Source organism: Leopardus geoffroyi, chromosome B1 (assembly GCF_018350155.1).
Source record: "Leopardus geoffroyi isolate Oge1 chromosome B1, O.geoffroyi_Oge1_pat1.0, whole genome shotgun sequence".
Classification (NCBI taxonomy): Eukaryota; Metazoa; Chordata; class Mammalia; order Carnivora; family Felidae; genus Leopardus; species Leopardus geoffroyi.
In genome coordinates, this window is record NC_059327.1 from 105,637,242 (window position 1) to 105,781,420 (window position 144,179).

Consider the following 144,179-nt stretch of genomic DNA (forward strand, 5'->3'; position numbering starts at 1 on the left):
AGCTTTACTGCATCATAGTAAAAGTAGTTTTAAATGTATTTGCAAATGTGACTGTAGTGAGAGGTTTGCACAGACTTTCCTCTTGCTGCTGAGTAGCAATTTAGGTTAAGGATTTTAGAGATTTTTTAAAAATTGTTTTAATGTTTATTTTTGAGAGAGAGAGAGGCAGAGCACGAGCTGGGGAGGGACAAAGAGAGACATGGAGTCTGAAGCAGGCTCCAGGCTCCCAGCTGTCAGCACAGAGCCCCATGTGGGGCTTGAACCCACAAGCCTCAAGACAATGACCTGAGCCGAAGTCCAGCATTTAACTGACTGAGCCCCGCCGGGCGCCCCAAAATTTTAGAGATCATAACGTTAATATTTAAAAGTAAGTCAACTAAATGAAACAAAATAAATGGAATAGACAAATTCTTTGGAGATATTAGTTCAGTATTTTATTGTATTATTTTGTCTTAACTCCACTCTTCTCCTTTACTTTCCAAAAGACTTCCAGGGAATGTCTTTTCCATATAACTCATCCTTGTAACTTTTGAATTCCCTTCCATTGTTTGAATGGAGTATGCTTTTTCTGGATTTGGACCTTAAAAAAAACAATATTGTTAATAAATTTTGCTGGATCGATTGGATATCCACCTGAAAGAAAGTCTCCATACTACTCCGTTATTTCACTTGCATCTTTCAACATAGATACCTCTCTGTCTACAAACAAAAATTTGTAACAGCTGTTAGAAAGATAATATGTCCCATGATGTTTTCTAGTATTTTAAGCTATCGATGTTAGTAATGTGCATCTATGATATGCATCTTTATATATGTCTCTCATTATATGCTTTAAAATTCTAGAATTTGAATTATTAGGTTAATGGAATACTAATATATGAGTAAGCTTCTTTAGAAAAGTTGAACCAATTTTTATCACCAGTAGAAGAGGTGGAACATACCTGTCTGCTCAGACCCTGATTAACACTGGTGAATACTCATTTCATATTTTCCAACTGGTAGACTAGAGATGATATTATTTTAGAATTTATGTTTTGGGCTTATTTATATTTGTAATTTTCTCTTTTTATTATGGCATTTTCCTATTTTTCTAACACCTAGTTTTTACTTGACTTGCAATTTATATAAACACATACACATGCACACACACATTAAGAGAATGAACTCTTTTATTTGTCATATATGTTGCAAATATTTTTTTCCATATTTCTACTTCCCTTTTAATTTGATGATCTATTATGTCCCCTAGAAGTTTTAAATTTTATACATTATTAAAACCATAGAGTATTTAGAGATCTTGACAGTCACCCTAAAATTTATCTTTATGTTCTCTTTAATGCCTGGCAAATTACATGCAAATCAAATCACAGGAACTGATAAATCCCTATAGATTCCTCATGAAATATTCCAACAATATCTGTTTATGACTCTGAGATACAGAAAAGTAAAGAAGACTACTACACTAATATTTCAAAGTAAACCTTTAATGAAAAATAATATACATAACTGTTATGTGCACAAATCGTTAGTGTACAGATTGATAAATTTTCCTGAAATAAACTATCATCCACATTAAGTAAGCACAGTGCACATTTTTTGAATCTTAGGAGCCCTTATTTATGCCTCTTGAAGTCACTATCCCACAAGGAGTTGCTACTATTCTGGTTTATAACACCAAAGACTGGTTGTCCAGCTTTTTGAGCTTTGTATAGATGGAATCAAACAGTGTGTAATCTTCTGTGTCAGGTTTCTTTCATTTTGCATTATGTATGCAAGATTCATTCATGTTGTTGCATAGAATTGTAGTTCCTTTATTTTTATTCCTGTAGAGCATCCCTTTGGGTTACTATAACACATTGTTTATCCATTATGTAGATTAGAGATAAGTGGTAGGTTCCAGTTTTGGCTTTGTGAACAGTACATTTAGGAACCTCACTGAACATATTTTGTGGTGAAAATATGCACACACTTGAGTGTAAGAATTAAATTGCTGAGTCACAGCATTTGTGTATATATTTAGCATTAGTAGATACTACAAATAGCTTTTCAAAATGATAGCACAAATTTAATATTTTAAAACAACATACATTTATTACTTTATGGTTTCTGTAGGTCAGAAGTTGGGCTGTGGCTTACGTATGTTCTCTACTTGGACTCACAGGCTGAAATCAAGGTGTTGGACAGGTGTTTTTCTCATCTAGAGGCTTTACTAGGGATGGGTCCTCTTCCAAGCCCCTTGAATTCCTGGGTAAATTTCATTTCTTTGCAGCTATAGAATAGGCAGCTTGCTTCTTCAAAGCCAACAGTAGAGAGAGAGTTTCTACTCTTTGAGACCCTTTTTCAAAAAGGCTTATCTGGTTAGGTCGGGTCCATCCATAATAATTTTTTTTTATTAACTTAAACTGATTGGAGACCTTAATACATCTGAACAATCCGTTTACCTTTGACATCTTTCATTAGTTATGAGCAAGTTATAGGTCCCACCTACTGATCAGTCAAGAGGTATATATTACACAGAGACACAGAGGCCAGGATGTTGGAATCATGCTCTGAGAATTCTGCCTTCCACATTTGGTCTTGTTTCTCTTTTTAATTTTAGCCAGTTTGGTGACATGGCATTTTAATTTGCATTTTCCTGATAACATGAAGTTGAGCAACTTTCCACATTTTATTGTCCATTTGAATATCCTCTTTTAGTAAGTGTCTGTTAAAGTCTTTGCCATTTTTTCTAGAAGTTTGGCTGTCTATTGATTATTGATTTATAGGAGACCTCCAGCGTCTTAATCGCTTCTTCTACTTAATAAAAGTGTTTAATTTTAACTTAACCCATCTTATTATTTTTCTTTATGGTTAGTGTGTTTTTGCATTCTCCTTAATAAATTTTTGCCTAATCCAACGTTATACATACGGTCTCCTATAATTTCTTCTAAGAGCTTTGCTTTCACTTTCCATATTTTGATGTTCATCAGTCTAGAATTGATTTGGGGATATAGTGTTAAGAGTTTATTTTTTTAATGTTTATTCATTTTTTGTGAGAGAGAGACAGACAGAGCATGAGCAGGGGAGGGGAAGAGAGAGCAGGAGACACAGAATCTGAAGCAGGCTCCAGGCTCCAAGATGTCAGCACAGAGCCCAACGCTGGACTTGAACCCATGAACTGCAAGATCATGACCTGAGCCGAAATTGGACGCTCAGCTGACTGAGCCATCCAGGTGCCCCTAAGAGTTTTTTACTCTATGGATATCTTCTTATGTGTTCCACAGAATCAGTAAATGGCTCCAGAGTACCAGGAGTTGTAAATCATCAGCTAACTATTCTGTTTCTCTGCCCTCTGACACTTTAGCTCCTAGATCTAGTCCTCAAAGCTTCTGTAGCTCCTTAATACATTTAAATGGATAATTTTAAAACTTTATCTTTGTTTTTGTAATAGTTCTAAGTGGGAACCTTGTCTTACTCTACCTACTTTGAAGTAGTAATTTACAATAAGTTTTTTTTTTTTTCAACGTTTATTTTTATTTTTGGGACAGAGAGAGACACAGCATGAACGGGGGAGGGGCAGAGAGAGAGGGAGACACAGAATCGGAAACAGGCTCCAGGCTCTGAGCCATCAGCCTAGAGCCCGACGCGGGGCTCGAACTCACGGACCGCGAGATCGTGACCTGGCTGAAGTCGGACGCTTAACCGACTGCGCCACCCAGGCGCCCCACAATAAGTTTTTAAATATAAACATTTGCCATTAAACTTCAAACTCTCTTCACAGGTATCAAGATCATGTCTGTAAAAATATCACAATGAAACAAGTTATCAGAACTTGTTTGGAATGAACAAAAGAATTACTGCAATACTGACATGACAGTGCAATGAGTTGGCTATTAGAATAGAAACAAAGCAGGGGGCCTGGGTGGCTCAGTCCTTAAGCATCCACTTGAGCTCAAGTCATGATCTCATGGCTTGTGGGTTTGAGCCTCACGCTGGGCTTTGTGCTGACAGGTTGGAGCCTGGAGCCTACTTCGGATTGTGTCTCCATCTCGCCTCCCCTCACACTCTGTCTCTCTCAAAAATAAATAAACATTAAAAAAATTTAGAATAGAAACAAAGCAGAACATTAGGCCTCCCTATCTGGTGATCTGGAGAAAACTTTACCATAAGTTAATGTATTAGTTATCTGTGATTGCATAACAAATCATCACAAACTTAGCAGTTTAAAACCATACATTCATTATCTCATGGTTTATGTGCATCGGGCATGCAGGCACAGTTTTATTGGGTTCTCTGTTTCAGGATCTGCTATTAAGGTGTCAGTGGGCTGTGTTTTCATCTGGCTTGACCAAGAACGAACCGCTTCTGAGCTCAGGTAGTAGTTGGCAGAATTCATTTCATTATGGCTGCATGCTTGAGGGCCCTGTTTCTTTTTTTGCTCGCTGTTTTGGCTGGAAGCTATCCTCAAGTCCTAGAGGCCACTCACGATTCCTTGCCACGTGGCCCTGTGGTCGATGGTTCACAATGTGGATATTCGCTTCTTCTTGGCCAGCAGGAGAGTCTCTCAAGTTGACTAACAAAATATCATTACAAGTGTGCCATCCCACCACCACGGCCATACTCTGTTATCCAGAAGCAAATCACAGGTCCCATCCAGACTCTGGGAGAGGGGCTGATACAAGACATAACATTAGGGAGTGGAGATCATGGAGCCATTTTACAATTTGCCTACCACAGCTCCCTGAATCATAAGTATGATATCTTCACAGGAGTTTACATTTAAATTACACTTCTGTCTATAATAATGTTGAATGGAACATGTACACCTAGTTTTAGTATTTATTTTTTCTTCTCAGAATCTTGTTGCTCTCATCAAACAGTATATGTTCACTGCTTACTTGGATTGTATGTAACGTAGAACACTTATTTTAAAAAAAAAAATATTTGTGTGTTCAAAGGGCTGGTCCTTTGTCTCAAACAAGAACCAACTTGATACAGTTTATGCTGCAAAGTGCCTTGCAGGATAAGACGGAAGGGAGACTCCAGCCAAGGCCACATCCTTTTCAACTTTCTTTCCTGGCCCTCTCCCGCTTCAGACATTCCACTTCCCTGAAATATTCCTTCAGTAAATAAATTTGGCTTTTGGGTACTTAGATGAATTCTCTAGGGAAACCTCCTAGCTTTTCCTTAGTGTGTTGTGTAGTTTGAATGAAAAGAAGTTATATGATTATCTTGAAAACCTAATGAAATTAAATACCACAGGGTCACAAAACAGAGACATTGCAGTTCTACTTGCTGGTTTTAATTTTTTTTTTTCAACGTTTATTTATTTTTGGGACAGAGAGAGACAAAGCATGAACGGGGGAGGGGCAGAGAGAGAGGGAGACACAGAATCGGAAACAGGCTCCAGGCTCTGAGCCATCAGCCCAGACCCTGACGCGGGGCTCGAACTCACGGACCGCGAGATTGTGACCTGGTTGAAGTGGGACGCTTAACCGACTGCGCCACCCAGGCGCCCCTACTTGCTGGTTTTTAACATACACACACAGGTCTTTCTTCAAAAACTGCATTTTTTTTTCTCTTTATTTTTTAAAGATTATGTATTTATTTATTTTGAGAGAGAGACAGAGAGAGAAGAGGAGCAGAGAAAGAGGGAATGAGAGAGAATCCCAAGCAGGTTCCACACTGCCAGCGCAGAGCCCGATGTGGGACTCAGACTCATGCATGAACTGCAAGATCATGACCCAAGCTGAAGTCAGATGCTTATCTGACTGAGCCACCCAGGTGCCCTTTTTCTTTATTTTTTTTAAACAGGAAAACATCTAGATATGATTATAGTTGATCTCCAAACAATGCTGGGGTTAGGAACGCCAACCCTGTGTGCTCAAAAATTCACGTATAACTTTGACTGTCCCCAAATTTAACCACTAATAGCCTACTGTTGACCAGAAGCCTTATCAGTAATGTAAATAGTTGATCAACACATATTCTGCATGTTATATCTATCATATACTATATTCTTACAATGAAGTAAGTTAGAGAAAAGCAAATGTTATTAAGAAAATCACAAGAAAGAGAAAATACATTTATAACACTGTAGTGTGTTTATCAGGAAAAAAAAAAAAAAAAAGAAAGCACATAAGTGGACCCATGCAATTCAAACCCATGTTATTCAAGGGTCAACTATATATGCATACTTAATAAAAAGGTGTTACTCAGATTAATTAGTAACTCATACGTAGAGTGCTATTTGATCCTTTGAAAGGTTTTTGATAAATTCAAGTGCCAATTCACCCACTTCAGCTTGTTCCTAGTTTGTGCAATGGGCAGTAGTGATAGTCATTGTTTCCACAACCTACATAGTGTGGCCACAGGCCCCTTTCAATAGCCATGAGCAGTGAAGAGCCAGTACCCCTGCTCTGGTGATAAAACAGCTACCTGTCCTAGTTATGGATGTATATACCAATTTATTTTTCCACCCAAGGGTAATTTTGCTTTAAAATCATTAGAGAGCACTCTATTTAACATAATGTTAAAGAAAGTTTTTTGTTGAGGCAAATAATTTATTTTTTTTAAAAAGGAAATAGTAACAATCATTCCTATAAAACCCAATTTTAGTGTATCAGGTTTGCTTAAAGCAAAGAAACTTGTTATTAATTTATACATATATGTAATACAATTAATGAGCCAGAGATTAAAATTTAAACCATACCTGATGATCTTGAGTCTGCCTTAATTTTCTTTTTCTTGCCAACATGTGTATCCCCAGGATAAGCCCGTATAAATTATTTAGACTTGGAAACTAAATATTCAAGTTCACATTATATATTTTATAGATAATATCATGATATATTCTCTGCATATATTTCTATAAATAGACATACAAACACTCGGTCTGACACCTGGAAATCAATTTTCACTCTGCTTCTCCTTCTCCATCTTCTTCGTCTCATGCCAGATTATTTGTAACTAGTTTCTGCTGATTCTAATATCCAAACATTGCTCTGTTCTCTTATTAATCCTCCTTGACTTCAATAAAAAATCTTATCATTACCGATTAGATTATTGCTATAACTTCATTTGCTGGTGGCTCTTCCTTCTATCTCTTTACATCACAGCTAAAAATTTTTTGCCTGACATAGAAATGTGAATATGCTACTCACCTGTTGCAGACACATGAAAAGCACCATTCTATTCAGAATATATTAAAGACCAAAATCTTTATGTGACATTTAAGACCCTTCACAATCTGGTCTCTGCCGCTCGTCTATATTCATGCTTTGTTCCATGTTAACGGCCTTTTGTTCATGAAACGTGTCACACTTCTTCATTCCTCTATTCCTTAGCACATTCAGTTATCTCTCTGCAGTTTCTTTTTTTCTATTCCTTTATTGGGTGAGGTATTGCCTATCCATCATGACTCCACTTAAAGGTTAACTCCTGAGTGAGTTCTTTGTCATCACTGGGCAGAGTTAGGGACTTCTTTAAGCTTTACTTGCACATTGTGAATGCCTCTCTCACAGGATAGGATTACAAGTTCCTTTAGGACCTGGACTGGGTTTGATATTACCAGCTTCAGCCTAGCAAATTGCTTGTCACACAACACTCAATCAGTTATATGAGTTTTGAATAAGTGAATGGCTATGAGTTCATAGTCTACTTTAAATCACTAAACTGTTGCACAATTCTAACTTTTTAACACTTTTAAGAAATGGAATGGACTGCTCAGTCACTTTTAATCTATTACAGGTCCTTACAATATAATACCTGACAAGTGCTAAATTATCAATGATTTTTTGAATGAATTAATGAAGTACTAAACGTGGTTCCAGAACACTGTGAGCAAAAGAAGCCTGTTAGAGTTCTTCTTTTTGTAACTATTTCTGTTGCACAGTTTCTTCGGGACTTGATAACTTTAAAGAAGCTTATAAAATTTTTATAAAATTATGTTTTATTGGTTTAATTACTGTTTCTTTAAAAAATTTTTAGTATGGTTGATACACAATGTTACGTTAGTTTCTGTTTAAATTTCTTTATGTTATGTTAGGGTTTCTACAAGTGCAACTACCATCTGTCACCTTATAATGCTACTACAATGTCACTTACTACAGTCTCTATGCTGTGACTTTTATCCCCATGACTTATTCATTCCATGACTGGAAGCCTATATCTCCCACTCCCCTTTTTACCCATTTCTCCACCCCCCTTCCCTCTGGCAATGATCAGTTTTCTATATTTATAGGTCTGATTCTGCTTTTTATTTGTTATTCATTCATTTTGTTTTTTAGGTTCCATGTATGAGCGAAATCATATGGTGTTTTTCTTTTTCAGTCTGGCTACTTCATTAGCATAATGCTCTCTAGGTTCATCCATGTTATTGTAAATGGCAAGTTTCATCCTTTCTCATGGCTAAGTAATATTCCACTTGTGTGTGTGTGTGTGTGTGTGTGTGTGTGTGTGTGTGCGAGTGTGTGTGTGTGTGCTTGTGTGTATGTGTACCACATCTTCCTTTCGCCCTTATCCATTTATCTATCTATGGACATGTTGGTTGCATCCATATCTTGGCTATTGTAAATAATGCTGCTATAAACATAGGGGTACATAAATCTTTTCGAATTAGTGTTTTCATTTTCTTTGGGCAAATACGCAGTGGTGAAATTGTTGGGTCATAAGGTATTTCTTTTTTTTATGTTTATTTTATTTATTTTGAGAGACAGAGTACAAGCAGGGGAGGGACAGACAGGGAGGGAGAGAGAGAATCCAAGTAGGCTCTGTGCTGTCAGTGCAGAGCCTGAAGTGGGGCTTGATCTCAAAACCCGAACCATGACCTGAGTTAAAATCAAGAGTCAGCTGCCTAACTGACAGCCACTCAGGCACCTTGGGTCATATGGTATTTATATTTTTAATTTTTTGAGGAAACTATATATTGTTTTCCACATAATTACTCTTTCTTTTAAATAATTGGCTATTGACCTCAGAGAAGCATACTATTTTCATGTTCAAAGTTGTTCCTATTCAATTCCTGTTCTTTTCAATTTTTATCTTTTGAAGAGTAACAGATTTTAATCCCAACTTGAAGAGAACATAAGTCTTATCACAATGAATATTAAAGTATATCTTTTGATTTAGAAGTATGTTCTTTACATTGGCGAACTATGCCCAGTACTATCAAAGACTACTACATAATAGTACCCCCACCCCAGAAAAAGACAAAGGAGAAATATAGCAATTTTTGTTCCAAAAACTCTCTGCTGAATATGTCATGACATTCTTTGATGTCCTTCCTCATATTATTAACACTTATATATTGTTTGCAATGTTTTCTGATAGCTAACCATCTTCATCTTAAAGATAAGAGTTTAATTTTGACTCTCAAAAGTTATCAATTTATTAGGACAACTTGGATAGGATTGTGACTATTTTGAAAGGCTGTATATTATAAATGTATTAGAAGATAAATCAAGGGCGATGGATGACAAGAAGAAAGAAAGTAATTTTCATTATAGGAATCATGGAGGCAATGTTGAAATCCTATGTTTAGAGAATTTCAGCATTTGGAGATAAACAGGTTTTTATAGCTGAAGGTATACTGTGACTACCCAGAGGCCAAAAATATTTTCTATTAATGAAAATTCTCTATATCACCTTCAACCCACCACTCAGATTATGCACATCTTCCTCCTCTACTCTGACCACCATCCCCTAATAGAAGTTCTGCTTTTTTCCAAAGGAAATGCTGGAAAATACCTGAGAAAGAAAATATCTTACTAGTGTGTAGCTTTTCTTACATAGAGAAGCTACATAATAAAAAGCTGAGAAACAATGGAGAGGGGAGAGACAGAAAGACATGCTTCATGGACTAAAGCAGAGAGGGTTGTTAGGGGTTTGATATGTAAGACACTCCAGAGCAGTTGTATATACAAGAGAACTAGGCGTTAGTGGGAGGATAAATTGAGATGGGTTTTTTAGATTAGAAGTCAGGTCCCCTCTAATATGCCTAAAGACATGCAAGTAGAGTAGATTTCCATTAAGACCCTACTTTTGGTTCTTGGCGTGAACTTTCATAAATATGGCTCTGTAGACACTTGTGTGAGGGCCTGACTTCTATTAAGTTTATACATTCATAGATCTATACAGGCACTTGGTATATTTTAGGTAATGACAGATGGCTTAGTTTCACTGATATGATGAGATTATGAAACTGTACAGTGAAAATTATGGCTGGAAAAGTTTTGTGTGTTCATGTGTGTTTGCTTGGGACAGGGGCTAATCAGCACGTGGTAGGCCCTGAATACTGTGATGCTGAGATTGGGTTTCATTAGGAGACAACAAAAAGCCATTGAATAAATTTGTTCAGACCGTAAAGGGAGCATTGTTATGCAGGTGTGTACCCAAAAATTTTTAATTGTGCATTTCATTCATTAAAACACTGGAACACATACTACTATAGATGTTTGTTTAAAAATTATATACATATTGGGGTGCTTGGGTGGCTCAATCGATTAAACTTCTGACGTCCGCCCAGGTAATGATCTCACAGTTTGTAAGTTTGTGCCCTGCATTGGGCTCTCTGCAGTCAGCGGAGAGGCTTCTTTGGATCCTCTGTCTCCCTCTCTTTCTGCCCCTTCCGTCTCTCTGAAAAATTAATAAACATTTAAAAAATTATATACATATTAATATCTCATAGACATTATAAAATACTAACAAGAATAGAAATACAAATGCTGTAGCATATTACTATGTTATACATATTTAGACCATTTTGAAGACTGCTGGTATAGAGAGAAGATGACAAGTGGAGGTAGAAATGGCCAGGTTGTGGACAATGTAAAGGTTGCGATACTTGACCAACTGGAGTTTGGGCATAAAGGAGAGAGTTGGAAATGATGGCTCTCACATTTCAGACTTCTTAAATAGATAGGATAGTAGTTTAAGTAATAGAAACATGTTGTTTGGTTTAAGGAAATTGCTTTGAGGGAAATGTAATAAAATCAATTCTGACAATGCTGATTTGGACTGCCGGTGAATAACAAGATAGAACAATCTGGCAGAAAATTAGAATTTCAGCATTGGAAGCTGAAACCAAGACCATGATTGGAAATGGAAGTTTGTAAGTTCTCACAATAGATGTGATAGGTAGAACTAGAGTAGGAAGTTAAGTGAAGAAAAACACAACTGAGGAAAGAAGGCAAATCTGTGAAGGCCATTTGCGTTTGTGGAGTAGGTTTGGGTTTAAGGGTCAATGTAAGGAGAGAGGGACTGGTGGAGGGAATCAAGGGAGAAGACAAGACTCCAAGGGAAGAGAGATTTTTAATAGGATTGGTGTGTTCAACAATATCAAGCGTTGCTGGGAAATCTATAAACAAGAAACCAAGAGAAGTTTACCAAATTGAGGATTAAAAGGTGTTCTGGGTGTGATTAAAAAGCTGTAATGGTGAAACAAAAGATGTCAAAAGTCTGAAGATGGTACTGACTTAATTTTCTGGGAAGAAAAAGAAAGTTCTACTAAATGCAGACTTGAAAAAGAATGCATTTTTAGAAAACGATTATTAAACGTTACCCTTAGTTATATATACAATTTAAACATTAAGGAAATTTGAGTAAAAATTTAAGCTATAGGCATGTCATTCTGATCACATTTTTATTTTAATTGTTCTTTTATTTGTATGTTAAATTGTTCAAAGAATACAAAGGCATATGAGCAAATTTATATATTTATGTTTTATTATCTCATTTTGTATGTTAATAATTTCCTGTATTTTAATAGTCATCATCATGATTATTTTAATGGATGTATGATAATTCATCTAAAGATATACAATTCTTCCTGGATCTTGAAGTGATTTTTTTATGCATGAGAGTGAAGGACCCTCTGTCAAGAGGGATTGCAGAGCGGAAATGTTAATTTTGGTTATTTTCTTTGGATACATTGAGATTTGGTTTCCATCTACCTTAAGCTTGCAGTATTTGTTTTCTCTGCTGGGAAGCATACATTTTCTAGTTGCACTGGATGAAATAACATTTTTCCCTGAAGTCCTTCATGATTTATTTCTATACTTGATTGAAACACTGTATTTAGAACTTTATAAACACACACTGACATTTTGTTTAAAAACAACATGATCCATTTAAAACATTTTTTAACACATTTAAAGATGTTGTTTCTTGTTCCATCCCTGTGTTTTTGCATATGTGGAAAACTACTTCATATTAGTGTTCTTCCTGCTGTTCAATTTTGAGATGGACATCAAAAAATTTCTAGAAACAAAATTTCATAGATTCTTAAAATTGTGATAGAACTTGTAGGATCATTCACTTTTTCTGACTTAGAAACCAGTCATATGAGAATCTTGTAGTAACAAAGATCAACAAAGGAGTAATTCTCCATAAAAATGTTGATGTTTCCATTGAAGATATTGGTAAAAGTATATCAACATTTTTACATGAAGTTTTAAGCTTATATTAATTTTGATTGCTGTAATATATCAAATTGACCACACTGATGAAGAAAATCACCAGACTGATGATGTATAATATAAAATCACATAGGAGGGGTGCCTGAGTGGCTCAGTTAAGCATCTGACTTCAGCTTCAGCTCAGGCCATGATCTCACAGTTTGTGGGTTCAAGCCCCGCACTGGTCTCTGTGCTGACAGCTCAGACCCTGGACTCTCTCTGTGACTCTCTCTCCCTCTGTGACTCTCTCTCCCTCTGCCCCTCCCCCACTTACTCTCTATCTCTCAAAAATGAATAAACATTTAAAAATTTTTTTAAAAAAAAGATCACATAGGAATGGCTTTACTTTTAGGAAACTGACAAAACTCTTTTTTGTTATAGCTCAAACAAATTTACCCTTGTTTGATCCTCAGGGGGTAATATTCCCAGTTTGTTGATATGTGTTATATATAATAGAACCATGAAATTTACTGGTAAAAAATATATCATATATATCACTTTTTTTTGGATCCATTGGTCCTGTCCATTTGTTACAGAGTAGAGTAGTTAGAATGCCATTCATTGCTTAAGCATTGTGTGTGTGTGTGTGTGTGTGTGTATGTGTCTTCATGTGTACATAAAAAACTTGAAAGTAGATGTTAAGGAAGGCAGTAAATCTATGGTTTCTGCCATTTAAGGACTTGCAAGTTCATTTGGAGATAAGATACATAGGAATAAGATTACATGGGTACAAACTGCATGGTCTGGTACAATTCACATGAATGCTTGAGGCACTGAGTAGGACAGAGTGTCTTGGAGATCAAGGGAAGGCTCTATAGAGATAAGTATGGTCCTAGTTTTGAAAAGGATGTTATATGCATATAAATGTATAGGAAGCAGGAGCAGAAGAGAGAGTGAAAAAAGGAAGAAAGAAACAGGAAAGAGGAGATGCCGAGGAAGATATTATGTATCTGCCATGATCTAGACTCTATTTTCCATGCTTTATAGATTTCTCTTTAAGCATGGGACAAATGAGAGGTGAATGTATCTTTTTTTTTAGCAAGTCAGGCTGATTTTTCCCCCCAGTCATTAAAGTATTAGGTGTGTGTGTGTGTGTGTGTGTGTGTGTGTGTGTGTTTTCCAAGTAGCTTACGGTTGACTTTTCTTCTGCTTTTTGTTTCTTTTTTTTTTTTAAGCATACAAAGTGGGATCACAAGTTTAAAACTCGTAGTTTGAAACTCTATGGTTCTCCTTTGGATTTTAGGACTCTCTGCAACTTAAGAGATTCCTTAGATATCTAAATGCTTTCTCTCAGTCTTATTGCATAAGCATGCTTTTCTTTAAATAAATTTTGTAAGATAATCGTGTCATATAATAGAACATCAATAATGGTCTCCCTTTCACTTATGAGGAAATGGAGACACTGGGATGATGTTCTCTAATTTATGCAGTCAAAAGTGTGAGAGCCTATAAGAATTTTCATTTTAGACTCTCCCAAAATTCTGCTTAAAACATATTTTTGAGAGCTTTATATTTGTGGTTGCTGTATCATACTGGAAATACTGAATTGTTTATTTTGAGGGAGAGAGTGAGAGAACATGAGCAGGGGAGGAGCGGAGAGAAAGGGATAGAGAGAGAATCCCAAGCAGGCTCTATGCTGTTAGCATGGAGCCTGTTGAGTGGCTCAAACCATGAACTACGAGATCACGACCTGAGGCAAAATCAAGAGTGTGCACTTAACTCACTGAGCCATGAAGTATGTTGGATGCAAGGTCAGTTAAGCAATATGATTATCTAACTCCCCCATAATGTTCCTGATTATTGAAGAACATCAAGTGGAAGAGGCACAGACTGCGGTTGTCATTAAAGTGCTAAAACTAGTCAGTGTATTTTAAACAAAGTCATGTAAAATAGAAAAGACATTTTAAAATTGTTTTTAGGAGTAGATAATATTACAAAGAGGTAAAGAGAGCAAAAGCAGACACATGAGAGTTAAGGAGAGAATGAGCCGATTGTGTAGAACTTGTGAAGTTTACTGAAAAGGTGGATGCTGTACATTCTGCTGGCAGAAGGCATCCTTTGAGGTAATAGTAGAGAATATCTTTGAATATCTTTATGCATTACTTTCCATGGGATATGGGGATCTCTACTGGACTTTCTTTTTGCTATTTTATAAGCTAATGGAAAAGGTGCTTCTCTTCTCTTATGTCATTATAATATATCTCTACCAATAGGTGAATCCTATTTACTTCTGTAATCTGCAAAATGCCTAGTAGTTGACAGTCAAGTTTTCAATAATGAATGGTTTATCCTGGGAATTTGTGTACTTAGATTACAGTTTGTTTACCTTATATATAGTTTTCATTTTGTTATTTAGACAAATTTCATCTAAATATTGTTATTGGTTTTATTTAAAAATTGTTTTTGATGTTTATTTTTGAGAGAGAGAGAGAGAGAGAGAGAGAGAGAGAGAGAGAGAGAGAGAGAGACAGAATGCAAGTGGGGGAGGGGCAGATAGAGAGGGAGACCCAGAATCCGAAGCAGGCTCTAGGCTCTGAACTGTCATCACAGATCCCGACACGGGGCTTGAACTCACAAACCATGAGACCATGACCTAAGCCGAAGTTGGACACTTAACCAACTGAGCCACCCAGGGACCCCTTGTTATTTGTTTTAAAAGTCTGATCTTCAGTCTAGTACTAACTTATTTAAAAACATTTTTAAAATATTTATTTATTTTTGAGAGAAACAGACTGTGTGCGTGTGCAAGGAGAGGGACAGAAAGAGAGGGGGACAGAGGATCTGAAGCGGGGCTCAGACTCATGAACTGTGAGATCATGACCTGAGCCAAAGTGGGACACTTAACCGACTGAGCCACCCAGGGACCCAGTAACTTACTTTTATATTAGCTTTCAAAAAATGAATCTTCAGTTCTAAACGTTAAGTTATAATTCCAGTGGTGTTTCTATGTGTATACTCTCTGCCATTATTACTAAGGAAATCTGAAGAATCTTGCTTTCTTGATATTCCAAAACAAAAGTTTTGAAAAACTCTCCAAATGTTTATACAAAAAAAATTATGATTGTTGGTACTGGAAAAATTTTCAATGCTTCTGAAGGATTTCTACATGCATTATTTCAGAAATGGAAATAGTAACTTATTGATGTTTTCACATAAAAAATGTCATGAAGGTCAGACATTGATCTGCTTTCTCTTTCCTGCACTTGTACTGGAATAAAAACATTTATTTAAAAGCTATCAATACTCACTGTTACTGTTGTTTCCTGTGTAATGTCATATATTTGCCTAAAAAGAAAACCTATTTACTTTTGAGGGTCCTTAAAAGGATAGCTAAATCTTTTCTATTTAACTCATATTTTTTATCTAAAATATTAGCATAATAAAATACAAAGAAAAAATTTTAATTTTTTTCCTTATAGGTAATACTTATTATGAAAGTTACAGACCTGATATAGGGATACTTGCTTTAATAAATACAGGAGTTAAAGGTATTAAGTAAGACCTGCTACCAAAATCTTAATCACAACACTGGTCACAGTGACTTGTTTATTGATTAGTTCAAGGGATATTGGCTGACTTTTGACCATTGTAGTAATTTTCCATAAGAATCATGTTTGATTTTTCAGTTAAATGTCTGTATAGGCTGCATATCTTGTGATTTTATCACAGATGGATTCCTGGCTGATTGCTTCATTTTCTTGACATAATAGGCGCTGCTTAGATATTACACTTTTCTGTAGCCTCCTTGTGGGTCCTTGGAGACAGGGGTGGTAAAGAAAATTTCTCACCTTGGAGTTCTTTCTCTTCATGGGTAGTGTAATTCTATCTCTTCAAGTAATGGTTTCACTGAAAGTGACAGGTTTCTTCTTTGTTCCTTGCTACTTATGTCTTTTCAAATTTCTAGGAAGTGTAATTTCTAAAGCATGGTCACTGACTAGGTCACTATTGTTCCTGAAGTGGAAAGTACTTTAGTGAAGCAGAAAGTTAGGCTTTTCTTGTATTTCCTACCTCTTAATTAATTTTGTCTTAAAAAGCATTTACCAAATACCAGTTATGTGCCATATGTAGGTCCAGGTCTTCGAAATTCAGTGATGAGCAACATCATCTTAGTTTCAAGGTCATATTCCTAGTTCAGCAGAAGACACAGAAGCTGGAGGCCAATGATTCAACCCCTCATGATAACTAACTCATCTTCACACTGATCGTCACCCTCTTAAAAAATTAGGTGTTGTTGGTGTATATTTGCTTAATTAATAAATATTGAATTATGTAAAATTTTTAGGAAGTTGGTCAGATGAAAGATAAAGTCAAAAAGATTATTTTTTTAAAGAATAACCTGCTAATAATATACTCAGCTTTTATCTGTGATGCAGTTTTGGTGCCTAGATATGCAAAATGTTCTCCTTTGATTACTCAGTTCATTAATTAAAAAATCAAAACAATAAATGGTTATGACTAAAAGATACCTCTATTTTAAAAAATCAAATCACAACAATGGACAGAGAGAATGGTATAGTTGATACACACACACACATATATATACATACGTATATACATATATCTCCACTGTGAGTGGGATATGATTATGTAATATATTGAAAATTGTTATTTATGATATTTTGAGGATGCACACCAATTCAAACTAGAGGTCCTGAACTGGTTAATGTTGGAGGTTAAATGTCAATTCCATACTTCTTTCCTGCTTCATTATTTCCTGTTTGCTATTCTCTGTAGATTTGTGTTAAAATATATTTCACATCTTTCTGAAGAAGATTATATGCAGTGCCTGGGTGCCTCAGTTGCTTAAGCATCAGACTTTGGCTTAGGTCATGATCTCACAGTTGTGAGGTCAAGCCCTGCATCAGGCTCTCTACTGTCAGGACAGAGCCTGCTTCAGATCCTGTGTCCCTCTCTTTGCGCCCCTTCTCTGTCTCTCAAAAATGAACACAAAAAATTATATAAAAAAGAATATAATCTATGAGTTTATGTGTCAGCTTGACTGAGTCACAGAGTGCCCAGATATTTGATAAAACATTATTCTAGGTATGTCTGTGAGGATGATTCTGCATCAAATTAACCCTTGGAATGGTAAATTGCCCACTCCTAAATAAGACAAAAAGGCTAAGTTAGAGTTTACACTCTCTGCCTGTCTTTCAGCTGTACATCAGTCTTCACCTTTGGATTTAGGCTCACACTGGAAATTACACCATTGATCCTCCTGGTTCTTAGGCCTTCAGATTCAGACTGGAACTTTATCATTGATTTTTTAAGTTTCCAGCTTGCCAACTACAACTCCTGGGATTTCTCAGCCTCCATACCCACATGAGCCAACTCTTTTTAGTAATATATATTATTAAAATATATATTATTGTATTATTATTATAGATTATAAATTTATATTTTATATACTTAAAAATAAATATGCTTTAATTTATAAAAAACTAAAATATAAATTCATAATATATATTTTAAATATATAATCTGTAATATATATTGAATATATAATCTATGATTTTATATATATGTTTTTCCCTGTTAGCTCTGTTTCTCTTGAGAACCTAGACTAAAACATAATCATTGCCTTTAGAATATGTTCCTAAGCAGTTTAGTCAGAGTACAATTGGGTAAATCTGAATCCAAACCTTTCGTTCTCCCTACATTCATCCACACATCTTTTCTCTCCAGGTTTCCCTCATATAAAATACTCAAATGTCAAGAGAAGCATTAAAGACCTACAACATCGTCCTAGGAAGTCCAGATCCCTCATCTAGTTTCAAATGCTCACTGGAACATTGCTGTTAACATTGGGAATATATACAACTAAACATACTTTCACCTTTTTCCCCTCTATCTAAATTTCTTGTTTAAGATGAATATATAAACATCTTGAGAAGATACGATATGACAATACTCATTCTCTATGGATTTTATATTTGCAAAGTTGCTTACTTACTACAATTTATTTATACCGCCAAATCAATCAATATTCAAGGCACTTTCTTGGTCATTCACAGACATGCATGGAAATGCAGACAGTGGCAAATAATTTGAGTCATGCAATGCACATGTTCACTGCTGAGGTTGAACAAACAGACTCTCTGCCTTCTTGTTTCTGCTCTTTTATTACAAACAAATGTTCTTTTGTGATCTATTTTGTGCCATATTTTTTGCATTTTATGCTTTTCTTTGATGTTACTATATAAAATGGCCCCCAAGCATAGTTCTGAAGTGCTCTCTGGTGTCTCCAAGTGCAAGAAGGCTGTGATGTGCTTTATGGGGAACGTAAGTGTGTTACCTAAGTTTCATTCAGGCGCATGAGTTACAAGGCTATTCACTGTGAGCTAAGTGTTAATCAGTAATATATATTAAATCAGGTGTTTTAAACAGAAACACATAAAACAAGGTTATGTCCTGATTGGGTGGTGAAAATGTGACCAGAGGCTCACAGGAACCTAATTGTGTATTTCCCCTAAAAGCAATGGTTCAGAGTTCATGAATTCAGTGTTCATGACAATTGTATAGAACATAATTACCATGAATAATGAAAATTCACTGTATGTGGTCAAGAATAATAAGAAAAAATTAGTAAATTTTTCCCCAGGTTCTCATTGCAATCCTTAGGCTTGTTTTCTTGGATTTAACTTCTAGGCTACAGTTTCTCTATTTGTTTAATAAAAATGATAATTCCTTGAACTACTCTCTGAAAAGTGTAATTTTAAAGATTAAATGAAGTAATATGTGTAAGAGTGCTTTGTAAACGGAGATGCTATAACAGGAGCAGTAAGCACAATTTATTTAAGAATTGGAAACTATGGTAAGGATTTCATAATTACTACTGTTTACAAATGTTTAATAAGAGTATTCAATTCTTGATTTAGTAAGACCAGGAATTGCATTGTTCAGCTGTTGAAACAGTTTACATCTGAAATTCAAATTTCATTTAACTAGAAGCATTGTCTCTTCTCTATGTTTTTCAACTTATTAAAATACATTACATTGTATAGGAGTAAAACTGAATATTAAAGAATATTGTGGGCTTGCATGTATTTGTATCTTTTGTTTTCTCTGTACCATCTCTGCTTAATTTACTAACACATAAATCTTTCCTATTCTCAGTGCTGCAAAGCCAATTTAGCAGAGGAAGAATGAAGCTGAATTCTGTTCTGCCTCATGCATCACTAACAAAATTGCTAGGCCAGTTAAGTTTTGATTGCAGAATATTTATTTTTGGTGACAGATGTTGCTGATGTAAGAACCTAGGCGATCACAGCTTGAATTAGTCCTGGGTTGAGGTTGGAAAAAAACTGAAATGGAAAGTTTTACCAGAAGAAAATAACGCCACACCAAGACGGCATTTTTAGCATTACATTTCTGATAGTATTTGTGTGGTGACTAGGATGAGCCTACATATGCAAGTAGACAATGACTTTTAGTCAGAAGATGGACACAAACTTTTATGAAATCACATTCTTAAAATTCTTAAAAGTGAGGCTATGGAACCCAGGAGAAGTAGATTTGCTAGTTTCTAAGCACCTGTTTGGCTCAAAGCAGGGTCTAGAGTGGAAACTAGTGACTAGAAATCATGTGGTTTCTGAGTGGAAGGGACAGCTTTATGTGCCCTTATACTTATATCTATCAAAACACTCAGCGTATCCTATTATAATAATTGTTTTCCTTATCTTTGTGTCCCAGTCATCCACAGGTGACCGTAAGCATGTTTGTATGTAGTAGATTTTCAGTAAGTGTCAGATGAAAAAAATTCTGCATAAGATAGAATTCCCCATATCTCCACTTGAATGCCCTCACGTGAGAGGAGAACAGACATTGGGATACTTGTCACTTAGGCAAGATCCTTCACAGTTCTATACACAGAGGTTTCGTGGCCTCCAAATGAATCACTGAGAAAGATGCGTCAGAGGGAGGCCTCTGAGAAGAGCTTGACACTATGTGTTTTGCTACAATCCCACCTTCTCTCTTGAAAAAATAGCGTTGTCCAAACCCATAGGATGTGCAATACTAACAGTAAATGGTGATGTAAACTCTAGACTCTGGGTGATTATGGCGTGTTAATATAGATCCATCAATTGAATAAATATATTACTTTGGTGAGGCTGTGAAAAAAGGGGAAAGTTGCCTATATAGGGGTTTATGGGAAATAGGTATATTTTTCACTCAGTATTGCTATGAACCTAAAACTGCTCTAAAAAATAAAGCTTATTAAAAAATAGCAAAAGGTTGTTGACCAAAATGGATCTTCAATTCTTAGTCTGCAGTTCTTGACATATGAAAAGGTCACTAGAAATCCTGTTTCTGATTCATTCCAAGGGTGAATCAAAGGATGGACTCCTGCAAAGCAAAGTAGTGGAGGAGAAAACTCAGTAAGTTTGATTGATTGTTTTATCTGTCCCAACAGTACGTTAGCTTTTAAGCACTCTAAGGAAGATTCGGCTTAATATGAATTGCTCATGTTTAAATATCTATATAAATCCAATCCTTATTTTGAGATATATTAGAAGAAAGCATGATTAAAATACCCCATGAACCATACTTTAATTTTATCAAGTATATTTTGGATACTTATATACTTGTGCCTTTCATGATTCTATGGCAAGACAGTCATGCTTTTATTGCTTTCTCTTGGGAGAGGGCATTCACCTATTTGTTTCTGAAAATCCAAGTAAATGATTAGTGAGTCATGAACCAAAAAGCATCAGTTGTTTCTCTTCCAAAGACAATTTTCTGCTGTGCATAGTGTTTTTCAATAAATACTTCCCCTTGCTGGGATATGGGACAATTTTCTTACAAATGTTGCTTGGAAGTGGACTTTTAAACATAGGGAATAAAAATACACACACACACACACACAGACTCCTAAGTGCCAATAATAGTCGTAATGATGAAACCTGACTTTCAGGTTAAACAGGTAGAGAAGTGATGGCTGTCATGCTCCTTGGTGATTGCTCAGGCTCTAGGTCATTTCAGGCAGGCAAAATCTCTGATCTGATATAACACTTCTTGCCTAATGAATGGCTAAGTCCCAAATGTCTGACAACTCAACATCTTTCTCATTTCCTTCAGACTGTGAGAGAGGAATAATGTGTAATTTAGTAATGTGAAAAGCTGACACATAGCTGTCAGATGTTTCATCTCAGCCTCCTTTCCATAGGAAGCACAATGTTGAGTTGGTTCTAACTTCCCCATGAGATTATTGATTTTATGTTGCCAGAGAGATGGGTGACCTCAGCTCAGTAAGGCAGACTTTTCCCGTGCAGGCAGAATGGCAACTCCTAATATTCAGGTATAATTACTGTGGGACCAAATGTCTTATACACATTTCTTGTTCCCTACTGTGAGACACTACTGATACAAATCCAAAGTCAAGACTCATTTATTGGGGCCTGATTAAGAGCTAGGATTTAAATTCACAATTAATCCCAGGTTCATATGCTTGTGGTTTCCTGATAATTTTTGTAATGTCAATACAGGTCACTGTGTACTGGAGAAACCGAATCTAGTTATGAAAGGTGCAGCTGATAGCACTTTTAATTGAATTGAACTAATATGGCCGGGTATCTTAGAAGCAGAGCATTGACAAAGTGTAGTTTGCATACTTTAAATCAATGGACAAGCCAATAACAAATATTATATTACAGTAATGTGTATAATTTATTTTGTTATTTTCAATTACAAAAAATCTCCTGTTCACTGTACAAAATAAACCACCTTTGCTGGCTTTGTGTGTGTGTGTGTGTGTGTGTGTGTGTGTGTGTGTGTGTATGTGTGTGTGTGTTTGTGTGTTTGTGTGTGTGTGTGTTTGTGCACATGCAGCCTATTAGCCTATTTAGCTCCTCTTGTCTAGCCATTCACTTGTAAAAGTTGCTAATTCATCAACAGAAAGTGGATACAATCTACATACCAAATGAGTTAGAGGCAGGGAAGCAGTGGATTGCCCACATCAAGTAACTTATGAATAATGTTTTACATAGCTTTGTTCTTTAATGGGTTGTATAAGTTCATTCTTTATTGTATTGACACTTGAGAAAGAAATTAAGGAGAAGTGAATGGTTGTGAAATATTTGGTATAAATAGCAACAGCAAGACAGGAGTATTTAAAAAGTAATGTCACATCAATGCCAGGTAGTTGAGGTGCAAACTTCTGTATCATCTGGTTGCTATCTAAAGAATAGAAATGTCAAACATTTGGCATTTCTTTTCTGGATTTCGATTCCATCTTTTCTCCCTCTCTCTAAGAGAGTGGTTTTAAGTAGAAGTACTTGCTTCAGCTAAATGGAAATTCAAAAAACCCAGAAATAAATAATTTAAAACTGGTATTCAGATGCAGAATATATGGAATTAACTATGAACCCCTGTTGGGAAAATATAATTACAAGCAAAACCTCTTCCCAATCCAGAAAAACTCTCCACAAAGGTAGAAGAGAAAGAAACAATTTTTATTCCTGACAAAGTATTAAACCAGACTGCAACGTGCATCACAGGCAATCAGCAAAGAGGTTACAGACCGAAAGAACCTTCATATTTTTTTTTAAAGTTAAATAGATACAAGCCATTGTGTATGCATTATCGAGACAAACGATAACTAGTCCTCAAGTAAGAGAAGTTGACAGTACTATTTGTCATACATAGTTCATCCTAGGTTCATCTTGTAATTGGGGTGACCACGGGTGTTAGCTAATTGGCTTTATTCAAATGAAAAAGAAATCTCTCATATCTTTATGACAAAAGGAAGTTTTGGAGCTTGGAGCAAGATGCCCATTGAGTTAGGCTTCTACATCTACAGTAAGGGGAGGAGACTATCTCTCTGCATCTTTAGATTTTGAAGAGATGGTTCCCAGGTCCTTGAGAAATGCATTCCTGGTTCTTAAAGCTGGCAAGAGTCTTATTAGCTTTTTTTTTTAAGGTTTATTTATTTTTATGAGAGAGAGAGAGAGAGAGAGAGAGCAGGGGAGTGACAGAGAGAGAGGGATACAGAGGCTCTGAAGCAAGCTCTGTGCTGTCAATGCAGAGCCCGAGGAGGGGCTTGAACTCACAAACCGGGAGATCATGACCTGAGTCAAAGTTGGATGCTTGACCGACTGAGCCACCCAGGCACCTAGAGTCTTATTTAGCTTTTAAAGAGATTTATATACATTTCAAAAAGACACAGAAATAAATTCCAAGTTTTCTAAGGTAAATGCTTTAAGAAAAGGAGGGGGTGAGGGGAGAGTCTCTTCCTTTATTTTCATCAGGGAGAGTTAAGCCTTTTACTTTTTAGTTAGTATTTGCCCTTGTGAACATATATTACTATAAAAGTAATATCACACTTTTCTAATGATCTCCATTACCTTTTCTACCTTTTGTTGGGCAAGTTGCAGCCATCTAAATATCCACTAAGTTTATAGTAGAACATAATGGGTGGCCATCATTTTGTATCAACATCTTGTTATGAGGCACTCAATTGAAAGATACTTGTAGGGAGGAAAACTTGTCCCTTTTCCCTCGTAGATTCTTTGGCTGGTCTAATAATTAAATTGATATAAAACAAATTAACAGGGGAAAAACAAATTTAATTTTGTATGTACAGGGCCCCCAAAGATATAAAGCTCAGAGAAGTGACCAAAGCAGGCAACTTTAATCTTGACAAGAAACAATAAATTTGTGAAGGATTGGTGAGACAAAGAGGTTTGGGCTTGGCGTAGTAAATTAGTGAAGAAGTAACAAGGTTTGTTTATAGTGCCTTCTCAGCCCTAAATTCCATGTCTCTGGTTTTGAGAAGGCCTTCTACTCTCCTGGTATAGGAACAGTACCTTTCACATGGGAGATTTATTTTCTGCCTTGCAGGGGTAGTGCAAAGTAAGGTTAGAGTGTCCTTACTCTGTTTCTTGGGCTACTCTAATTCATTAAATAAGCAGATTGCCAAAGTGGCACACTCTGGGGTGGCACACTGTTCCCCCTCAGTACAGGTCAAATGTCCAGTGTTTAATATACATAGCTTTAATTGTTTTAAGTCTTGAGGACAAACCCATCCTTTGGGCTATTTCTTTTTTTCCACTAGGTCTAAATCAATAGTTATACTATTGTAATAGTTAATTACATCTGTATGCAGTTACCTTTGTTTATCTATCCATAAACAAAGTAGAGAGAACTTGTCATTCTAAACTTAATAGAGTAATATTAGACCTTTTTGCAGTCAGTATTTGTAAATGCGAGATTTCTGTTTTTCTGTTAATTGGAGTGTTTTTTTTTCTTTTCCATGTTATCTTTCCAATCAAACTAGTTAACGTATTTTTTGCTTGAAATTTAGGGCTTAGGTACCTGTTTGCATATTAATTACTTTTACTTTGATATTGTCAAAAGTTACTAATGAATTTGGTCTCAGTGTTACTCTATCAATAACAATTAGATTATTGGACTTTAAGTTCAGATCCTGCTTATACTGGGAGTACGATTTACAGCTGATTGGAAATGAGACTGTGGGGAACAATTACTGGGTGTACAGAAAGAAAGAGAAATTCAATAGATAACATGTTTGTTATCTAGTAAATGTGATTCTTTAATTGAAATAACCTACTTAGTCAATGAGTTACCTTGAAGGAGCTATTAATTGCTATCAGTCCCAGGTGTATTATCTGTAAAATGGGAATCATAATTCCCATATTGTGAAATTATAATGAGGATAAATTGAGAAGATGTATATAGGGACTAAAAACAGATTGTAGCACAAGATGAATGGTAACTAAAGAGGCTACCAGCATAGGGTTATGCCTTCTACCTAGGATTTTGAGCATTCCCATTAATGCGAGGACCATGCTCCATCAGTTTTCCTTCTTTTGCTCATACCAACATGTTTCCCAATAGTATCTTTCCTTTAGTCTGCAGGTATATTTACATCCACTCTGTCAAAAACAAATTATACATGTATATATATGTGTATATATATATATATATATATATATATATATATACAGCAACTTAACCTGACCTATTTAAAAGAAATGTTTCCCAATAGTATCTTTCTTTTAGTCTTCAAGTATATTTACATCCTTTGTGTCAAAAACAAATTATACACACACACACACACACACACACACACACACACAGCAACTTAACCTGACTTATTTTAAAAAATTAACATTAGTAAAGTATGATTTTTGCATAATTAAATGTACTCATTTTAAATAATACTTAGTTTTTGTGAAAAACATATATGTATATATATATATTTAACACCACCACCACATTCAAGACTTACCACAAATAGTCTTTTATGCCTCTCTTCAGTCAATAACCATCTCAACTCCTGCCAGAGGAAACACCAATATCTCCTTTCTGAATTTGTAGAACTGCATTTTTAGGATTTTCATATAAATGGAATCCCATAATATATACTGTTTTGTGTCTGCCATCTTTTTTTTTACTATACTAATTTTGAGATTTATTCATGCTGTTGTATCCTTCTTTTATTACCAACTACTATTCCATTATATTGTTTGTATCCTCCTTTTATTACCAACTACTACTGGTAGTTGTATCCTCCTTTTATTACCAACTACTATTCCATTATATTGTTATATCATAATTTGCTTATCCATTTAATTGTCTTTGGATATTTGGGTGTATTTGGATGTTTTCAGGTTGGGCTATTATAAAAAACCTGCTACCAGTGTTTGTGTGGACTAATGTTTTATTTCTCTTTGGTAAATATTTATTTTTTTAATGTTTATTCATTTTTGAAAGACAGAGAGAGACAGAGCACAAGCAGGGGTGGGGCAGAGAGAGAGGGGGACACAGAATCTGAAGCAGGCTCCAGGTCCTGAACTGTCAGCACAGAACCTGATGTGGGGCTCTAACCCACAAACCATGAGATCATGACCTGAGCTGAAGTTGGACGCTTGACCAACTGAGCCACCCAGGTGCCCCTCTCTTTGGTAAATATTTAGGAATAGATTGTTAGATCATAAGGTTATATATATTCAACTTTATAAGAAACTGTTGAAATATTTCCCAAAGTTGTTGTAATATTTATGTTCCCATCAGCATATGAAAGCTCCAGTTTCCACCATCACTTGGTATTGTCAATCTTGTAAACTTCAGTCATTCTAATTGATGTGGACTAAAAATACTTTGTGGTTTTAATTTGAACCCCCCCCCCACACACACACACACCTTTTTTGGTTGTTTTTCTGAGACTTGGAATTTGTTGCTTCATTTTTTCTGAGGAATAAACCCCTCATCTCTTACCTAGTTTGGGTGTAAGTTGTCTCTGGAGGAAGACAGAGGGGATCTGGGTAACCTAACTTCTTTTAAAGACTTTGAGCTGAGGGCTACCCCAATTCATCCTGCCCCTCTGTGGTTTCTGTGCCTCAAATTCTGAGACTTTTAGGGGGATTTCTGCAGCCCAGACAGCTTTCTTCAACTGGTCATCCTCCTCAACAAGAACTTAGTCTCAGCTTTCTCTGTGCTATGTCAGTTACCCCTTATCCGTCTGCTTTCTGTTGTCCAAAACTTTGTTGACAACTCTCAGCTGTGGCTATCTTCTCTCTAGTTCTGTTTGTTCTTATGGGTTTATAACTTTAAAAAAAATTCTTTAATTCATTTAGAGGAAGGAGAAAAAAAGCACATTGAGTTCTGCTCCTCATTTATATCCCTTAACTTTTCATCCTTCTCACTTCTGGCTTCACTATTCCACACAGAAGTTGTCAATCACAATGCTCATAATCTCTTTATGCTTAGTTTTAGTTGATTTCACTTGTCTCAACCAAACCTCATTTCCTTCACCAAAACTCCTTTTGTCCTTCGTATCTGTGTCTCAACTTGGTATGTTTCTCTCAAACTTCTCTTTCATTCCATTTTTTGTCTTACTCACTGGTTCCCCTTTCTCCAACCCTTAAATTATATGAACAAGCCTGTATTGGGGAGATGTCAGCATATTTATATTTCCAGTGGCTCTATGATACAAATTATTTCAGTAAAACTCCATGAGGATTTGGCATCACTACTCCTCAATAGCAGCCTAATTCTCTAAGGGAAGAGAGTTATTGCTCTATATGCATTGTTGCCTGAGCTCTGCAAGATAAAATGTAGAAGGGAGCTTCATGATAATTCTCTCTAAGGTTCTCTGGTTTCTTTGATTCCAAGAAACTGTCTCATATATATAATGTGTTGACAGTCAGAAAATTGACCATTTCAAGCAAAATGTAAACCTGGGGATAAAAAAAAAAAAAGACAAAATGAGTCCTTTTTCATTTCCTTTCAGAAAAGCACAATTTAAAAACTCTCCTGGCTGGAAAGAGAAGATCCTGGTCATGAAAATCTCCCAAGATTCTGTGTAATTTTGCTGTGAACCTAAAACTGCTGTAAAAAATAAGTTTATTAAAAAACAAAGGATCTCACAAGGATGGTACTAAAACTGGAAAATATGCTTTAGGGAATAAGCAATTAAATTCTCAACTTTAAAAATGTCTAGGGTGTCATAGAAAAAAATTGATGATTATCTTAAAATTCATTTTCTGAATTCTCTTTAGTTAGCAAATTGGGAGACTTAGAGGGACATAGAACAAATTTAAAATAAACTCAGATCTCCAGTTTTGGGTCTGAATTGCTCAGCAATGCATTCGTATGATTTGATAATTTCAGAGAAATTATTTTTATTATTATTTGTTTTAGTTTTTAACTAAAACCAGTCCTTTTTTATTGGTGTGCCAGTAAGACATTGACTTCTAAGATGCCAATTAATTTGTATTTATAGTAAACTTCTCTGACAGATACTAAGTGTCAAATGTTCTTGATGGTTAACATTTCTTACCATAGCTGTCAAATGACCAGGTCATATCAAGCTTCCTTGTACTTAGGAAGAACAAATTGTTCTACAGAAAATGAAGGGAGCTTAGAATACTTGGCAGACTAGGGATGGTATGTGGAACCTTTCACCTTTAGGTAACTGAGGCGAATCTTAGGTGGTGGTGTCTAAAGCTTATTGGAAACCAAATGATGATCTCTGACTTACATTCTTTCTAAAAGGAGGGTTAATGAACTATACTAAGATTATTTTATAATAATATGCATATTTAGCATGAAAGTCCTGGTTATTGGAATTAATGTTTTCTATATGATATAGGAGTACTCTGTGCTATTAGCACAGAGCCCAACGGGGACTTGATCCCACCAACTGTGAGATCATGACATGAGTGGATATCAAGAGTCAGACCCTTAACTGACTGAGCTACCCAGGTGCCCCAGGAGTGTTTCAATTTTTATGTAGCTGCATTTCTATATAGGGCATTCTTTTCTACAAAATATGAAACTTATAATTAAAGAGAATAATTTTATACTTTGTCTAGCAGAACTGATTTTCTTTTTTTTATTTTTCAATGTTTATTTATTTTTGAGAGACAGAAAGAGACAGAATGTGAGTAGGGGTGGGGCAGAGAGAGAGAGGGAGACACAGAATTCAAAGCAGGCTCCGGGCTCTGAGCCGTCAGCACAGAGCCTGACGTGCAGCTTGAACCCATGAACCGTGAGATCATGACCTGGGCCAAAGTGGGCCGCCCAACCGACTGAGCCACCCAGGTACCCCACGAACTGATTTTCTTGATCAGGGATCACTTCCTGTGAGGACTTCCCTTCATGTTGTGGTTTTTCTACTTCTTACTACCTGCAGGGAGATTAAGAATGGTGTCATGTTTGAAGAAAATGATCTCATTTCATCTCTAAAATATTTTCTTGTACCTATGTATACATTTTTTGACATATGAATAAATAAAGTGTTTTACATAAATTAATCTTTCAATTAACTTTATAAATATTCCTGTTTTCCTAAGCACAGAATATTAGGCATAGCTGTGGTAGCAAACTATATCTTATTACTATTTATTTTAATTTAATTTTTATTTTTTATAACAAATGAATCTAAGCTTAGTGAATAATAATGATGAATAAACATTTGTTGGGGTAGAAATCCCCATGGATACCGAATGTGTCTAGAAATACTGTCAGATAGATTGAAGCTTGATCTTATTAGAATACCTATTATCTAAGGGTAAATCAGAGGTGGAAGTGATGTGGTGTGGGGAAAAGGAGAGGGTGTGAAAATCTTACCCAGACTTCACTTCTCATTACCATCTTGCATCCCCTTTGCATCAATCTTTTTTATTAGCCTATATTTCAGTTTCTTATCACCTTCTTCTTAAGATAAATTGCCTCATCCTTATCCTTGTGTCCTCTCTAACACTTTAAAAAAAATCTTTTATTTATTTGTTTTCAGAGACAGATTATGAGTAGAGGAGGGACAGAGAGAGACACACACACACAGAATCTGAGGCAGGCTGCAGGCTCTGAGCCATCAGCACAGAGCTTCACGTGGGGCTCAAACCCACGAACCGTGAGATCGTGACCTGAGCCTAAGTCACACACTCAACCAACTGAGCCACCCAGGTGCCCCATCTCTAAAACTCTTCTAATTGGCCCTTCTGTCTCAAGATACAGGAGCTGCTAACACATGTCTTTGGCCTTGATGGCCAATTAAGGCTATTAAACATGCTCAGTGTTCCTGCTTAGAGCCTTCTTTAATCTCTCTCTCTTTTCTGTTTCTTTTTACTTCTTTCTGTAGCATTTGACCATGTTTACTACTCTACTTTTAGTCTGTAGTATACTACAGTTCTGTTCTTTCCTGCTGCTCTACTTACTTCATTAACTTCTATCAACTTAGGCTTTTGTTTCCTACACACCCTTTAAGTGTAAATATTGAAAGTGTTCATGGTTCTCTTTCTTCCTTTATTATTTTATCTTATCAAATTAAATTAAAAATTTCTGAAGCCTACACTATGTGAAGTACTGTGTTATAAGAAACAGAAGATCTGGTCTTGCCTTCAAAGAGTCACAATCCAGTGAGGGAGATAGACAAGACATTAAAGCATGAGAATATAGCACAATACTGGGCTATCTAGAAGAGGAGCTATATTTATTTAAGTATGTGAATCCAGGGAGAGGCTTTATTCCATCTATTTCCAATGGATTCCTGTCAAGGTGACACTGGAATATTGGGATTTATAATAAGAAATATATATTTGGTCTTTGTCCTGTTTCTGACATAGAACTCCTAAAATCTTTAGTATTTCTTATGATGAGAGTCATAAACGTGTCTTGTTATGTTAATGAGGTGACTTTTGGAAAGCACCTAGGATGGGAGCTGATTACCAGTGAAGTCAACAATGTGGTTCCACCCCCGACTCCTGGGGAGGAGTGAAGGGCAGTAGCTTGAGTTCAATTGCCATTGGCCAATGAGTTAGTCACTCATCTCTATGTAATGAAGCCTTTATATAAATTCAAGGTGGGTGGGAGAGTTGCCGAGTTGATGGACATTTGGTGAGAGTGGCCATGTTCCTTCCCATGTACCTCACCCTGTGCATTTCTTTGATCTCTTTTTGCGATAAGCCAGTAATCTAGTAAGTAAAATGTTTCTTCGAGTTCTGTAAGCTGCTCTAGCAAATAAATTTAACCCAGGGAGGGTATCCTGAGAACCTCTGATCTATAGCTAGTTGGTCAGGAGCCCAGGTGATAACCTATACTTTCCACTGGCATCTGACGCATGGGGAGTGGGGTAGGGAATAGTCTTATAGGATTAAGCCCTTAACCTGTGAGTCTGATGCCATCTCCCAGTAGGTAGTGTCAGAATTTAGTTAAATTATTGGACACCCCACTGATATTGAAGAATTGCTTGATAGGGGATACCCTCCCCCAATGGAATTTGCAGTTGACAGTTGAATCCTAATAGAAGGATCTTAAGTTTTAATTGGTACTAGAATTATTTTACACGTGAAACTGGTTTTGAAGGCCTGAGAGTTATCAGGTGGAAATGGAGTGGTGGTGGAATGAGATGAATGTACCAGGCAGAGGAAACAGGTTCTGCACAGGCTCTGTGGACTTGTGAAAAGATAGGATCACCTGTTGAACTATAGTGGATTAATACGATTGGAACATGGGTTAAGTCTGGGGGAAGAGAAGAAGAATGAGAGTGGGGTTAGAAGCAAATTTATAAAAACCCTTGTATGACACATCCTAAAATTTATGTGCCGGGTTATAGCTGTTACCCCTTGACTTTGATCTGAGGAACATTTCTTTCTTTTTCATGAAAACACACTCACCAGTTCAATAAGGAGAAGCCCACTGAATAAATGGAATTTACTGAACATAGTGCTTTTCTGGTGGCCTATTTAATAAAATTGCTGAGCTCTTCTAACAACCAAATCATTACTAATTTAATTCTTTTGATCCACACCCTAACACATACATGTTCAGGATTAAAAAAAAAGAGCAATAATATCTCACATACCATTTGAGCCATTCTGCAGAATCAGATTTATACAAACAGAAGTAAAAGGATTTAAGTATATATGCTCAGGAATGATAAATGTGCTGCTGAGTGTAGCAGCAAAAAAGAAACCATGAAATCCTGAGTGTCTCAATAGCAGAATGCTTGAATAAATGTGATATCTGTTTTTTTTTTTTATGATTTATTATACAGCAGTTAAACAAATCCTACATTAGATCTATTGATTTAAGGGATTACCATGGTGTTTTGTTAAGTGAGAAGAGAATGAGCTGATGATGGCCTTGGTATGCCAATGCCTCCCTTACTCAAGTTTTGGGGTGACACCTTATTCAGGAATGACTTGAATTGTATTTCCATTCGTGTTTTGGCTGATATTTTCTTTTTTCTCCACATTGGATCTCCTTTCTCTTTGAATGATGGCCTTCTCTACATCACTAATTTGTGCTTGTGATGTATTGTTTCTTACTGATGTTAGGATTGCAAAACTAATTTCAAAAAGAGCATGGTTTCTTCACTTTTAATTTCTCTGCATTCATTTAGTGTTTAAAGTACACTTTTCTCCCTTTCGATCTCATCAAATTTCAACTACCACATTCCTATTTCTCTAGATGATATATTATTTGCATCTGCACAGATCCACATAATGCTAAAACCCTGGAGGTGTGATTATCCTGAAACACAAATTAACATTTGCATCAGCTGTCTGCAAGGGTGGTGAAAAATGCTTTTGCAGTGTTGCTGCCCTGGAAGAAGTTTAATAAATTTTCCTAAATATAGATAGAGAAGAATACTTTCTGACTTAACTACTATAAGATTTTTTTTATTATTATTCAGAGGCTTTTCCTTTTGACTGTCTTCACTTTTTCATTACCATATGTTCCAGAATGAGAAATTAAAATTATTTTACTTTGTGTTTTTGCTGTTTGCATCTTTAAGTGGGCATCATTAAATATTTTATGGAAATTGTTCAACTTAAGTAGTAATTAAAGGAGCCTGTTTCCTTTTTTAAAAATTTTTTAAAAAATGTTTATTTTTTGACAGAGACAGAGACAGAATGTGAGTGGGTTAGGAGCAGAGAGAGAGGGAGACACAGAATCTGAAACAGGCACCAGGCTTTGAGCCATCAGCACAGAGACCGATGTGGGGCTTGAACTCACAGAGCTGTGAGATCATGACCTGAGCCGAAGTCAGACGCTCAACCCACTGAGCCACCCAGGCGCTCCAAAAGAGTCTGTTTTCTAAAATCGTGTGTGGTATTAATGATCTTTTAGATGTGATTTGCAAAATTCCAGTATTTTTCTTTCCTTTATACTTTCCTACAGAATATTGTATATGTGGGCTTGAGCCTGTTAGCATTTGATAGGAAAATGTCTTCAAGACACAGTATTCAGACTGGCTCTGCCAGACCTCTGGATTTCTTCATCTTGCTTTTTCCTCACATTTTTTGGTCATCTTATAGCTCCTGTAACCTAATCATATACTGAATAAGACAATGGGAAAGATCTTAAACTCAAATGGTCTGTTATTTTTTCATGTGTTTAAAAAATAGGTTAATGGTATAAGAAAAACTGAAATAATGTGCTAAGATATTTTAGATCGTCTACAATTTTAAATCACTCAGGTTACCCTTCTCCTTTCTCATGCAGAATTTCAAGTACTATCAATTGAGTGAATTATATTTTCCATTTTGTTAATTTTTTCCTCAGAGTCCTAATTTTTTTATAACCTTGGACCTGTTGATCTACTGTAATGTGCATGGTCTTTAGCCATTTCTGAGAAAGCTGTAGCAGACCAATCTTTGTTTTTCTTCTATGCTCTACTTAATGAAGATTATGAAGAGGCTTGTAGTAGCACTACCATTTGTGATTTCATTATTGTTATTGAGTGCCAGTTTTTTTTTCATATGGTCACTGATGATTGGGGCTTTAGCTGTTCTATATAATAAGGATAGAAGTCTTTGAAAACACTGTCATCTTTGAATCTAATTAAATACAGAATGATATAACCATTATTAATGAATGACTCCTTTTTTTTCAGTTTAATTTAAAATCTAGAGCTTTTCTTTACTTCCCCAAATAATTGTACTTGTGGTCAAAAGCATAATAAGTTAGAATATTGATTAATTGTGAAGAAAACCATAAATCTCATTTTCATCATTGTTTATATTATTAATACCATAGAAGAATCACATGAGAGAATAGGCATGGTAAGGCCAAGTTGTACATAGCCATTACTTGGTCAAGTTTCTTTGAGATTTGGATATATTCTCTCTCAACTCTCAGAGCTAATGCTAAGTGCAGGGAAGGCAAAGCAGAAAGCTCTGATCCCAAGTTAGCTTACTCAGGCACCAGAGACCCCTCTTCCCATCCAGGTTTTCTTTCAGGAAGCAATATCTGGTTAAAATTCACAAACATTTTGTGAATTTAATATTGTATACAGACTTGGAAAGATATTTTTCCCCTTGTACCGTAATGTTGTCAGCTGTGTTTATGAATTCTGGTGACCTTGGAGAGTGTATGTTTCCCCTTTGGTGCCCATCAGGAACAGAAAGACTCCAAGAAAATATTGCATTCATAAGGGACAGTTTGAATGTAACCAAACAGATGTTTCAAAAACATACTTTTCTTAATCAAGTATGGTCTGTGATGCACAGAATATCACAGGGTTTGATAAAAGCCTAGACTACAGACGCCTCATTGAGCTGAAATACAAGTGTGGCATGGCTTGTTAACAGAGCTTAACAGCTTGTATACTCTTTCACCCTGTTACATGCCTAATAGAGTAATAAAAATGTATGAGGGATAAAAAAAAAAAAACGTTCTGATTTGTGAAACACAAAATCTCTGCTGTGAATTAGAATATTTTTTTGGAGTTACAACTACATTTTTTGTACGTAATTTAAACTGCAACTAACTAGCAGTCTGTAGAGAGCTAATGCACATGCATGTATGTTTTATTTACATATGTGTGTCTATTTACCTTTCACCATCATTGATATACATGCACACTTTGTTTTTAACCAGGATAAGGTTTTCTTTCTAAATTAAGTTTTTAGTAAAAAGACTAACTGTTTTATTAATAGGCCTCTCAGCACTCACACCCACCCACCAAGAAAACAACCAAAAATATTTAGAGTTTTAAATAAATTAAATCTTTTGTTAACATGCCTCATTATTTAGCTGCTACTTGTGAGAATGAAATGATGTGTATTATTAAAGATGAAAACACTTTCCAAATGTTGGCACTATTATCAAACTCTTAAAAATAACTTAAAATCACCTCATAAAAATTTGTATCATAATCTTTGAGTAGTTATTGCATTTCCCCAAACATTTCCCCTGCATTAGGTTTGCCAAGGTAATAAGGGACAGAAAGTTTGTTTAACTCTTTTTCCTAAAGTGGGATGAATGACTTTTAGAGACTAACTTCCTGCTGTGGAATGATCTATTCTAACTATACAGGTCAAAATTGACTTTTGTAATCACTGAAGAGTTACAAAGAAAATGGTAGCTAAATATCCATGAACCAAAATACATTTCCCTCCCTTCTTTTCCCCTTTTATTTCTAGTATTCACAAACCTAGGGTAAACCTTAATAGGTAATTCATATTCTTTCAAAATTACAATTTTATTTTACAATTATTATTATAATTTCACAATGAATGTAACAACATTTTCTTCTAAATAACAGGGTTTTAGAAATTATTGCAGTTAGTTCAAGTTTATATATTCAGATCTTGCAAGAATTGGAGATCTATGCTAAAAATGTATTTTTTGGTGCAGTGCCCAACTGGCTCAGTCTTTGGAGCATTCAACCCTTGATCTTGGAGTTTAAGTTCAAGCCCCACATTGGATGTAGAGACTATTTGAAAATGAAATCTTAATATATATATATATATATATATATATTTTTTTCTTTTAGATACTTTTTGTTTTAGATAGTACTATAAATTTCATGATATGAGTATTTCATTAATATATAAATTTAAAATTTAGAAATGGATATTTTTATGAGCATGTCATTTTTCATGATTATGAGCATAATGCATGGTCACTGGCAAATAAAAACAAAACAAAACTCTACAAATATAGGAGGATCCATTACTCAAATTAGGTCTATCCACCTAGGAATAACCACTGTTATGGTTTTTAATATATACATCCAGGCTTTTCTAATATACCTCTATATGTTAGATATATATTAATATCAACATTATTCTATTATTTTACTGATATATTTGATGACGTGTATTTATTACACATGTATTTACATGTAAACATATGTACCTATATAATCCAAAAAGGTTTTATAGTATACAGATAATTTTATAACCAACCTTATATTTGCTTATGGGAATTAAGAATAAGAGCTAGAACTTGAGTTCTAGGAAGGTAGGGAAGACAGCCATGCCATTAGTTTAAGCTTTTACTTTATTCTTTTACCAAAAAAAAAAAAAAAAAAATTCTTACCCTATAAATACAGTAAAAGAAGAATAAAGAAAAATCATTCTATTTAAATAAACTCTAATAAGTCTGTGTTCTCAGTTTTACCCATTCTACCATTTATAAACTATATCTATCTTAAAGCCTTCTTTATTTCTTCCTTTTCCTTGAAATATTACAGGGATATATATATATATATATATATATATTTCCATATATATATATTTCCATATATATATATTTCCATATATATATATATTTCCATATATATATATATATTTCCATATATATATATATATATATATATATATATAGTCTCTTGCCTTATATCAATATTTATGATGGTTGAGGACATGGTAGGTAGGTGCTTAATAATGAATTGATAATGTATATGGTACCTTTCTGGGATGGGGCATCTCTGTTCATATAAACATGAATGCTTCAGGAGCAGTGACATTTTCTTTACTTGTGAATCCCATGAGCATTTAATGAATGAAATATTTATTTCAATCCTTTTATGGCCTTGCAGAATATTTCAGAATATCCTCTAAAAGTATATAGAAGAAAATTTGCTCTTTTGGAAAATTCTGCTTTTGGATGTGGAGGGAGACGAGGCCTATAAATCTTTTTAGTCTCTTAATATTTTTATTTTAACTTTACTTAGATATTATCCTTTTAAATTATAGGCATCCAAAAATAATAAATAATGTAGAATCTTGTATCATGTGAATAAGGAGCTATGTTTATTTTTAATTATTAAATTTTTATGTTGCTGAATAATGTGTATACACTGAAAATTCAACTAATTGAACACATAAAAACGAAAACATTCTGTTACATTAATCCAGATGCATTACATCCATCTGTAGCAAGCATTGAAATCTTTTCTTTAAAAAATATTTTAATTTTAATTTTAATAGACTATATTTTAGAGTAGTGTTATTCAGATTCACAGAAAAAAATGAGTGGAAAGTACTGAGATTTCCTATATTCTCCATACCTCCATATACAGACTCCCTCCTTCACTCTCAAAGTCTCACACCAGAGTGATGCATTTGTTACAATAGATGAACTACGTTTCCACATTTTTTATCATTCAGTGTATAGTTTACGTTAGTGGCCACTCTTGGTGGTGTATGTTCTGTGGGTTTGGACAAATGTATAAGTACTAGCATCTACCATTATAGTATCATCCAGAGTAGTTTCACTGTCTTAAAAGTCATGTGTGCTATACCTATTCATTCGTCTCTTCCCTACACCTGGCAACCGCTGATCTTTTTAATGTCCACAGTTTTGCTTTTTCCAGAATATCATAGAGTTGGAATCATATAGTATACAGCCTTCTCAGATTGCCTTCTTTAACTTAGTAACATGCATTTAAGGTTTCTCCATTTCTTTTTATGGCTTGATAGCTCATTCCTTTTTGGGAACTGAATAATATTCCTATTCCATTGTCTGGATGTACTACAGTTCATTTATCCATTCATTAACTGAGAAACATCTTGGTTGCTCTCAAGTTTTGGAAATTATGACTAAAGCTGCTATGAACATCTGTGTGCAGGTTTTTGTGTTCAAATTGTAAGTGTTCAAATTGTTTGGGTAAATACCAAGTAGTATAACTGCTGGATAATGTGATATGAGTATGTTTCACCAAACTATCTTCCAAGGTGCCATTTTGCCCTCTCACCAGCAAGGAATGAGAGTTCCTGTTGCTCCCCATCTTGGCAGCATGTTGTCAGTGTCTGGATTTTGGCTATTCTAATAGATGTTTTAGTGGTGTGTCATTGTTTTAATTTATAATTCCCTAATGACATATAATGTTAAACTTCTTTTCATAGACTTATTTGCCATCTGTATATATTCTCTGATGAAGTTCAACCCTTTAGGCTATTTTTCAATTGGGTTGTTTTTCTTATTGTTGAATTTTAAGATAACAGTTTTGTAAGATAGATCTTCTACAAATATTTTCTGTGTCTTCTTGTCTTCTTCAGTTGTCTATGTCATTTGTGTGAGTATGGAAATTATATCTTTCAAGGATTTCATCCATATTATCTAAGTTACAAAATTTTGGGGCCAAGGTTGTTCATAATATTCCTTTAATGTCCATGGGATCTATAGTGTTGTCCCTTTTTTCCATTTCTGAAAAAAAATGATTTCAGGTATTTACATTTTATCTCTTTTCTTCCCAGTTAGCCAATTAGAAGCTTATCAATTTTATTGATCTTTCAAAGAACTAGCTTTTGCTTTTGTTGGTTTTCTCTATTGATTTCCTGTTTTTGATTTTATTGATTTCTGCTATAATTTTATTATTTATTTTCTTTTTCTTTGATTTTCATTTACTCTTCTTTTCATAGCTTCCTAAAGTGGAAGCCTAGATCACTGATGCTAGATCTGTGTTTTTTTTTTTTTTTTTTAATAAATGTGTTCAGTGTTCTAAATTTCCCTATAAGCCCTGCTTTCCCTGCATCTTACAAATTTTGATGAATTGTATTTCTATTTTCATTTAATAGAAAATATTTAAAAATTTCTCTTGAGATTTGTTCTTTGACATCTATATTATTTACAAATGTTTATTCAACCTCCCAAGTATGTTGGGATTTTCTAACTATTATTAAGCTACTGATTTCTAGTTTAATTCCATTGTGGTCTGAGAGCAGACACTGTATGATATCTATCCTTTCAAATTTATTAAGGGGTGTTTTATGGCTCAAATGCAGTCTAAGCGAATGTTGTATGTAAACTTGTGAAGAATGTATATTCTGCTGTTATTGAATGAAATAGTTGCTAGAAACAGTTGATAGTTATATTCAGTTGATTGGTGGTGCTGTTGAGATCAACTATGTCTTACTGATTTTCTGCCTGCTGATCTGTCCATTTCTGATAGAGGGGTGTTGAAGTCTCCAATTATAGTAATGGATCCATCTAATTCTCCTTACAGTTTATCTTTTTTTTTAATTTACATATTTTGACACTCTCTTGTTAGGTGCAAACACACTAATGATTACGTCTTCTTGGAGAATTGACCTGTTTATTATTATATAATCCTTTTTTTCCCCAACAACTTTACTTGCTCTGAAATCTGCTTTGATTGAAACTAATATAGCAACTCCTACTTTCTTTTGATTAGTGCCACCATGGTATATCTTCCTTCAAGAATTTACCTTTAATCTACATGTTTTCATATTTAAAGTGTGTTTCTTAAAAAAAATTAAAGTGGATTTCTTGTATACAACATATAGTTAGTTTTTTTTTTTTTGAACCACTCTGATAATGTCAGTCTTTTAACTGACGTATCTCTACCATTGATGGTTGAAGTGAGTATTGATATAGTTGAAGCAAAAGCTACTATATTTGTTATTATTTTATATTGATTGCCCTTGCTCTTTATTCTTTTTGTCTTCCACTCTTCTCTGCCATATGTGGTTTTATTTTAGCATTTTATATGATCCCATTTTCTTTCCTTTTTAGCATACAAGTTAGACTTAATTTTTTTTAAGTGCTTGGCCTAGAATTTACAATACATATTTACAACTAATCCAAGCCCACTTTAGGATAACGTTATACCAGCTCACAGATAGTGTGAGTGCCTTCTAATATCAAAATTACCTTAATTCCTCTCTCCTAACCCTTATTGCTGTCACTCATTTCTTTTATACAATAAGTATATGTAGTGAATACATTGTTAGATTCAATGTATGAACCAACATTAGATCAATTTGAACAAACCTTAGATCAATTATGAATAAGAAAAATAGCAGTTTTAGTTTTAATTAATAGTTTTAATTTCATCTTTACCTATTCCTTCTCTAATTATGCGGATTCTAGTTTCTGACTGATATTATTTTCTGCCTCTATGAAGAACTTTTAACATTTATTTCAAGACAAGTTTTACTGGCAACAAATTCCCTCAATTCTTGTTTGTCTCAGAAAGTCTTTATTTCTCTTTCACTGTTGAGGGATAATTTTGTAGGGTGCATAATTCTAGGTTAATGTTTATTGGTTTTCCTCTCTACGCTTTAAATGTTTCATTCTATTCTACATGGTTTCTGAAAAGAAGTCAGATGTAATTATCTTTGTTCTTCTATAGGTAGATATATTTTCCCTTGCCTTCTTTCAAGATTTTTTTTTCTTATACATTGTCTATCTATTCTTGAATGCTTTATAATTTATCCATTAGGTCTTGGCACATTAATCATAGTTGCTTTAAATTCCCAGTTTGATGATTCCCAAATCATTACCAGATATGATTCTGGTTCTGATGTTTGCTCTGCCTCTTAATACTGCATTTTTGCCTTTTAGTATGTGTTGTAATTTTGTCTGGACAGCCAGAAATGTTAACCTCTTATGGAGGCTTCTGCTCTAGTAAGTTGTGATTATTGGTACAGGCATATCTTAGAGATCTTGTGTGTTTGGTTCCAGAACACCACAATAAAGCAAATATTGCAATAAATACAGTAAAATGAATTTTTTAGTTTGGTATAAAAATTATGTTTCTGGGGCACCTGGGTGGCTCTGTCGGATAAGTGTCCAATTCTTAGTTTCATTTCAGGTAACAACCTCACAGTTCACGAGTTCAAGCTCTGCATTGGGCTCTGTGCTGACAGTGCAGAGTCTGCTTGGGATTCTCTCTCTCTCCTTCTCTCTTTGCTCCTCCCCAGCTCACTCTCTCTGTCTCTCAAAATAAATAAATAAACTTCAGAAAAAAATTTAAAAAATAAATAAAATTTGTTTTCACTTTACAGTAACCAATATGTATGCTAAAAATCATCTGACCTTTCAGTAAGTTGCAATCTTTTTGCTATGGAGGGTCTTACGTTGATATTGATGGTTGCTGACTGATCAGGAAAGTGACTGCTGAACGTTGGGAAAGCTGTGTCAATTTCTTAAAATAAGACAACAAGAAATTTGCTGCAGCAACTGACTCTTCCTTTCACAAATCATTTCTCTGTAGCAAGTGATGCTGTTTGATAGCATTCTTTCAAAATTGGAGTCAGTCCTCTCAAATCATGTTACTGCTTTATCAAATAAATCTATGTAATAGTCTAAATCCTTTGTTGTCATTTCAACAATTTTCATAGTGTCTTTATCAGGAGTAGATTCCATCTCAAGAAACCACTTTCTTTGCTCATCCTGAGAAGGAGCTCCTCACTACTCAAATTCTATCATGAGATTGTAGCAATTCAGTACTTATCTTCAGGCTCTACTTCTAATTCTACTTCTCTTGCAATATCCACCACATTTGCAGTTATTTTATTCACTGAAGGCTTAAACTCCTTAAAGTCATCCATGAAGAGTGGAAGCAACTTCTTCCAAAATTTCAGTCATGTTGATATTTTGACCTCTTCCCATGAATTGCAGATTCTCTCAATGGCATCTAGAATGGTGAATACTTTCTAGAGGCTTTCAATATACTTGGCCCAGATCCATCAGGGGATCCCCATCTATGGCAGCTATAGCACTATGAAATGTATTTTTTTAATAATAAGACCTGAAAGTCAAAATAACTCCTTGATCCATGGGCTGCAGAGCGGATGTTGTATTAGCAGGTGTGAAAACAATATTAATCTGATTGCCATCTCCATCAGAACCCTTGGGTGACAGGTGCAATTGGCAATGAGCACTAATCTCTTGAAAATAATCTTTTTTTTTGTCTTGGGCAGTAAATCTCAACAGTGGGATTAAAATATTCAGTAAACTATGTTAACAAATGTGCTGTCATCCAGGCTTTGTTGTTCCATTAATAGAGAATAGACAGAGTAGATTTAACATAATTCTTAAGGGCCCTAGGATTTTTGGAATGGTACATGAGCATTGGCTTCAGCTTAAAGTCACCAGCTGCATTAGTCCCTAACAAGAGATTCAGCCTGTTCTTTGAAGCTTTGAAGCTAGGTATTTACTTCTCTATTGCTATGAAAGTTCTATATGTCTTATTCTTCCAATAGAAAGCTGTTTCATCTATATCGAAAATCTGATGTGTAGTGTAGCCACCTTCATCAATTATCTTTTTTCAAATATACTTTATTGTCAAATTGGCTAACATACAGCATACAGTGTGTACAATGTGCCTTTAGTTTTGGAGGTAGATTCCCATGGTTCATCACTTACATACAACACCCAGTGCTCATCCCAAAAAGTGTCCTCATCAGTGACCATCACCCACTTTCTCCTCTCCCACAACTTCCCCATCAATCCTCAGTTTGCCCTCTGTATTTAAGAGTTTCTTATGGTTTGCCTCCCTCCCTCGATGCTTGCACCATATTTCCCCCCCCCTTCCCGCATGGTCTTCTGTTAAGTTTCTCAAGAACCACATATGAGTGAAAACATATGATATCTATCTCTGACAGACTTATTTCATTTAGCATAATACCTTTCAGTTCCATCCACATTGCTGCAAATGGCATGATTTCATTCTTTCTCATTGCCAAGTAGTATTCCATTGTGTATAAACCACATCTTCTTTATCCATTCATCAGTTGATGGACATTTAGGCTCTTTCCATAATTTGGCTATTGTTGAAAGTGCTGCTGTAAACATTGGCGTACAAGTGTCCCTATGCATCAGCACTCCTGTACTCGTTGGGTAAATTCCTAGCAGTGCTATTGCTGGGTCATAGGGTAGATCTAGTTTTAATTTTTTGAGGACCCTCCACACTGTTTTCCAGAGCAGCTGCACCAGTTTGCATTCCCACCAACAGTGCAAGAGGGTTCCCATTTTACCACATCCTCGCCAGCATCGATTGTTTCCTGATTTATTCATTTCAGCCACTCTGACCTGTATGAGGTGGTATCTCAGTGTGGTTTTGATTTGTATTTCCCTGATGATGAGTGACATTGAACATCTTTTCATGTGTCTGTTGTCCATCTTGATGTCTTCTTTGGAAAAGTGTCTATTCATGTCTTCTGCCTATTTCTTCACTGGATTATTTGTTTTTAAGGTGTGGAGTTTGGTGAGTTCTTTATAGATTTTGGATACTCACCCTTTATCCAATATGTCATTTGCAAATATCTTTTCCAATTCTGACAGTTGCCTTTTAGTTTTGTTGATTGTTTCCTTTGCAGTGCAGAAGCTTTTTATCTTGATGAGGTCCCAAAAGTTCATTTTTTGCTTTTAATTCCCTTGCCTTTGGATATGTGTTGAATAAGAAATTGCTGTGGCCAAGGTCAAAGAGGTTGTTGCCTGCTTTCTCCTCTAGTGTTTTTATGGTTTCCTGTCTCACATTTAGGTCTTTCATCCATTTTGAGTTTATTTTTGTGTATGTTGTGAGAAAGTGGTCTAGTTTCATTCTTCTGCATGTCGTTGTCCAGTTTTACCAGCATTATTCCTAAAAAGACGGTCTTTTTTTCCAGTGGGTACTCTTTTCTGCTTTGTCAAAGATTAGTTGTCCATTTTTGGGTATAATTCTGGGTTCTATATTCTCTTCCAGTGGTCTATGTGTCTGTTTTTGTGCTAATACCATGCTGTCTTGATGATTACAGCTTTGTAGTAGAGGCTAAAGTCTGGGATTATGATGCCTCCTACTTTTTTTTTTTTTTTCTTCAATGTTACTTTGGCTATTCGGGCTCTTTTGTGGTTCCATACAAAATTTAGCATTGTTTGTTCTAGCTTTGAGAAGAATGCTGGTGGAGTTTTGATTTGGATTGCATTTAATGTGTAGATTGCTTTGGGTAGTATTGACATTTTAACAATATTCTTCTAATCCATGAGCACAGAATGTTTTTCCATTTCTTTGTGTCTTCTTCAATTTCCTTCATAAGTTTTCTATAGTTTTCAGCATACAGATATTTTACATCTTTGGTTAGGTTTATTCCTAGGTATTTTATAATTCTTGGTGAAATTGTAAATGGGATCAATTTCTTTATTTCTCTCTCTGTTGCTTAATTACTGGTGTATAGAAATGCAACTGATTTCTGTACACTGATTTTGTATTGTGCGACCATGCTGAATGCATGTATCAGTTCTAGCAGACTTTTGGTGGAGTCTTTTGGGTTTCCATGTAGAGTATCATGTTGTCTGTGAAAAGTGAAAGTTTGCCTTCTTCTTTGCCAATTTAGATGCCTTTTATTTTGTTTTGTTGTCTGATTGCTGATGCTAGGACTTCCAACACTATGTTAAACAGCAGTGGTAAGAGTGGACATCCCTGTTGTGTTCCTGATCTCAGGGGAAAAGTTCTCAGATTTTCCCCATTGAGGATGATATAAGCTGTGGGCTTTTCATATATGGCTTTTATAATGTTTAGGTATGTTTCTTCTATCCCAACTTTCTTGAGGGCTTTTATTAAGGAAGGATGCTGTATTTTGTCAAGTGCTTTTTTCTGCATCTATTGACAGGATCATATCATTCTTATCCTTTCTTTTATTCATGTGATTTATCACATTGATTGATTTGCAAATTTTGAACCAGCCCTGCAGTCCAGGAATGAATCCCACTTGATCACGGTGAATAATTCTTTTCATATGCTGTTGAATTCGATTTGCAGGTATCTTGTTGAGAATTTTTGCATCCATGTTCATCAGGGATTTTGGCCTGTAATTCCCCCTTTTTTTGTGGGGTCTCTGTCTGGTTTGGGAATCAAAGTAATGCTGGCTTCATAGAATGAGTCTGGGAGTTTTCCTTCCCTTTCTATTTTTTGGAACAGCTTGAGAAGGATAGGTATTAACTCTGCTTTAAATGTCTGGTAGAATTCCCCTGGGAAGCCATCTGGTCCTGGACTCTTATTTATTGGGTGAATTTTGACAACTGATTCAATTTTCTTCACTAGTTATGGGTTTGTTCAAATTTTCTGTTTCTTCCTGTTTGAGTTTTGGTAGTGTGTAAGTGTCTAGGAATTTGTCCATTTCTTCCAGGCTGTCCAGTTTGTTGGCATATAATTTTCATAATATTCACTGGTAATTGTTTGTATTTTTGAGGGATTGGTTGTGGTAAGTCCAATTTCATTTGTGATTTTTATCTATTTGGGTCCTCTCTCTTGAAAAGTCTGGCTAGGGGTTTATCTATTTTGTTTATTTTTGCAAAAAACCAGCTGTTAATTTCATTGATCTGTTCTACTTTTTTTTTGATTCTACATTGTTTATTTCTGCTCTAGTCTTTATTATTTCTCTTCTTCTTCTGGCCTTGGGGTTTCTCCGCTGTTCTGCTTCTATTTCCTTTAGGTGTGCTGTTAGATTTTGTATTTGGGATTTTCCTTGTTTCTTGAGATAGGCCTCAATTGCGATGTATTTTCCTCTTAGGACTGCCTTTGCTGCATCCCAAAGGGTTTGGATTGTTGTGTTTTCATTTTCATTTGTTTCCATATATTTTTTAATTTCTTCTTTAATTGCCTGGTTGACCCATTTATTCTTTAGCAGGATATTCTTTAAGGTTCATGCATTTGGAGATTTTCCAAACTTTTTCCTGTGGTTGATTTCAAGTTTCATAGCATTGTGGTCTGAAAGTGTGCATGGTATGATCTCAAATTTTTTATATTTACTGAGGGCTGTTTTGTGATGCAGTATGTGATCTATCTTGGAGAATGTTCCATGTGCACTCAAGAAGAATGTGTATTCTGATGCTTTTGGATAAGAAGTTCTGAATATATCTGTCAAGCCCATCTGGTCCAGTGTATCATTTAGGGCCATTGTTTCTTTACTGATTTTCTGCCTAGATGATCTGCTCATTGTTGTAAGTGGAGTATTAAAGTCTCCTGCAATTACCAAATTCTTATCAATAAGATTGTTTATGTTTGTGATTAATTGTTTTATATATTAGGGTTCTTTCAAATTGGGTGCAAAAACATTTATAATTGTTAGCTCTTCTTGAGGAATAGACCCTGTAATTATGATATAATGTCCTTCTTCATCTCTGTTACAGCCTTTAGTTTAAAATCTAATTTGTCTGATATACGTATAGCCACTCCAGCTCTCTTTTGACTTCCAGTAGCATGATAGTGGTTCTCCATCCCTTCACTTTCAATGTGAAGGTGTCCTCAGGTTTAAAATGGGTCTCTTGTAGACAGCAAATACATGAGTCCTTTTTTTTTTAATTTTTAATCCTTTCTGATGCCCTATGTGTTTTGATTGGAGCATTGGTCCATTTACATTAAATTTTAGTATTGAAAGATACAGATTTAGTGTCATTGTTTTATCTGTAGGTTTCATGCTTGTAGTGATGTTTCTGGTCCTTTGTGGTTTTTGCAACATTCTATTCACAGAGTCCCCCTTAGGATCTCTTGTAGAGTTGGCTTAATGGTGATGATTTGTTCAAGCACACCTTTGGCCCCTTTCTCTCTCTCTTCTGGAACTCCTATGATACGGGTATTCCGTTTCATTGAATCACTTAGTTCTCTAATTCTCCCCTCATGATCCAGAATTTTTTTTATCTCTCTTTTTCTCAGCTTCATCTTTTTCCATAATTTTATCTTCTATTTCACCTATTCTCCCCTCTGCCTCTGCAATTCTCACTGTCACCGCCTCTAGTTTATTTTGCACCTCATTTATAGTATTTTTTAATTCATCATGATTATTTTTCAGTTCCCTGATCTCTGTAGCAATAGATTCTCTGCTGTCTTCTATGCTTTTTTCAAGCCCAGCAATTACTCTTATGACTATAAGTCTAAATTCTTGTTCAGTTATATTGTTTATATCTGTTTTGAGAAATTCTTTAGCTGTCATTTCTTCCTGGAATTTCTTTTGAGGAGAATTCTTTTGTTGTGTCATTTTGACTAGTTTTCTGTCCCTTATGTGTTTTAAAAGCTTGTTTTGTGCCCTGAACCTTCAAACACTACTATATCAAAGAGGGGTCATATACTGTCCAGGGCCTGGCCCTTCAGGAGCTGTTATTTGAAGAGTGTTACTTGCTCTTCGTTGTTGTGACTTTGGTTACTTTATCTTCCTACTCATAGTGATGTTTTGGGCCCTCCACCAGGTGTGCTTTGATTTGTCCCTTGAAGTAGCCCTGGAAAGGAAAACATACAAACAAATACAAACAGAAAACAAAAACACACAAATATGCAAACAAACAAACACATAAAAAAAACAACAACAACAAAAAAACAAAACAAAAACAGAAACACCAGCTACAAGTTAACAATAGGGTGGAAGTTTTGCTGATGGAAGAAGCCTTATCCCATACAAAGAGAAATGACAGGAGCAGGGGAAAAGAAGAAAATTGATCAGGCAGAGAAACTATATGGCTTAATTCAGAGAGAGAGAGAGACAGAGGGAAAAAAAGCAGGAGATATAGAACAGGTATAAAGAGAATAGATTAAATATGTCTCCTTATACAAACCAACAACCAGAATAACCAGACTAGAAGAGGGAAGAAATAAAAAGGAGAAAAGGAAGAAAAAAATATATAATAAGAATTGTCTAAGATTTAAGCCAGAAAATGCAAAACCACTGGGTGCCTTGGAACTGGTGGCAGTTCTGGTCTAGAGGGGGGGGCATCTTGTTCTTCAGCATCAATCCCACTCCAGTACATACACAGTTACCAGGCACAGAGGGGCCTGGTTTGGTGTAGGTGGTCCTGCCTCTACTGTGGGCATGCTGTCCTATCCCTAAAGCCCCACCTTGATGGTGATGGTGAGAAAAATGGTGACACCCATCTCTCCCTGGATTGGGTGTCTCAAACCACTCTATTCGGGCCATCTTCACAATTCCCTGGGTGCGAACAAGGCGGTTTGTCCTGTTCTGCTGACTCCCACGCCTCCCTGGTGCTTGGCTAGGATTTAAACCCTGATGTCTTAAAGGGTCCTGCTCTGTGTGCCCCAGTTCCAGGGCAGTGCCACTCTGCCTGCTGACAAATGGCCTCTGGCTAGTGGGTGCAGGTGGGGTCCTTTGTCCTTTGAATGGTTATATACCTTCTTCCCACAGCACTCCAGGAAGGGGATTGCTTTCTCCCATTGCGGACTGTACCTCAGAACTAGTTACTGAGCTGGGGGCTGGATCCCCTCCTTCCCAGGTGCACCAACAAGGCAGCTGGGTCCCAGTCTGGAGAAACCCCACAGTTAGAGATTGGATCCTTCTCTGTCCCTGTCTGTGGTTTTTCTCTTGTCCAAATACAGTCTTACACTTTTACAGCCTCTCTTTCTCTTCCCTTTGTCTCTCTGCAGAAGGGGATCCCTCCCATCTGTGCCTACACCACCCATTTTATCTCTCCCGGTTCGCAATCATGCACCTGTGTCCTGCCAGGTTGTCCTCATGGGCCCCTGGAGACGTCTCTATCACTGTGCAGCCCGGACTCTTGGATTCAAAGTCCTTTGGCCTCAACACTGCTATGTTTAAGGGACGAGGGAATTTCAGGTCCTCTTACTTCTCCACCATGTTGAAGGATCCAGTCCATCAATTGTCTTAACCAGTTCTCGATAACTTGTTGCAGCTTTTACATTAGCCCTTGCTGCCTCACCTTGCACTTTTGTGTTATGAACTAACCTCTGCTAGCTTCCAACTTTTCTTCTGCAGCTTCCTCACTCCTCTCAGCCATCATAGAATTGAAGAGAGTTAGGGTTTGCTCTGGGTTATGCTTTGCCTTAAGAGAATGTTATGCTGGTTTGGTCTTCTATCCAGACCACTAAAAGTTTCTCCATATCAGCAATATGTCTGTTTCATTTTCTTATCATTTGTGTGTTCACTGGAGTAGTACCTTTAATTTCTTCAATAACTTTTCCTTTGTATTCATTTACAACTTGGCTAACTGTTTGGTGCCAGAGGCTTGGCTTTCAGCTTATCTTTGGTTTCAACATGTCTTCCTTACTAAGCTTAATCATTGCTAGCTTTTGACTTAAAGCGAGAGACCTGTGACTCTTCCAGTAGAACACGTAGGGGCCATTGTAGGGTTATTGATTGGCCCAATTTTAATATTGTTGTGCCTCAGGGACTAGAGAGGCCTGAGGAGAGGGAGAGAGAGAAATGATGGGTCAGTGGAGCAACCAGAACATACACAAGATTTATCAGTTAGGTTTGCTGTTCTTATATGGATGTGGTTCTTGGTACCTCAAGAATAATTACAGTAGTAACGTCTAAGATTACTCATGCCCATAACAAATATAATAATAATGAAAAGTTTTGAAATATTGTGAGAATTGCCAGAAGGTTTCACAGAGACGAGTGAGCAAATACTGTTGGAAAAGGGCACTTTAGTTTAAAATGAGTGGCTCTCAACGTTGGTGGTCTTGAATTTAAAAACACAACACTGGAAGCCAATGCCTCTCTCTCCTGGGCCTCTAGTTATGGAAGAAAAAATTAGAAAAATAAAATACTAAAAACATATCAACAATAAAACCCTGGATGCTTGGTTACCTTTAAAGTCTTTAGAACAAAAAGCATTTTGGCTTGCTTGCTTTAGGAAAAAAATAAAAAAACAAACTCTCAACAGAGTTGGGTGACAAGATTTATCTTTATCTTTCTAGATATATACCCAGACAAAATATAATTTATAATTACAAAAATATACTTTTATGGATCCAAGTACCTAAGAAATTCTATTTTGCTAATGCCTCTTGGTTACTTATATTTCCTGAAGGCTTTTTATGGACAATTGTCTTTAAGCAGATCATTCTTTTCCACAGCAATCTAACTTTTTATATGGGTTGTTGGATACTTCATTTTTCTTTGTAGCCCAGCAGTAACAAAAAGTAGTATACACTAAAGAAATAAACCTTATGATTTTAAGAAAATTTTATTTTCTTAAATAGTATCTGTAGATCACTCATTGGACAAAAATAGAACATTTCATGAACTCTTTGTATTACCATAATATTTTGGATGTGTGATTTGCAGCTGTTTTTATTTTATGAATTCTGTTCTCTGATGAAGCAGGATGTGAGCTGATGTTTTTAAATCATATTGGGCAGGCCACTTTTTCAGAATATAAGAAAAGCAAGATCAAGAATCATTGCATTTACTTACATTTTCTGTGGCTGAAGGACTTTTATTAATGATATTTTCCACTGATTGTTTCAAGATGCCTGTCACTAGAGCTCTAAGCAATTCAACAAGTATTTCCTGAATGAGGCAAGTTCTCAGCATGAAATTTTTTTTTAAATGAGAAAAAGAAATCTCTAAATAGTGTTTAATGATATGCTTTTGCAAGCATCATTTCCCCTCCCAAAAAGAGCCGTGTGAAATAGAATTTTCCATTTATAGAAAAAAACAGTGCTATGATGCCATAGTTCAATAAAACTTTCACTCTCCTATATTAAAGACCTTTCTAATAAATACTTTTCAACAAATATGGTTAGAGAAAAGCATTCCTCTCTTGGAGAACTAGGCATATTTTATCATTTTTGAATATAGGATTTATCTTGCTGTGCCCTTTGTTTGTCTATTTGTTTCTCAGGGACTTGGTTGCTAGAAGTTAAGAGTGAAATTTGAAGATTAAGTACTGTCATAGGCAGAATAATAGTACATACCTAATCACTAAAACCTCTGAATATGTTGGGTTGCATAGTTAAAGGAAAATAAGGCTACAGACAGATTTAAGTTTGAAAATCAGCTGACTTTAGGATAGTGAAATTATCCTGGATTATCCAGATAGGCCCATGTAATTACAAGGGTATTTAAAAGCAAAAAAGGGAATAGGAAGAGAGAACAAGAAAGATGGCAGCTTGAGGAGGATGTGGCCTGAATTGCTGCTTTGAATGTGGAGGAAAAGGACCATGAGTCAAGGAAACCAAATGGCCTCTAGGAGGTAGAAAATGCGAGCAAACAGTTTCTCCAGGAAACCCAATAATAGCAAATTATCAAACCTGAGGAAGTGGTTATAGAACCCCCGATTTGTAGCCAGGTCAGACCTAAGTGTGGGTAGCCTGGAGACTCACTATGTATGGTTGACATCTGAAGTGGAGGTGGCAGTCTTGTCATTTGCTATAATGGCTCACAGATATCAGGGGAATACTTATGTTTACTGGTTTATTACACAGGTTACAATAAAAGATATAGCTGAACAGCCATGATGAAAATGTACATAGGGCAAGGTCCAAGAGGGTCCTGAGCACAGGAGCTCACATCCCTGTGGAGTCAGGGAGCATCACCCTTCTAACGGGGTGAACCTGGAAGTTCTCCAAACCCCACAGTTTTTTGTGGAGGCTTCATTACAGAGACATGACTGGTACTGACTGAATCCCCAGCCTCTCTCCTCTTCTTAGAGGATGGGTAGGGGACTGACAGTTTTAAGCTTCTTTTTTTAATCTTTAATTTTTTTAATGTTTTTTTTTTTATTGAGAAAGAGAGAGAGAGAGAGAGAGAGAGAGAGAGAGAGAAGCACAGAGAGAGGGGGACACAGAATCGGAAGCAGTCTCCAGGCCTGAGCTGTCAGCACAGAGCCTGACACGGGGCACGAACTCACAAACCATGAGATGGTGACCTGAGCTGAAGTCGGTCTCTTAACTGACTGAGCCACCCAGGTGCCCCTGAAAGTTTTAAAGTTTTAATTATGGCTTCGTCTTCCTGGTGACTGGCTTCCATCCCAAAGCTACTTGGGGTCCCCAGTCACCAGTCATCTCTTTACCATACAGACAAGACACTCTGGAGATTCCAGCTGTCTTAGAAGCTCTTTTGTCAGGAACCAGGGTCAGCCACCAAATATCAGAACAAAAGCTGCTCCTAGTACCCCTAGTGCTCAGGAAATTACAAGGATTTTAGGAGCTCTGTGTCAAGAAGTAGCAAAAGACATAAATATATATTTCAAGAAATATATATTTTCTTATTTCATACACACCTTTTAATTTATATGATCAGTAGTCTATTGCTAACATCCCATATAAAGGGCATTGAGAAATGGCTAGCATTTTACACAAGTTGGTTTAAGAGGAAATACTTAAATACCATTACTAAGATGCTTTTATTTTAATGGAGAAATTATTCCAGTAAACAATTTATATATTCTGCCCACAAATATTGGTAAACACATAATATTGATTTTTGTGATATTATTTATAATCTGTATGAAATAGCATATGATTAAGGACTGGAGAAAATTGCAAAAAATATATTTCAATGTTAATTTAATGTTAAGACTTCAGTCTCAGACCCGGTTTAAGGTCACATCACCTTGGAGATTGGAGATATAGTAACCAATGAAGAGCTAATTCATATTGTAATGTTTTGAGCTTTGCCATCAAGAACAATATAGACCAGTAACATCTTTCTTTCATATTTTTAAATAGTAAAAATGATATGATCAAAATTACTCGTTATTTTTTACTAAAACAATGTTTTTTGGTTCTCATCTGATATTACTTCAGGATAATGTATTTTCTGAGGTTTTGGTTTATATAATGAAGTTTTAAATAATCATAGAGAACATAAAGGGGAGTAACAGGACATGAAGTTAGACAAGGACTCAATCATCAGAGATTTACAGGGGATTGTAAGAACTTGGGATTTTATTCTGAAAGCAATGTGCAGTCATGGGAGAGTTTGAGCAGAAGCGTGACAGAATCTGAAGTTTTATAAAGATCATTCTGCCTGCTGTGTTGAGAACAGGCTGTAAGAGCGCGAGGTGTGAACAGGGTGACTGGTTATGGCCTGGAATGGGAGGATGAGAAGTGCTTGTATTTTAGATGTATTTTTAAGGTAAAACTTGCTTTTTTTTTTTTTTTTTTTTTTTGGAAAAGATTAGCTCTAATGAGAGAGGAGTCAGGGATGATTCCAAAGTGTTTGCACTAAACAGCTAGATAGCTAAAGTGGTCATTTACTAACAGAAGCAGTTATTTTTTTTCTCCAGGGAAGCTGTCTATAAGATATCCAATGAGGATGGAGATAGATGTATGAATTTGGAGTTTAGGAGCTAGCTCAGCATTAAAAGTGTAAGTTTGTGAGCCATCACACTATAGATATATTTTAAGCCAGGATACTGAGTGAAGTCACCAAGGAAGTTGTAAATGCGAGCATAGAAGGGAGGTAGTTACCGGAGAGGGATTTAGGATTGAGAGCAGAATTTTATTTTTGGTTTGCATTCTGATTAGTATAATCTGGTAGGAAATTAAAAAAACATCATGATGCAATGGTGGCAACTTCTGGAGAAATGGGAGAGAATGGAATCTAGATCTCAAAGTCTTAACATAGGAGCAAGATATTTTACTTGTCATGTGTCAGAACTAACAGTTGGTACTTTCTGTCCTTTTAAATTATAACCATTCTCATGGTGTACAGGATGTAAAGAGGCATCTAATCTTGCTTTCAGTTTGTATGTCTCTGATTTTAATGAGTTGAGCAGTTTTACATGTGTTAATTATTTGTTTGGGTTTTCTTTTTTCTAATGAACCCATTCATAAAACTTGAAGGCAAATGCATAAAGAGGATAAGCAGAACACCAGGGGCTAAAGGACAATACAGAGGGGTTAACACATGTGTAATTGAAGTTCCAGAAGAAGTGAGAGAGAACCAGGCCATTTTGATCATATAGTATCTAAAAGTTTTCCAAAAAATTTAAAAGGTATCAACTCATTTATCCAAGAAACTTAGCAAACCTAAAGAAAGATAAATACAAAGTTAACCACTGTTAGAGATATGATTGTCAAACGTGTGAAGATGAAATATGGAGAAAGCAGAGAAGGGAAAATTTGAGATGCAACTGAGAAAAGACATTGCCTCCATCACTAAAGTAGTATGTACTTAGTGTTCATCAGAAACAATGCAATACACAACACACACCAGAGGGGCTATTTCTTGAGGTTCCAGCAGAATCCTCTATTCACAATGAAACATGATAATAAGATGTAACCAGTAATTTCTGTAGGAGCCAGTCCAGGAAGCTGAACCACAATCTCTGAAACAATTGGCTCAGAAAATCAGGACTTGGTCGATGACTGCCAGCCTCATCATGAATCCACAAACCTTTTGACCCGGTTTCCAACTCAGGACCAACCAGGGCACCAAACACTTACCAAACCAATCACAGATGATGCTTTAATTTGAGTCATCCTACCTCCACCTTTCCCATGCCAACAGCCTTCAGTCAAAGTATAAAGTCCTCCTGGGGCACCTGGGTGGCTCAGCTGGTTAAGTGTCTGGCTTTGGCTCAGGTCATGATCTCATGGTTTGTGAATTGAGCTCCACATGAGCTCACTGTTGTAAGCACAGAATCTGCATCAGATTCTCTGTCCCCGTCTCTCTCAGCCCCTTCCCTACTCACGCTCTCTCTCTAAAAAATGAATAAACATTTAAAAAAAAGTTTAAAGCCCTACTTTTTGTTCACTTTAAAATTTCCCAACTTCCTTGCCTGCCTTTGGGTTTGTGCCAGATGCAAGTTATATTAGTTTTCTATTTCTACTGTAACAAATTTCCACAAATTTAGTGACTTATTAACACAAATTTGTAATTTTACAGTTCCAGAAGTTAAAAGTCTGAAATGAGTCTTACGGGGCTAAAATCAAGGCGATGACGGGGCAGTGGTTCTTCGAGACATTCTAGGGGAAAATCTGATCCTTGTCTTTTTCAGCTTTTCCGGGCTGTCCACATTTCATGACTTGTGGCTACATCATTCTGACCTCTACTTCTGTTGTCACATCTCTTTTGATTCTCTTGCCTTTCTCTTATAAGGATCCTTGTGTTTACATGTGGCCCACCAATATTATGCAGAATAATTTCCTCACCTCAAGATTCATAAGTTAATCATAGCTGCATAGTCCCTTTTGTAAAGGACTTTTTTCATAAGGTAACATATTTTGTAAGGTAACATATTCACAAGTTCCAGGGATTAAAACATAGACGTTTGTGATGATTGATTTATATGTCACTTGACTGGGCCATGAGGTATCCCGACATGTGGTCAAAATGTTATTCTGGGTGTGTCTATGAGAGATTTTTGATGAAATTAACATTTAATCAGCAGATGGAGTAAAACATTTTGTCTTCCTTAATGTGTGTGACCTTCATCCAATCAACTGAAGATCTAAAAGGCTGTGTAAAAGGGAATATCTCAGGCCTGTCTGCTGAGATAGAATATCAGTCTTCTGTCCACAAACTGGAACTTATGCCATCAGCTCTCCTGAGTCTCTGGGTTACCAACTACAGATCTTGAGACTTCTCAGCCAATTCCTTATAACAATCTCTTGATTACTGAGAAAGCCAATTGCTTACTATAATCTCTTTATGTATACTATGATAAATATTTATATCTCTCTAGGTATATACACATATCTCCTATTCATTTTGTTTCTCTGGAGAATCTTAACTAATATAAGGCCTCTGAGGGACATTATTTAGCCTGCCACTCAAGTGATGGGGGCTACTCCCTTGCTATGGCAAGCTCTGAAAATAACCTCTGCTTGTTACCATTTGGTAACTGCAAGTAGAATTTCTACACCATGTTGAGAGGTTTGGCAGCATCAAAAGTATAACTTTATATAGATTAAGGCAGGGCACATAGAAAGTACACCGTCAACTTTATAATGTCTCTGTGAACAGCTGTATCAACGTACTGGAAGCCCACCCATTAGCCATGAACATTCACCACAGAAGTCAAGGGGCACTGATTCTGTTATCTGGAAAGTTGCAAATGACTTCCAGCACCAAAGAATTATTGGTCAAAACAAGAATCACACACAGAGATAAGTTTCCTTTTTTTATTCTTTGATATATTAAATTGTTTGTTTATATACTTTAAATATCCAATTCTATTAGTAAAGGTCTAGGGTGTGTGTATATAATATATATACATGTTATATATACACACTGTATAATGTATATAGTCTCAGTTGTATGTACATGTATATATATAGATATATATCTGTACATACACATAGTTATTGTTATTCTTGGTTGTGTCCTATAAAATTGTAACGATCACTGTATTAGTTCATATGAAACCATTGCTCCTATGGGAAATAGAGGGTTATGTTCCTGTGATCACCTGGTCACGATTTCATTAACCAAACAAGACACAACCTTGTTTTATGTGTTACACACACACACACACACACACACACACACACGTATGAATATGTACACAGATATATATATATGTATATATATATATATATATGAACATAAGCCTTATCTATCTATATAAACATATATAAAACATAAGCCTTATTTAATATATATTTCTTACAAGTAAGTAATTGCATGGGCTTTAAATGATTTGAAGCTAAAGTCCTTGCAAAACAAGCCAGTCTCATCAGTACTGAAAATCTACTCTTTCACATAACTTTTTCTTTATAACACTTAGCAAATATTAAAAAAAAATTCTCCTTCAGACTTCTGATCCACAGAACCTGCCTAGCGTGCAAGTTTAACAGTTTTCACACCATATCACCTCTTGAAATGTGTGAGCTAGCCCCTACTAGCTGAGAAGGATTTAACATGTACTTGGATTACATGACTATAATTTTCTTCAGTTTTGAGCCTTACAACAATACTGTCTACTATGCTTTATTATGATGATAATCAATGATTATTATCATCATTATTATTCTTCAGGTGTCATCTCATGAATCCACAAATTTACTTGCTTTTCCATAGCTTTATCACATACTATAGATGTTACTTTAGCACTTTGTGGAACATTTTACATATCGGTAGGCACATTTTTCCACCTTTCCATGAATGTATTGTATTGTTGATTCATTAACATAGAACTCATGGTTAACAGCACTATAATTCATCTCAGAATAAAGCTTATTCAACACATTTTTTTTTTCTGTAAGGCATCACAGTCTTACACTTGGGAACACTAGACAGCACTTCATCACTATGCTGGGGGGGGCATTTTAAAGAAAAAAAATCACCAAGGAAAAATACAAAACTACAAAAAAAAGTAGTAATAAAGAGACCACAATAAAGACACTTATTTACATATGAGACCTGAAACAACATGACAGTGTTGTTTGATCTCAGCTGGGAACATGTAGGTTGGGCGAATCAGATTTTTTGCAGCTCTGCACATATCTATGAAAATGCCCTGAGTTATGGTTTGCAGTTACAGATACATTTTATTGAGTAGACAAATGCACAAACAGAATCCACAAATAATGAGGATCAGCTGTGTGTGTGTGTGTATTTCTAAACTACTCTTGAAATTTGTATGTAAATGTCCTCATAATGTCATTGAGGTCAAACTCTGATTATTTCTGAATTCCTAAAAAAAGATCTCTACCTTTCCATTCTAGCAAGTAAAACAGATGAAAATCCCTGATCTCATGCAGCTTGCCTCTGGTGGCAAGGTAAGGTAAGGACTGGCATATCATATAGAACTTATGCCTGAATATGGTTGTATTGATTTTAATCATAAAAATTTTTGCAGTATTTTGCATTTCATTTTTCATACCTTCCTAAATTTCAACATGTATTTTCCTACCACGCCTCAGTAAAGACTTCATCTCACACTGACTACATATGGCTGAAGATCTAATCAATGTGGGACCTCCCTCTAGCAGAGAACAGGTCCCAACACTTGATATGCTGCTGAGAAGTAGTATGCTATTTCTTTCCCATGGGACACTTCAGCTTTTCTTGAATCCTATGCAAAGCCAACTACTCATAATGATGAGTTTTAAGAATTGCTATTAGGTACTTCTTGCTATCTTAGAAAAATTAAAAGATAACTTCAGAAATGTCCTGTTGTCAATTAGGCTGGCAGTTAGCTTACATGTGTCAGTCACTGTTCTCAGGGGTGGTTTCTTATTTATATTATTATTCATCCCATAACTGTTCATTTTTCCTCTGGGTAAATACAAAGATTAGAGTTGTACATGGATGTTTGTAGTTTTAAATTTTTCTTTTATGGTCATAATCTGTACATGGTATGTAAGGATGGAAAAAGCAAAACAAAATAACTCCAGTGGTCATCCAAGTATTTCTAGTCACCTAATTCAGGACTGGTGAAAATGATAAGTTTTGTATTGTGTACAGAAAATTTAGAGGATAAGCAAATTATAAGAAGATACGTGTACACTATCAGATCTTCAATGAAATGTTTGTATGGTTAGTAAAGCCAACCCAACTAAAATATTTTCTACTCTCATCTCTTCCTAGAATGAAACCTAAATCTGATATTTAACAAAAATCAAGGTTTTGTTGTACACTGACAAGTTTTCTAGATTTCACTTCTGTACTTTCACTTGATACTGGAAAGAGCTCTTGGAAACTTCTGGCTATCTAAAGATATTTAGTAATTAGATAACACAAGTATTTTCTGTGAAAATGACTCAGAAAAATACTATACATCACCATTTCATTCTGCTTAATTTATCAATAATCATGCTATGTTTAGAAATAAGAGTACTTTCTGGTAAACAAACTTGATTCTTTAAAAAATTCCATATAGGGGCACCCAGGTGGTTTAGTCGGTTGAGCGTCTGACTTCGGCTCAGGTCATGATCTCGTGGTTCATGAGTTCAAGCTCCACATCGGGCTCTGTGCTGACAGCTTGGAGCCTGGAGCTTGCTTCAGATTCTGTGTCTTCCTCTCTCTCTGCCCTCCCCTGTTCATGCTCTGTATCTCTCTCTCTCTCTGTCTCAAAAATAAACATTAAAAAAATTTTTAATTAAAAAATTCCTATAAAGGTTATTGTTTTCATTGATTCATCTTGACAAAATGCTTATGTCTATGTCAGTTATAACCTGTTATTTTATAAACAGATGTTAGATTGCTCTGATTTGGAGCAATAGTGACTCAGAATAATGATGTAGTATTTTCCCAGAAGTATTTTGTAGTCTCATAAATTATTAATATTTTTATTGCCCCCAAATAAAAATTAAACTATCTTAACTCACTAGGCAGGGAATCAGCTTAGTGTTGTAATGTTCTGCTTTTAAATTTATTTAAGTGTCAATAATAATATAGGAATTTTCATATGTACCATACGTTAGGGTTTCAAAATTGTTTCACATAATATTGTTCACCATATTGAGCTTTCAAAAGAAATAGACTACGATAAGTGTCTTCAAAGTAAAATTATGATTAATCAATTGTGTAGATAGCACAGCATAATCTAATGATCACATTTGGTTGCACTTACAAAGGAACTGGGATTCTTGGGCAACATCTCCATTTCAGTTTATGTTGGTGCTATTTCCTGCAGAAAACAGTTTTTTTTCCCCCTTAACATTGAATTCATATGGACATTATGAATTCCAGTCAAAACACTCATGTGGGGTGTTTAGATTTCCTTTTATAAAATCTGTAACTGATGCATTTTTATTAGGGTTAAATATTTTGGTATGTCTCCATCTTTTGCTACAAATACGGTAGCTAAAAATATGTCTAATTGCAGCAGTATCTCAAATCTTGTTAATCTCAGTTCTCCTTACCTATTTGATTGTCAGCAGAGGATGCTGAGCACAACTTAGGGTCACACTGCACATTGAATGTGTCATCCCTTTGAAATCAACGTCCCCATACTCTGTCATATCTTGTCCTCTCTCCCTCTTTATCCCCTGGAGGCTTTGTAGGGAGACTCTTGATCTTTTACTCCAGCCCTCCGGAAGCACCCTTTCCTCACAGTTATTCACCCAGAATTATGCGTATGTTAATTCGTGTTCCACTTAGTTTCTTAACTCTGTAAAAACTAAGAGGTGTGCGCCTATATTTTGTTTTAGATGTCCCTGAATATTTCATAACTTGTAGGCATTTTTTAAAACACTGTCAGCTGGTTGGGTGGTTTATCTGCCTAGGACACAGGGAAGCCTTTTAGCAGGTTGTATTGCCTCCACTTGCCATCCTAAGTGTTTTTGTTCTCTGAGCCTGCAAAAATGGTCTCATGTTTCATGTGAGTTTCCCTCCAACAGTGTAAAAATAATGTACTCTAAAATAAAATCATATATTAATGCACTCTAAAATAAAATCATATAGTGTAGTCAGTTCCTTGTCTTTTTTTTTAATGTTTATTTTAGAGAGAGAGAAACAGAGCACGAGTGGGAGAGGGACAGAGAGAGATGGAGACGCTGAATCCAAAGCAGGTTTCATCAGGTTCTCAGCTGTCAGCATAGAGCCGGATGCAGGGCTCGAACACAAACCATGAGATCATGACCTGAGCCAAAGTTGGATGTTTAACCAACTGAACCATCTAGGTGCCCCTGTAGTCAGTTCCTAAATCCAGTGTTACTCTCTTCTTCATCTAGTAAATTCTACATAAGTAAATATTCAGTGCAATACTAACACTAATAAGACCAAACATTTGGAGAAAAGCTTTAGGTACAATTTGCTTAGGCCAGTGGCCTTAATATTAATGTATGGTGTTTGGTCTCAGACTCACTGTGAGTCAATGGGCAACATTTCTGGGTGAAATTGACTAAATTTTGGTACCTTTATTTTTCTTCAGCCACCTATTGATATACGTTTCTGAAAACAGAAATGCATATAATATGAGGGAAAGGCAAAAATGATATAGACTATGCTTAGTTAAAAGGAAGTGATTTAAAAATTTATCATGAAAATTTTTTTGTTTTAAATGACAATGCATTAGAAAGCATGATGTGGGAATTAACCTATAGAAACACATCTTTATGAAGCCACTCAGAAAAAGTGATTGCCATAAGCTTAACTGATAATTGCTACCATAAAAGTCAGAATAATTTGTTGGGCCTTAGAAACGGTAAGTCGCTATCATTATTTGTATCAGTAATTCAATTTCTTGACCCCTACCCACATTATAGAGGATGTTTCTAAGAATGGAGTGATGATTCAGAACAGTAAAATGAAAAGAATTAAATCTAGAGCCATTTCACACTTGGAGGACTCAGGTTATGACAGCTGGCCCCTCTCTGTGTCTGTATTTTGTTTATAATAATTGGCAGGATGCTGTGACTTTCCACTCAGTACTACTCAGAGCAAATAAGAAATGTCTGATGAAGACACAACACATACCAAGCAATTGCGTGTTTTTAAAATAAAGGATGCAACTTTGTGTGTCAGGTGATGATGGGAATATTTGGCTGCTGATCGGACATTTTTTATATTTCTCTTGGTAGACAATTCTTCCAAATATGGCTCAAGTGATGGGAATGAACATTTTTTACCAGCTCGTCATTGTCTTTTCCCTTGGGATGTAAATAAGCTTGGACAATATGATTATATTATAGACACCTTTCTTGAAAATTTGAATGGTTCCTTGTAGAACTGCTTTAGGCTGAATCTTGATTGGGAAAGTTTTACTTACGAAGCTTATTGTTCATTCTTAGGACACAATCTTTCCAGTTATTCATGATATAGAGGGTATACTCTAATTAAAAACAAAAACTTTTCATTTCAAACATATAGAAATATTATGCTACTTAAAATTATACTTTCCATAGTATGGAAATCTAGAATATAATTTTTATACTTAGTACTTCAAAATTTTTGATAGCTTTATTGAGTAGTGGTTACCACACAATAAGCTGTACGTAAAGTATACAATTTTAAATATTTGGAAATATGTATGCACCAGTGTGTATATACCACAATAAAGAAAATGAACATACTATCATCCCTGAAGGTTTTCTTCTTTTCCTGTATATCCCTCTGTCTCATCCTAGCCCTTCCCAGGCATTCACACTGATGTGCTTTGTGTCACTATGGAGTTAATTAACATTTTCTATAAGTTTATATAAATATAATTATAAACATATACTTTTAATTGGAGTTAATTAACATTTTCTATAAGTTTATATAAATATAATTAGAAACATATACTTTTAATTTTGCCTAACTGCTTTCATTCAGCCTGATTATTGTGAGATTCATCCATGCTGTTGGAAGTATGTCTTCCTATTACTACTGTATGAATAGACAATGAATTTTTATCCATTCATTCTATTTATAAATATTCAGGTTGTTTCCAGTTTTTGACTTTGCTAATAAAATTTTAAACATGAAACTTTAAACAGAAATATATCAGCAATAACATTAAAACAAAATGGAATAAGTATTTCAATTAAAAGATGAAAATTATCAGACAACATTAAAGAAATATCTTTGGACTACTTACAAGAGACACATCTTAAATATAAAGGAACATAAAGTTTAACGTATTTTCATTTCTCTTGAGGAAATATCTAGGAGCAGAATGGCTAGGTCATGTGGCGTTGTACACTTGAATTCTTAAGACGCTGACAAATTATTTTATAATATGGCTACACCGTTTTATATTTTCATCACTGGTGTATGAGAGTCCCAGCTGACCCACATCCTTGCCAACACTTGGTATGATCAGTCTTTTTAATTTCAGCTATTTTAATAGATGTATAGTGGCACACCACTGTAGTTTTAATTTGCATTTTCCTAATGAAAGATGATGTTGGGTATCTTTTTAGGTGTGTATTTGGTATCTGTATTGCCCATTTAAGAAAATTGAGTTGTTTCTTATTATCGAGTCACTGAGCATTCCTTAAATATTGTCAATACTAGTTTTTTGTCAGGTATGTGATTTTTAAATACTTTCTCCAGTCTGTAGCCCGTTCTTTCATTCTCTTAACAGTATCTTTTAAAGAACAGAAGTTCTGATTTGATGAAGTATGTCACTTTTTAAATGAATTATATTTTTGCTTTCCTTCAAGAAGTTTATAGTTGTAGGTTGTGTGTCTAGGTCCCTGATCGACTTTGAGTTCATTTTTTTATATGGTGTAAGATATGGATTAAAGTTTATTTTATGTTTTCATGTAGGGATGTGGTTTTTTTTCAGCACTAATTGTTGAAGACACTATTTTTCCTTTATTGGATGGCCTCTACCAAAAATCAGTGGTTAATATATGTTTGAGTCTATTTCTAAAATCACTTTTCTGTTCAAATCTCTTTCTTATTTACTTAACACTATTGTATTGATTACTGTAGCTTTATAATGAGTCTTGATGTAAAGTAGTGTGAATCCTCCAAATTTTTCGTTCTTTTGGAAAGTTGTGTTCTCTGCTCTTTGTCCTTGGTGTTTACATATGAATTTTAGACTCAGTGTCATTTCTACCAAAAAAGCCTGCAGAGATTATGACTTGGACTGTTTTAAATTTATAGCTCAGTTCAGAGGAGAGTGACATCTTAACTAAATTTACTCTTTTTCCCTGTGAATTTATGTCTTTCAATTTATTTTGGTCTTATTTAATTTGTCTCAGCAAAGTTTTGTAGTTTTCAGTGCACATATACAACATTTGTCAGAATTATCTATAAGTATTTTATCACTTTTGATGCTTTTAAATAATTTTAAAATTTCAATTTCTGATCATTTATTGCTATTATACAGATATATAATAGATTTTCATATTGATCTCATATTTCGTACCTTTTTAAAATTAATTTATTAGTTCTAGTAACATTGTTGTAGATTCCGTAGCATTTTCTATATAGACAATCATGTTATCTGAGAGGAAAAAGTTTCCTTTGTCTTTCCAAACTGTTTTCCTTTTATTTCATTTTCTTGTTTCATTGCACCAATTAGGACCTCTAGTACAATGCTGAATGGAAGTGGTCATAGTGTAGGTGCTGCCTTGTTCCAGATCTTAGGGAGAAAGCATTTAATCTTTCACCATTAAGTACTGTATTAACTGTAGGCTTTTATAAATATCATTTATCAAGTTGGGAAGTTCTATTCCTGCAGTTTTATAAGAAATAGATGTCAGATTTTGTCAAATGCTTTTTCTACACCAATTGACACGATCACATAAGTTTCCTTCTGTAGTGTGGTGATGAATTACATGGCTTGTTTTTAAAGTGTTAAACCAAACTTGTATTTCTGAAATAAAAGCTTTTATCCTGTCAGGTCTTGCTTTAAGCCTCGTAGGGTAGTCCAGAACAACATTTGGTCTAATTTTCCTCCTACTGAGACAAAACCACCCTAAATACTCCTACCTAAGTTCACCAATTAAATTTTCTACTCTGGCTGGTAAGAACAGGAAATATTTCTAGTTTAGTGCAATCTTCAAGTCATGTTCTTTGTTCTCTCTTCTCCTTTCCAGTGGTTCTTTTCCATGCTAAGGTAATTTCTTTAAATGCATGTGCTGAGTAGTACTTAGCTAAAGATTTGGGGAGGGGCTTCTACAGATCTCTGGGGTTCCTACTCTCTGCCACTCTGTCCTATGAGCTCTAGCTGCTTTGATTTCCCCAGATGTCCATCTTTATCTTTTCCATTCTTGGATTCCTCCTCCTTGTACTGTACAGTATAAATTCAGGCAATCTTAGTGTTCACTTCTATTGTTTCCCTTCTCTCAGGGATCATTGTCATTATGGCCTGATGCCTATGTCCTTGGAGGTTGTTTTTTTATGCAGTGTTTTGTTTTGTTTGTTTCAGGTCGGAGAGTAAATCCAGTTCCATCCTGAACAGAGGAAAAATCTTATAATATTTTAGAGTATACCTTTTCTCCATCCTCAAAATCTATTACTCTATGAATTAAATTATATTTGCTTTTTGGTAAGGTTGGTTAATTTTTATTTTTAAATATTAAATTTCATCAAATTAAGTGGCACTTGTCTCATTTTTTAACTAAAAGTTCTGGACTTTTTCTTTTTTTTTGAAGTTCACGGAGACTGAATTCTGCTGGCATAATAATGAGTATTTATATGATTTGAAACTGGCAGATATCGACTTTGAAAACTATGACTTCATGCATTTTCACATGCTTGTTGTCTTCATAGCATTAATTGCTCCATTTTACATGAAGAGTTTTATTATACCCATTTACTCATTTGCTAACTGTATGATGAGCTTGAGGAATAAAGTGATAAATCAACCACAGGTCTTTTCCTGTAGTACACAAAGGCCATGCTATTAACAAGTGAAGGTAGTAAACTGCTGATTTTCAAGTAAACACATCTTCTTTGCTAGTCATTGCAGTGTTTTGGTGATCAAATGTAAAATGCAGTGGCATCCAATGAAACCTAAGCCCTGGTAAGGTCATAGTCTGTGGGGATGCTGTTCACTCATTTTATCTTCACTGCGCTCCATTATGGTAACTGAAATAATTACCTGTGTGTAACATTATTTTGTATGTTTTCTCCCTTCAGTCTATATATAATTTTGTAATAAACATTAATTTTGGAGGGAATGAGTCAGGAGATGAATAGGCATATATTCTTTTTTACATCAAATAATAAATGTAGAGTTTTAAAATAGGGAACTTTAAGAAGATGGGATTTCTTAAACAAGCTGAGAAAATTGAATGCATACTCTAAGATATTAAATATATCTATTTTATAGCAAATTTTGGTATAAATACATTTAATAAGTAAAAGTATATTTAGTAGTATTCTGATATCAACTTCCAGTTCACAATAAAAAGGAACTTGTTTTAACTTTTAATTAGAATGGCTAATGGATTAGTCTAATCTGGTATGATCTCTATCCAAGTTTTTGTGATTCTCTCTGTCATCGATGTCTTATGAATTAGGTTGCTTCATAGTCCTTATTAAAAATCACAGAGAATCCTCAGTTTTTTCTTAACCACTTATTTTCTTTTTTGTTTTATTTATTTATTTATTTATTTATTTATATTTTAATGTTTATTTTTTTGAGAGAGAGAGACAGAGTGTGAGTGGGGGAAGGGCAGAAAGAGAGAGAGATACAGAATCTGAAGCAGGCTCCAGGCTCTGAGCTGTCAGCACAGAACCCCACGTGGGGCTTGAACTCACGATCCATGAGATGGTGACATGAGCAGAAGTCGGATGCTTAACCGACTGAACCACCCAGGTGCCCCTATTTATTTATTTTTGAGGGAGGGGGAGAGACAAAGAGGGGGAGAGAGAGAGAGAGGCAGGTGAGTGAGCGGGGGAGGGGAAGAGAGCAAGGGAGACAGAGAATCTGAAGTAGCAGAGCCTGACATGGGGCTTGAATTTAAGAACCGTGAGATCTTGACCTGAGCAGAAATAGGACACTGAACCAACTGAGGCACCCAGCCTCCCCCTTAACCACTTATTTTCAAATTAAATATTTAAGTACCCAATAGTTATCAGTTGTTCTTTGTGGAAGTCTTTCTTGTACCCTCTTAGGCTCTGCAAACTGATGAGCATCTGATCTTTTTACTTAGCACCTTTATGAATGTTTTCACTGCTTTTTGCTTGACCTTTCAATTCTTACTTTTACTTGAGCATCTACACAGTGGCTTATGTCTCCTTGCCACAAGTAGCTCTCTTTCCTGGCTGAAGTACCTGTTCTTTACAGCACATGGAGACAAAGATAACTTTGTCCCTTTTTACTTGTCCCTTTTGTGGGGGTAAAAATTATTTATTTGGTATAATAAATGCTAAAAACAGACCCCCCTTTTTGTTTGCCATGACTCACCCTGACTAATGCAAATTAGTAGTGCAGGGATGATTTATTAACAATTTGAGGGCCTCCACATTGTAATCTACTTGGTCACTCAAGGCAGACAAGAGAACGGATAGGACTGAGTATTGTACAGTTAGAGGGAAGTTAGGGTCCTTGACATCAGTCTTGGTAAGTCATTTATGGGATTATTTTAGAAAGTCAAATTCACTGATGTTTCCTCATCTGTAAAATAGAGGATATAATTAATTCTCTTCAAGATACATTAGGATTTGGGGCGCCTGGTCAGTTGAGCGTCTGACTCTTGGTTTCCCCTGGGGTCATAATCTCCCGGTTCATGGGATCAAGCCCAGCATGGTGCCTGCTTGGGTTTCTCTCTCTCTATCCCTCCTCTCTGCCCCTCCTCCCCATCCCCCCCCCCTCAGAATAAATGAATAAACTTAAAAATAATAAAAAAAAGATACATTAGTCCTGAGAGCTGGAAAGAAAGATGGACTGCAATGAAATAACATGTGCATTTAATACAAGCAATTTCATGAAATTCGGTTATAATTGGGGTGATCATAGATTAAAATTTCAGACACAAATGTAAATCATATGGAAGCAAAACTTTATGGCTATTTCTCTCTATAATGCTCTGTATTCGTGACATATGCTTTATTGGTGGAACTGAATGTTACAAAGAATGTTTTTAAATTATAATTAACCAAAAGTAAATACTAATGAAAGGCCAGAATAGATTCTTAAGGAGTTCCACTCAAGATTGAGCACAGTGATGGTTTTCCAGTATGTGCAAATGACTTAAATAAAAATATGCATAGACCTTTCTTTATTCCTGATTAGAAGCAATCATTTAAATTTCTTCTATAGGTTATATCTCTTTGAAGGATATTCTGTTTCAGTTTATTAATATCTTCATTTAACATTGAGCCTTGTACCTAGAAGGTGCTCATAAATATCTGTTGGATAAATTAATTAAATTCAGAAATTAGCACATTTCTAATGGAGATTTTGTGGGTACAAATTTCTCTTCAAAGTGTTTCTATCTAGTTATTGTGTAACAAAATGAAAAGTGCTTCTTTTTTTTTTTTTTTTTTCAACGTTTTTATTTATTTTTGGGACAGAGAGAGACAGAACATGAACGGGGGAGGGGCAGAGAGAGAGGGAGACACAGAATCAGAAACAGGCTCCAGGCTCTGAGCCATCAGCCCAGAGCCCGATGCGGGGCTCGAACTCACAGACCGCGAGATCGTGACCTGGCTGAAGTCGGACGCTTAACCGACTGCGCCACCCAGGCGCCCCGAAAAGTGCTTCTTGAAGAAGATGCTTTCTCTCACAGATTTCCTCAAAGGTGGAGGCACATGAGGGCCATCTTTCATCAAGCATTCAATACTCAGTGAAGTGTTAACTTATTTATACTCTCTCTCACGTCATAAGCACCAAAGGCTTCTTATATCACTTTCTGAGGAATGTATTTAATATTGTTTGGATATCTTATATTACATTTGGACTCACCCTGGAAAAGGAAAGATGCTTCTCTAATTATAGGCCCTAAGTGAATTCTATTATTTAATAGCCTCTTTGAATCAAATAAAAATTAACGAATCAGGGAGGTTTATTTAGCACTCCATGTGTTTGAAAAAAGCCTAAATTGTTTTGTTCTGCATATTGGGGGAGAAAATATCAGAGGCAAGAGAACTGCAGAAAATGCTATTTGATTTTTTTCTGCATTGGTAAGGGGGGGCATAATAGCCCGGACAGTTGTCATTAAATATAAGCATAGTGGAGAGGAGATTTAGCATGGGAACTCTGGGGTCAGTCAGCTGCTGTTCACGTTCTGATGGACTAATTCACTGACTGTGAGCAAGTTATTCATTTGTTTGTTCCTCAGTTTTCTCATATGTAAAATGGGGGTAATGGAAATAATATCTACCTCATAGGACTTTTCTTTACTTGGAAAATGCTTAACTCGGACAGGTAGATAGTAAGTACTTGTCAGATATTAGCTGCCATTATTTTCTGAGTGAAAATCCATTAGTTTTTAGTTGAATTTTTCTCCAAATGGGATTTGAATATAAGTCTTCACTTTTTGGGTTATGGGCTTTATACCACTGGTTCTCAAACACTGGGCTTCTCATTGGATGGAAACTCCTGAGCAGTTTAAAAGAATGTATTTATATCTGGGTCCCACCCCTCAGGGATTCTGATATAATTGGAATGGGGAGTGGCCTAATCACTGCAAGTATTCAAAAACTCCTCAGTGATTGTAATGTGCATCAAAGTGTGAGAACGGTTCTATAGAATATCTTTCTTCAGCCACAGGGAACAAAAGCCAAGCCAGTGATTAAAAAAAAAAAAAAAAAAAAAAAAAAAAAAAAAAAAAAGTTTGTTCTTGGTATCTGGAATAACACCATAGAAAAAGTCAACTTCAGGAACTCAGTTACATTTGCTTCTATATTCTGCCTTATTTATGTCATCTGCTCCCAAATTGCCAAATTGAAATATCATGTTTGCAGAAGGTTTAAGTCTTAATAAGATACTCCTTTTACTCCTGAAGTACGATGCCAGCCTGAGTGGCCTTTCTATTCTTTATAGTTGCTTCTTAATGTTTCACCATCACTTTCCTAACTATATTAGTGTCTATTGCTTTGTAATAAATTATCAAAAATGTAGCAGCTTAGAACAACACCTATTTAATTTATTAGCTCCACAATTCTGTAAGTTAAAAGTCTGGACACAGAGTTGCTGGGTTATCTGCCTAGGTTCTCATGCTGCTGAAATCAAGTTCTCACACGGCTAAGTTTTTATCTCTAGGCTCCGGAGATAAATTCATTGCCAAGCTCATTCTTGCTGTTGGCAGAGTTCAATTCCTTGTGGTTGTAGAATTGAGGTTCTCCTTTTCTTTCTGGCTGTCAGCTGGGGTCCTCTCTTAGCTCCTAGAGACTACCTGAAGTTGACACTGTGAATGTTTTCTTTCCTCCAGGCCAGCAAGAATGTTTTTCTGACTTCCAATCATAATTCTCTGTGACTCAACCAAAAGACCTTTGGATTTAAAGGACTCCATCCAGCCCCTATTCCAGATGTCTGTTCTCTTAAGTCTTGCCTTGTGATAGTCTCAGTTGCCCGAGGGTTGTGCTGTTGTCCTGGATCCCATCTCCCAACTTTTAACTCATACTCTATGGTTCCAATTACCTATTTCCCCAAGGCAACAATTAGCTAATTTGATAAAAGAAACTGCTTGGCCCACTGATGGACTGAGAATAGAAGAAAGTCTTAATAGACTTTCTTTATACCTTCTCCATGGGATAAGTTTCCTTATTTCGAATATCCACTTACAGTCTACTTTGATTGTTGGATTGTAGTGGGCCCTCTGAGAAAATGTTTTATAACCAGAGGGAAGACTATGTCTTATTATAGGAAATATGTTGAAAAAGCCTCATTTTTTTTAAACAGCATTTTGAAAGCATTCCAAATGAAACAGATTATGAACATTCTGCTCCCCAAGGTAGAAGCTGTAAATAAAGATGAAAATTTCTTATGCTGGAAAATGACACTGATTAAATATGGAATAAGGGAGTTTATGTGAGTATTTTGGCCCAGTTATAAGCATTTTTCCTTGCCCTAGCATAGGTCCAACTATTAATTTTCTCTGCAGGCTGATAGTCTTACTGTTGCACGGTGTTAACAATACAGGTGAAAAGTAGAGTTTGTGAAAGTTTACTACTCTGGGCCCAGTGGTCATTTATTTCACACTTGATTTCTGATATTTGGTCCTTATATATTTGCAGCTAAAGAAGATCATGTTAAATGCTTTTGACTTTTCTAAATCCTATAGCTATTTTGTAGAAATTTGCTGTAATTAATACCACATCTTACTGCACAAATATATTCTCCTATGGCATACATAGATAAAATAGAATAAGTAACTTTCTTCTTCATATAGTCAGTACCTGTCAAGTGCCAACTGCTAGTGTCTGGTAAGCTGTATATCTCTAGATATATCTTTCATCTTTGTGATCATTCAATTCTTAGAATCAATTTTAGGTCAGTGAGCCACAAAATGTCTTAACTTTTCTTCTTAGACATTGAAGCAGAATCTTAAGCAATATATACATCACTAATATCCCCATAAAAAATTAACTAATCATTCTTCCTTGTTTGTTTTGCCTCAGGGTATGCAATCTTCAGGACATCTGAGCTCAGGGTTTAGGTACGAAAGGAAGAGCTTTCTAGGCATGTTGGCATTTCTACCTCTTAGATTCCTTTTGTAGATCCCAATATTTCTTCCTCTACACATCTCCAAAAGAAATTGCTTTCTATCTGTCTTTAAAGCTTAATAAATATTTTAACTTACAACCCATTCAGTTTTGCTATTTGAATTACTTGGATTAATGATTTCTGCTGAAAACTTATTCATAGCAAATAAAGGTAAAGAAATATATTGTATGTCTTCTACATCCATTTAATTTTATCTATTTGTATGTCTAATGATTTATAGCTCTTCCTATAAGAGAAACTCTTATAACCAGAATTACTTGAGATTAAGAAAAATTTCAGTTTACCTTATAGATTTATTATAACAAATAATTAAAAAAGAAAGGAAGAAAGAAGGAAAGGAAGGAAGGAAGGAAGGAAGGAAGGAAGGAAGGAAAGAAAGAAAGAAAGAAAGAAAGAAAGAAAGAAAGAAAGAAAGAAAGAAAGAAAGAAAGAGAAAATGCTTCAAGGCCAGTAGCATAGTATTAAGATTGTCAGCTTCTTCATTGGAATATTTTCAGGAAGATAATATAAAAGGCTGGGAGAGAGCTGGGTACAAAGATTTAAGTATAGAAACAATGGATATGGTATGTGGAGGATCATAGTCAAAAGATGAGGAAGAATGGAACTCTGTGAGACTTGTTAAAAGAATATCATGTTTGCCAGCAATTATAAAACTCTCTTACCCAAATACCAATTATTTTCATTTAAGACACACACTTGGAATTTGAAGACCTAAATTAAATTAAATTTCTCTTAGATTTAGTTTTCCTTATTTAAGAGAAATGAGAATCATTTGGTTCTCAATACAATAGTTCTGAAGTACTATCATAATACCTTATCATTTGAAGGGCATTGACCTATGGAAATACTGGCCACATGACCACAATTGGGTTGTAAGAAATATAGGGCATTGGTCTGGTGAGGAACTAGTGGTATTGGTGGTGGGGAGATGTTTGGGAGTGCTGGAAAGGCAAAAGCTAAACACTGGACCTTTTGGGCAAAGCTGATGTTCAAACACTAGAAGGACTAAGTCTAAACAAGAAAGTCAGAGGTCAAAGGTAGAAAAAGCCATCTGGGAGAATCTGGGCAGGGATGGGGCCAGAACTGGAACTGATAGCAGTGAAGAAAGGGAGAGAGTTTAAACAAACAGCACAAATATCAAAGGATGTTTCAAGTTTGCCTTTACTAGCCGGATGGAGACCTGGAACCAGACTGCCTCGGTTGAAATCGGGCTCTCCTATACACTATAGCTGTGACACTGGTCAGATTAATTAACCTTTTTAAGGATCTGATCCCTTATATATAAAATGGGAAAATTATTGTAATAATCAACTAGTGGTATTGTGAGAATTCAATGAGTCAATACATGTAAAGCGCATAAAAGTATGTACCTAATAGATGTTACTTTTGTATTATTGTTGTTATTTTTGTTTTTATTAAAGTGAATGAAATTAAATCAAACAATTAATGTTCTAGGCACTATACCTTTTTTAATCTTTCCAACGTCTCTGTGATATATTTTTGACAGATGAAGAAACTAAATTTTAGATGATAAATGACCTCGCCAATATTTCATAGTTAAAAAGAAAAAAAAAAGATATGGGGTTGAATTAAGATACCTCTGATTTTCCAGATGACATACTGTTTTATTTTCATTATTTCACAACTATGTATAACATAAAAAGTCTCACTAAAGGCTGTGTAATTTTAGATGAAAAGTAAAGTGATTGTGCTGAGTAAAGAAAGAAGAGATGAGCAGGTTTTGCTCTGAAAGAGTTTGGTGCATTTTCATTGTGTCTTAACTCTGCATGCATGTTAGCTAGGACTAGAAGAAAGGTATAAAAAAGTAAAAATTTAAAAGCAAAGAATAATTTTTAAAATCACATTGTGTTTCTTGCAAATAGTCCCAGATGTATGGTGATGACTGATAAAGTAACTTAATTACTTTGTGTGACAGAACATAGAATGAATGAAGGCAGTAATTGGAAGAGCATCTATGCAGGTATTTGGGGCTATGTTACAAATGGTCTTGAATTGAGGTGCCTGGCTGGTTTAGTTGTAGAGCATGTGACTCTTGATATTGGGGTCATGAGGTAGAGCCCCACATTGTGTGTGGAAGCCTATTTAAAATAAAATAAAGTAAAAATCAAATGGCCTTGAATTCTATAGTGATGATTTTCATCTATATACTGTAGATAGTGGAGAAATGTGTAAGATTTTTTTCAATAGAAGATGAAAATAATAAAAAATTTACTGAGAGAAGCCGATAGCAAGGTGAAGGGTATTTTTACTTTGAGAGAAAATGGGCAAAGGATATCATCAGACTCGAAAATCGTTGTGATAATGAGTTTTTTTTTTTTTTAATTTGGATAATGGAAATAGGATGAAATACTTAAGGAAGTAATTAAGGAAAATAAGACTCAAAAGATTTATTTAATATTAAAAGCTTAGAAAGAATTGTGAATTGTAGATTTTTGGCTATGGTAACTGAGTAAATGAGGATTCATTGTTATATGGGAAGACAGGTGGAAAAGTAGGCTTTGGAGGGAAAATGAGGAACTCAGTTTTGAATGGACTAAGTTGGAGGGATAGTGAAATAAGTTTGATAAAGCAGTCATTTGGAAACATGTCTCTGATATTCAGAAGACTGGCCAGGACCAAAGATGTAGACTTCAGACTGTATAATTAATAGTTGAATTCATGTGAATCATTAGATTACTCTGCATGAGAAGATAGATGGAAGAGAATATGGATAGCAATAGAACCTTGAGAAATATAAGTATTTAAGTAGCAATAAAGGGCAACTTGCTGTTAAAGAAGATGAAGCATAATCAGAGATTTAGTGAAGCTATACAAAGGTGAAATAGAAGATAAAAGATCAGGAAATTTTACAGATAGGATCGTCAGTTTTAGAACATTGGGACTGTGGGATCAAGAAAGATGAGGACTTTTAAGAAGTCATTGGACTTGACAACTGTGAGACAATAGGAGATTTTTTTCAAGAACATTTTTAGTGGAGTCATCAGAGAAAAAGTAGGTTAGAATAAATAGAAGAATGAGTGCAAGTGAGAAAGAGGAGGCTGCAAATACAGATGACTCTTCCAAGAAGAGTTGAGTAGGCAGACAATAATTGGTAGATAATTAATTATTGGGGAAAAGCATGATTTTCTTGGAGAAAAGAGCAAATAGAATTGATAATAAGTGATTTTTTAAAGTAAATTTTGAGATGGAGAGGATGTTTGAAAATATTTGCTCCTGATGGTTTCTATTTCCTTACAGAATGAAACAAGGACATCTGCTGGGCTTACAAACTGGGATTTAAAATCTACTAGTGGTTGATTAAAGAATTGGGACAACAAGTGGATTGGGACAACAAGTGTAAAATGTATTTCTAAAAACAGAGTGAGAAAGTTGCATAACGATATTGATTTCAATGTAATATATTCTTAGCAGCCTGGGAAATGGAACAAAGGAAATGAGCAGATGGGCTGACCCAGGGTTGGAAATTGGCAAGATAAATGTACAATGTCAAAGAGTAAAAGGAAATTGATCTAGGAAGATTCAGATAGATAAGGAAAACTGGGATCAGAGAACTTGCTATATTCAGTATCATTGCCAATGATCTGATGTTTTAAGAGAGAAAGTAGGACTAAGAAGAGGGATAAATGCTTGTTAGTTACCTCTTACCTTTCATGTTTTGCATGTATATTGTAATGAGGGATGAGTTTTTAAAATATAATTCCCAAGTTGCTGATATATGACTATTTTTTTTGTAAAGATGTGACAAAATTGGCACAATCTAAATGAATAAAATAGCAGCCTTGACTTCTATATGGACTTCATAAAACATTGAAAGTGAAATGTGTGTATTTTGTTCCACTTGTCTATCCAGTGACTTTAGGCAAGTCTTACTTTTTTGAGCCTTAGTTTCCTCATTTGTATAATACATGGCATACCAACCTCAAAGGTTCTTTGAATTGTCAAGTTTACTTAAAGTTTACTTAAAGTAAAATTACTCGAAGAGTACTGCTTCGTGCCAGAAAAAGGGAGATGGTGATTTCAAGATCAAACAAATTTGGGAAACTCTAGTGTGTTTTCCTCTTAAAATGTACCAGAATTCTGAAGAACATATTTGAGAAATCTTTTATTACATATATTTGATTTATTAAGGTCACAAGAAAACCTTGTGAGGAAACCTACATTAGGAAATATATTGCATATTATGGCCAGAATATTAACCATATTTGCTCACATTTTATTTTGAGAGTTTCTGTTACTTAATTTATAAATGTAAATCATCATATTATACTTGAAATATATTTTGGATTGTGAGCAACCATAATTAAAAAAATATCATTCTTCCTATATCTTTAGTGGCTATCAATTGCTCAGTCATAGAAAACTCTCTGTAAGTATAAAATTTTAATTCATTTTATATGGCTGGCTTTGATTTGCTAATGTTTTTGTTCAGGGTTTCTTCCTCATCCTTATTCATGAAGATATTTGTCTGTATATTATCTTTCTTACAATATCTATATCAGGTTTTTGTAGCAAGGTTATGCTGACTCCATAAAATGATTTTGGAATTACTCCTTTTTCTATTTTCTGGAAGACTTTGTGTAGGATTTTACTTAAATATTTGGAAAAAAATTCTGGGTAAGTTAATTTGGGGCAGGAGATTTCCTTATAAAAAGATGACAAATAAAGATATAACAGTAATAGGAATACTTAAATTTTAAAACTTCTTTTGTAAAATTTTGATAAAATATTTTCCTAGAAATTTTTCCAGATCATGTAAATTTTAAAATTTATTGGTATATACTTGTATGTAAATTTTTTTCTTATATTTTTAAAGTTTGTAGCCTCTGTAATTATGTCCTCATTTTCATTTCCAATGTTGATAAGTTCTGCCTTCTCTTCCTTTTTTTTTTCCTTTCTCAGTCTTGCCATATATTTGTCAACATTTTTTGTCTTTTTAAAGAATAAATTTGTGGTTTTACTGACTTTTACCTACTGTAAATTTACCTACCTACCTTTGTTTTCTTCTGCTTTTACTTTATTTACTTTGTTGTTTTCTTTTAGTTTAATTTGCTATTTACTTTCTAATTTCTAAAGACAAATGCATAGATAATTGATTTTCATTTTTTGTGTGTACAATATATATGTTTAAGATTATAAATTTTCCTCTAAGCACAAATTTAACTGTATTCCTAGGCTTTTGCATATCGTTTTGTCATTATCAATTAGTGAAAAACATTTCATACTTTTCATTCTGATTTCTTCTTTGACTGTTTTTTTTTAGAAGTTGAGAATTTTCTTATATTGTATTTCTGCTATGGTCAGAGATCGTACTGTAAATAATTTAAATCTTTTGCAATTTGTTAAGCCTTCCTTTATGACTTAACATATGGTTCCTTTTGATAAATGTTTATTTGAAAAGAAAATGCATTTGTTCATTGTGGCGTGTGGTAATCTATACCAATCACTTGGGTCAGATTTGTTCATTGTCATTCTTTTATGCGGTTACTGATTTTTTATCTGTTTATTTGATCACTTAGAGAAATGTTATTTCTCACTATAATTAGGGATTAATCAATTTTTCCTTTTAGTTTGTTAACCTTTGATGAATATGTTTTGAAAGAAAACCATTAGATCAATAAAGATTTTGAATTTTCTCTTTCAAGTGGACTTACCAGCTTATCAACATTTTGAAGTACCAGTTATTCTCTAATAATATGTATTGCCTTAAATTCTATAACTATAAAAAATTTCTTTTTGTTTGGATTTTTACTTTTACTTTCAAACTTTATGTAGCTTTATATTTAATATATACCTTTCATAAGTAGCTTATTTTTTTAATAATGTCTCACATTCTTTTGGAATACTTAGTCCATTTTTTATTAATAAAATTGCTGATTTATATATTTCTAGTTAAATTTCTAAATAACTGTTTTTCTACTTGTCCCATATGTCATCTATTATTCTTTTTTTTTTCTTGTTTTCTTTGAATTAACCAAATGCAAGCCTTAGATTATTTAGTCTTCCTCCTCCCCCTTACCTCTACACCCAAATTAGCTTGTTAGTCATACATTTCGTACTATTCTTTTAGTGATTATTTTAGAGGTTACAACAAGTATTCTTGGCTTAATACTATCTACTTTAAATTATTATTATCTCTTTCCTGATACTAGGATCTTAAAACCCTCTAATTTTACTTATCGCTTTACCACCTGCAATGACAGTATAGAATTGTCTACTTTCTTACTGATTTTCCACCTTTTCTTCAGAGTAGATCTATAATTTGAGTCATATATGGATTGGATGAACAGAAACATAGCAAAGACAGGTATAAATTCATATTATATACAAGTATAAACTCTTTACACATTAATGCTGTACTGCACATCTATTACTGTATTTTTCTATACTTCAGTGAGATTTGAGTTATCAGAGATGTTTGAGAAAAGAGGAATCTATGGGGCGCCTGGGTGGCGCAGTCGGTTAAGCATCCGACTTCAGCCAGGTCATGATCTCGCGGTCCGTGAGTTCGAGCCCCGCGTCGGGCTCTGGGCTTATGGCTCAGAGCCTGGAGCCTGTTTCCGATTCTGTGTCTCCCTCTCTCTCTGCCCCTCCCCCGTTCATGCTCTGTCTCTCTCTGTCCCAAAAATAAATAAACGTTGAAAAAAAAAAAAAAAGAGGAATCTCTGAGGAAAAACACAATGGGAAAATTCAAAACAATAGTTTTGAATATTTTGCAATAGTATTTAGTTATGTAAACCAGGTCCAAAGAGAGAATAACTATATTCCTTTTAGAGAAGGTTTAAAAAGTTCTTATTTTTCATTTACATAAGGATAAGGTTTAAAACAAGCCACCCTGTGAGTTAATCCCAGAAGGAAAGCTTTGAGAACACGTAACAATGTATAGTAAGTCAAGCGAACTTTAGGAAACCCTAAATTTCACATACCATTATTTACTAAAAGTTGTGAATGCTTTTGAAAATAAATGTTAGGTTTATAATTGGAAGAATATTTTATAATGAAAATTCCCAGTTTTTTAAATTGTGAATGGGAAGGGAAGTACTGTAAACTTTTCCAAAGACTGTGTGCGTGTGTCTCAGTGACAGCAAAAAATGGGTAGTTTGGACTGAATCAAGAAAGCAAAAATCAGGCAGTAGGAGTTTGACTCTTAGAATCTGTATTGCTGTTGTTAGTGTAGCCACTGTGTACCATCTGCTTTCCCTTCTATCTAGGCAGGCCTCTCACTGATTTGGCTAATTCCATGAAGCAGTCTTTTCTCTTCACTTCCTCTACCATGCCTGACATTTTCTCCCTTCTGCATAAGCCACTTGCCCAGCTCAGTCATATACACGTACACACTTGCTTGGGACACTGCTTGCTTTAATTTTGAGCCATTAAGCTTTACCATTTTCATTTATTTTCTAAATCTTTTGGATTCATTATATTGTTTGCTTATAATACACAGATCAATTTATTTAAAGCATATTCTTTATTATATCACAGTTAACATAACTAATGTGTTGTAGCTTGGACACAGTCCAGGCCTGGATCTCAAAGGGTGACTGTCAGATGGAAAGGATAAAGTCAGTGAGACAAAACGCTGCACTGAGTCCCAGGAGTCTCTTGTGTTTCAAACGTGTTAATGGAACTGTCCAAGTGGAAACCAGAGGCGTCATATCTGGGTCTCCTCCCTAGGGTTCCATAAATTCTCTTTTCTAGGATTCTGAATTGCTTTTTGAAGTTGTATTAAAAAATTGAGTGTATTTAAAGTGTCTTGCTGTAAGGTTCTCTTTATAGTAGTAAACTGTTTTTATTCTTCTGGACCACATCTAAAATTATTTTAAATAATCAATTACTTATGGTAATATTTTCCGTTACTCTACTTGGACGTTACATAAAAGTAATTTAATACAGAAGCAGTTATGTAGATCCTAAAACGTCCGTTTTGTGTCAAATTTCTGATACAATATTTTTCTAATAATCAAGGTAGTTACATCAGGCAGAAAGACTATTCTTGTGGATTATAAAATGAACTATTTCTGAACCAAAGAGAACCCTTTGACTCTCCTTACATTTTAGTAAAAATTGAAGGCAGCATGTTTTGGGTAGGTTTTTGGTTATCTCTTCCTGGAGGGACTAAAAATGACACATTTAAGTCTGCAAATGAGTATAGGTTGTACAAAATCTCAAATGTTTTATTTGCATCTAGACAGCTGCAAGGCTGAAGAGAATTATTTTTATATCCACTAGTTAAGATCGCAGTAATATATAGTCATCTCACATAGTGGCAGAAGTGTCCTTAAATTGTAGATAATTGTCTTTAACTTACATTTATGCAAGCCAAATGGGTCAATAGTTTGGTTAAAAAAATAAGTATAAACAAAGTGAACAGAGTCAGCAAGAGGAACTCTTTGTATTGTTAGGTGACATACATATATATATATATATATATATATATATATATATATATATATGTATATATATATATATAGACTATTTTTCCATTGTTGAACCTACAATATAATTGAAGCCATGGCTATCTATCACAATATTTTAAATTTGGTGACAGGAGTATGATCAGATATTTCAAACCAGAAATGCCTTTAGTAAAAGGTTTGTTGTTGTTGGTTTTTTAAAATATATTTTCAAGATGCCACAGGCTCTCTCAAATTTTCAATAAGATACCCATTTATACCTTATTATTAATACCACTTTACAGCTCATACTCTTAAGACATTAATAAGTTGTCCAGTTAGTAAATAATTAAGCATAGACAAATCTATGCTGTATAATGAATGAACTATCATTCCTAATGGCCACACATTTCTTTAAGCTTCTCAACAATATAGACTATTTTAATTTATTTTCAGTGAGGAAACATGCTCAGAAAGATTGAGATGAAACCAGAAATGGGGTTTGGATTAGTTCTACCTGAATCTAGAGTTTGCCCCCATAACTCCTATTAGTCTCTCGGTATCTTCATTCCATACCTCTCTATTTCTTATATAAGCAAGAAAATCGAGTATGGCAAAATAATAATTGTAGTTGTCTCCGATCTGGCTAGATCACTTCAAATAATATTTTCACCTTAAGCATTTAAAGCCTTTGTTACAAATATTTTTATTGAAACAAAAATACTAACTCTGAATGAATAGTTCTATATTGACAGATTATTTGGATTGCTCTAGGAAAATAAATTATTGACCACTGTGCATATAATATCTATAACTCTTTTAGTGATAATTAATAATGATGATCAAATAGCACATTGTTATTTTATTTAATAGTGACAAGACATGGTTCCAGCCCAAATATATTTGATTCCAGCTGTGTAGCAATATAGCCAAATTATCAAGGTAAAACTGGTCATTCTTGCATTAGGATAAATGGGTTTTTAGAAGCATGAAATAAGTAAATGGGAAAATAATTAGTTATTAACAAAACAAGTAGTGGAGTAGAAAGTTTGAAAAACTAACAGGTATGCTAGATATTATAAGAAATATATTGAAAGAAGAAATTGTATGTCTTGTTTGAATCCTGATTTGAACAAGCCAATTATTAAAACAATTATGAGACAATTGGGGAAATTTGAAACTTGTTAGATATGTATTAGATGATAAGAAATTATTTTTATTTTTATTTTTATTTTTATGTGTGATAATATTTTGGGGGTACTTAGAGTGGAATGTTATAGTGTCTGGGATTTACTTTAAAATAAATCAGTGGTGGGGCGCCTGGGTGGCGCAGTCGGTTAAGCGTCCGACTTCAGCCAGGTCACGATCTCGCGGTCCGTGAGTTCGAGCCCCGCATCGGGCCCTGGGCTGATGGCTCAGAGCCTGGAGCCTGTTTCCGATTCTGTGTCTCCCTCTCTCTCTGCCCCTCCCCCGTTCATGCTCTGTCTCTCTCTGTCCCAAAAATAAATAAATGTTGGAAAAAAAAAATTAAAAAATAAAATAAAATAAAATAAATCAGTGGAGAGAGGGAAAGAGGTTGGTGATGGTTGCATATACATATCTCTCTGTTTTTATGTGCTTTGTTTGGTGATTCTAATAAAAAAGTTAAGAAAAAAAGGACAAAGACAAAGATAGTGACTTAACTGATAGTGAACTTGTATGATGGTGAAGACTTTACATTCATAGTAAGAACATAGGTATACTAAAGATTTGTCCTGGATTGTTTGGGTGAATCTTTACTGCTAAGTAACTACTCCTTAGTACACAGTACATTTGAAAGTATTAAATGAGATAATTGCATTGAAGAACATAGAGCAATCCCTGCATATAAAACAAATTCCAGACTTAATAGCTATTCATTTTATTTCCATAAAGTTTGGGCTAAAATCAATACTGCCTATAACCATGTCTGTATATTAAAGAAATTTTAGTAGTTTGGTGAAAATTCTTATTTTACCTATAAGTTCAGTTAGGTTGAAAGAATTTGAATTGAACTCTTACTACATTTTACTAAGCTACAGGAAAACTAAGGACAATAAGACACACTACCAGTGTCCTTATAATGATGAACTTATGCAAAGGCAGGGAACTATGAAGAAAAACACATGACAAGAAAATAAGGAAACAAAGTTTAAGTGACTCTCCTAAATTATAACTGCTGAATAGTTTCAGGGATGAGTCCTAATTTCCTAAATCCAAGTTTCCCAGATTTTAAGCCTATGTCCTTCTCATAGATTACATCTTTGTTTCAGAAGAACAGGTTAGAATAGACAAAGAAAATATAGACTAACTACTTGCAGACACTTATGTATATTCAACAAGCTGACTCAGATCTGTGGCTGTAGTTGTATTTTCTCATTTACTTTTGGGGTCTCCAGGCTAGCACTGGACCTGACTTTAGCTAGATGTGCAACAAATATTTGTTAAATAGACATGCATCTGTATTTGATTACCTTTTATGTAGGTGATTTATTATTCTTAAAACAAGTCCTCTGTGCTTTTATAATTTTAGTTTGCAAGGCAAAAATAATAAGCACTTAAAGGTAAATAGCAATAGAAAATGACAAAAAAAGAGTAGTAATTTCTTTTCTTCCTTCATTCCATCTTTCCTTTCTTCCTTCCTTCCTTCCTTCCTTCCTTTCTCTCTCTCTCTCTCTCTCTCTCTCTCTTTCTTTCTTTCTTTCTTTCTTTCTTTCTTTCTTTCTTTCTTTCTTTCTTTCTTTCTTTCTTTCTTTCTTTCTTTCTTTCTCTCTTTCTTCCAAGTAAGCTCTACACCCCAGTGTGGGGCTTGAACTCACAACTCTGAGATCAAGAGTTGCAAGCTCTACTGACTGAGCCAGTCGGGCATCCCAGTAACTGATAAGTTTCTAATATTTTTTCTCTGAACAACTGAACTAGTCAAGTCCAAGGAGAGGATCCCAAAACCACCTAGTTTGAAATCAAAATTACATGTAAGTTTTAAATCATGTGCACAAATGAGACTATTTTGCTGTTTATATTATCAAATATTTGTATTCCTGTCTCAGAGAATGAGGGAAATAGTTATAATAGTTGTTATTTAAGAATTCAATGCTGGGGCGCCTGGGTGGCTCAGTCGGTTAAGCGGCCGACTTCGGCTCAGGTCATATCTCGCGGTCCGTGAGTTCGAGCCCCGCGTCGGGCTCTGTGCTGACAGCTCAGAGCCTGGAGCCTGTTTCAGATTCTGTGTCTCCCTCTCTCTGATCCTCCTCTGTTCATGCTCTGTCTCTCCCTGTCTCAAAAATAAATAAAACGTTAAAAAAAAATTAAAAAAAAAAGAATTCAATGCAATGATTTTTTTGTTTCTGTTAATTCCAAAGCTGGGGTGCCAATTCTTTATAATTATTGAAACCCTTACACAAATATTTTTTTTTAATTTTTGATTTTGATTTAAAATTAAATGTGATTAGTGTGTTTTCTTGCATTAGATGGAAGATTATGGGTGAATAGAGTTCTGAAATGGTGGTGTATTGACTTAGATCAGAAATTACAGTGTTAACAAGATCTATGCATGACTTTTGAAAGATTTTTAGATTTTACTACTGTATTATTCCTTTTAACTCACACAAATATTGAACCTTTCTTATACTCATGTATTTTTTATGTTTTTCTCTGAGTCTGGCTTCTAATTGAGCTCCCTGTGAAGGACTATGTCAAACCAATATGATTCTTGCTCACATATATGCACAGAGATTTCTTAGAAAACAAGACTGTAGAACGATAAAGCTTGACATGTGCTTACTGTGAGAAGTGAGAAAGTGACAGATGTGGGCAACATTTCTGAGGAGTCCAACTAGTCCACAAGTGAGCACAACCGTATCTGATTAGGCCGACGGCTCTGACTGTCCATTTGTACAAGAGCCTGCAGGTCTCATTGTTTTTCAGCTCACTTAGCAATTAATGGTGCCATTGTTTTGGAGGCAGCCCATTTGCAGATAGAATCTGGCAGAATCAAAGCTTAAGAGGATATAATGAGAGTAATCAAAGTGACTCGTAATATATAAAACCCACAGCAATGATTGTGAGCATCAAAATTCAGGAGACCATGATTCTTCCACAAATAAGTACCACTTATATTTTTTCAAAGGGCTGTCAAGAAAACGTGAACTGTACTTAGAATGACCTTTTTGAAAAGTTATTTTTCTTCCATTATAATTATTAAATGTTTGTCTTTTTGTATTCTACTTATTAAAAGTGTATTCTGAGAATTATTAGTTTTGAAACCTTTTGCTTATTCCTTTACCCATCAAAATAATATATTAAAACTTTTCATTTAAGCTTATTAAAGCCACATTTTTGCCACTTCATTTAATGTTATAATACTGAGCCACTGAGAATGCGATAACTCCCCACCCCTAGCCCCCTCCATAACTTTGCTCATTCATTGAAAATGTGCTTCAGGCTAGATTTTGATTTGAAACAACCAAGTCAGGTTCTAAATTAAGTAGAAAAATTCAATGTCCCTGGCCACTCTTAGGTTTTATCAATGCAAGACATGATTTTTTAAAAAAATCTATGGATGAGGGTAGAAGGCTTATAACCAGAAAAAATAATATTAAAACCAATGGTTTGTTAAAATATACAGGCCTTAGAAAACTTGAAATCCCAAAGAAAGGGAAAAAAGTACCTTAAATACTAATATTATTATGCCATAATAGTATTTAAGGTTATAATAATGATCAAGAAGAGGAATATTAAAAAATTATCTTGTTGGGGCGCCTGGGTGGCACAGTCGGTTGAGCGTCCGACTTCAGCCAGGTCACGATCTCGCGGTCTGTGAGTTCGAGCCCCGCGTCCGGCTCTGGGCTGATGGCTCAGAGCCTGGAGCCTGTTTCCGATTCTGTGTCTCCCTCTCTCTCTGCCCCTCCCCCATTCATGCTCTGTCTCTCTCTGTCCCAAAAATAAATAAACGTTGAAAAAAAGAAATTAAAAAAAAATTACCTTGTTATGGAATAAGAGTTAACTTGTTTCTGCCAGTTTTGGTAAATCCATCGTGTGATTTTTAGATAGATCTGGACTGAGTACATGGAAGTGATTCAGCTATGATTCTACCATAAAACAACACCCATAGCATCTTCGTCATCTGATGTAGACATCAGATTAATCCAGAGTTAAGCCAGTTAACTCTATTTCATAATTGATTGCAAAGCTAGATTATTAGTAGAGCTGTTGACAATCATCAATGCAGTTATCTTCTATCTTTCTGTTCTTTTTATACAGCTTATCTTCACTTCTGATGTTCATGTTCTCCAAATAACTTGGCCATTGATAGTTTGATACAGAAAAAGCAATAAGCTGTGGAGCCAGATGGACCAAGTCTTGAAAATTTTCCAATGTTATCATGCTATTTCTCTAAATACATAGTATATGTTGATGTGCATATTTTGCTGTAAATTTGGTTCAGAGATGTTTACTAAGCAGTAATGTGGTAGAATTTATTTTTAGCAGTTGTAATAAATAGCATTATTATGAAATAGATGTTTTTTAAACTGGTATTTAACCACTTTTAAACTTTGATGGTTAACTGAATTAGGGTAGTAGTATCTCAAAGTTACAATATATTCAGTAGAAGCACATTAGGTATCAGGGACTCTTATCTGAAAACACTATGTTGAAGAATGGCTCCTTTTCCTTTTTTAGTATTTACATGAGAATTATCCTCAGTTTGCCCTTTTATTTCTATTCTTTCCTTATAAATCACCAGTGGCTTCATCGTCTATTTATTCAGGGATGATTTTTAAATATACATCCCTATTTTCAACCTCTGTTTTGAGCCTTACCATGAACCACACCCCCCCAATTTCCTATTGATATTTTCACTTAATATGTCCTCATACTTCATAATTGACATGCAACAACTTCCAGTATATTAATTGCCAGATTTGATTTGGATGTTTTGCCTGACCAACCCAGTGTGCCATTTTCTGACCGATACATACGCATTCCTTCCTAGGTTACATGCAAAACCAAAAATAAGAATAAAATGTATTATAGCTGATTTAATTGGCAAAGGATAACAAGTTTGTTATGCTTCTCTGTTATTTCCTTCTAAAACACTAAACGTTTTTTTCTTTTGTAATATCACTAAAATTTTTCAAACTTATTTCCCTGGTATACTTTTGTGTCCATGGTCACGGTCAGTGTCCATGTTCACGCTCAGTGTCTATGTGACTTGCTGTTGGGCACAGAACACAGCTGCTTGCAACTCACAGGTGCTTAATACAATGCTTGGTGATTAATAAAACAATCTGAAAATGCTGTTTAGTAACACTTAAAACAGAATGTTTCTTGGAAATTTTTACCTCCCTCTACCAGCATGAGTGACTAATGACCATTCTAAAAATGCAACATTAGCTATATAGCTAAAACTTAAGCTCTTTGTCTACTGTGCTAATTGATAATTCCAATGTTTTTGCTTTTGAACGAACCGACGGTATTTATATAGCGTCTTAAATTTTCTATTTTTTACCAAGGCAGTTGTACACTTAAAAAATATTACCAATTAATTCCATACAGAATCATGTGATATCTTCCCTGTATTTGCTAGTATTTTGAGTTTGGGCCTTATCATTGGCTGCTAGGTAATGACTGAGCTTTGGATCCCAGAAGTGTGGTACATGTGTCCAGAACTAGATCATCAAGGAGCAAATGTCCTTCTGCCATATTTTTATTTTGGCCCAAGTTCTCAAACTCACGGTTCTCTTTGGAACTTGCTTTCAACAAATACCAGTGGACGTTCAGAAACATCTGACCTTCTGAGAGAAATGTGACATGAAATATACAGCAGTGTGCCACATGTTCAATTTAAGGCAATGCAGGTTAGTAGCTAATAGGAAATCGTGTGACAGTAACAAGATGGTCCAATTTTTCACTTGGATGATTTCTCTACGAAAGTCTAAATAGCAAACACCACAGATTTGCTTCACACGATAGATTTTAAAATTTTTCAACTTCAACATATCTAAATAGCATATAAAGTCTGGCATTTGTAAGAAAAGGTGACTGTAATTTATCAATTTTTATCCTTACTTGTCTGTTTGTTAACTTGGTGAGTCTATTGAGACCGTCTGCATAAATTTCCTTGTTGATGTTGGCAAAGAGTAATCTGACAAAATGCAGTGAAACATGTGGTTCCAACTCGCTAGAAGCCTTACCCTGTATGCCTGAGTGAGTTATAGAATAATAGGGGGGTGAATATTAGTAACAGGCCACCAGGAAAACTCAGAAACTTTCAGGTTTCTAAAGACCATTTATAGCAAAATACAAAAGTACTTTATACTGGTTTCTGTCCTTTAAAGTGTTATATGAAATACTTAAAATTCTTAGAATTATGTGTGAATATTTTATTGAAATACTAAATACATAGGAACTTTGAAAAATATATATATTTAGATTATATTACCATTTCTGCCTTTTAGCAAAACTCAATCACTTTTATCATCAACTTAAGCCCTTGATTTGATGTTTAATAGTTTTGGGTTGAATTATGTAGCTATGGCATAATGGTTATAGAAGTATATGTAAGATTCCATTGTGTATATAAACCACAATTTCTTTATCCATTCATCAGTTGATGGACGTTTAAGCTCTTTCCATAATTTGGCTATTGTTGAAAGTGCTGCTATAAACATTGGGGTACAAGTGCCCCTATGCATCAGCACTCCTGTATCCCTTGGGTAAATTCCTAGCTGTGCTATTGCTGGGTCATAGGGTAGATCTATTTTTAATTTTTTGAGGACCCTCCACACTGTTTTCCAGAGCAGCTGCACCAGTTTGCATTCCCACCAACAGTGCAAGAGGGTTCCCATTTCTCCACATCCTCAAATACTATGTGGCAATGAGAAAGAATGAAATATGGCCCTTTGTAGCAATGTGGATGGAACTGGAGAGTGTTATGCTAAGTGAAATAAGCCATACAGAGAAAGACAGATACCATATGTTTTCTCTCTTATGTGGATCCTGAGAAACTTACCAGAAGACCATGGGGGAGGGGAAGGAAAAAAAAAAAAAAAGAAGTTAGAGAGGGAGGGAGCCAAAACATAAGAGATTCTTAAAAGCTGAGAACAAACGGAGGGTTGATGGGAAGTGGGAGGGAGGGGGGGTGGGTGATGGGTATTGAGGAGGGCATCTGTTGGGATGAGCACTGGGTGTTGTATGGAAACCAATTTGACAATGAATTTCATATTAAAAAAAAAGAAGTATATGTAAGAACCTAAGTACACGGATACTGATAATGTCAACATTTTATTTGCCTATAGCTGAAAAAAAAACCCTGAAAAAACCTCAGGTTTTATAACTAATAAATTTATTAGAACCTCAAAAATTAGTCTTCACTGTGTGGAATTTGAATATTTTCTCAAGCATAATAGATACACCCAGAAAAAGCAAGATTTTGGTAGACCCAGATTAATGCATTATTATTTCTATTACCCTAAAGCTTTAAACACCTACATGCCTGAGGGGCATAACTTTGAACATTTTCAAATCAAATACTATAGAAAAAATATTTATAAAATGGAGTTAGTTGCAAAAATTTCAAATAATGATCAAGAATATATCAAGTATAAAGTGTGTGCCGTGGAGGCTACAAAGATCCATATGATCTTTGTTAAATGTCTCACTCTGGTTAAGTGACAAACCTGAAGTATTCAGAGACAAAAACTACGTGCCAGTGTGTATGAACTTTATTTTAAATACAATAGAAATGAAAATTCTATGTATTTTGTGCAAAATGAATTTTATGTATTATTTTATTAATTTTAATCTTGATAATAATCTTGTAGGATAAGAAGATAGTGAGTCTCAGAAGCCTTAAAAAGATTGCCTGTAGCCACAGAAGTAGTGATTGACAGTGTTAAAATTTTACATGTGTCTACTCTTCTCTGAAGCTAACGCTATTTCCACTGTGTGTGTGTGTGTGTGTGTGTGTGTGTGTGTGTGTGTGGCAGGGGGTTGTGTGTAATTATTCATTTATTAGTAAGAGCTGAGAGAAGAAAAATAATGTGGAATCTGATAAGTAGCTTAAATTTAATGGAATAAGTGAACTTTAAGCCTCTTTCTAGAATTGGAATAATTTTGATAGGAGAAGGGCTCTCCAGATTGAGATAATGGCATAAACTGCAAGATAGGCATGCAAGGCCTTTCTCCTAAATAATGGCTCTTTAGGTAACTTTTGTTCTAGTCCTACACTCAGCACTCTATTGCACAGCCTCATCATTTTGTTTGGAATGATTGCCAGAGGCCTCAAACTAAATCAGAATCTCTCATAGTGTCTTCTTCATCTAATGTAGACATCACATTAATCCTTATAAAATGTGCATTCATTCATTCCTTCATTTTCCATTTATTTCATGTCTACCTACTATGTGCCAGGCACTATGCTAAGTGTTAGAGATACTATGACAAGTCAAAATGTCGTCTCTGCCTTTTTGGATGTCTTAGTAGCCATTGAGGAAGTAATTTGATAAATGATTTTAAAGCTTAGATGGGAAGTCTAGGTTACCAATAAAAATTTAAGGATCATCTTCAAAGTGATGATAATAGAAATTGTAGGTGATTCTTAGGAGACAGAGGAAAAAATAAAAGAAATCTGGAAGAAGGGTAAAATTTTTTAAGGGTGATGAATTTAAGAGAGAGAGCAGGGGATAGAGGGGAAAGTATCCAGGAAGCTAAAGAGAACAGACTAGTCAATGGAGGGAATGTTATTCTGTTGTCAGCTGGATTTTGCCTTCCTTACCACACCAAGCAGCATGATGTAATATCCATGATACATTCTGGGGTGGAGAGTTATCAGTCAGCCAACAAAACTGATACACCATGTCATGCTATACTTCTTTCTTTCCCTTAGGAAATTGACAAAGTGTTTTATTTGTGTTAACTTACAATGCATTTAAGACTAAACAAAGGGAAAACTGGAATTTAACATTGACATTTCATTCCTGTACCTTAAATAATTTGATTAGAATAATCAGTGACTCATAATTATAATTGATGCATTAGTAAACACATTTTGGTATTTAAGAAATGAAGTGATATACATATTACTAAATACGATAACGCTAGTAATTTTCTCACTCAATTTGTGTTTAAGGATATGTCACCAACAGTGATATTCAACTTCATCTGAAATTCAAAACATTGAAGTTAATTTTTAAATATTTTTATTGAGTTGAAGCTAGAGAGTTAAAGAACAGTTAAATTACTAGACAATCGACTATATACACATGCAATGGATGCATTTTAACTAATGCAATCTTAGTGTTTAGCTCACTATCAACCTAACAAGCCTGAAATTTTAAGTGTTGGTCTAGTTATTTTGAACTTATAACTTTAAAAATGCATGAACTCATTTAACATAAAATGTATAATTTCAAAATTAGATTAATTTCCCACTGCACTGGACTCTTTTCCGTCACCTCTTCCCTGATTACAGTTACTTGTATATTTCTTGACCTTTGACAAATTGAATAGATCATATATATGTATCAGTCTATGTATATATGTACACATGTACAATAATACTGAACATTTAAATTTCTAAAACATTGTCAGATGTGTTGCATAGTGAGATTCAAATTTCCATATCTTTATTTTATTTCTATTTTATTTTTATTTTACAGATGTAGAAATGGAGGCCCAAAGAAATTAACTAGGTTGTTGGTTATATAATTATTTAATGGGACTCTAGATCTTGATGTCAGGTCTTCTGATTGTTAAAGTCACTTTATTCCCAGGTAAGCCATGCTCACATGTTGACCTTCTTTTCCTTTTTTTCTCATATGCCGTAGAATAAGGATGTTGATTTACAATCTTTTACATTTTAATAAATATTTAAGATGTACATGTATTCATACTCTAGCTATGCAATACATCAAATATATAAAGTACCCATTTAAAACAAGACAACTTACATGCCATTAAACAAACTAAATGTTTTGACTCCCAGGTAGAAGCTAGTCTAGTTAAACTATTAAGATTCTGTAAGAATATATCCACATGAAACTTTTGCAAATGTGTCTGTGTACAGTTATATACAATATATTTTAACATTCAACTCAAATAATTGTATTGAAACATCTTATTTCCTAAAAGGATGAAACGATGTACAGAATGACCCAAAATGTCATAACGAGGCATCATTTCCTGTACATTTTTAAGGATAGGAAAAGTAAATTAAAAGTAGAAGTGTAAAAAGTAGATTATGTGGTGGCCTTCGGAAAGAAATGATTATAATGTAAACTAAAATGAAACTCCTATCTGGGAAAAAACGTAATCGAGCTTCATGAACAGCTGCACCTCAGAGGGTCAGGCATATGAGCAATTAAAATTAAACAAGTTGATTTTAATATGCCTTAGTAACTGTGATTGATCTTACCGAACTGTTGTTGACTATACATCAAGAAACAATTTAGGATCCAGTTTAAAACAAAGTTTATAATCCTTGCTTAATGGATTTTGGTACCTCAGGCAATACCTTGCTGTAAAAATGATTACAATGTGCCCTGTCTCCGTGTAATCAATAAAACCTCTCTCTAAAATTAGTTAGGTTCCAGAGACTCCTCAGCGGGCTTGGCAGTGTCACGTCTGTAGAATTCCAAATAAGCCATCTATCATTATTTCCATACACGAGGTTCATTAGACACCTCATTCTTTATCTTATTAGCACTAAAGTCAGCTAAACAATCAAACCAAAAGGTCACCTTTAACAATACCTATTTAAACCAAAACATACATCAGAACATTATTAACACAATACATCAAAATGCAGTGGTAAGAATTCCTAGAAGGCCAACGAAGAGTTATTATTAAAGTAACTGAAAATATACACATTTGGAAGTTTAAGAAAAAACTAAAGTGACATCTTAAAAAGAGAGATTTATTCTGTTATTGAAATCCACAAACACAAAAACTCCTTTAGGTTGTACTATTTTGAAACATTTTTCTTTTGTATATCATGAAATTGAATTTGTAGTTTTTATGAAATGAAGGGACAAAATCAATAACTTTAGAGTTATTTTAAATTCTTTTTAAGATTATGCATTGCCCATAAGCACATGTTTCCTGATTGTATTTGGTTTTTTAAATTACATTTTTGTCACTAATATTTTATGACAGATTTCTTTGTTTTAAAGAAGTTGGTGCATTTCAGTTCTACAACTTATATAGCTAAAGAAATTTGAAGTTTCACTTCCATATACATTAAAGGTCTATTCACCTAGTAGCAAATGTTCTGCCTTTAAGTGAACCTAATATCAGAAATACATATAAGTTCTGGAAATGCGCTCGATATGTCACCCGGTGTATCATGTGAAGAAAATGATAAATTAACTTAATACCTCTTTATATATTCATTAATTATAATTTACTTAACTCTCATTTTGTTTTACTTTTATATTCTCAGATAAACTTAGTGATCAATAGAATTAATTTCTACATCCATAGTTAGGATATATGTGAGTAGGTTGCGTGCTTACCTTAATCTAACGTCCTTTAGTTCCTTTATCCAATTGCAAAATGAATGAATACATATTTGTGTTTCTGTTGGATCAGTTGGGCCCCTAAGAATATATTTTGATAATTATTAGTGAGGAATGAAGACAAATATCTCTTGTTGAATATTTGTAGTAACTCCACTGAATGCTTTGTCATTGCTATGTGTATGATGAGTGTGAAATAGTTTTTAATGGCACTATGTGCCAGACTCTATTCTGTGAACGTTTCGACTCTTGTAATCCCTCCCAAGTCAGCACTGTAGTTTAATTGCCATCATTATGTTTATTTCAGCTTGGTACTTTCAGATCCAAATGTTTCTCCCTGTCCTCTCCAAATACCCTGTTCTCACTGCCACTGGGATATATCACTTAATTAAGAAACGTAAATCATAACAATGTTAAGAAAGCCTTTGTTTTTCATTCTCTTTTATCACCCTAAGACAACACAGTAGAAGATGAGGGAGGGGAATGTGACTTGCTATGCTGGTATAAAGGAGGTTTTAAAAGAGCTTAGAGAGTGGTTAGAAAAGATGCCGAAGCAGAGGAGAGGCAAAAGGAATTTAAAGAAAAGATATTGACTTGAAAAGTAATGAAGAGCTTAGGTGGAGGATGACAGGCTTAGCGTTTTTAAAATTGATTCAGAACATTTAGAGAATCTTAGAAGAAAAGCATTATAGACGTCAATAAGCCTGATAGCCATATTAATTTAAATCAGCTAAAAATATGAAAAGACAGATGATATAGTTCTTTTGGCTTTTGTTGTTTTGTTTCTTTTTTAGGATTTAAGATTTGCTTTAAAGAACAGACTATTCCATGTTAAGATTATAATCATATGGTACCAGGACTAATAAACTACTGGAAGATACCAGATATTTCTAGTTAAGTATTTTAGTTGTTCAAGTGTGTTAAGTGAAAGAATTTTTGAACTTAGTGCTAACCTTAATGATCAATAAATAATTATAACTGATAACACAAAAAGTATTAATTAATAAATGGATGGTATTATTGGCAATAAATCTGAGAGGTAACAGAATATTGTAGAGAACAGCATTGGACTTCCTTCAGTTGTTTGCATGGATTTTTTTTTTTTAAGGGACATAATCACAATGCTGGGTTCCAAGGCCTATAGCGCCACCCAGCCCCAACTTTAGAACAACTCCAGTGGTGTAGAAATATTTAACTATAAATCCATGTCCCTCCATCAGTTTGAATGTCTTAGGATCAAAAGGATGCCACAGTGCTATGTTATTTGGTCAAAGCAGTGCCTCTTTTCCGTGATTACTTTTTGTGCCTCCAGCTGCATGTTTAAGTGAATGTATTTTGATGTCAGATAGACCTATTTTGAATGCTATGTAACTGCTTCCTCATCTGTAAAAGGTAATAATGCTTATCTCAAAAAACTGCTAGCGGGTTAAGTGTAAACTGCCTAGCAAAATATCTGGCACATATTAAGTGCTCAATAAATGTTAATTATTACTATTATGGCTAGCTCTCAAATTGCTCTCTCATGGAGTTTATAACACTTCAGGATGTTTATTACCTTTTGAATGATGCCTCAAGTTCTGTTTGCTTCACAAACAGTTTTATTGATAGGCAGTAGTATTCAACTTCATTTCAAAGTAAACAACTTTCCTTTTCAAGTTAGGTGGAAAAGAGTAGGAGGTAAGGAATGTCATGAAAGAAAACTGACAATGACAGAAGACCAGCCGCACCCAGCATAGACTAAAAGGGAGATTTCAGAAGCAAATGTGCCCCCCTTTCTGTTTCCACCTTTTTTATATGAGTCCTGCTGACACAGACCTGCCCTGAATGGCAAAATAAGAGAGGAACAGGGGTCAAGGATGGGTCCCAGGCATGCTGTGTTCTGTAGCTATCCAAGGGCCGTAGCAAACACCTCACCCTGTAGATGTTTCTATAAGTCATTTAATTAAGGTATCTACTTCAGCCATTCATTTACTTATGTATTTAAAATATTAAATACCTTGTGGATGGTGTAGATAATGAAAAAAAAAAGAGATTACTTGTCTTCATGCAATTCACAATCTAACACTACAGACAGCCAACTAAAAGAAGGCCAGAGAGTGATGAAATCATGTGAGGCCATGATGGAGACAGGGTGGGGAAGATAGACGTATGCTGGAAGGACTTAAGTTACTGACACTTTCCACTTGAGAAATGCATGCAAAGTCATAAAATATATGATGGTGTAAGCTACAAAGGAATTTTCTCTTCAATCCAGTAGAATCACAATTTGTGTCAGATGAAGCAAGACAGGTAAAAACTTAAATATTAAAGAACATATTTAAGGATTGAGAGAAAATGAAGGAAATCTGAGGGTATTCATATAGCATGATGTCAGTACAGACAAAACATTTGAACATCCCTTTCTTGGGTCATGGAACTTAAAGGAAAATAAACTCCAATTCTGAAAATTTTAGAGGATTTTCTCTTTCAGATAGTAAATTTCAAGATATGTTTCCATTTTCTCAGTGTTTAAATTCTTTATATTTACAAAATTAAACCAAAGCTACAGGTTTTGCTTAAATTGGGGGTGAAGGTCTATTTTTTTTTTCTCTTTGACAGATGACTTTGCCCAATGTTTGGTGTTGAGTTTCCATCAAGAGAATAAAACTCAGTAAGTCCATCTACCTGTGCTTTTAAAATCAGATGCCTTTTACAAAGAAGTAAGGTTAGTGAATTTTTTTAAAAAGAGAACTGCACAACAGAATGTTTTTAATGCTTGGGCAACAGCAGGCTAATAGAAAGCACATTATCAGGGTCAGCAAATGCTGTCATTCTTAAGGGTGGATATGCTCAGTCTCATGTTCTTGAGGGAGTAATACCTGGTGGTCTCTAGAGATTCTCCTGAGTGAAAAAATGGTAAAACCTGCTTTCCAGTTGAGTGATTCTCTGTCACCCTACAATGAAAACAGTTAAAATCTGGTTAGGTATCAAAGTATGCATCTTCCAGCACTTTCTTTTCCATTTGAAATGTTAAGGAAGAAACAATGGATAACCCATCATGATTCTTCTGCTTGAAACTGCAAATCTGATCTTACATAAATTCAAGGAAAATTCCAGAGTGAACAAAACTGTTGTATATGATTTTTTTAACTTCCACATTTTTAAAAATTTTGGCATGACTAATGTTAAAAATATTTAATGAAACAAGAATAGTATGGACATAGAGATTTTAAAATAATCCAGATTTTGCCACTCTTGCTTTATCTAGTTGTTATTGTTTCCTTATTTTTTTAAGGTATTTTATCTGATTCATTAATTTTTTAAAGTAAAGTTTATTTATTTATTTTGAGAGAGAGAGAGAGAGAGAGAGAGAGAGCATGAGCAGGGGAGGGGCAGAAAGAGAGGGGGAAAGAGAGAATCCCAAGCAGGCTCTGCGCTAACAGTGTGGGGATCAAACTCACAAACCATGAAATCACAACCTGAGCTGGAAGTCAGACGCTTAACCAACTGAGCCACCCAGGCACCCCTGCTAAGGTATTTTAAAGGTCATTGATTTTGTTCAATTAAACTATCTAGGTGACAACTACATATCAGTTTATAGAAATATTTTTCATCCTTTTTCTGCTGCAGAGTACTCTTTCATATAGATATACTATAATTTATTCATCTTCTGTGGTTGGGCAGTTTGCTTGTTTATAAATTTTGCTATCAGTAATTAAATTTATACACTTGAAGTATTGTATTTTAGAAGACACATACACACTTTAGGGGAATTTTTAGGTTCCTAGAAGGTTCCTAGAAGGATCCTGGAATTTGGATATGTGGTTCAAATGCAAATGTCATTTATTGAGTATAGTCAAATTCCTCTGAGTGTTTGAGAAGACTGCCTTGCCAACATGAGTTGCCACTCTGATAGGCAATCAATGATGCTGCAAGCGATTTTCATTCACATTTCTCTTGTTATTAGTGAAGCATTGTGTATTTCATATGTTTAAGGATTGTGTACATATTTTTTTCCCCTGAGGGTTGGCTACTCATGTGTTTTTGCTATTTTTATCTGAATTTTAAGAACAATTTGTCTTAGATATAAATTGCAAATATTGTCTCCTAGTTTGTCATTTGTATTTTGACTTTACTTTTGATGTTTCTTGCTGTAACTTTTAAAAATACCACCACATTTATCTTGTTTCTTATTGCTTTTGGATTTGGCACTACAAATTATTTATCTATGCTTTGTTGTTAATGTTTGTATAGATATTTCTTTTTCATCTCATCTCTGATTCATTTGGAATTTATTTTGGTCATAATATGAGTTATAAGTCCATTTTTTAAACAAATATGACATATAGGTTTTGCTGATGCCTTTTATCAGATTGAGAAATTTCCCTTGTATTTTTAGTTTGCTGAGAGTTATCATGAAATGGGTGTGAATTTTATAAAATGTTTTTCATAATTTAATATGATCATGGGATTGATCTTATTTATGTTGAGAATATAGTAGACTATATGAGTTGATTTTTTACTATATCATCAGTCTTGACTTCCCAGGAGAAAACCCACTTTATTAGTAGATTTTACCTGGTTTTATATTTTTGAATTAATGTCTATGTTCATGAGGAATATTGTTGTGTAGTGTTTTTTTCTCTATTTTTTTTTTTTTTTGCTTTGCTTTTTTCTTCTTTATGTACTGTCTTTTGTCTATTTGGGTACCAGGGAAATATTCCTCTCATAAAATAAATTGGAAAGTGTTCCTCTGTCTTTTCTTTTTAGGAAGAGATAGTTTAGAGTTGGTCATAGTTCCTCTTTCATGTTTGGTGAAATTTTCCATTGAAGTATCATAGCCTGAAGGTATCTTTTTGCCAAGGTCTGTCGGGGGGAGGTTTTTAATGATTCCTTACTAGTTTTAGTGCTGTTCAGGTTATGTATTTCATCTTGCTGAGACTGGACAGATGATGATTTTCAAGGAATTCCTTCAATACATTTAAGTTGTCAAATTTACGTGTGTAGAATTCTTCAACCATTTTTGAAAACCAGGAAGCATTGTATTTAATAGTTTCCTAACTTTGGTAACTAAGCAATAACTACCCTCACGATTTTGATTGCACTAGTGTAGCTAGGCATTATAATAAGGCAAGAAAAAAAACCTAGTTGAAATGATGACATTGTTTAGCTCATCTCAGTGCTAGCATCAATATATAAAACAACCTAATTCTAAATTCTAGAGTAAGTGGAAATTGAAAGAAAAAAACTTACAATAGCATCAAAAGCGTGAAATACTTTGGCAACAGATATGCCGGTCTTAGATATCTAAAACTGTAAAAAGATAAACTTAAGAGCTAAATAAGGAAGGTAAACTAAATAAGGAAGATAAACTTAAGAGCTAAATAAAGGAAGAAATATACCATGTTTATGGACCAGAAGAAACAATAATATTAACTTGTTTTTGCAAATTTATCTGTAGAATTACAGCAACCCTAGTCAAAATCCCAGCAGACTTTTTGTTGGGAATGATCATCTGATTTTATATTTTATTTTATTTTATTATTTACTTAGAAGACCCCCCCCCTTTTTAACCTGCTGTGTTTCATGCCACCAGATTCTCAGCCCATATAACATCATTTAGGTAGCACTTCTTTAGGAAAGGGAAGGACACTGAGAGAATCCAGGATGCTTTCAAACAAATTTTCTGTCATCTGTTATCTGGCTTGATGAGTAGCACTTCTAATGTGAGATGTCAGAGTGATGTTCTTCAACTTCAGCAGAAGATGATCTCTGGGCCATAGGTTGGAAATGATCATAGACCTAAAACTAAAATGTAGAACTCTAAATTTCCAGAAGAAAACAGAAGGAATTCCTTGAGTTAGACAAAGTTATCTTAGGACACAAAAAGAATGAATCATAAAACAATGAATTTTGCTGCATCAGGATTAAAAAGCTCTCTTCAAAAGACATTTAACAAATGAAACGACTACCTAGAGGCTGGAATAAAATAATTGTAAACATATTCCTGTTAAGGATTTTACTTTGGTATATAACAAGAACTCCCCAGATTCAAAAATTAGAAAGCAATCCATTACAGAGTGCTAAAGGACTTGTACAGACATTAAACCCATAGAAGAAAAATGACTGGCAAATAAGCACGGGAAAAGATGCTCAGTAAGGAAGTACACATTAAACTCCAATAAGATACCGCTCCCTACCCATTAGAAAAGCTAAAACAAGCGAGCAATAACAGAAAACCCAAACAACAACAACTGAGAATACCAATTGCTGAAAAGTCACAGGACCATTGGATCTTTCATGCTGCCTGTGAAAATGCAGTATTATACAACCATATATATAAACCATACAATCCAGATATCTCACTCCTAGACTAGAGAAATGAATAAAATGTCCACACAAAGACTATGTTTTATAGTGTTATTCATAATCTACAAAATTTAGTTAATTGTCTAGTGAATTATAGCATTATTCATAATCAGCAAAATTTAGTGAATTATCTATTATCAATTACCTTAAACATCTGATTTAGAACAAAAAATGTTAACCATCTCACTTTTTTTTTTTAAATTTTTTTTTCAACGTTTATTTATTTTTGGGACAGAGAGAGACAGAGCATGAACGGGGGAGGGGCAGAGAGAGAGGGAGACACAGAATCGGAAACAGGCTCCAGGCTCTGAGCCATCAGCCCAGAGCCTGACACGGGGCTCGAACTCACGGACCTTGAGATCGTGACCTGGCTGAAGTCGGACGCTTAACCGACTGCGCCACCCAGGCGCCCCAACCATCTCACTTTTTTGTTGATCAGGAATTCAGGAGTAGCTTGCCAAAGCCATTCTAGTTTAGGATCTTAAGTGTGGTTTCAACTAGGATATTAGTCAGGATGTAGTCACTTAATTGAGGAGGGTGGGCATACCTCCACTGTGGTTTTCTCACATAACTGTTTCACTGATATTGACTGTTGGCAAAAGGCCTCAGTCATTTACCATGAGACATTCTTTTTTTTTTTTTTTTAATATATGAAGTTTATTGTCAAATTGGTTTCCATACAACACCCAGTGCTCATCCCAAAAGGTGCCCTCCTCAATACCCATCACCCTCCCACCCCCCATCAACTCTCAGTTTGTTCTCAGTTTTTAGGAGTCTCTTATGCTTTGGCTCTCTTCCACTCTAACCTCTTTTTTTTTCCTTCCCCTCCCCCATGGGTTTCTGTTAAGTTTCTCAGGATCCACATAAGAGTGAAACCATATGGTATCTGTCTTTCTCTGTATAGCTTATTTCACTTAGCATAACACTCACCATGAGACATTCTTTAGAGGGCTATTTGAACATCCTCATGGTGTGTCACCTGGGGAAGATGGACTACAGTGTGATTAGAAGAAAAAAAAAGAGAGAGAGAGAGAAACTATCTTCCCTGCATCTTAACTCTTCTATTACCATGTTAATCTTTGATTTAGAAACATGCATCTGGCACCTACCATGTATCACAATCTGTACTAGGTAGTAGAAAGGGCAAAATAAGTGAGGCAAAGCTCCTGCCTTTAAGCACTTTCTAGTGTGTTCATACAAATGGACAAAAGTAGAGTTCTTGAAATATAGCTTTGTAAATTATTAAATATGTCTGTTTCTGTAAAATTATTTTTCACTGAAATAAGCATATAATGTAGTTATTTTCTTAAAAATATACATGAAAATATCATTAAAATGCCATAAAAAGTTTTAGTTTTTCTATAGATATTTCAAACTCATTTAAAGTACATTTACATTTTTAGAGTAAAACTTTAGAATCCAATATGGAATAAAGATCCATGTTTTGGGGCTCCTGGGTGGCTCAGTTGGTTAAACATTTGACTTCAGCCCAGGTCATGGTCTCACAGTTTTTGAGTTCGAGCCCTGCATCGAGCTCTTTGCTGACAGCTCAGAGCCTTGAGTCTGCTTTGAATTCTGTGTCTCCCCTCTTTCTCTGCCCCTTCACAGCTGTGCACTCTCTCTCTCAAAAATAAATAAACATTAAAAAAAATCCATGTTTTTAGTATTGGAAATTCCCAATACAATAAAATTGTTTATCCATTTCTATGAAAAATAGGACTATCTTCAGTCACCATCTCTAAACATAAGGAAAGATAATCTGTGAAATTTTGATAGATCCTTTTTATATCTCTGTAATTAAAAAAACTTTTATTAAACTATAATATGCACATTGGAAAGAGCATTTATTGTAAGTGTGCTGTCCAAGGAATTTTCTCAAACTGAATAACCTGTGTCACTAGCAACAGAATAAGAAATAGAATATTATAAATATCCAATAACCCCTTGATCCATTTTTGATTACTTCATCTCCCCAACAGTAACTGTTCTCCTGAAATCTGTTGACATGGTTTGCTTGTTTTTGATCTTTATGGAAGTTGAGTTATACTGTGTGTACTCTTATTTCTAGTCACTGTCATTTAATGTTATGTCTGTAAAATTCATTCTGTGCTGCATATGATTTTGGATCATTGATTCTCACTGTTGTATATTGCTGTGAATAACCATAATTTATCAGTTCTACTCTTTCAGGCATTTTAAGTAGTTTCAAGTTTAGAGATCTAGCAAAGAGTATTGCTATAAACATTTGATTGTGTAGTTTCATATATATATATATTTCTGCTAGGCATATACCCAAGAGTGGAATAGCTGGGTTGAGGATAGGCATATGCTTAGATTTATAAAATCCTGCTAAAGAGTTTTGAAAGTGGGTATATATAGTTTGTCTTAAAATTTTCTCTTGCTTGCTTCTCATACCTTTCCAGTAAAATGCCAGTCATGGCATGGTAGAACAAATATAGGCATTGCCCAAAGTAATCCAGAAGAATAGAATTCCTTTGAAATCCTGAAAATTTATGTCAGCTTTATTTTTTATTTTCTCTCTTGTCTGAGTTTAACCAAGGTACAGTTATTGATCACTTATATTATGTAATATCCACCTAAATTGTGAGTAAAATTGAAGCACCCAGAGCATCATTATCAATTCTACATCATCTAGTGTACGTCTTCCTACCCGTAGAGATAACCCAGTTTGAGAAGTAGACTAATACTAGGCTATAACAAGGGCAGAATGGACCTAATGTCTATTGAGTGTCTATTATATGACAGTCATTGTCTGGGACTAGCATGTGCATAATAATCTCATTATCCCTCATCATACAAATCCACATGAGGGGGATATTGTTATCCTTATTTGTATAAATTAAAAAAAAAAGAAGTAGAGGATATGTAGGGTGTATCTGGTCTATTTCACTGAGTGTGTGGTTTGTGAAGTTTTAGAAAGGGAACTTTTTACTATATTTTGTCAGTTTGTATGGGAAAGATGGTGAGTGGGGTAGAGGACAGAAGATATGTTTGAAAATGCTGTGAACTAGATTTAAAAGACCAGGGTTTAGATCATGTTCTGCTCCTGGCTATGTTACATAAGGCGAGATTTTTAATTCTTCTGAGTTTCAGTTATCACTACATGTAAATATGAGGTAATATTCTCTTCCTACTTGCATGGGTTTCTGTAAGAACTACACATAGTAAAAAAAAAAAAAAAAAAAGAAATAACAAAACGTAATGTCAGAATGTTACACAAATTAAAGTACTTAGTCTACTCATCATTTCTGTGCACATTTTTTTCTGTAATATTTCCCCCCAGTTGTATGATTGCCCATAACACAGTGCTTTTTTTTTCTTTTTTTTTTTTTTTTTTCAACGTTTATTTATTTTTGGGACAGAGAGAGACAGAGCATGAATGGGGGAGGGGCAGAGAGAGAGAGGGAGACACAGAATCGGAAACAGGCTCCAGGCTCTGAGCCATCAGCCCAGAGCCCGACGCGGGGCTCGAACTCACGGACTGCGAGATCGTGACCTGGCTGAAGTCGGACGCTTAACCGACTGCGCCACCCAGGCGCCCCAGTGCTTATTTTTTTTGGAAGTCAAGTTTATTGAGGAATACTTTACACACCGTAAAATTCTGCCTTTTTAAGAAGGCTTGCATTCTAGGGCAAAGCTATAAGACTTGGGGAAGTTGTATTCTTTTGGTCTCAGTTTCCGGATCTTTATTTTTTTTTTTAAGTTTATTTATTTATTTTGAAAGAGAGGGAGAGAGTGAGTGAGCATGCCAGGGCAGGGGAGGGGCAGAGAGAAGAGAAGGAGATAGAGAGAGGAATCCCAAGCAAGTGGTCAGCACAGAGCCTGAGGCGAGGCTCAATCGCAAGAACCATGAGATCATTACCATGAGATCAAGAGCTGGATTCCTAACCAACTGAGCCACCCAGGCATCCCGCCAGATCTTTAAAGAAAGGGAAGGTAGCTAGAAAATTACAAAGTTCTGTATTTTCCTTTTTTTAATGTTTATTTATTTTTGAGAGAGAGAGAGAGAGAGAGAGAGAGAGAGAGAGAATGAATCCCAAGCAGGCTCCAGGTTCTGAGCTGTCAGCACAGAGCCCCACATGGGGCTTAAACTCATGAACTGCGAGATCATGACCTGAACAGAAGTTGGATGCTCAACTGACTGAGTCACCCAGGCACCCCCCTCTATTTTCCTTTGATGCAATTTAGATTTCTGGTCATTATGTTTAGGAAGGGACAGGTGAAGTGGGAATGACTTTGGGAGTGCTAACTATTCTAATTTTAAAGATAAGTGCATACATTTACATGTCAGTTTACATTGCAGATGTAATAATTGAGAAACACAGGAAGAGGCAGAATTAGCAGTTTTTTTTAAAGAGGAATAATTGATTCGCTTATAAAAAGAAATACCTTAAATTGATAACTTACTTGTGTACATAGGTAAGAGTTTCCTCAAGCCTAGAAATCTCCAGAATATAAAATTCTTTCTAAAAACATTCAACGCAATTCCAGTTTCTATCTATAATGTTCAAACAATTTTGCAGAGCATGTAAGGCTCTTGGTCAGTTTTCCATCCATGGTTTCCAGAGTTCTCTTCTAAAGCTCACCCAAGTCCTTCTTCATGACATCTCTGAAACAGCTGTGAGATTTTGCCTCGGGAGTCATGTTTTGGTGCATCCTTGGCCTTGAAGCACTTACTTCTCAAAAGCTCACTTTAGACCATCTCTCCTCTGGGAAGGCATTCTTATTATTTCCAGCTATAGATTGTGAGCACTGAGGTTTGCTCCATTAACTTTGACTCACCGGTGCATCATATAGTGCTTGGGCACATAGTTGACATATGTAGTATATCCTTCATGAATAAATGAATATCTTCATTAAATAACATTTGCATATTTTAGGCAATTCTTTAAATAATTTCACATTACTTTCTGAATTTCCTAGAAATGACATTGCTTCATCGCCAGTTATGTGCTATATCCATTTATATTTAAGTTTCACCTTGTTAAAGAATAATATGTAGTATAAATACTAAATTTCAGTAATTTTTACATTAGGTGAACATACTTTTACAAATACCAGTGTTAAAACAAAAGAAATACAATCCTTTATTATGTACCAAATGGTTGTGAATGAAGTTTTCTTTTTGGTATGACTGAATGAAAACACTAGATTTGCTAAGATTTGCCAGTTATTGTCAATTTCTTCCTCAGCTATTTGATTGTTTTACTTTAACAATTAACAGGAGCTAATGTGGACTTCTAAATTGAAGACATTCAGTTTGATCATGAACATCTGGAAGCATAATATACAATTTTTGTTATGTGCTTTAGGAAAGAGAAAAAAGGGAGTGATTATGGAAAAAATATTTTAAAGGGTAAAGGAATATTTAGAAAAACAGAAGCTGTCTTCAATCCTTTGATCCTTGATTTAATGTAAAATTATCTTACTTAATTTACTCTTGTGCTTACTTAAATAGTTCAACTTATTCATATATACTATTGAAGAAAATCAAATATTTAAATATATTACTATTAATATCTGAGAGTATCTGAGAAAGATGTGTTCTCACTTATTAAGAAAGGTAGTATTTAAACATTATGCTACAGTTTGATGATGCCATCCCTTGACAGAGAACAAAAACAATAAACGCATGCTCTATAGATTTTAGTATTTATGTCAACCTCACCCACTGTCTTCAATTCCTATGACAAATTTCTCCAAAGTACTATTTGCAAAAGATTTGCATAGGAAATAATACATGTGCAACTTATGTATTATATAGGAAATAATACAAAGGAACTTATCAAGCTAAATGCTTTTGGAACTTATTATTGTATTTCCTATTCTTATTTTCCATGGGTGATTACAAACTGATATTCCCTAGAACTCTTTAAGAGACCTCTGTAAAATGCTGACACAGAGGAAAGAAAACATGCATTTGGATACATTCACAATATGTTCAGAAACTTGTCTTAAACTCTTAACCAGGCAGTATGCTTGAGAATTGAAGTTACCTTAAGTGTTTGTTCTGATGAGGACTGAGAATTTTAGACAGAAATTTACAAATTATTTCAGATTTTAGAAAATGAGGTTAAATGAATTTGAAGAACAGAAAGCAGATGTAGGTGCTGAGCATATTCATGATTGAGAAGTTGCTCGTAGAGAAGACAGAACAGAAAGGAAAACATTTATATCCTACTTTGCAAATTTAATAGCAGGGTTTTTCAATTCTTACTTCGTATTTTACACAAGCATAGCCCTATCCCTACTGGGTATAAAACTGATAATTATAATGCAGAAGTATGGGAGTACTGACTGAAGTCTTAGAGTTAGATATAATTATTTTAACCTTTAGCAAAGTAATAAAGTATACGCACATGGTAAAGCATCAAATATTTCGGGAAGTCTTATTGTGAAACAAGAAACCTCTCATCCCTCCCTTCCTTAGTAAAAACCTGACTCCCTGGAGGTATCTGCAAGCATTTTCCATAATTAATTATTTTAGTGCTAACTTTTATAGCTCTAATTATTATGTTTAATTAGTGATTTGTTTATTTAACTATAGATTATTACAGGTATTGTTGTTTTTATGATTTTTTCCAGCATGCTCCTATCTTGTTTTTTTTAACTTGTTCATTTCTCTTGGAATTTTTCTCTAAAACATTCTGTGTTTGCTTCACCTCACTCAGATCTCTTCAAATGTCACCTCCATTGAGCAGCTGTTTGTCTAAACTAGCTATTCTCCACTCCCCCAATTTACTTTTCCTGATTCTATTTACCATTGCATGATATTATATATTTGTTGTGTAATTTATTTCCTGCTTCTCTCCCTTGTTAGTAAGTGAGTTCTGTAACAGAGGGCATTTTTCTTTTGCTTTATTAGTGTATCTATTGTTTAGAACAATATTAGGCAAATTGTAGGAATTTGTCAAATATTTGTTAAATACATCAGTGGATAAAGTGCTTAGAATAATGCCAGATATGCAGGGTTACTGGTTAATTATTATTATTATTATTATAAAATTTAAAAATCTCATAAACTCAAGAAATGTTTATCTTGTTTATAATATTAACATGGGCATACCAGTTTCAGTTAAATTTAAGATGGGTTTTAGATAATCAAAACTATTCCTGTGCACAAATGTTATTTATTTTTACTATCCAGTAGATGTGATATGTGTGTAAGATAAAGGGTACTTAGAAATGTGTCACAAAGGTAGCTACTTAATGTGTAATTGGGTTATATGTATTTAACAAATTTTTATTTTGGAATAATTTCAGATCTACAGAAAGTTGCAAGGAGAGTAGAGTGTTCTCATATACGCTTCACCTAGCTTTCCCGAACGGTAGTATTTTATATAATCATTTGTCAAAACTAGAAAATTAACATTGGTACAGTGCTGTTAATTAAAGTATAGGCTTTATTTGTGCTTTTTCAGTTATGATATTTTTCTGTTCCAAGACCTAATCCAGGATATTACATTGCATTTAATCACAATGTCTCCTCCTTATCTCTTCCAATCTTTACAGTTTCTCAGCCTTTTTGTTTCTCATGACCTTGACAATTTTGAAGAGTACCGGTCAGGTATATTTTGAGAATTTGTATTTAATATTTTCTCATGGTTAATATGGGGTTATGGATTTTTTTTAGAGATAAGAGAGAGAGAATAAGTGGGGTAGGGACAGAGAGAGAGAGGAAGAGAGGGAATCCCAAGCAGGCTCAATGCTCAGTGTGGAACCCAATGCGGGGCTTGATCCCACAACCCAGAGACCATGACCTGAGCCTAAAATCTAGAGTCATACGTTCAACTGACTGAGCTATCCAGATGCTGCTAGGGTTATGAGTTTCTGGTAGGTAAAATATTTGGTACAGAACATGTTAAAGAAGTTATTTAGATAAAAGTCCAAGTATAATTATAAGCTTACTAGAAGGCCAATTACATTTTTAAAAATTTTCATTTCTTAAGAGTCTATGGACTCTTTTCATGTCAATCCGTGGCACACCAGAATTGGGATTATATTTTTTTTTAAAATATGGATCTGAATTTGAGAAACTTAACAGAAGACCATGGGGGAAAGGAAGGGGAAAAATAGTTTCAAAGAGAGAGGGAGGCAAACCCATTAGAGACTCTTGAATACAGAGAACAAATAGAGGGTTGTGGAGGTGGTGGGGGGAGAGGGGAAAACAGGTGATGGACATTGAGGAGGGCACTTGTTGGGATGAGCACTGGGTGTTGTATGTAAGTGATGAATTATGGGAATCTACTCCCAAAGCTAAGAGCACACTATATACACTGTATGTTAGCTAACTTGACAATGAATATATCTAAAAAATAAAATAAAATATGGACCTGTTTTATGTCAAGGTATAAACAGTGGGTCAAGGTGTGTGTCAGGGCTTGTGTCAAGGTGTAAACAATGGGTAATATTTTTAAATTGGCATTGATACTTTCCAATGGTCCTTTGAAGGACAAAGTTGCTGCTCTTGCTGCTGATGCTGCCGTTCTTCTCTTTCTTTTCTTCCTCTTCCTGTTCTTTTCATCTTCCTCGCTTCCTCCTCCACCTTCTTTATATTAGGCAATTGCTGTAATTTTTATAAACTTTACACAGTCTTAAGATTTAGTGAAACATTTTCCTTTATAACCTCCCACATACTTTCTATTTTTGAACAAAGCCTTCACTGTAATAATAAGCATTGATAAAGATAATTCTCATGGCAATTTATTTGTTCATTTCCACTCTGGGTGGGTTTTTGAGATTCTATTTTTTAGCATGTCATGTTCTTGAAAATGCATCTTCTTATTCAGGTTATATATTAGAGCTTCTTCTTTTTCCAGGTTAAGGCAGACGACAGTAGCTATTTGACCTATGAAATATCTTCCAATGTGTGTATTGTCCTTAACTCCTGATGATACTGTTATGGCTACTAAGAGTACTTGTGTCTTCGTTACAACAATTGCTTGCCAAATGATCATTACTAATCTTGTGATAAATTATAATTCACAAGCAGAATGTGTTTTAGATAGTAAGAGTATCAATCTGTCAACTGGATTTGTAAGAAAAATCAAAATAATTAAAGTCAAAGAAAATTCCAGGTGATTTTTAAGAGATTAGGGATAGAAATTCATATTATACAGACACAAACACTCAGTCAAAACGATGCAGAGGGTAAAAAATGGACAATTGTGAACAGTTGGTCAGTAAATCTAAAATATAACTCATATATTATTATGTTTTGATTATTACATGTGATTATATATGTTTTATATAGGTACATTTTATTATATTATGGGGTTTTGATATGGACCTTTTATTCAAGAGTATCTTCTTGGCTATGAGGAAAGACAATTCCTCTGAATTTGTCTTCATACAATATCAAATAATAATTTACTATTAACATAACATAAAAATAACAGTGAATACTTATATAGCACATACCACGTATGTCCTAAAGTTGAGGGGACAAGAAGAACAAATTTTCCAAAGAGGATAATGCGAGTTTATAGTAAGAATGGAATGTCAATATCTATCCTATGGTTCCCTGTTTCATGTATTATACCTGCTGGGGACACAGCGACATATAAGTTGCTGATATAGTGTGATATAGGGATCATTGAGGATGGGCCCCAACCTCTCAGGGTATTGTTTCCAAACTGGTGCCTCAGTTGTACCTTCAAAAGGCCTTTTGACTGCTCTATCAGGTTGGCAGTTTCTGAGTGGTGCAGCATGTGATAAGGGCAGTGAGTCTAATGGGAATGTGCCCACTGTTAGGACTCCTTTTCTCTAAAGTGAGTACCTTGTTCCCATGCAATATTATGTAGAATTTTCCATCTAGGGTCAATAGTTACCAAATACTGTATGCATTTGGAGAGTGGTGCTGGCTGACTGTGCTGGCAGCTATGCACATAATGTGATCACATGTTGCATCCAAAATTTCTGAAACAGTAGCTTTTCCAGCATCTGGTATACCCTACGGCTAGAAAGGGGCAATGTCTGCATCTTTGAAAAAAGTAATGAAATTGATCATCAGTTAGCCTATCTTAAAAATGACATGAAATACAATCTATGTACATTTACATGTAAATTAAGAAAAGACTATGGAGAAATATCAAAGAAAATTAAAACTTCCTGTCATGATTACTCTCAGATCCTTTCCCTGGATTTCCTTGCTCTGCTCCATATCAGTGGGAACTATATTTTCCCACCTCCCTGGCTCTCTGTCTTCTGCGAATAGGTTAGGGAAAGCACCAGGGAAAATCCAGGGTATTTTTTGACTCCCACATTAGATAATGCCTTAGAAGCCATCTACATTTTGTCTGGGATTCTAGCTTTCACTGGACAGTCCCTCCCTGTCATGGTCCCAGCTTCCCTCAGGCCTTTCCTGCTGGGTTCTTGTTCTCACTTGACAGCCTGGTTTCTGAGTTGTGGTTACATTACCTGTTTCCTCTGTCCATCTAGGGTAGCACCTTCTTGCTATTGCTTCCTTTACGGTTCCTTACTGTTTTCTGTTTAGCCATTCAGCTTTTCCATCACTTATACAACCAATTCCCTGCATTAAATGTCCTCTATTTGAATACCTAGAGTGGCTTCTGTTTTCCTGACCAGGAACTACCATGAATAATTTACTCCTCTCTATTGAAACTTGAAAACTGGGTGAAAGAAATCATTTTCAAAGAAAATATAATTTAATCAAATTAATTTTAGGAGAGATGAACTCAATACAGCAATTTAGAAGAATCAAACTCATTAAAGATTTAGCATCACCTCCTCTTCCCAACCAAGCAAAAGCAAGAGTGAGGCTGCAAGTTCTATTTATGCCATAATGTGTAGATAATTCCAATGCTATTTAAGCTTTTCATCATGTTTCAAAAATAAAATTTGCAAGTTACTTTTATGGAAAATTTTATACACGGATACCAAACCTAACAATTAAAACATCAAAAAGAAAAATACAGGCTAGTCTCATTTGTGTTGTCAGTAAGTATCAATGAAAACATTCTAAATAAAATAACTAAAAATTACAGGATGATGTAACAAACTAAAACCTATGAATGAAAATGGGAAACACTCTTACGTACATTTCATTAATATGAGAAATCCAGCAGAGCCATTTATATTCCCCTTTATTCACAAAAGGGAACTAGGCAAATGAAATTTTTAAGATTCACTGAGAAAAAAAAGCACTCAATATTTATGTCTTCATCAACCAGAGATTCCAATTTGAATATTATTACACAAAATGACCAGTTGACAACAAGGCCATTTGATATTAAAGATTATGTTCTATAAGCTCTAACAATCAGCATTAAAATGTCAGGGTCATGGGAAAATTTATTTATTTTGCAAATAAATTACAAATACATTTGTTATGATAACAGAAAATAGACAAGAATGGCTAAAGTTTAAAAATGTAAACATTTTTATTCTATGTTTAGTATCAGAAAGGAATACATTGATACTCTTGTCACTATTCTTAATTTGGTATCTTATCAATGCAGATTCTCTTGTCTCATGTTATAATCCCAAATGGCATTCTTTCTGCAACAGCAAGAAAGCATTTTTTCCCTTCTGAATTATCTGAAGTTCTTTTTCTAAAAGTTGTTAGTAAAGGGTACTTGCATTTGTAAATTCAAATACAAAACAATCCATTTGTTAAATACTAGATGGCAAAATTGAGAGCCTAAGTAGAACTAAGTACTAAAATATATAGTACAGTAAATAGAGATCATTAATGATGATATCCATAACTGTAATATGCGACTTCAACAGACATCAGAGAGAAAGTGGTGAATGAGCACCATCAATTCAAAGAATAGTTAATATTGGTCAATACACAAGACAAATTGAATACACACTACAATATTACAGTCCATATAGAAAAGAAATTTGGGAGCATCTGGGTGGCTCAGTTGGTTTAGCATCTGACTTGGGCTCAGGTTATGATCTCATGGTTTGTGAGTTTGAGCCCTGCAGTGGGCTCTTTGCAACATCCTAGAGCCTAGAGCCTGTTTCAGATTCTGTGTCTCCCTCTCTCTCCACCCCTCCCCTGCTCATGCTCTGTCTCAAAAATAAATAAACATTAAAAATATTAAATAAGAAAAAGAAATTTGGTAGAAAATTCCCCAAATTGGGCAACTGTAGTAAATTCTTACATGGCATCATCAAGAACAATTTGTTAAATTGAAAGTAATTTTCGGGGCACCTGGGTGGCTCAGTCGGTTAAGCCTTTGACTATTGATTTTAGCTCGGGTCATGATTTAACCGAGCCCTGTATCAGATGCCTGCGCCGGGCTCCGTGCTGACAGCCTGTTTTCACAGGCATTCTCTTTCTCTCAAGTAAATAAACTTAAAAAAGCAAGAAAGTAACTTTTCTAAATTTTCAAAAATAAAAACCAAATTTTAATCTCTTGTGATAGGAGAGGGATTTGTTTTCCCTACAGAAAAGTTATTACAAAACTGTTGTCATAAAGAAAGTAAAAGATTGTATAGCTAAAATTATGATAAAAGTATAATAAAATTGTTTCAATTAATAAAAATATTTTTTCTGGACATTGCGGTGTTTGTGGAATTTTTCAGCTTTAAAAGTATGCACCGTTGATTATGATTTCTTCTTTGCTCTCAAGTGAATATTAATATTAATTTTTATGCCTTATGTATTTGTACTTTTATACTATTTTTTCTTAGAAATTGCTTACAAAATTAAATAAACTTCAGGACTAAAACTTTTCCTTTCTTCAACCTGTCTCAAATCCTTCAGGGAGTTTGCAAAAATTCAGTAGTAGGCAAAATACTTTCAAAATCCAAAGAATGAGAGTTCAAATTTTATGGCAATGTCACCTAGGAATTGAAGGACAAGAAGATTCTAGCAGATGTATGAGTTAGCTTCTATATTGGAACAGCCACAGGCAGTAATGTCCCCCTGGAGATCCGTGTTGCTCATTAGCATATTAGTATGTCTGAGGATCCCTATGCCAAACACATGGGTTTAGTGTGTTTATTTCAGCATTTGTCACAGGTATTTAATCACAGAACCCTTAATCTTGGTATATATGTAGGCATTTTGAAACATTTGGTAAATATTAGAATAAAATAGTTATCAATAACAAAAATTGAACACCAGGAAGAGATTTTCTGCAGCCAGATTGCATAAGACTTCCAAAATTCCATTTGAGAGCATTTCCATTAATCTACGTTTTACTGCAAGCATAGTCAATGTGATATTTCATGCTATTTTCCTTTGGGAGAAAAAGGATCCAGCACATGCCAGCGCTTTTCCACAGGTGGCCTTTAGCTAAATAACTGCCTGAAAGACATTTCTTGTGGGAGTTTGGGGGGGGGATTAAAAAAAATCAGCTTTCACTGTTGTTTTTTCAAACCAAAAACATTGCTACTGAACATTGCTAGTACCATTCTTGGGCTATTGTGAAATCTTATCATTTATTGATAATAAATAATGTTAGATATAAAGAGGAGACATTGAAAAATTAACCTTTCTTCAGTCAAATTATGCTTTTCTTGATTCCTTCCTACTTTGTTTCCTGAGTGTTTGGTCAATTCATTTTTATTTTCAAGAAAAAAATAGCCTATTACAATTGGGAATGTTTTGATTGTCTTGTTCATATGACAATTTAGGAAAGTTTTGTTTTCACAGGCAAGCTAAATTTCTACCTTTGGCCACAGTATTTCTAGTAATCATCTAATATGCTCTTACATCCAAAAGTATGTGGGAGGGCTTTTAAAGTTGAAGGCAAACATTTTGAAACCAAACATTGTAAAGAAACTAAGATTTTGTATGTGTGTGTGGATAGTTATTTTGATTTTCAAATTGCAAATGTTATTGAAAACTACTTAAAAATTTTTCCTTTCCTTTTCTTTACTGACTGTGTTGTTTGAAACTATTGGCTCATGTACTTGGCATGAATATAAACAACATAAGGACAACCAAAAGGAAATTAATCCATCACAGTTCTAATTTCAATTTGCCTATTTTTATCATTCACATTTTTACCATCTGGAAATTTTTCTATCACTAGCTAAAAATATAATATTTTTTCAAATACTTTGGGATTTTAAAGACATACATAATGAAATTTTATTCTCATCTTTTGTGACATTATTTACCATACTTAAAAAGATCTGTTATTTTAATGATGCTTTACATGAATACACAAAACATACTATAGACTTATATGTATATGTAAATATTGATATTTGTATTTATGTAAAGTCAAATAATCAGGAAAATGAATTATATCTAAATACCAAGATACTTGCTTGAGTTATGTTCATTTTTTCATCAATGTCTTTGCAAAATAAAAAAAATCAATTTCATATAACAATGTTTTTAGTATTATGGCAAAAAATTATAGCTATGAACATGCATGTAGCTTTAAAATCTAAGGCAATCAAATAAGTAGATATTTACAAAATAGAAACATTTTAATACCATAATAAATTTTAACTAGGTTAGAATGTTGAAGTTTAATATTTTTTTGAAACAAATTTTAAGCTAATAACCATAGGAGAATTTGAGTTTTCTCTATCCTCTTATGAAAAATGTATACTGCTGTAAGTGAAAATTTGTGTTTTTGGCTTGTATGTATATACAAAGTATGTATTTTATAAATAATTACATAGATAGCAGATTTTATTGAGATATTAACTTGCATTGACTTTAGGACTGTTAAAGTCTTGGATTTTGGGGAAAGTCTCTCTTTTTTATCACAACAATTCTGATGTCGCTCTGCCATATCAAAGATTTTTTAGACAATGAGTTACTTTTACACACTAGAAAATTAGTGTGGGATTTTACTAGCATATCTATGGAGAGGAACCCATGTCATTCATTAGTGAGGCTAAGAGTAATTTCTGAAGTTAGAGGGTGTTTCCCTCTTTCTTTCTCTGTCAGTCTGTCTCTCTCTCTCATATCATATACATGCCTTTAAGATACCTGTTTCTCAGCTTCAGTGTCCATGCTAAATGCTTTATGAAAACAAAAAGTTATCATTTCACAGGGTAGTTTTCCTCACTGCCTTCCTTTCTTTTTCTCATTCTTCTTGAATATATTGTCTTTGTTGATACTTCCCTAAATATCTTTGATATCATAGGATCAAACATTTTGTGTGTGTGCATAACATGTTCAATTCTAATCCCACAGATTTTATTTTTCCATTCATTTCCATTACTGCTTCTATCTTTTTAATATCCATTGTTTATTACTATTTTTCTCCTGTGTATGTTCTAGCCTTTTGGAAAAACTTATGTTTGTTATATATTTATATTTCTATAATATTAAGCTTTCTATAGATTGAATAAGGATAGTTATATAATTTCAATTAAAGTGAAAAAGTGACAGATTTTATTAAGGAACAACGTATGCAAGTTATATTATATTTAATTAAAATGTAAGTAGTGTTTATTTAATAAAAAATGACACATCATTATTATATGCAAACTTGTGGATGATGAATATCAAGTTCATGATGATAATAAATTAACTTTGAAAACCAAGACATTTTTTATCTGAAAAGTGTAACCCATATAGCCTTTGTACATATATGTGTACTGATGTATGTAGGTGGATACATACATGTATGGCATATGTTTGTGGATATAAATGTTTTAATTGTCCTAAATTATATTTCCTTAAAGAGTCAAATCAGCTTTTTTTTTAGCAGACTACTTTTTATAAATATTTCACATATTATTCTTGGTTTAATAATCAATATATCTCAAAATTTTAATGTATCTCATTATAAAATCTTTTAGTCCATAAATCTTTCATGTTAATTTTCTAATGCTTTTCTACATCAGAATTCTATAAACAGGAGCAGGCTTACCATGTGCTTCTTTACCAGAATTTTTTAAAAGTACTACCATAGAGTGTCTGTTTCCATAAAGCTCATAATGGGAATGAAATGCCTGAGGCAAACATGTCTTCTTTGCCTTCAAAAATGAAACATCAAAGAAATACTATTTGTATATAAATATATGAAAATGTTCATAAATAAAATCTTTGTGCATTGAGATAAAATGAAAAAGCATTCTTAAAAGTTTCTTTCAGAAGTAGTTTCCTAAAATCACAATATAGGGACTATGGGTATTAAATAGTTGACAGTGAAGTCTTGTGATCCTTTTTCAAAGTCCATGAAGTTTATTTGGTGACTAGTAGATAAAGAAGAAACTTCTGGGAAATGAGATTTCATATTCTATGCTTTAGGTATCATCAAAGGTAGCACATTTTTGGTCAAAGGTTAAAATTAGAGGCATAATTTAGTGAATTATGAACATAGTATTTTTTCTATAAAGTATGTATTAAAGAATAGAATAGATAAAAAAAATTACAGATGAAATAGATCCAAAGAACTTTACTAGACAATAGCAAATCAAAAGACTCTGAATGATGACATATCTAATGACTGCCCTAGTGGATGCAGGCATGTAGTATGAAATAGACTCATGGCACTGACTACATAATTGCAAGTGGATAACATTATTATTTGAAATCATTGAGTTTTGAGTTAGTTTTTGTGGCAACTGTTAGCTGAATCAGAGATTTGGGGATACAGGAATGAAAAAATGGGTAACACTCTACCCACATGTTTTGATAAACAAAACACCTATCTATAATAAATAGCTTGGTTAGATGGTATTAAGGACAAAAACAAGTAGAGGAGAGGAATGGAAAGTATTGGAGGTATAACTTTAAATATAGTAGTCAGGAAAGCCTCACTGAGAAGGGGATTGTAGCAGGCCAGTTTCCCAGCAAAGCAAACTCTGAGAAAAAGACTTGAGTGAAGAATCAATTACCCCTCTTATGATGGGCAACTGGGTGGCAGTTCTAGTTTAAAATTGAATAGGGGCGCCTGGGTGGCGCAGTCGGTTAAGCGTCCGACTTCAGCCAGGTCACAATCTCGCGGTCTGTGAGTTTGAGCCCCGCTTCGGGCTCTGGGCTGATGGATCAGAGCCTGGAGCCTGTTTCCGATTCTGTGTCTCCCTCTCTCTCTGCCCCTCCCCCGTTCATGCTCTGTCTCTCTCTGTCCCAAAAATAAATAAACGTTGAAAAAAATTTTTTTAATTGAATAATATATTAACATATCATCTAGTAGAAGTATTCTCTCCTTTCTGTGATCCAAGACTTCTAAATCTTCAGAATCAAGAGTCACAACCAGAGGAAGTACAAATTCACAGAAATGGGTAATTTAGAGTGATATTAAATAAGACCACTCCTACTGTCTCCTCTTGGTTCCCAGACTCTTGCATTATACCAATTAGTGATACAGTGTTGGGTCAAACACGAACTCTGCTGGATGAGATGCTATGAATAAGAAAGGCAAAAATATATGTCAATTCCAGTGAATATGAATTGTTGCTCCTTCCAAGTTTGAAGGGGTCCAATGTAGTCAATTTTCCACAGAGCACCTCTCAGGAATTTGCAAGGTTTGTTGTGTCATATTGGAGCTTTTTGTTTTGTTTTGTTTTAAGTTTATTTATTTATTTTGAGAGTGAGAGAGAGAAAGAGAGAGAGAGTGAGAGAGTGAGCAGAGGAGGGGCAGAGAGAGAAGGAGAAAGAATCCCAAGCAGACTCTGCACCATCAGTGTGGAGCTTGACGTAGGGCTTAGACTCATGAACTGTGGGATCATGACCTGAGCCAAAATTAAGAGTGGAACACTTAACCGACTGAGCTACCCTGGCACCCCTGGAGGCTCAGCTTTAATATTTCTTGCTGGCACCTTGAACATTCGGTGTTAATAGTGAATGAGCCTTGCTGAATGGTGAATTCACCAGCCCTGGTGAATGAGACACCATAGTGACAGATGTATGTCTACTCATTTGATGTATCCATTTGCCAGTACTCTGAAGTCTGATGGTAGTGGCTGACTAAAGTCAATTAGCAAGTTATTCTCTCTACTTGATTGTTGAATCAGGCCTTTTCTGGGTTCAAACTTTCCTGGAGGATGTCAACATGTAATTCAAAGATCTCATTGATGTCCAGTCCCATATATTCATCCATAGGCCTTTTGCCCAGACTTTCTTAACCTCATTCTTCAAATGCTTCTAGGCCTTTGTCCAACCAGCCAAGCCATTTCCCTTTACCCATATGCCTTTATATATCCTAACGTTGGCATTCTTCCCTTTCCACACAAAGTAGATGAGCAGATACAGCGCACACTGAAAAGATTTCTCTTAATATTTTTCGGGACATTGGTAGGCTTGAACTCATGTACACACATCCTAAGCTGACTTATTCACAAATCGAATTCAGATTTTTCTACATTTGTTAGCTGATCATAAAGAACCACAATTTGTGAGGCTATAAATGTGCCCTGAGGGAGCAGTGCTGGTAAAACAGTGATAGAATAAATGGACCATGAAACAATGTAGTCTATTTCTATTCTGTTGTCTTTCTTGTGGTCAGTAATAGATATACCATTTCCAATTTATAATGACTTATTCCTGGACATGCCCAAGTTTCTGAGTTGGTGGGTCTGTCAGATCCCAGCCCATACTGCACACTTCATATGCTGCGTTAGAGCTGCCCATGATTAAGTGTTCTGTCAGGTCCCAGTAGGATATCAGGAGCTGTTCATTATCAATAACAAATATATTGCAAAGAATATATGCAAATATACCAAGTTATTCTTTCCGAATCTGAAAAAGATCTCTTTGATTCAGATGTAGCATTTAACAAATATTTCCCCCTCAGGAAGAAGAGTAGCAACATATACATGGACAGAGACTGCAGCCAATAGTGCAATTTGATTGTGCCCTTCTTCTGAGATAACGGTATCCTGAAGGACAATTTTCAGTGTTACCATCTTTTTATTATTTGTTTTCAGAGAAGAACATCTTCTCCAGTGATTGTGCATCTCTGAAAGCAAAATCAGTTTATAATCAAAAGAGTTCAAATAAATTCAATAATAGATAATATATAACCTTAAATAAAGAGGTGACCTTGATGGCTTTCTTTGTTGTTTACTTAAAAAGAATAGTAATTGATTATTTCCCATTATTTTATCTCCTAATTTCATGTAATTTACCTCCATGTTTTCTAAAACAGATTGAGTTTTTCTATGTGGTTTACAAAGAAACACTCAGCTGAGTGGCCCATATTAAAAGCTCAGTAAGTGGTTACTCTATGCTTGCATTTCCCTTTTCTTTTACTCAGCAGCAACTTTAGTGTGATTCCTTCTCTGTGGTTGAAATGGATTCAGAAATAGCTTTGCAGGAAATATCTGAAGGGAAAAAATTCTTAGTATAATAATCAGGCAGAAGACTGTAATAGATTTAAGTAGAGCCTGGGTTAACTATAAAAGAAGGAAACTAAAACATCATTTTTTTATTTTTTTTTTTATTTTATTTTTTTTATTTTTTTAAATTTTTTTTTCAACGTTTATTTATTTTTGGGACAGAGAGAGACAGAGCACGAACGGGGGAGGGGCAGAGAGAGAGGGAGACACAGAATCGGAAACAGGCTCCAGGCTCTGAGCCATCAGCCCAGAGCCTGACGCGGGGCTCGAACTCACGGACCGCGAGATCGTGACCTGGCTGAAGTCGGACGCTTAACCAACTGCGCCACCCAGACGCCCCTAAAACATCATTTTTTTAAAAGCACATTTTTATCATAAGAAATCAAAATCCTTTACTTGGCTTTTTTTTTTCCTAAGACCCATAGTTGAATTCTCCTTATCCATAGTTGAATTATGCTCAGCAGAGAATGTTGAACTCAATTGTCCAAAGTCAGTCTAGTTGATCTTGATAGTAGAAATAGAATAAGTTCTGAAGCAATAAACTGATACAGATTTTTACTCAAATTATGGTAGAGTTTATTTTTACAAAGTAAAAGATAGGAAGATAGTGCCCATAAGTTTCTGAAAGTATACTTAACCAACATTTTCTTGATGGAAATTAGAAATTTTGTTATCTGAAACATAAATCTCAAAATGGGAAGTAATGTTTACTATGGGATTTTAATTTCATTTTATTTTCAATGAAAAAATGATTAAAAAATAAGTTAGTAGAAAGTCACCATGATGAGAAGTCAATAAAAAGTTATATTCGAATCTACCTGGAAGCAGGGCAAATAGGTTGACCTTGATATATATCTGCCATCCTAAGATATTCATGAAAAAATTTGACATAGTTTAAATTTATTAATAGTCACTTAAATGACAAATTGTTACCAAAGAAAAGTCAGTAGGCTAGTATATATCTTGGTTGGATTTTTATTAACTGCTATTAAAATCATACAAAGTTCTTAAAGTTCCTAATTTGAAAATGTTGCTGATACTGTCAGTAATGATCAGTTTCCTGCTGTGTCTCTGTGTGCATTGCAATATTTTGGCTCTAGGAGAATGTTTCAAAACATGCAGATAAATTACTTCAGGATTCCTGTATCTTTCAAACTATTATTTTGGAATTTTCATAGCCATGCACCTGGTTCACTTTTTTTTTTTTTAATAGGAAAAGAAGGAAAGAAACACAACTGTAATTTTCTATATTCCCAAGAATGAGAGATATTTCACGGGTCCTTTTAATGACTTGACTACTGAAGCTTTTTTTTTTTTTTTCTGAAACTGCGTGTCAGGTATGACTGTGCTGCTAGCACCATGTTGGTCTGATGGTAGTAGGGAGGGTGCGCTGAGGTAGTGTGGATATGTGTGGAAAACACAGAGGAGTCTTGCCCATCTGCTCTTCTCGACAGATCCTCTGTCAGGTTCCTGCCAGACACTGCCTTCCAGAGACATGCAATGGCTTAGCCCGTGGTCTTGCTGTCACTGAAGAAAAATCACTGTCCTGACATCTGACCAATCTGTGAGGATTTGGTTCTGGTGGATAGCTTGTTTCCAAGTGTTGCTTTTGCTCCTCAGTTTAAATGTTGCAAGTTTTCTTTAAAAAAAAAACCTGAAAAATAGATGAAAATGTGCTTAAATAATTGATACCTAAGAGATACTATAGAAGTATAGTAGGGTTACCTATTAGTAGATTTTTTAAAATAAATTAAGTTTATTTATTTTCGAAGAGGGAAAAAGACAGAGAGAGAGGCAGAGAGAAAGGGAGAGAGAAAATCTCAAGCAGACTGTGTGCTGTCAGTGCGGAGCCTGACATGGGGCTCAAACCCACAAACCATGAGATTATGACCTGAACCGAAGTCAAGAGTCATACACTCAACCAACTGAGCCACCCAGGGGCCCCTATTAGTAGATTCTTTCACATAGATGGGAAATTAAGGCTATAAAATGTCAAATGACAACTGAGGATCAAATGAGAAATTGGTTATAGGTGAACTAATTATGTTTAAGCTGGCTAAAATCTTATGCCACTGTGCCATATATTTTAATGTTATTATCTTAACATGTGACTTATCTTATGCCACTAGAATCTTATGCCGCTAGAATCTTATGCCACTGTGCCATATATTTTAATGTTATTATCTTAACAAGTTCACTGTGACTAACTCATTTCTATTTGTTTTTTTAATGCTTCCTTTCAGTGTCTGAACCTAAATATTTAACTTTTTACCTAATTATTCATATCCCATTTTACAGGTGAGGAAATTGAGGCATAGGGAGATAAAATTACTTGCCCAAGGTCATACACTTGGTAAATGGAGGGGCCAGGATTTTATTCCTAACTGCAGCTCCAGATACCATGCTCTTAACTACTGAGATACCCTGTCCTCCTTTAGCCCGATATTTTATAGAACACCATACTTGGATTCATTTCCTCATTGATTTATTCAGTAGCCAATAGTTAACTGTGCATTACTGTGTATAATAGTCTGTATCAGGTGATAAGGATAAGTTGCCAATAAAAAGAAACAGGTCCTTGAATGACCGTTTCCACATATGACTGCACAGTAAATGTCATCTCTTGGTGAGTAGATTCTCAATATTATCTAGAAGTCACAGTCAAAAGAAAGAAATGATTGAGATGAGGGATCCAGTTGTAACTCATAAAAAGAACCCTCTGCAAAGGCCAGCCCAATCCCTTCAATAGTTGCATTTCCAACTTAAAATGTTCGTGCTATATTTTGAGCCCACTTCATTTGGTCTTGTCCTCAGGTAGAGATGGGTGTGGTTGTCTAGTATTCCCTGTGTTTAGACAGTTTGTATATTTGAAAATTATTAAGTTATATGTTTCAAATGTCTAATTTGCAGGTTGGCTAAATTCAGTTCCTTTGCCATTTCCCATATGTTTTATTTCCCAGTTCGAAAAACACATTTTAACAAAGGAATACTGGTTAATATTTATGCTGAAATAAAGTATCAGCCTACCATACCATTCCTCTTGTAAAATAAACTGCTTATATTAGGAGAAATATGTAAAATACTTTTATTGTCCATTTTAATCTTGGGTTCTTTCTATATTAAAAAAATTAGTATGCAGGGGGAGAAAAATATTGATATTATTTTATGAACAGAAAAATGAATGAATAATTAGATAGCTATTAGACTGCAAGTTTAAAGAAGCAGAACAATGCTACATGGTACATTGAAGCATCTGTTTTATTCTTGTTCAATGTCAGGGAAAGACATTGGCAGTTGTAACTGTCAATGTCTCTGTTGTAGCTCCAATATCTTGCCAAGATGTTTATTTTTAAAAAAAAATCACACTTATTTACATGCCCAACCCAAGGGCTTACTATTACCTTAAGGTAAAGATCATAGCAAAACAAAACAAAACAAAACAAAACAAAACAAAACAAAACAAAACAAAACCCAAATATCTTACAAAGAAAATTAACATTCTTTTTCAAATGTATCAGAATCATTTACATTAGGAACAGGACACATTTCCTTTTTTGACATGGATGTGCCAATTATAGTACATCCTGTATATTAACAAATAGCCTATTTTAAAATAATGCAGAGCTAAGGTACAAAAACCAAAGCTTTATCTTAAAATAAATACTATTGATTTTCTGAGGGCTCACTGGAAATAATGAAATAAAAAGAGATGCTTGGCTTCTAGCTTCCGAGCATCACAGCCCATACAGTGTTTAAAGTGCTCTAAAAGAAAAGAAGTGATTAGAGATTTGATGGATGAGCCCCTCAATTTATTTCTTAAAAGAGAAGGTCCCTATCTTACAGCTAAAGCCACATGAATTGCTCAAAGTCAGATCCCTGGATGAATTCTTTATTGAAATGACAATGAAAATTATTACGTTGTTAGATTGTCAGCTTTTTAAAAAACTCTTTTGGCAATCCAGACACACTGACATTAGTAACAAAGACAGTGAACATTTTTTAAACCAGTGTCCCTTAAACTTTCCAAATGCAACACCATTGAATTGCCATTTTGGTGTGATTACTCAAAATAAAGAATGGAGTTTTGGAGACATATCAGGTAGTGAAAGAAGAAACAGACCTTTGGTACTTACAAACTTAAAGTAAGGGAAAACATCTCAATTGTTTAGAGGGCTTTCCCCTTCAATTTCAGCATTCCCTATTTATTTGCAAAAAGACATAGTTAAATCTGGTTAGCTAATTTAATATGTATATACTAGAAAAGAACGAGGTTTATTATTATGGCCTGTTCTGACATACATGACAATAATGGAATTTTAATCAGAATATAAGTAGATTTTTGTGAAAAGAATAATTAACATATGCTAAGAAAGGTATTGAACAAAAGAATAATTATAAAGTCTTCCCTCTTTTCATTTTTATTTCAAATATTAAAAAGGAAATGAAAAAATGGTGTGAAATTTTAAATTATTCCTTTTGTTTAAATACATCTGTCACTCTTTCATGCTTGATATACATTTTTGTTTAATGTAAGCCTATAGGATATGTTAACCCCATAGTTTAAGAAAAACATTTTCTGGTGAAGAAACTAAGGCAAAGGTACTCTTGTCCCATCTTTCTGGTAGAAATTCAGATTTCCCATTTGAAGTTTTGCCCTTTATTTCTACATCTTGACTTGGTACATATACCTAATACATAAGGTAATTGCTTACGACCAAATTCTGGACTCCATTTATTCCGATAAGTAATTTCTAAACTTGGAACATAGATAATTTTAATTTTATTTAAGTAGAAAAATCTTATTTTCAGAGGAAAAAAATGTAAAGGAAATCCTGCTTTTATGGAAAGAAAGTATAAACTAGTAATCTCACATTGAAAACCTAAGTTTTGGGGCAAATTTTAGTGTTTTTTATTATTGGTTAAAAAAGACCTAAATATAAAATTGTAATCTTCACATTAAAGATCAAAAACTAGATATAATATTGTCTTTATTTCCATGTTATAGAAAGTTAGGGGACAGACTTAGATATCCTTTTATTAAGTATCACTTTTTGGAAGGCATCATCATGGGAGGGGCAGATCGAGAGGGAGACACAGAATCCGAAGCAGGCTCCAGGATCTGAGCTGTCAGCACAGAGTCCAATGCGGGGCTTGAATTCACCAACAGTGAGATCATGACCTGAGCTGAAGTTGGAGGCTTAACCAACTGAGCCACCCAGGCATCCCAATACATCTTGCTTCTTAATTTGATGTGAAATTATTTTTTTTCTGAACTTTATTTATTTTTTAAAATGTTTGTTTATTTATTTATTTATTTATTTATTTATTTATTTATTTATTTATTTTGAGAGACAGAGAATGTGAGCAGGTGAGGGGCAGAGAGAGAGAGGGAGAAAGAGAATCTCAAGCAGGCTTCATGCTGTTAGCACAGATCCTGATGCGGGCTCACTCTCATGAATTGTGAGATCATGACCTGAGCCCACATCAAGAGTCTCATGTTTAATTGACTGAGCCACCCTGGTGCCCCAATTTTTTTCTGAACTTTTAGTAGGTTGGTTGGTTCTGGAAGAGTTCCTAAACTTCTTTCAGTTCCTTCTTTTTTTATTTTCATCCAACACTAAAAGTATAGAAGCTTGTTTTCTAAGACTTCCTGGTTTTGTTTCCTGCTTCATCTTTCTCTGAAAGTTTTTATTTCTTTCATCTCTATTATAATTGTTCTGCTCAATTTTTATTTCACTCCAGGCAGTTTCTCCTTAGCCTAGGAGACCTAACTAGTCACTTTTGAGATTTCCCAGGGGCCAAACTGCTCTGGCCTTTTTAGATTATTTTACTGTGGACCCCTCAACTCATCTCATACAGGTTTTGGCAAGAACACAATCAGTTTCAGCTACTGCATTCAAATGGCAGTGTGGTTTGGTTATGTTGCGTATTTTGAGGTTCTTCTTTTCTTAGTTCTATCAGTCAAAGTATTGCTTTCTTCTGCCTCCTCATGTACAGATGCTGATATAATATGGGTCTTACGGTCATTGAGTGTTGGTTCTCAATCAGTTATATTTTGAAATTTATAGGGATACCTTGCTGCCTTGCTTTGCTGTAGATATTGCTTATGAGGTTTTCCATTTGCATGCTCTCTTGCTCTTCCAAATAAGTAAATTAAACATGAAAAAATAAAAATTCAATTAATGTATCATTAAAAACAGAAAAATGGTCACTGCCATTCCTTTATTATCTTATTATCATACTCTGATTCCCCATTTGTTAGCCTATTAAAGAATAGGATAATTATTCCGGGATATGTTGGGAGAAAATAATAACAATGTTAATATAAAAAAACCCAGCAATATCAGGAGGCTATTACCATTAATATGATGATTATTTTTAATAATAATGATTATAGTGACATTCAAAGATTAAATGATTATGAAGAACTAGGAAGAAACATAAGGATTTTTTTCTATTTTCATAGAAGACTATCAAAGTGACATTTGGAAAAAATACAAAATACTTTTGAAAAGAGACTAGCTTTATAACCATGTGAATTTTAGAAGAAAGAGAGCAAGCCAGTTACTTTAACTCGAACCATAAATGCCTTGTTAGAGAAAAGCATGGCAAATCAATCAGAGTTAGTGTACTGGCTAATATGTTGTCTTTTGATTGGTTTTTCCATTATTGGCCTATCAAGGTTAATTTCGTGTGTGTTTCAACTTACCACAGGTTATTGGTCTGTCTTCTCATCCACAGCAGAGTTCAAAATGAGCACAGCTTCCCCACAGAGCAGGTGCTATGAGCAGTGTAGCAGATCATCTGCCTCAAGATCTTCTTCCTACTACCAGGTGCGTTGCTCGACATGAAGCCAAGAGTGTGAACTATTTGCACTGAGAGAAAATAGCAGTGAAATCTAAAATATTAGCATGTGGTATGAATACAAGTCAGTTCTCACTGTGGTCACCTCCCGTTCTCTTCTGCATGATATGCCTTCTTCAAGCTCAGAAGAAAGGGGTCATTCTCTTTCTCTCCCCTTTAAATCCCTGCTGCTCATTATACTTTCCAAATTCCAAATTTTACAGTTATGGCCAAGATAAACCTGCTAACTTATGTGGCTTAGAATTGTAGAACATGTCCCCTGGCATGAATGTTTAAAGAATAATTAGCATATGTGGTGAAAATCGGCAAGTAATCTCAATTCACAAAAATTGTTAAAATGTTTTCAATTTTCCATGAAGTTCTGGGGGATGTGACACTCCAGCACCAGGCTACATCTGCAAATTCTAATTTTACATTTCAAAATCAACCTGCTATCAATATATTATGTGATTGTGTGTGTAGTTTTGACAGGTAATGTTGATGCAATTGTGGCATGGGCATTGCTAATGTGAATAATTCAGTGAATAATAAAAAATTAAATCAATTATTTGCCAAATTTTGAACATCAATATTTTGAAATATCCCTTATTTTTTTAGATATGTTGAACACTTTATATTTCAACGTTTATGGTCATATGACATATGACTTATTTGAATAAGATGTAATGGACTCATAGTATGCATTTCTTATTGTCACTGCAAATCCAGTCTAATTAAATTTTATGTCCCTCATTGTTAATATTTGTGACCACTTCTCAGTTTCAGGTTAGGAATTTAACTAAGAGCATTTTGATACTAATATTATGATAAGTGATTTTTGTCTAGTTCTAGAAAATATAGCATACATATTATTTTTCTCGTTATTTAATGTCCATTATTTGAATTAAAAAGAACATTTGCATTTCCTTTTGAGCACCAGAAAGGGAATAATGCTTTTATTGTTCTGAATTGAAGGTAATTATTAAATTGCTTTGCTAGCTTTTTCTCTTTATAATAAATTATCAAAAGACTGACTGTTGTATCACTTTTTAAACATGCTTTAGCAAGGAATATATAACATAAAAGAAAATTATTTGCTTAGAGACTATCTATGTGAGTGTATGTATCTGCTTATATACTCTCATATACAATATACATATTCAGACACGATTTCCAAGGGCAAATAACTACAATTTGATAGAAAGTTATAATTCATATCATCATAAATAATAAAACAAATGGTACTTTAAATGTAAGCTATTAGATATTCAATTAAATTTCTTTTGTGCAGCAAAATAACGTTAGGAATATTTTGGTATAAAGCTGACATATGATTGATGGGGAGTTGGTAGATAGGGAGTTGGTTCACATAATTCATTAGAGTTTTGAAATGGTAAGACACAAGTGCCATACTACTTCTAGGGAAAATTTAAAGAAGGTAAAAATTTTTGTAATTTCCCTATACCAGCATCCACTTATTACTGTCTGTACCCCTTTTTATATATGTTTTAAAAGTTATTATTTTTAATTTATTTTTTTTTTTTTTGGCAATTGACCCAGGCCTCACTTCATCTGGAACTGCCCTTGCTATTTCAGGGCAGAGATAAAGTCTTCTCAGTCTACGATCCAATAAATCAGAATTTAATAATTAGTTCACTCCCTTTTAGCTCACTTACCTAGACACTACAATGACCACTTACTCAACATTCAGAACTTATTACAATATTCAGTGTTTTTCCCCATTTAAATTACATGTACTACAGGGACAATGTAGGTCAGCATTCCTGGCAACTTAATATGTGGTAAACACAGTGCTATTAGCTTTACATAACCTATTTCTCAAGACTCTTTCAAATGCAAATTTAACTTAGGCAAAAATGAAGGGAACTTATTGGCCTTCTAAGCAGCAGAGTGCGTCTATGGATTCAGGCACGGCTGGATTCAGGGGCTCAAACAATGATATTGGCACCACCTTTTAATTTTTATTCTATCTTTGTTTTGGTTTCATTCTACAGATCTCCTTTTACATGGCTAGGAGAATGGATGTCTGCAGCCACAGATTCAGATTCTCCCGGTGACTACATGTAAATAAATATAATTATACATATAAAGGTAAATATACATGTATAACATAGCTTATGATATGTCTTAATTCATTTGATATTCATAATAACCCATGAAGGGTAGATACTATTTTTTTAATCTCAATTTTAGATGTGAGGAAAATGTAACACAGAGAAGTTTATGTAACTTTCAGAAGGTCACATAACTCTGTGGTGGCAGGTCCAGGTTCCCAACCCAAAGGGATCTCAATCAGAATCCATTTTCTTTACTACTTCACTCTAGTAGACCCGTGTCTAACAAGATGCACAGAAGTCTGTGATTACCCAGCAGTAATTTTGTCCCTGCTCTCAAACTGATCTTTGTATATCTTGAGATGGAGGAATACTTCACCAGGAAAAACAGATACTGAATGCACAAAAACAAGGGTGTTGTTTTGATACTGTTCACGGGCCTCTGGATCACATGCTTGTGCTCTGGGTTAGGGAGGGACTGCAGGGCTGGTTGGGGGGCTGACGCTCCCACCGTTTTTAGCTGATGAGTGAAAGATAATTTCTTAAAAGCAAAGGAGTTTTCTTTTGACAAAAATGGATACCTTGAATTCTGTGTGATAAAAATAATATTTATTATTTTCGCTTGCTTAACATACCACATACCTATGGTCTTTAAACTTGTCCTCAAATTCTTTGACACTCCTCCTTTAAAACCTTCTCTTCATCTGGAGTGTGGACTTTGTGACTCACATCCAATGACTAGAATGTGCTAAAAGTGAAGGTATACATGACTTTTGAAGGTCATAAGAGGCATTACAGCTCCCTCTTCTCATTACCTCTTGGATCACTCACTCTGAGGGAAACTGGCTGTCATGTTGTGAGGACAGTCAAGCAATCTCCCAGACAGATCCATGTGGAAAGATACTAGGACCTCCTGCCAACTACTAAAATGACTTGATGGTCAGTTCTCTTTAAAGAGATTAAAAAAAAAATAAAAACTTTGATTTATATTTACCAACATGTTTATCATTTTTTAAATTAAGTTTTTAATTTCAATTCCAGTATAGCTAACGAATAGTGTTATATTACTTTCCGGTGTACAATACAGTGATTCAGCAATTCGATACATCATTACTCAGTGCTCCTGGTGAAAAGTATATTCTTAATCCCCTTCACTTATTTCACCCATTCTCCCCACCTTCCCTCTGATATGTTTTATTTTAAATGGGTACCCTCAGGGCACCTGGATGGCTCAGATGGTTGAGTGTTCGATTTCGGCTCAGGTCATGTTCTTACTATTCTTGAGTTTGAGCCCCACATCAGGCTTGCTGCTGTCAGCTCAGAGCCCACTTTGAATCTGCTGCCCCACTCTCTCTCTGCCCCTCCCCCCACTCATGCTCTCTCACAAAAATAAATCAAAACAAAAAAAATAAATGAGTACCCTCAGTTAAAGTTTTTTTTTAAATTTTTAAAAATGTTTTTATTCATTTTTGAGAGAGGGAGAGAAAGACAGAGTGTGAGCAGGGGAGGGGCAGAGAGAGGAAGACACAGAACCAGAAGAAGGCTCCAGGTTCTGAGGTGTCAGCACAGAGCCTGATGCAGGACTTGAACTCACAAACTGTGAGATCATGACCTGACCTGAGGTCAGAGGTTTAACCTACTGAGCCACCCAGGTGCCCTTCAGTTAAATTTATTTTATTTTCGACAAGAACATTTTTTTTTTTTTACTTGAAGCACACTTCACAGTACATAGTTCTAAAAGATATATATAAAACATTCCATTTAAGAAAAATGGAATGCACTTTTTCTTCAAGAACACACAGAAGAATCCCCTTGGTTAACTGACATAATAAGGGGCATAACAAATACTACAAATTTAAGAAGACTGGTGCCAGGTCTCATTTCATAAGCAGACCAGAGCACACTAAATAAAACTCTTGCCACGTTCAGGCCAGGGACCAAACACTGCCCACAGCAGTCAAGGAGGGCCTCGGTAGATGACTGCCTGAAGGACAAAGCAGCCAGAACACAATAGCATAGCACACATAGCACACACTGGAGACGCTCCCTGAAGTGCCAGGCCCTGGGCACTTTGTGACCTCTTCTTCATAAGGCCATTACTTTTAGCAGCTGGAGACTTAACTGGCTTTTCTTAAACACAGAAGAAGGCAGAGAGTTAGACAAAATGCCAAGATGGAGTAATTTATCCCAAATGAAAGAGCAAGATAAGGTCATAACCAGAGATCTAAGTGAAACAGATATAAGTAATATGCCTGATGGAGAATTTAAAGCAACAGTCATAAGGATACTCATTGGGTTTGACAAAAGAATAGAGGACATCAGTGAGACCCTTACCACAGAGATAAAAGAGTTAAAAAAGGATCAGAGATGAAGAGTACAATAAATGAGATTAGAAATAGACTTGATATAATGAGGAGGCTGGAAGAAGCAGAGGAACAAATTAGTGACTTAGAAGACAAAATAATGGAAAATAGTGAAGCTGAACAACAGAGAGAAAGAAGAAAATTTATTTCAAGAAATAATAGCTGAAAACTACCCTAATCCGGGGAAGGAAACAGACATCCAGATCAAAGAGACACAGAGAACTGCCATCAAAATCAACAAAAGCAGGCCAACACCTAGATATGTTGTAATTAAATTCGAAAAATATTGTGATAAAGAAAAAATATCTTAAAAGCAGAAAGACAAAAGAAATCATTAACTGGGGCACCTAAGTGGCTCAGTCAGTTAAGCGTCCAACTCTTGGTTTCAGTTCAGGTCTTGATCTTGAAGTTTGAATTTGAGCCCTGCATTGCGGTTTGTGCTAATAGTATGGAGCCTGCTTGGGATTCTCTCTCCCTCTCTCTCTGCCCTTCCCCTTCCCCTGCTCATGCTCTCTCTCTCTCTCAAAATAAATAAATAAATTTTAAAAAAGTCATTAACTTACAAGGGAAAGCCCATAAGGCTAGTTGAAGATTTCTCAACAGAAGCTTGGCAAAACAGAAGAGACTGGCATGATATAATCAAAGTGCTAAATGGCAAAAATCTGCAGCCAAGAATACTCTGTCCAGCAAGACTATCATTCAGAATAGAAGGAGAGATAAAACATTTCTTAGACAAATATAAACTAAAGGAGTTCATGACCACTAATCAAGCCCTGCAAGAAATATTAAAGGGAACTGTAAAGGAGAGACCAAAAGTGACAAAGACAAGAAACGATCAGAGAAAATTTCCAGAAACAAATGACAAAATAAGTAATAAAATGGCAATAAATATGTATCTATTAATAGTTACTTTGAGTATAAATGGACTAAATACTCCAATCAAAAGACATAAGGTGTCAAGATGGACAAAACAATATGACCCATCTATATGCTGCCTACAAGAGACTCATTTTACACTTAAATATACCTGCAGATTGAAAGTGAGGGGGTGGAGAAACATTTATCAAGCCAATGGATGTCAAAAGAATGTTGGAGTAACAATACTTATATTGGACTTTTTTGTCTTGCATTGTTTTTATCCTGCTTTGGTATCAGGGTAGTACTAGCCTCATTGAATAATTTTGAATGTGTTCCCACTATTCCATTATTTGTAAGATTTTGATAAACATTGTTATTAATTATTGTTATTTTTTTAATGTTTGGTAGAATTCACCAATGAAGCTGTGTGGTCTTGGGCTTTTCTCTGCTGGGATATTTTTAATTCCCAATTCAGCTATTTATTCTTGTTACTGATTTAAGAAGATTTCTTACTTCTTGGATATAAGATTTTAACATTAAATCTTGGTAACTTGCGTGTGTGTGTTTAGGAGTTATCTGTTGTTTTTTTTTTTTTTTCTAGGTTGTCTGACTTGTTAGTATATAATTGTTTATAGTAATCTGCTATCACACTGTGTATTTCTGTGATTATCTGTTTTATTGTTTTCTCCTCCATTTCTCATTCCATTTTGAATCCTCTTTTTTTCCTAGTTAATATAGTTAGAGCATTGCCATTTTTTAAAAAAAACTGTTCATTACTTTCAGTGTTATGTTATTGTTTATTCTGGTCTCTATTTTATTTCTGATTTTTCTTTGTTAGTTCTTTCTTCTACTAAATTTAAGCTAAGTTTCTTCTTTTTCTAGTTCCTTCTGTTATAATGTTGTTTATTTGAACTTTTGTTTCTTAATACAAGCATTTATAGCATGAATTTCATTCTGACGTCTGCTTTGCTGCATCTCATAGGTTTTGGAATTTTTTATTTTCTTTTTCTTTTGTTTTGAGACATATTTTGATTTGCCATTTGATTTCTTATTTGGTCCATTGCTTATGCAGAAGTGTGTTGTTTAATATTTACATATTAAATATTTAATATTTACATTGTAGATTTTCCAGCTTTGTTTTATTATTGATCATTAGCTTTGCACCACTGTTGTTGGAAAATATACATGTTTATCATTCCTGGTGCTCTTCATTCCTATGTGTAGCTCCCAATTTCCATCTGGTATCAACTTCCTTCTGGTCACTTTTAGTATTTCTTGTATTTTAGTTCTGATAGGGATAAAATGTGTAAATTTTTTTACTTGAGAAATTCTTTTCCTTCATTATTGAAATATATTTTCACTAAAGAAAGTTCTAGGTTGACAAATCTTTTTCTTCAATTGCTTTGAAGATGTCTCTCCGTTGTTGTCAGGCTTGCATTGTTTCTGACAATAAGGCTGTTGTGTTTGTATTCATTCTTTTGCACTTAATGCATCCATTTTTATTTGTCTTTAACAATTTGATTATAATATGCCTTGGCATTTTTATTATTATCCTGATTGGTGTTTGTTGAGCTTATTAATTATATTTTTGATCAAATTAGAAAAATTTGCAGCTATAAAGTCTTAGCATTTTTTTCATCCTTCCCACTCCTCTCTTCTGAGACTCTAATAAAATTATTCCAGTAGCTATTAGATCAGTAGTTATTTTCCAAATGCTCTGTTCATTAAAAAAAAATTGTTTTATTTTAGTGCTCCAATTTGGATATTTTTGATTATTATATCTTCAAGTTCAAACATATTTTCTTCTGCAACATTTGATCTGCTGCTAATCCCATTTAACTTACTACATTGTATTTTTATCTCTAGAAGTACTATTTTTTGTATCATTTATCACTTCATCATGATCTTGTTTTCCTTACTTCCTTTATCAGAATGAGAGTATTTATATTACGCATTTAACATCCTTATCTTCAAATTTAATTATCTATGTATTTCTGGCTTTGTTTTTATTGATTAATTTTTCATATTTCCTTTATTTGCATGCCCCATAACTTTTTATTGTTGATGGAGATTGTGAACCTTATGTTATTGCTTGCTAGATTTTGTTGGTATTGGCAGAAGAATATATATATATATATATATATATATATATATATATATATTAAATATACATTTCAAAATAATATAATTTCTAAATATATAAATATTTCTAAATATTTAGAATGCAAATATTTATAAATAACATTTACAAGTATGAAAAGTTCAGAATTAGATTAGACTCCTATTATATATATTGTCATTGATTTATAACAAATAAGACTGTTCAGTGAGAACACTACTCTTTGACAAATAGTACTGGAACAATAGGATATCACTATGGAAATAATAAAGATCAATCTTACTTCACACTGCCATAAAATAATTAACTTAAAATGGATCACATGTTTAAATGTAAAAGGCAAAGATACAAAACTTCTAGAAGAAAACATGAGAGAATACCTGTGTGACCTTGGGATAGGCAAAGATTCTTTAGCTAGAATACAAAAAGATAATCTATGAAAGAAAAAAATATATATAAACTGGACTTCATCCAAATTAAAACAATTTTTCTTTGAAAGAAATGATTAAAAAAATAAAAAGTGAGCCACAGGCTGGATAAAGATATTCACAACACTTCTCTTAGAGAAAGAACTTTTATCCACAATATATAAAGAATGTTTGCAACTCAACAGTAAGAAAATAATAAACCCAATTAAAAATGAGAAAGGATTTGAGAAAACACTTCAAGAAGATTTATGAATGGCCATTGTACTCAAATCATTAATCATTGTGGAAATTCAAAATAAACCACAATTAGATACATACCCATTAGATGGCCAAAATTAAGAAGATTGATAATACTCAGAGATGGTAAGAATGTAGAAACCTGAAATTCTGATACATTGTTGATTGGGTTGTAAATGGTACAACTATTTTGAAAAACAGTTTAGTAGTGTCTAATAAAATTCAACATATACCTACAATATAACTCACTTCATTCTACTTCAAAGCATTTATCAAAACAAAACAAAATATGTATCTGCATAAGCATTTATACACCAATATTTATAGCAGCTTTACTTATAATATTCCAAACTGGGAGCAACCCAAATATTTACAACTGGTACATATATAAAGATATGGTAAATCCTTATAACAAAGTACTACTCAGTCATAAAATGTAACCAACTGCTGATATACATAATAACATGAATGGATCTTAAAATCATGTAAATCAGAAGACATCAGGTAAAAAGAGGTTATATAGTATAAATTTCACATAAAGTTCTACAAAATGGAAATCAATCTAGATGTACATGTGTGTAAGAAATCAACAAATAAGCAGTAGAAAATTGAGAAGAATAATGTGAGGGGGAAAAAAAAAACAGAAAAAGGAAAAAGGGATTAGCCATAGAGAACAGAACAAAGAAGGGAATCTGGGTGGCTCAGTCAGTTAAGCAGCCGACTCTGGCTCAGGTCACCATCTCCTGGCTTCTGAGTTTGAGCCCCACTTTGGGCTTTCTGCTGTCAGCGTGGAGCCCACTTCAGATCCTCTGTCTTCCTCTCTCTGCTCCTCTCTTCCTCGTGCACACGCTCCGTATCTCAAAAATAAATAAACATTAAAAAAAAGAACAAAGCAAACAAAACAACAATTTGGAAATGGAAAACATTTTCTTCATACATCATATAGATTTGTAAAACTTATACAGAGATCTTGCATTGTCAATAATTTATAGGCATCTTTTTCTTTTACATTAGCTTAAATATTAATTTCCTTTTTCTGACAAAATTATAAACCAATTTGAAAAATTTCTTACTTACCATTCAAGACACCAACATGGTAATGAACTATTAGAATTATTTCATAATATATGGTTATACTCCCTTGGCCTAGTGTAATCATTTTCTAGTTAATATTGAAAAGAATAAATTTGTACCATAGATAAGACCATGAATCCATCAGAGAACACAGTGTTTCTAGTTTATAAATCTGTACACACGTAAGACAGTGTTATAGTTGTAAAATATGTATAGTGGATCCACCTTTTCTCAGATCATGACATATTTACAAATCATAATTTCCTCTGGAGATGTACTGTGGCTAAATTACTGTCTGCTTTTGCTCCAGTGCCTAGAGGAAAAAAAATGCATCTAATTCACCTTGGTTTAGATTTTAGTAGTGAAATACGTAAACTTAGTTCTTCTGTGAATTTTATTCTCTGTGAACATCAAAGCAAATATGGAGAATTTACTTTCACCAGTATAGAATGCATAATCTGCAAACTTAAAAATGATATTAAATAAAAAACTGAATAAGGAAAATCTTTTCAGTGAGGTTACATTGTCCATTCACCAGCAATTAAGACTTTTGATAAAAATTCCTATAAATTGGTGGGTATTGAAATTGAGACAGGAAATTATGCATATATAATTATAGCTATGACTATCTTTTTATTTACCAAAGCCTAGGACAGTTTGCAAATTTAGTCACTCAGTTACACCTTGGGCATAGATTAGATATATATGGAATATACCTTTATGGAAAAGAATGTATTTGATTTGGGAGAGAACTTCCATATGATTCCCCACATCACAGTGATTTACAGAAATTTACAAATGAACTCAGGAGATTGCTTATTAAAAATCCTACTCTCCCCCAATCCCTGCATTTCTAGAATGTCTTCTACAACATGACAAACATATTAATTCATCATCTGGATTAACACTCTGATATTGGAGAGCTAATATAGTTAGCATTTATTGAGTGCCTTTCATGTGTCAGGCAATAATAAATTTTTATGGTCATTAACACTGATAAAGCTCTTACAGCAAATCACTTTACAATGTACTAACTTATCTATTCCTCCAAATACCCTGTAGGATGGGTGGTATTATTAACACCATTTCACAAATGGTGAAACAGCTAGTATGACAGTGATGTAAATTGAGGCAATTTGTGTCTAGTGTCTCTGTTTCTATTTTAAAGTTTTTTAATTTATATTTGAGAGAGAGGGAAGGGGAGAGAGAGAGAGAGAGAGAGAGAGAGAGAGCGCAACTGAGCAGGGGAGGCACAGAGAGGGGGGAGAGAGGGAGAGAATCCCAAGCAGGCTTCATGCTGTTAGCACAGAGCCCACTGTGGTTCTTGAACCCACGAACCATATGAGATCATGACCTGAGTTGAAATCAAGAGTCGGATGCTTAACCGATTGAGCCACCCAGGTGCCCCAGTGTCTCTGTTTCAATCCACTATACTGTCTCATATCATGCTATGTGTTTATATATATATATATATATATATATATATATATATATATATATAGTATCATTTAATTCACACAATAATATCACACAAGAGACTACTGTGTCTCATGTATAGAATACAAAATGGTAAAGAGAATGTCAATATTTGAGACATGGACTACCACTTACTGTGTGATTTTACACAAACTACTCAATCCCTCTTAGCTTGATTTCCTTATCTAGAATAGGGGAAAAACTGCTGCTTTGTCTCTCTCTTAGGAAAGTTGTAGAAGTGAAAGAAAACAGTTGATGTTAAAACACATTGCAGCCTAAGAACTCTACTAATTTAAGATAGATTTTTAATTAATTAATTTGCTTATTTACAACATAACCCACTCAAATAACTAACTGTTCAAATGTTTTTCTGAACAGAAACTTTCCCTCAGGGGCCAAGATGAAACTTTATTACTTCTTTTGAAGGGTTAAGAACTCTGGAGCCATCAAAGGTTTACTATAAAGGTTTCATCCTCTTCTTTATACCTACTGATTTGAAAAGCTGTCCAGTACTAAGTACAATATTCCAGATATGGCATGACCAATACAGAGTATTATTGATTTGTTAAATTATTTATTTACATTTTACATTATTTATAATCCACATCTATCATGTTTCTGTTAATAAATCAAGTCTACATTCTTAAAATTTTTGGCAGTATCATCTCAGGGATAATGGATTTTGAACATGTTGCCGGCTGAAAAAAAAAGTTTTCTTTCATATGAACTACTTATTTAAAAGCTAGGAATAGTTTTTTCCTCACAGACAATGGTTTGAATGGTAGCAAAGTATAGTTGTGGGAAGGATCTGTGCAAATTCTCAATTTTATTCTGAATAAATTTTTCTCTTCCTTTTTTTTTTCTCCATGGGCCCAAGTTTGGTCTCAGCAATGTGAATTATAGAAATCTAAATTACCCCAAATATTCTTTGCATAAACAATAGATAGAATCACTACTTCTTATCTAGTCTTCCTTCTCTCTAATAGAGGCAATGGTACATAGGCACAGGATCTTCTACTGCCTTCCAATCAGTGACCCGTGGGAAGCAATAAAACATCCTAATTTTATAGGCTGTCCTTTGTGTATTCTTCCATGTATAATGCTTGAACTAGAGTCAAGGGAGGAAGAGAGTAGGTACATTCCATTCCTTACAAGGACAGCAATAAAATTCCCACTGTTTTTTAAATAGCTTGTCTACAAAGACTGTGCTTAGTGATAAACCACTTCATTTTCTTTCCCCTCCTTCAATAATAAACTGTTTTCTTTACATTTTTTTTCTTTGCAGTTCTAGTGGGAAAATGTTCATTATGCTGTCATATATCTGTGTTGAAAAAACATCTCTAGATCCTACACTTAATTTTTTGGTGAAGTTTATAATAATCACTACCCAAGGTACAGAATTGCTGAATTTTTCATGAGGTCTTTATAATTAACAATAACACCTGACTTCTTTTATACCATTAAAAACGTGCCTCACATGACAAGAAAGAGGTAACAAGTGGGGGCTAAGTGTGTGAATTGGCTTCAAAACAGAAGGAAAAGTCTCAGTTGAACTATTAAGGCGTATTCTCTTGAGAAAGGTTATGATTCACAAAAAAGTGTTACACACTTATAAAAAACAATGAAAATGGTGCGCACAAACAGTGAAGAACATTTTAAAAGTCATGTATCCGTTCAAAATAACTATTTCAATTGGATGATGATATTCACTTATATTAACTGAAATTACTGAAGGAAATAGAACTGTTTATGAAAAAAAAAAAAAACAGTATCAAAATAGGGCAGATATTAACCTAAAATACAACAGTATGTTCAATGCTATAATTAAAATGGCTAAGCCTTTTTAAAAAAAAAACTTTGATGTGCTGGTAAAAATTGAAAGAAAACTCACTTTTGTTTATGTGGCAAGCAGAATAATGGCTCCATAACCCGGTCGGCAAAATTTGGGAATATGGTACTTTACAGGTAAAAGCACTTTGCAGAAGTGATTAAGTGTTTTGAGATAAGGAATTATTTTGGATGATTTAAGTGGGCCCAATGTAATCGCAAGAGTCCTTCCAAGGGAAAGAGGGAGGCAGGAAAGTGAGAGTTTTGAAAACAGAGGCCAGATGATGAAATGGCTGGCTTTGAAGGTGAAAGAGGCCAGGAACCAAAGAAGCTGAAAGAATAAGGAATGGATTCTCCCCTAATGCCTCCAGAAGGAATCAGCCTGCTAACACCTTGATGGAAGCCCTAAAAGATTCATTTTGGACTTCTGACATCCAGAACTGTAAGAGCGAGAATAACTTTGTGTTGTGTTAAGCCACTAAGTTTCTTTTTTTTTTTTTTTTTAAATTTTTTTTTTTCAACGTTTATTTATTTTTGGGACAGAGAGAGACAGAGCATGAACGGGGGAGGGGCAGAGAGAGAGGGAGACACAGAATCGGAAACAGGCTCCAGGCTCCGAGCCATCAGCCCAGAGCCTGACGCGGGGCTCGAACTCACGGACCGCGAGATCGTGACCTGGCTGAAGTCGGACGCTTAACCGACTGCGCCACCCAGGCGCCCCTGGCCACTAAGTTTCTAATAATTTCTTATAGCAACAATGGGACACTGATACAATGCAACACGTGAGTTTTATTTTAACTGTAAAATATAAATTCATTGAATACTAAAACAAATCCAGTATTAATTATTTCATAAGCTGTAAATATAATTTTAAGTATTGAAAGCAAATGCCTTTATATTTGGGTATGAGCTATGAGTTTTAGATCTCTTGGAATGTTAAGAACTGTTCTGTTAAAATACTTAATCACTCAGTTAGATGTTAGCTTTATATATGACAGCCTCTAACTCAACTTCTTTAGTAATAGTGATGTCAATTAGCCCTTCCAATGATAAACAACTGTATTAACAATTCTATAGTAAGGAATTTGTATTCATAATACAACGTCAGGGATTCTAAATGGTAAATTGCTTCTGCCTTAAAAGTTTTTTGTTTGTTTGTTTGTTTTTCCTCATTAAATTACGGTCAGAAGCCAGAAGAAATCAGACATCATAGCAATGGGTTTAAATTATTAGGAATTTTGAATGAAGTGTCTAACTCTGTGAGATTTCACCATAATTACAAATATTTTACTTTATGTTATGTAGACCCACAGCTTTGAAATGTTTTAAAACTATATTACAGTCTAGTACTGCCGAGGGCTTATGAGATATTTAATAAACATCTTGAAACCCATTTACACTAGCACATTTCAATGAAACTGTTTCCAGTAAAATAGAATGTAATAGAATTGATTGTACTGCTGAATGTAAATAGCATTTCAGATTGGAGTTAAACCTCCCATGAAAGATTAAAAACAAGCACCTTGTCAAACTTTGTTATTAGGGATCATATTTAAAAATGTGTTGTGCATGATTTATTTTACAAGAAAGTAAATGTTAGCGTATTGTAGGGCAATAAATGGTATTTGTTTGTGTATACAGTAAAAAAAATCCTTGACTATAAAGCCTCCTGAAATATTAGATATGCATCTAAAACATTTTCTTGTCAATAAATTTTGACATGCAAGATATTGGTATTAATTAGACATCTTGTTCATTAATTTAAGTTTTTACAAGATAAGAAACATGCTATATAAAACTTCACAATTCATAGTTGACCATGGCTATATTTTTAAATAAAATTAATTGCCTTAAATATAACTGTGTGTAGGTTTTTTAGAACTAAATTACATATATACTATATGTAAATTATATACTATAATTACATATATAGAATTTTTAGAAAAAAATTACTGAAGATCCCAATGGTCTTCAAAACAATTTTGTTATATATTTCATTTATCTGCCATGCTTAGATCTAAAGAAATAAGTAAATGGATGTTACCTGACTTGTATTCCATATTTTTAAACTTATAAAACTAGACGATCAAAATTTTGAGATTTCGATATCAGATCAAAGTCTATTTAATTCAAAAGGTATTTAAAAATATGTTTTGATGAATTGAAGCAACATAAAATTTAATAGATATGCATAGTGAGTGACAAAGTGGTTTTTTCTTGACGTACCTATGAATACTAATACCTCCACAATTAAAGCTTCGTCATGGGTATGGAGGCTGACTTCCAAACCTTAGGAAAGAGGCATATTGCTACATTCAACAATTTGTCAGATACTGACATTTGGCTTCCCAGCATGTATGAAAGATCTGTAATGAGGAGGAATATTGGTTGTTATGCAACAGATATCTCCATACATACTGTTTCCATGATTTTTGTTTGTTATGTACTGTTTAAAATTTCTAGAGAGCACAACACAAATGCTAGTCTATGACAAAATAAGGATAAATGCCAGAAGGAGCAATTTGGAATTCTTAATTTCACTGTGTAAAAAACATGGAGTCAGAAGGTAACTAGAAAGATTTTTCGGATCACATAAGAAATTCTCCTAGTTATGATCTAGATATATTTATAAAAAGTCTTCATATCACCTCAGACATTCTTTTAAATATTCCTTCAACAAGTATTTATGAAGCAGGCACTGCTTTTTTTTTAATATGAAATTTATTGTCAAATTGGTTTGCATACATTACCCAGTGCTCATCCCAACAGGTGCCCTCCTCAATGCCCACTTTCCCTTCCCTGCCACCCCCCATCAACCCTCAGTTTATTCTCGGTTTTTAGAGTCTCTTATGGTTTGGCTCCCTCCCTCTCTAACTTTTTGTTTTCCTTTTCCCTCCCTCATGGTCTTCTGTTAAGTTTCTCAGGATCCACATAAGAGTGAAAACATATGGTATCTGTCTTTCTCTGTATGACTTATTCCACTTAGCATAACACTCTCCAGTTCCATCCACATTGCTACAAAAGGTCATATTTCATTCTTTCTCATTGCCAAATAGTATTCCATTGTATATATAAACCATAATTTCTTTATCCATTCATCAGTTGATGGACATTTAGGCTCTTTCCATAATTTGGCTATTGTTGAAAGTGCTGCTATAAACTTTGGGGTAAAAGTGCCCCATGCATAAGCACTCCTGTATCCTGTGGATAAATTCCTAGCAGTGCTATTGCTGGGTCATAGGGTAGATCTATTTTTAATTTTTTGAGGAACCTCCACACTGTTTCCAGAGAGGCTGCACCAGTTTGCATTCCCACCAACAGTGCAAGAGGGTTCCCATTTCTCCGCATCCTCTGCAGCATCTATAGTCTCCTGATTTGTTCTTTTTAGCCACTCTGACCAGTGTGAGGTAGTATCTCAGTGTGGTTTTGATTTGTATTTCCCTGATGAGGAGTGACGTTCAACATCTTTTCATGTGCCTGTTGGCCATCTGGATGTCTTCTTTAAAACAACATCTATTCATGTCTTCTGCCCATTTCTTCACTGGATTATTTGTTTTCAGGTGTGGAGTTTGGTGAGTTCTTTATAGATTTTGGATACTAGCCCTTTATCCGATATGTCATTTGCAAATATCTTTTCCCATTCCATCGGTTGCCTCTTAGTTTTGTTGATTGTTTCCTTTGCTGTGCAGAAGCTTTTTGTCTTCATGAGATCCCAATAGTTCATTTTTGCTTTTAATTCCCTTGCCTTTGGGGATGTGTCAAGTAAGAAATTGCTGCGGCTGAGGTCAGAGAAGTTTTTCCCTGCTTTCTCCTCTAGGGTTTTGATGGTTTCCTATCTCACATTCAGGTCCTTTATCCATTTTGAGTTTGTTTTTGTGAATGGTGTAAGAAAGTGGTCTAGTTTCATCCTTCTGCAGGTTGCTGTCCTGTTCTCCCAGCACCACTTGTTAAAGAGACTGTCTTTTTTCCATTGGATATTCTTTCCTGCTTGGTCAAAGATTAGTTGGCCATACTTTTGTGGGTCTAGTTCTGGGGTTTCTATTCTATTCCATGGTCTATGTATCTGTTTTTGTGCCAATACCATGCTGTCTTCATGATTACAGCTTTGTAGTAGAGGCTAAAGCCTGGGATTGTGATGCCTCCTGCTTTAGTCTTCTTCTTCAATATTACTTTCGCTATTCATGGTCTTCTGTGGTTCCATACAAATTTTAGGATTGCTTGTTCTTGCTTTGAGAAGAATGATAGTGCAATTTTGATTGGGATTGCATTGAATGTGTAGATAGCTTTGGGTAGTATTGACATTTTAACAATATTTATTCTTCCAATCCATGAGCACGGAATGTTTTTCCATTTCTTTGTATCTTCTTCAATTTCCTTCATAAGCTTTCTATAGTTTTCAGCATACAGATCTTTTACATCTTTGGTTAGGTTTATTCCTAGGTATTTTATGATTTTTGGTACAATTGTAAATGGGATCAGTTTCTTTCTTTGTCTTTATGTTGCTTCATTATAGGTGTATAAGAATGCAACTGATTTCTGTACATTAATTTTGTATCTTGCAACTGCTGAATGCATGTATCAGTTCTAGCAGACTTTTGGTGGAGTCTATCGGGTTTTCCATGTATAATATCATGTCATCTGCAGAAAGTGAAAGCTTGACTTCATCTTTGCCAATTTTGATGCCTTTGATTTCCTTTTGTTGTCTGATTGCTGATGCTAGAACTTCCAACACTATGTTAAACAACAGCGGTGAGAGTGGGCATCCCTGTCGTGTTCCTGATCTCAGGGGGAAAGCTCTGTTTTTCCCCATTCAGGATGATATTAGCTGTGGGCTTTTCATAAATGGCTTTTATGATGTTTAAGTATGTTCCTTCTATCCCGACTTTCTCTAGGGTTTTTATTAAGAAAGGATGCTGAATTTTGTCAAAGGCCTTTTCTGCATCGATTGACAGAATAATATGGTTCTTATCTTTCTTTTATTAATGTGATGTATCACATTGATTTGCAAATGTTGAACGAGCCCTGCATCCCAGGAGTGAATCCCACTTGATCATGGTGTATAATTCTTTTTATATGCTGTTGAATTCGATTTGCTAGTATCTTATTGAGAATTTTTGCATCCATATTCATCAGGGATATTGGCCTGTAGTTCTCTTTTTTTACTGGGTCTCTGTTTGGTTTAGGAATCAAAGTAATACTGGCTTCATAGAATGAGTCTGAAAGTTTTCCTTCCCTTTCTATTTTTTAGAACAGCTTGAGAAGGATAGATATTATCTCTGCTTTAAATGTCTGGTAGAATTCCCCTGGAAAGCCATCTGGTCCTGGACTCTTATTTTTGGGAGATTTTTGATAACTGATTCAATTTCTTCACTGGTTATGGGTCTGTTCAAGTTTTCTATTTCTTCCTGTTTGAGTTTTGGAAGTGTGTGGATGCTTAGGAATTTGTCCATTTCTTTCAGGTTGTCCAGTTTGTTGGCATATAATTTTTCATAGTATTCCCTGATAATAGCTTGTATTTCTGAGGCATTGGTTATCATAATTCCATTTTCATTCATGATTTTATCTATTTGGGTCATCTCCCTTTTCTTTTTGAGAAACCTGGGTAGAGGTTTATCAATTTTGTTTATTTTTTCAAAAAACCACCTCTCATTTCATTGATCTGGTCTACAGGTTTTTTTTTTTTTTTTTTTTTAGATTCTATATTGTTTATTTCTGCTCTGCTCTTTATTATTTCTCTTCTTCTGCTGGGTTTGGGGTGTCTTTGCTGTTCTGCTTCTAGTTCCTTTAGGTGTGCTGTTAGATTTTGTATTTGGGATTTTTCTTGTTTCTTGAGATAGGCATGGATTGCAATGTATTTTCCACTCAGGACTGCCTTCGATGCATCCCAAAGCATTTGGATGGTTGTATTTTCATTTTCATTTGTTTCCATATGTTTTTAAATTTCTTCTCTAATTGCCTGGTTGACCCATTCATTCTTTAGTAGGGTATTCTTTTTTTTTTTTTTTTTCAACGTTTATTTATTTTTGGGACAGAGAGAGACACAGCATGAATGGGGGAGGGGCAGAGAGAGAGGGAGACACAGAATCGGAAACAGGCTCCAGGCTCTGAGCCATCAGCCCAGAGCCTGACGCGGGGCTCGAACTCACGGACCACGAGATCGTTACCTGGCATAAGTCGGACGCTTAACTGACTGCGCCACCCAGGCGCCCCTAGGGGGGTATTCTTTAACCTCCATGCTTTTGGAGGTTTTCCAGACTTTTTCCTGTGGTTGATTTCAAGTTTCATAGCATTGTGGTCTGAAAATGTGCATGGTATGATTTCAGTTATTTTATACTTATTAAGGGCTGACCCAATATGTGATCTGTCTCAAAGAATGTTCCATGTGCACTTGAGAAGAAAGTATATTCTGTTCCTTTGGTATGCAGAGTTCTAAATATATCTGTCAAGTCCATCTGATCTAATGTATCATTCAGGGCCCTTGTTTCTTTATTGATCCTGTGTCTCGATGATCTTTCCATTGCTGTAAGTGGGGGCATTAAAGTCCCCTGCAGTTACCACATTCTTATCAATAAGGTTGCTTATGTTTGTGATTAATTGTTTTTTATTTGGGGGCTTCTGTATTTGGCGCATAGACATTTAAAATTGTTCGTTCTTCTTGATGGGTAGACCTGTAATTATTATATAATGCCCTTCTTCATCTCTTGTTACAGCCTTTAATTTAAAGTCTAGTTTGTCTGATATAAGTATGGCTACTCCAGCTTTCTTTTGACTTCCAGTAGCATAATGTATAGTTCTCCATCTCCTCACTTTCAATCTGAAGGTGTCCTCAGGTCTAAAATGAGTTTCTTGTAGACAGCAAATAGATGGATCTTGTTTTTTTATCCATTCTGATACCCTCTGTCTTTTGGTTGGAGCATTCAGTCCATTTACATTCAGTGTTATTATAGAAAGATATGGGTTTAGAGTCATTGTGATGTCTGTTGGTTTCATGCTTGTAGTGATGTCTCTGGTACTTTGTGGTCCTTGCAACATTTCACTCACAGAATCCCCCTTAGGATCTCTTGTAGGCCTGGTTTAGTGGTGATGAATTCCTTCAGTTTTTGTTTGTTTGGGAAGACCTTTATCTCTCCTTCTATTCTGAATGACAGACTTGCTGGATAAAGGATTCTCGGCTGCATATTTTTTCTGTTCATCACATTGAAGATTTCCTGCCATTCCTTTCTGGCCTGCCAAGTTTCAGTAGATGGGTCTGCTACTATTCTTATGTGTCTCCCTTTGTAAGTCAGAGCCTGTTTATCCCTAGCTGCTTTCAGAATTTTCTCTTTATCATAATATTTTGCCAGTTTCACTATGATATGTTGTACAGACGATCAATTCAAATTACGTCAGAAAGGAGTTCTCTGTGCCTCTTGGATTTCAATGCATTTTTCCTTCCCAAGATCAGGGAAGTTCTTAGCTATGATTTGTTCAAGTACACCTTTGGCCTTTTCTCTCTTCTTCTTCTGGAATTCCTATGATATGGATATTGTTCTGTTTGATTGCATCGCTTAGTTCCCTAATTCTCCCCTCATACTCCTGGACTTTTTTTATCTCTTTTTCTCAGCTTCCTCTTTTTCTATAATTTTATCTTCTAATTCACCTATTCTCTCCTCTGCCTCTTCATTCCATGCTATGGCAGACTCCATTTTATTTTGCACACAATTTATAGCAC